Source organism: Siphateles boraxobius, unplaced genomic scaffold (assembly GCF_051911475.1).
Source record: "Siphateles boraxobius isolate OS27281-9 unplaced genomic scaffold, OSU_SipBor_1 50, whole genome shotgun sequence".
NCBI classification, from domain to species: domain Eukaryota; kingdom Metazoa; phylum Chordata; class Actinopteri; order Cypriniformes; family Leuciscidae; genus Siphateles; species Siphateles boraxobius.
In genome coordinates, this window is record NW_027509142.1 from 405,544 (window position 1) to 549,722 (window position 144,179).

Sequence of the window (144,179 nt, forward strand, 5' to 3'; positions counted from 1 at the left end):
AGGCTTGCTGCTGCTGTATCTTAATATGTATCTCTGCTGCTGTATGCAAGTATTTTACTCCTGCATCAAATGCAAGACCTTTCTTAAACATATAAGGCATTGTTTGATGTTTCATAGATTAAGCAACGGTTAATATTTAAACATGAATGCCCATCCCTGTTCTGGAACCCAGAAAGTTCCCAAAATTTTGTGATGGTGCTTAAGCAGATGCTGTGTAGCAAATGTCCCGCAAACATTTAGATTTACGAGTATTTATTTAATGATATTTGGAATAGAACTCAAATATTTGAACTGATATTCTATTATATCTATTGTCTGAGTCACATTGCTAATGCGTTACTATTTTGCATATCATATCTGTCCCATGCAATTTGAGATTGAACCCCACATTGTCACTCCTAAACTTTGCAGCCTGCAACCGACTATCTGTGATTACCACGGCATGAACACTTATTCTAGGTAAGTTGAAATGACAATTATTGATGCAGTGATGTCTTATACGAAAAGATATCTGACATTAGCATATCACTGTTCGTCCTGTAGTTATGAAATAGTATATGCCCAAATAAAATTCGTTAACACTTTATTTCTGTTATGCTGGTAAAAAATAACAACTAGTTTCACTTTCAATGGATCGACTCACTCGTTTATTTCCGGAACTCACACAACCACAGCGCACACCTACGGTGGCCTCACAGTGTCAGAATGTGCAACGTAAAACAGGCATCCTGAATAAGAGAACTATAACTGTATATATGTTTACTGTATGTATTACGTGAACACAACATCCCCCCCCCCCCCCCCTCCGAATGTTCAAACGTGAAAGGTAGCAACAAAGTCTTCGAAGTGCCCAGGGCCTCCAATAGATAGTCTACTGACTATAAGTACCTTGGCAACTACAAGTCAACTTATATTACTAACCCGAACCCTAACCATAACCTAACAGTCTACTGAGAGTTTACTACAGTCTACTAATACTCTAATGACAGTTAGTTGACATGTAGTTGCAAAGTTACATATAGTTAGTAGAATGTCTAAAGTGGACCATCAAAATAAAGTGGAACCTAAAATTCTGCCAAAAATGTAGCTGCTCGCGTAGCCTACTTCCTATGTAAATAAGTTCAAAAATATTGTTTGCGTTTTTAAATCATGGTAATGTTTACTTTTCATAATCGACTCATTAGCCGACACATGGACTCAAATTAGCAAACACTTATAGTGTCTACTTAATCGCAATGTCTGCTAGTGTTCTATTACTGTTGATATTCGCTAACATTGCAGTCTGATTTGTTGTAAATGTTGCTGCTGTACAAATACTACGAATGCTGTAGCTCTGTTAGATATGTGAATGCAAACAAAAGCCTATTTCACTTTAAAGAGTTCAACACAGCTTGTCTCTGTATCCTTACATTGTTTGCTTGCTGCTGCATACATTTAAAATGCATTTTCTCTAACTGCTAATGCTAGTTATTCACCCTAAGCATTCAATCAGGACTGTTGACATTACACATGACTTAAACCTCGTGGATTTCATAGGATGTCTGAAAGCATGCTAGCCTGGCTCCGCCCTCCTACGTCCTTCCGCTCAATTTTCTTTTTTCTTCAGTACTACGCCTGGGATTGTGCTCTAGTCTTTGGTTTCCTCCAGGTAATTTTTTACTGGGCCAATCAGCGAACAGAGGGAGTTGAGAACGATGACGTTGATGTTGTGTGTTATTTTGAGTTGTAGTTCAGTAACGGCAGCGGAGAAAGTTGCGAGCGAAGCCATTCGGTCCGTTGTGGCAACGCTGCCGAATATCAAGAAGTTAAAGCCGGAGCAAGAACAATCTTTGCTTAGTTTTGTTGGTGGCCATGGTGTTGTGGCCCTCCTCACCCGGGGGTTCGACATGACATACGTCACAACTAAACGTTAGCGATTGGTTATGGCAGATCCAGAGTGACTCTGGGCAGATCCAATAGTTTTAGACTTCAATAGAGTACCCGCCTACAAGGAAGTTAACGCTTGTCAATGGAGCGGTGCCAGACTCTATGTGCAAATGAAATGTACGAGAGTCTGATGGGACCAGGCTAAAAGCGTGCTGCACTGCTAAGGTAAATGCTAAGTATTTAAAGGTTGAGCAGCGAGTTCATTGGCTGCTGAGACAGCAGGAACCAATCAGCTGCTCCCTATAGATAACAATGTGATTATGAACAGGTGATTTAAAGGACCTATTAGCCTGCGCCATCTAGAGTTTATTGCTAGAACTTTGTATTTTTTGGAACCTGTAATATTTTTTTTCAGGATTCTTTGATGAATAAAAAGTTTAAAAAGAACATAATTTATTCAAAATAGAACTATTTTCTAACAATATCAATATTTACTATCACTTTTTTATCAATTTAACACATCCTTGCTGAATAAAATTATTAATTTCTTTAAAAAAAAACTTTACTGGCCGCTAACTTTTAAAAGGTAGTGTATATTGTTTGAAAATATTTATATTTTAAATAAATGCTGTTCTTTTTTTTCACTTTTTATTCATCAAAGAATCCTGAAAAAAAATTATAAAAAAATATTAAGCAGCACATCGGTTTCCAACATTGATAATATATCAGCATATTAGAATGATTTCTTAAGGATCATGTGACTCTGAAGACTCCGAAAAATTCAGCTTTTATCACAGGAATAAATTATAATTTAAAGTATACTCAAATAGAAAAAAATATCACTTTAAATTGTAATTATATTTCACAATATTAGTTTTTTTAATTAAATGTGTTTTTAATCAAATAAATCCAGGCTTAAAATAGACTTCTTTCAAAAACATTAAAAATGGTAATGTTTCCAAGCTTTTGACCGGTACTATACCACTACACCACACATATATGTATAATCACATACTGTATTTACAATTTTATATGAAAATTCAGTGGCATGTACACTTTTTTTTAAAATGATTTTCCACTGAATTTGTGGAGTGGCTGCTGGCTAATAACAGTTTTCCATTTACCATCTATATCGAGGAAGATGACAACACCAACCCCACTCCAGACCCAGAGCCCAGCCAGACCTTAGCCAGGCACATCACTGAACAAGAGCCCACCACAATGCCAGAGCCAGGCGTGTGAGCCGGCAACAACATCCTGTGATGGTACGGAATGAAATATACCTTTAAATATACTTTAACTCTTTTCCCCCCAGCATTTTGCCTGCCAGCGCCAGCATTTTAGATAATTTTTCACAAAAATGTAATGCCCCCCCAGAATATTTTGTTGTATGAATATCTGCGAATTATCTAAAATGCTGGCGCTGGCGCTGTCGGATTCAGAACGATGATCAAAACACAGAAGGAGTAGATCGAGTCCATCAACAATCCAAAGATTCACAGTCCTGTAACTCGTCCTGGGTCGACATTACATTCAGTAACATTAGGCAGTTTTGATTTATATGCTGTTAAAGGTTGGATGATAGCATGTGAGTAAGCAATGCTTCTATCACTTGTTTCTGCTTCTTCTTCCCCTGTGTTTTGAACCGGAGGTTCTGGTGTATTCCAGAAAGCGGGTTATGTGGCATACCCTGGTATGTTTAAGGGTAAGTAAGTGGATAACCTCAACGTTTGGTTCCAAAAACGGAGGTAACTTTCAGGGTATGTAGGTAGCAATAGCAACTTACTCTCTGATTCACATAAGACATAAGCTCCGGAGAAGATTCTGTTCCAGGGTTACTTCACTTCAGAGGTGTTCAGCGCATGCGTGATCTATTGATGAGGCTCCAGTGGGCGTGACAGATTGCACGCAATATTATATATATAGTTATATCGATATATAAAGCGCTATTAACACAATGTAATGTTCATTTTATTTTAATACATAACTATATAATTCTCATCTCACACATCGTTGATATGCATTCAGAGGTTGTTTTTTTTGCAAACAGGATGTTTTTTATGCTATATTGTATTTCTATAATATAAGACAAATGATTTGATATGATATATATGGTATATCTTACATTTCAAGCAATGTTGAAGAAACGACTAAACAAAAAAAAACCTTATACAGCCATGTTATCTTTGCAAGAACTGTTATTTAGTTTATTCAGTCTTTCTTAATTAAATAATTACCGTAGCATTAAACGAACGATAAGGTTCTTTTTCACAGATATTAAAGATTAATCAACGAAAATATTGAAAAATGATTTCACAACCACCAAATAGCTGGCGATATGCACTGTAAATCACATTCAACTAAAGAAGAAGAAAGAAGTAGTATGGTGCACTTTTTCTTAGCGTCCATTTCTATGGTGACTCGTCGATTCTTTGCTCTATTGAGAATGTCTGGTGTGTTAATCATGAACATACTCTGAGTTAGATGAACTTAATCCTGGAGATGTTTTTTGGAACCATCATACCTCAAATAAGCAAGATTTTGTTTAGGGTTCAGGGTATGTTTGACGGTAAGATAACATTGTTTTCTGGAATACACCCCTGTACTCTTTTAGAAGAAGCATAACAGCACCGCCTATACCATATAACAGTGAAAACATTGCCAAAAAATTCAGTCAATGGCAGGAAAAGAGTCAAACTAAATCAAACTTCAGTAAAACAAGCAAAAACAGTCAGGTCAATAAAAATAGCAAACAATCAAATTGAGAACCAAGTTAGAAAACAATCATAAAATGAAAGAAAAGAGGCAGCAAGTCAAAAAGCAAGAAAACTGCACTCAATACTGCAGAGAACAAAACTGGCAAGACTCCAGACATCAGTGGAATAGTTGACCTAAAAATGAAAATTCTCTCAACATTTACACATTCTTGTTATTATTCCAAACTTTTCTTTCATTCTTTCTTTCTTTCTTTCTTTCTTACATAGACCTCAATATAAGGTAAAGATGAGCTCTGAACAATCACCCCATGACTAATAATTGAAATGATCTTTCATGCATCAACAGCAGCATAAGTAAAAACAGCAAAATAAATAAATAAACAGTTACAGTAAGACAGCCATCTGCATAATTCATCCATGCCATGCTGCATTGCTGGGAACTTCATTTATTACAGTATTTTTATGCAGTCTGCTCAAAAATGACTTGCGTTCGGCAGAAATGTAGAAAATAAGTCTACTCTGATGAAAATAGCTTCCTCTGATAATATTTAAATCATTAGTATGCTGCACTGTTTAATCTTGAAAGCACTTTTGCACAACTTTATTAAAAGTAACAGGGAAGAAAAACAAACCCGGCTGATGAGATGCAAAGAAGTCACAGAGGGAAAATATGAGAATTTAATCTACAAACTAACCTTTTTTCAAATATTAATTTTTGTATATATTTTTGAGGTGTTCTGCTTCTATGGACTACTTTTTAGAGTGTACTTGTACTTGCATTTAAACTAATTTAAAGTCCCCCTGTGCACACCCTTGCCTCATTTAGTACACGTGGTTCTATGAATATGCAAATTAGCCCCGCCTCCACTCACTCACAGCAGCTCAGAGATCAACTCGTTGACGATCGCACGTTGATCTGATTGGTTACAAGGTAGTTTGAGACGTCTGAAAAAACAGCGATTACTCCGCAATGGTGTTGACTTATAAATTTGCACATGGTTTGTCTTAAAGCACATTAAAAACACCACATAGACATATAAACAACATTAAAGCTTTATTTTCACCACAGGGCGACTGTGAATAATAACTCATCCAAAACATTCAAGGACCTGGTGGCAGTTGCAGAACCATCAGACTATTGCCTCGCTTACCACACCTGTCAAGCGATTAGCTCAAGTGACATAAACAGTCCCTTTCTGTTGTCTTCATGGGTATTCTGCCAAAGTTGTCAACATGGTGATGATAGCAGGTTAAAGTCTACAGCACAACTCCAATTAACCAACGCTTTTTGTTTGTTTGTTTTTATCTTGAAATCATTTTCAGTGTTATTCAACATTATGCCACGAATAATGTTGATAGAGTTGAACCCAGATGATTCCATTAAGGAATATCTGAGCTCACAACCACTCTCCGTAAATCCATCTGTGTCACGGAGTCTGTCACCTGAGCACCAGACCTCCCAGCTCCACTCGTTCCCAGTCCGAATTATAAGGGGCTTTCGCACCGAAGGAACCTTTTCATAATTCTTAGTACTAATGGCGGAAGTACACGAATTTTGTCGTGTTCGCACCACAGGAGCTAGGGGCAATTTTAGTTTTGGAGGATAATATTTCAAAGATTTGTATATTTGTAGTATAGTTCAAAAGATACTAATTTAGCTCCTACTTCAGAGTAGGGTCTACCCAGAACTACAGGAACTACCAGTGACGTGAGTGTACGCTGATTGGCCGAACGCACGCGAAACTCTAGCACCCGCCGTTTTAAACGATATTATAGCCTATAAACAAATTATAGCCTATTTACTCCAGAAACTAACTCTAGGGACATGGAAAACATTGATAGATGGGCCTCTTAGCCTTAGGAGGAGAAAATCCAACGAATATTTGTGGTGACCAAGCTAAGCATGATTATGTATTTCTGCTCAGCTAGCAACACTGGACATCAACCACACGGCATACGGCATCAACCAAACTTTTCATTTACTGTCTACTTTCTATGGATAACAGTTCTATCTAATACCGTATTAGACAGGACTGCTAGATCGTACAATAATGAACACTGAGAATGTGAGCGCTGTGAGCTCAGGCTCTGGTTCTCAGCACCGTCAAAATAAATGCCACAGCACATTGAGGTTAGTTCTCAATAGGGGGCTCCTGAATTGTGGATGTCCTATATTTTCTTACAAAACTGAGTTAAGTTTAATGGATTCATGAATTATTTGCTTCATAATTAAGTCTGCTTCTGAAGACTTGTCTCTTCAGATCTGTTCTGCCAGAAGACTAGATGCTTCAAATTTACTTCACTAGATATCAAAATCTATTCTTTTCAGTTAATATTTTTATTAGAGGTATATTAATGCTTTTTTTTAAAAAAAGAAAACATTTAGTTATTGTCTTTAGTTATTACTGTGTCCAAAGTCGCATAGTATATAGTTTGTAAAAAGTATTCAAATAAATTAGAATTAGAGTGTCCCAAATTGTAGTATGTTGAAATGAGTATTTGTAATGAATGAATCCACTGGAGGCAAGCTGGTTGAGAACACAAATGCAACTTTACTTCAAAACATAATCAAACATAAAACAAAGGCATGAAACAGAAACAAGAACAACGACAGGAAACCTGAACAAGAACCATTCATGAAGCTAACTGACAGCAGTTACACAAAACAATACTAGACCAAGACACAGGGCAAACATGAGGGCTTAAATACAAAAGACAAGGGACACCTGTGAACAATTAAACAATGAACCAATGACAACATGGCACCACAGACAAGGGAACACATGGCAGGATCACATGACTAGAACAGGGATCACATGACATACATAACACAGGGACATGGAACAAAACCCAAACCGTGACATTATTAATATTAGTATTAAATGAGTATTTCAAATATACTGGACGGTCTATTTTTTCCAGTTAGAATCTGAGTGTGCAGATCCGTGCACACTTCAGGATTAACAGAAAGCTACAGGCAGGTGAGCTTGATGAAGCGTGGATAAACTCTGCAGGAAAGTGGACCTTTGGGGCCAGAGTTGAGAACCCCTGTTCTAGAATTAAGGATGTCAGCAATGTGTCATTCATTAGAGCATTTCCAAACCATTAATCTACAGGTTTAAGCAATGTATGAGATAGGAACTCCACTTCTCAGCATGATACACACACAACACAGTTTGACCGACAGCTAATTCAGTTATCAGTTTCTGATCTCTTAATTAAGAGTCTTGTCATACCCAGAATATGTTATTCGTTTACAATAAGGGTGCTCTGATCATGATTTTTGGGGCCGATTAGCGATCACCGATACAAGTCACAGAATAAATAATACTATTCTTAACAACAATGTATTTTAAGTATAAAAAACGATAGATGAGAAAGTTTCTTGAATTGTTACTGGTAAGTAACATGTGCAACTATTTCATTTCCTCTCTAAGAGGTGATTAGAGCTTAAATTCCCTGTGGTCAAAATCAAGCTTTTAATGTTGTTTATATGTCTATGTGAGGTTTTTAATCAGCTTTAAAGGTTGTATCAGCGATTTCAGGCCCAAACAGAAATTATCACATTCATCTAATCTTTCCTAACGATCCGCTAGCTGCCCGCCCCATAAGCAGGCTGTCAAAAAACCATGTCTCTTTAGGCAGCCTAGGCTCTGAGATCTGCACACAAAAACAAATGGGTACAACCACCACTCAAAATCAAAATAAATAGTGTTCCAACTTCCAACCAATCACCGACAGGGGTGGGTGTTGTGAGGGTTTTGCGCTCGTGCACGGCTGCACGCGAAGTCGGAGCTGAAGAAGCCAGAGTCTCTTATATCAACGAACAAGAGAAATGTAACATGCCTGAGTCAATCCCAAAGAGGAGGAGAAGGATTAGGGCGAGGGAATACCATCGTGTTTATTCAAAGACACGAATAGTTATCGGGAAGGATTTTGAAAGGTGGAGAGAACTTAAAGAACTGAACATTTTTAAATCGGATGCCGATGTTGCACTGTTTCTTCTGGACAGGTAAGTAGCTGCTAGTGCTGGCTTTTTTGGATGTGAACTGTGTGAAAATATCTTTCTTAAAAAAATTTGTGAAGCTCGAGTAAACTTGGGTAGCTCTAGCTAACGTAGGCGAAACGGGACGGAGGGGCGAGCTAACTTGGTTTGTTTGGGATCTCGCTTCAAACACAAACAGAAGTGACGTCACCCACAATCGCTGATACAACCTTTAAGACAAACCATGTGCAAATTCCTTAGTCAACAGCATTGCTGAGTATTTTCTTCTTAAAACTGCAGTGAACCAAAGACAGTCTCAACACGGTTTGAAATCGCTGAAATGTTTCTGACGTCACAAACCGTGTAACCAATCAGATCAACGTGTGATCGTCAACGAGTGGATCTCTGAGCTGATGAGAGTGAGTGGAGGCGGGGATCATTTGCATATTCATAGAACCGTGTAAACTGAGGCAAGGGTGTCGAGTTACATTCAAGCTATTTCAAGGCATGAAGATAAAAAGATCCTGTTAGAGAAACAGACATAGGCGTGTTATAATCATTTTATAACACTATAATTGCATGCTTATTACAGATAAAAATGAATTATTTGTACTAAATAATTTGAGTTTTTCCTAAAAAACTTTGACTCCATTAATTAATTTTCTTTCTTTCATTTTCAGTGAAATGTAACCTGGACATGTTTTTAAGATTCAACAACGATTAAATAAATACTCCTCATAATTGTTTATTGGGGTTGGCTGGAAAATATCTGTTGATAGCAATAATGTTTTAAATGACAGGCCTGTGGAACATTCAGGCACTTAGATTTACTTTTTTGTAAATATGCTTTGATGAAGCAGACTGTTAAACCTTCAAATACACGGCACTAATTCAGCCGAATGTCTTTGCAGTGGCTCGCTTTGATTAATACCGCTTCAGTTTAAATCAAAGCTCTTAGTTTGATTAAAATGGGGAGGAAAGGGGAAAAAGCACATTTGGGTTGTGGTTTTGTTCACTGTGAAACTTGGTTTTGTGAGTTCTTGGAAAATAAAAAGCTTTTAATTTCATTATTGTGATTATTTCTTCACAATGTTATCTGAACCTCTATGTTCCCAGACAAAACCTAATTTTATCTTCTTCAGAAATACACTTCCATTTGTTATATGTATAGCACAATGAATAATTAACTACATTACAGCAACCAGTGATTTACTTACTTGCAATGAAACACAGATGGCTTTTAATTTGTTTTCAATAAGCAATCAGCTAAAGAACAATTAGCTCAGCATTTCTCAGAAGTCTGCCCTTACCTCGCCATAAGGGAAAAATTGCTTTAAATACGTTTTTTCATGGCAACTTGAATTGAATATAATAATTTAATATTGCTACCACACTCAGTTTTATGTATTTCACTGAGCCAAAGTAATATATGTTGTATAAGTAGAATGTTGTATCAATTTTATACTTGCGGTGCCTGTAGTATAAATTAAATTTACTGTTCTGTAATTTGTCCTATCCTTCCATCCATCCATCTATCCATCCATCCAAATTATACAATTGAAAGTGAACGGCAGTGTTTTTTCTTATCACTTCCAGAGGTTTGAGAAAGGAGTCAGTGAATAAGACTCATTCCTAATAAACTGCATTCAGAGTTACAGATAATTAACCCACTGAGATAAGCGGCAGATATGACATATATAGGTACCTCCACCGTGCGTGGACTGGATTTAAAACATCCACAATGTACATGTACAGTATAATTCTCCACTATATGCATTATACATGCATAGGGTAAGATGCCTCCCTTAAGAACAATGTGCATTTACTCAATCTAAGTTTAGCATGTGCAGGATGATGATTCTTCAGCCAATGTGAAATTAAGGGAAATAAATGAAAACATTTGCTATATGACTTGGCATAGCACAAAATGTAAAAACGAACACACGAACACACACGAACACGCACGCACGAACGAACGAACACGCACGCACGAACACTCACGCACGAACGAACGAACGCACGCACGAATGAACGAATGAACACACTAACGAACGCACGGACGAACACACGCACGAACACTGGTAATTTCAAAAACTAAGTTTATACACAATTTTAGTGTTTTAACATCTGTTTCGAATCCCCAGCCTCAGACATCATGATCTTGTTTAGCTCTGACACCTGCTGGACCTTAATTGCATGTAATCAGGAGTCTGAAAGTACTTTTCCCCCGTTTGGGGCTGTCAATGTAACTTGTTAGCATAGCAAAATTAGATGTTACACAATAACAAAAGACACCTGCCTGATTCTTTACATAGACAAACGTTAAAATGAGTAGTGAATAACAACTAGTTAGTTTCCTTGGTTACTGATTAAGTTAAGCACATGTTGCAGTTTCTGTTGATTAGCCTTCCTTATTATTGTCTGTAAGCACTTAGGGGCTGTTTACACAACTCCGTTTTTAACTAAAAACGTAAAACTTTATACCTTTCATTTACACGACAACAGCGTTTTTACACCCTAAAACGGGTTTCTTAAGTTTTGAAAGTACGGTCTCCGTGTAAACAACAAAAAAGCGAATCTCTGAAGACGATGACGTCATACACATGCAGATTACGTGTTCGGTCTTTAGTGTTTTATCGCCATCTAATGGCCTGGGAGCAGAATACAGCGTTTTTAGTCATTTGCACGGATCCTTGTGAATGGGGATCGTTTTGAGAATGGTGTCATCTGAACGCGGAAAACACGAAGAAAAAACTTCAGGATATTAGTTTTAAGCATATCGTTATCTTGTAAACGTACCCTTAGTTTGTTCTGTGCCGTCACGGTGTTGTGCGGGTTAAAGACGGGCGAGTCAAAAAGCTCCAATTCAAAAAGTTTACTGGTATAGTATACACAGGTACAGGCAGGTAGGATGACAAGCAGGAACACGAACACACACACACACACACACACACACACACACACACACACACACACACACACACACACACACACACACACACACACACACACGAACACACACACACACACACACACACACACACACACACACACACACACACACACACACACACACACACAGACACACACACACACACACACACACACACACAAAATACGACTAACAACCGACCAGGGGCCTATACCATGAAGCCGGTTTAGGTGGCTAGCCTGCTATGTTTCAGTTTAGTTTGCGTCAACCCTGGGTTTTAGGGACCATGAAAGTGGTTTGGCTTTTAGCAGTGTTCATCGCCATAGTAACTTACGCTCCACGGCTAACCTGGTCCGGGGCAGGTTATGTTCCAGGTAAGAGGTTGCAAACTAAACTTGGACCAATCAGCTGTGAGCAAAGTGACACGTCTGATGCCATAAAGTCACTCCACCTGTTTCTACTCCAAATTAAAGATCACTACATAGCAAATGATTTTTAAAGACTAAATCGTCTAGTTTTTAGTGATGCTTATTTAGAATAATAAATTTGTATGATTTAGATATTATTTAGGCCTATGTAATTATTATACCCTTAATCAATCGCAGATGTACAATTTTAGTTCATCAATTCTTATTATGCAGTTTAAATGAATATATATATAAAGGTAATATAAATACACTTTAGCATCAATAGATGAAGCTAGAAAATAACTATGTGAGCTTAAATGTTCAATTCTCTCTATACCTTTATCAGCTGTATAAAATAACTTAACAACTTTTACTTGCACTGATATACAGTAGCGAGACTTTTTCTTCTAGTTGTCCTCTTTCATAGACAGCTGTTTTCTTCTTGCTGTGTAAACTTGTTTAAATTCGTACTATTTTAATACTTTTATTTAATAAGTGAATTGCGCTGCTTCTCTCGTGAGAAATTAATCCCAGTTTCACTCTTTCTCAACATGTGATTGGCCGTTCACTACTGATGTCACACTTAAACTCCTAAACTCAGGATCAAAGCCTGAGTTGACAGAGAAAGTTGATGATCAGCATCATGGTACCAACAAAGCCTGATTGGATTGGTTTGGTTTTGTCAACTCTAAACTAATCCTGTAACCCTGATTTTGTTCAACTACCATCATGGTACAGGCCCCAGGACAGACTGAACTGAAGGGAACTAAATACAGAGACTAATGAACTGAAGACAGGTGTGACACAGATTACGATGATTAACTAAACAGGTGAGGCAACTGAAGACAAACGAGGAGCGGGAAAACTGAACAAGGAAGACAGATAAATCAAAACAACAGGACAGATGAACATGACAGTGACATGTTCATTGTTCAGTCTTGTTTGTGTTATACATGGTTGTGTCTCTTCTCCTAGTTATTCTCCTTCATGTTTCATAGATAGATTTTGATAAAAGACTTTTATACTACTGTGCGCTGGTTGCAACCAGCCTTACGTGACAGCATCTTGTGTGAATGTTTAATTCTTGTCTAAATCTATCTTGAGTTTAGTGCTTTTGTCTGCTTCAATAACATGAATTTTGAATGATCATTTAGGGGTTTTCTTCATCAAATATTGCACCTAATAGTGATTTAAATGTATTAAATTTACCAGCATATCATGCAATTAATTTGATTGCAAGTTTTAATCGATTGATTGAAGTTTATCTCCCTATTGAGCAGTTCACTCAATTTATGGGAACATTTTTGATTTGAAATTCTAATTGTAATTATCAGCCAGGCATTTCAAACAGCAGTTTGTTTATTTGTTATTGTTTTGGTTCATTCACATTCATTTATGCAAAGTTCTGCTCTGTCAATTCAACCACCATTGTGCAAGTCCACAATTATCTCTCTCAGACACACAAACACACACATTCAACACTCACGTTTTATTACTGTGTGTGTGTGTGTGTGTGTGTGTGTGTGTGTGTGTGTGTGTGTGTGTGTGTGTGTGTGTGTGTGTGTGTGTGTGTGTGAAATGATTTCAATGGCCTTTTATCTGATCAAAGGCAGAGTTTCTTGACAAAGTCTCTTTATACGATTTTCTCTCTGATTCTGAATCTGTTCAAGTCTGTGTGTGATATGCTCTTACAAACATTTGCAGTATACATTCTCAGTATGACAGTGTGGCATTAGTATTAACATTATATGCACAGTGTGTTATTATCCTATGGTGTCAAGTCATTTATATAGCACCTTACACAATAGAGGTTGTTGAAGCAGCTTTAAAGCCAAGAACAATAACTAGCATTCACCGCAACAAATTATATTGTACTGATTATTTTAAAAGCACACTGCAGTTTTGTCGTCTGCCACTTTAAGTTCTTTAAAGCGGGATGGATTCTGATTGGATGTCAAGGTTTTTATCATTCATCATTTGGAAAAAAAAAACGTTCTGAATTCCAGTATCCTCTCTCTGTATCATTATATTTGTGGTTTGGACTGCTATTTTTATTATATTTAGAGTGATTTTTTAGAAAAAAATCTTTATAATTACAGTAATCGTCCTGGGTGTGAACAGGCCTTTACAGTAACAAACAGGAAAATGACAGAATCAATTATGCAAACTTTAAATATGAGACAAATTCTAAATATTCAAAGAATATTTAAATTTCACAATAGCATCTGCAAAAAGTAAAACGTTGGCAAATCCAGTAGTTCTAAAAAATAAAGTGCTCATTATAGCCTGACACCTTGTAAACACAACTGTATTTCTAATTGGGCTCACAATTCATATAAAACAAAATGCTTCATATTATAAAAGGCCGTGCATCTGAATAGAGTATGCATTTAACACAAACATAATTTGTGATTGCAATAAATTACATATGGGCGGATAAAATATGTCTGCAGTCTGAGAAAACACAAAGAGTAAAAAGGGTTAATACACCATGAGGGGAAAATGAAATACGGTAGGCAGGGTAAGTCCAGAAGTTTGTCTTTATGATCAATGGCAGTCCACTTCAATGGCTAGTGGGCTAATAGACTCGCCCAAAGATTTATGGGAAATTTCACTGCTACGGAATGAATTTACAGACTGGAATAAGGGAGGAAAACACCAAACAACTGAAATAAATCTGTTCTCTTCTTTCAGAGATGTGTAGCTAATATAAATGTGCCAGTATCAAATCAAACAGTGGGAACAACATGAAGGTGAGTAAACGTGTACTTGTGTATCACGTGTATTCTCTAGGGACAAATGCAGTTTGTAAAGTGCCGTACTGTGGAGAACATCGAACCCATAGCATTGATTTAATGTAGAGAGACACCTGTGTTGTTTGCATGTTTTACAGCTTCTCACAACACTGTGACATGAGTGCACAAAGTAAATATGTCCTCCAGTGATACTGAACAAAATTATAAACACAACGCTTTTGTTTTTGCCTGAGCTGAACTCAAAAATTCAATGTACACAAAAGGCCTATTTCTCTCAAATATTGTTCACAAATCTGCACTTGGTCACTTCTCTACTCTCTTCACAACACATATTGTTTCAAAGCAGCTTTACAGAGAGTGTATTTCAGAAATGTACATAGAAAAATACAGTTAGCTAATCATGTATTAATTTAGGGCATAACATATCACCGGCGTCTCTACACAGGCGTCGAGTCGTCTCTTCACGGGCGTTTAGTCATCTCATCGTAGGTGTTGGGGCATCTGAAGTCTCCGTGAGAGGCTGGACAAACTGGAGCTGAAGAACGCTATTTACCTCGGGACTAGCGTCCCGAGATAACAGCAGAAAAGCAGATGGGAAATAACTAGCATAGCTGTTGTTCATAATATTAATGCATTCGATCTGATTCAACAGTAGTATAAAAGGTAAGCATTATGTGAATGCTTGGCTAAAGACATGCGTCTTTAATCTAGTTTTAATCTGGTTGTTGATTGTGGCTTGTGGAATGTTGGTCCACTCCTCTTCAATGGCTGTGCAAAGTTGCTGGATAATGGCAGGACCTGGAACACGCTGTTGTATACGCCGATCCAGAGCATCCCAAACATGCTCAATGGGTGACATTTCCGGTGAGTATGCTGGCCATGCAAGAACTGAGATGTTTTCAGCTTCCAGGAATTGTGTACAGATCCTAGCAACATGGGGCCATGCATTATCATGCTGCAGTATGTAGGTGATGGTCATGGATGAATGGCACAACAATGGGCCTCAGGATCTCGTCACGGTATCTCTGTGCATTCAAAATGCCATCAATAAAATGCACTTGTGTTCGTTGTCCATAACATAAGCCTTCCCATACCATAACCCCACAGCCACCATGGGCCACTCGATCCACAACGATGACCTCAGCAAACCGCTCTTTCACACGACGCCATACACAGTCTGCCATCTGCCCTGTACGGTGAAAACCGGGATTCTTCAGTTAAGAGAACACCTCTCCTAAGTACTAGACGCCATCGAATGTGAGCATTTGCCCAGTCAAGTTGGTTACGATGACGAACTGCAGTCAGGTCGAGACCCTGATGAGGACAACGAGCATGCAGATGAGCTTCCCTGAGACGGTTTCTGACAGTTTGTACAGAAATTCTCTGGTTATGCAAACCGATTTTGCATTCTTGGAGGTGAAGATGCTGGATGTGGAGGTCCTGGGCTGGTGTGGTTACACGTGTTCTGCGGTTGTGATCCGGTTGGATGTACTGCCAAATTCTCTGAAACGCCTTTGGAGACGGCTTATGGTAGAGAATTCACTGGCAATAGCTCTGGTGGACATTCCTGCAGTCAGCATGCCAATTGCACGCTCCTTCAAAACTTGCGACATCTGTGGCATTGTGCTGTGTGATAAAACTGCACATTTTGCAGTAAGGCACACCTGTGCAAAATGATCAATCAACAGAAACAAGGCTACTCCTCCCGCAGCTTTTGTCACAGATCCACGAATGAGGCGTCAAAACGTGCAGATTATTGGGAAATGGTGTGCTAAATGGACACTCCTCCCGCAGCTTTTGTCACAGATCCACGAATGAGGCGTCAAAACGTGTAGATTATTGGGAAATGGTGTGCTAAATGGAAATGGCGTCCTTCGCCATGCTGTCTAATCAGCATCTTGATATGCCACACCTGTGAGGTGCATGGATTATCTCGGCAAAGGAGAAGTGCTCACTAACACAGATTTAGACAGATTTGTGAACAATATTTGAGAGAAATAGTCCTTTTGTGTACATAAAAAAGTCTTAGATCTTTGAGTTCAGCTCATGAAAAATGGGGGCAAAAACAAAAGTGTTGTGTTTATAAATTTGTTCAGTGTATATATTAAACTGTTTGTGACACATTAAAGGGAAATGGATGACTTGCAAAACTTGCATAAACAAACAATTACCACTCATTAAAGAGAAAAGAAAAGAAGAGTGCATGAAGGAAATAAGGGTTTACTGGAGAAATTGGGACAGAGTCACATTTCTCCAGTGATCTAGTGTTTTCTTGTTTTCTTTAAGAAAATTGCTGCAAATAGATCCTTGCTTCTACTTTGCTGGTTTGAACCAACCTGTGACATTAAATTATTGCTAAAAGGTGCCAGCCACCGCCAGCATTTTTAATCATTTTCACAAAAGTTTCATGGCCCCCAGAATATTTTGTAGTACGAATATCTGAATATGCAATATATCAAAAGAAAGAACAAGAGCATCTGCTTAAAAAAAAAATCTGTTTTATTCTAGCTTCATGCATTCCTTTTTTTAATCAAAGTTTTGTCAAATACTACATCTGGATCGGATTCAGAATCATGATCAAAACACAGATGCAGTAGATTATCAACACCCCCAAAGATTCACAGTTGTGTAGCTCATCCTGGGTCGACATTTCATTCGGTAACACTAGGCAGTTTTGATTTATGTGCTGTTCTGTTTATCTGTTTCTGTTGAAGATTGCAATGATGCTTACATATACTTATTTCTGCGTTTTCACATGTGTTTTGATCAGGAGATTCAGATTCTTTCAGAAGATGCGTAATAGCACCTTACCCTGAAGTGAAAATACGGAAAGCCGGAAATTTCTGTCGATTGTGTGAAAGAAAGAAGTGAGAAGTGAAAGAAGTGTTTTCTCACACATGTTAAAAATATATATATTTTTTTAATAAACACTTTTTTGTTATACTGGTTAAAATTCTCTTCACACCGTAATAGCAATCAATAATATAATTGGTCTTAATATTAAAACATGTACATATATCTTCTGTGGAAGTCACAAGACCGTTCGCCCAATCATTGCATTAGGTCAGTAATTACGAGATGGGAACCCGGAATCACTATTGTTATTGCTCATACTTCTTCTTCTTCTTCTTCTGTACAAAAGTTTGACGCGCTACTCCTCCCGCAGCTTTTGTCACAGATCCACGAATGAGGCGTCAAAACGTGCAGATTATTGGGAAATAGTGTGCTATGAATTTTCTAAGCAATTGGGGGTATGATGTTCGCCTCAGAGGCGAAAAAGCCGCCGAAAATGTCCCGTAGACTTTGCAGTGCGACAAACTTTAACGATTCACAGCTCCGAGCAAGGATTTCGCAGAAACGTGTAATTTACCACATTTGAAGAGGCTGGCAGGCTCTGTAAGAACATACCTCACAATGTGGTAAGAGTTGCACCCTTGGGGGCTAGGAGCTGCCCAAAGTTTCCCCATTGAAATTTTACTAGTATTACATTCTTACTTTTAAGGGAAAAAGTTTGGCGCAGTCCTCCTGCAGCAGATTCTGTCACAGACCCATGAATGAGGCGTCAAATCATGTGGCCTATTGAGGAGAAGTGTCCTATGAGTTTTATAAGAGATTGGGTTGACGGTGTTCGCCCCAGGGGCGAACATACGGCCGAAAAATCCCATAGATTTAACATTGCGACAAACTTTGACGAGCCATAGCTCTGAGTGAGAATTTCGCAGAAACGTGTAATTTACCACATTTGAAGAGGCTGACAGACTCTGTAAGAGCATACCTCACAATGGGGTAAAAGTTGTACCCCTGGGGGGCAGGAGCTGCCCAAAGCCCAAAAAAGGTTACTTTTTTCAAGCTTGAAACAAAGATCCATAAATCAAATTCTCCCACTTGGAAACTCCACCTCTCTTATAGGTCGTGCCAACCCTGAGAGGTGGGACCTTTATCAGGCTTTAAATTGCACCTCCACAAGCCCTTCCCTCTCTTAGTCCTCTCTACCTCTGGCCATCACTGCTGCTTCTTCGGGTTAATGTCTGTGGGGACTGGCAGCCTGCTATGCCTTCACTCTCCCAACAGAGGTCAGACTGTATTTTCTTCAATCCAACTCAGAAGAAAACTGCAACTTTACCATCAATGAATGTGCAACCAACTCTTCCAACTTCCTCACTCCTTGGTTGCCTGCGTGGCCACTCCAGCCCAGGGCCGGCAGGTCACAATCTGCATGTGCTCAGCCATGTGCTCATGGAGAGAGAGAAAACCTTTATCCAGAACAGTCTCGGACTACCCATGCAAGTTCATCATGTCTTCTTCATCCAACGGAAAAGAACACAATTGCTTCAATGTTTGACACGCAAAGGAAACATCAACATCCTTTTCCAAGGTCTTCAAGAAATGTGTCCACTGCAATAATGAGGTACTCTGAAAATGATAAGCTGATGGTTCTTTTCATAGTTAAATGGATCTTTTCCATAGTTCTATTTCCTGCTTCCGGTTTCATTCTGTCACCTTAATCATCTACCCAATGTCTGTGTAATTGTTTGTATGTTAGTTATGTGTTCGTGACTTAGTTATTAAAACTTGTGCACAATATGTTTTTGGTTCTGGTAATGTTATGTTAGCCTGACGTTGTCATATACTCAGATTCTAGTCAGAATGTGAGTCTGATTATGGGACGCGTTTCAACCGAACTAGGAAAGAAAATGCCTCTTCACTCAATTGGATCGACAAATGCCTTAATCGTGGTTCTCTGTTCCTCTTTTAAAATTAATGCGCTGTCTACATCTTCTATAGCAGTACCGATGGCTGAATCTACACAACTAAATTATCCAGCGGCAGCCATTCTCTGTTCAACCCAAGCGCTCTTTGGTGACTTGGATAATTACATTACAGTTGATCATCTGTCCATCATCTTATAAAGCCCGTCCTGACAATTTCATTAGTGGAACAGCTTTGGTTCGGGCATACTTGCTTCACAACGGATCAAGTCCAGACCGAACTGCCCATCCTCAAATGTTGTGGGCGGGGCTAAGTTCGGCTGGCATCCAGGCTAATGTTATGTGCTAGACATGAGGTAATTTAACGCTGTCTTGCTTTGAAAACTCTGCTGTGTGCGTTCATCAGTTACTTAGCTCTATTTTCAGATTCAATTATAGGCTCGTTCTTACATACTAGAGCATGTTCGCACTTGCACACTCTTTAAAAACAGTGCTAAAAATCTCTTGACAAACTAAAAGAGGTAAACGACATTTGTATGTATTCTAAATAAATGATACAGATTGTACTGAATGTCAGCTTGTTTATTTGGCTCAAAATAAGGATGTATTAAGTCCACATGTCATGCAATCAAGAAACTCTGCTTCTAAACACAGGTCGAGAGCTGTCGTTCCAACCTCACAACTTTGCGATGCTGTTTGTGAATGTACATTGGAACTATGGTTTCGGAAAACACAGACCCCTTGAACTATGCTGATAACGACAGACCTTGCAACCATATTTTGGTAACGATGCTTTTGGGAAACACACCCCTGGTTGGTTGAAACCAGCAAGTTCTGCAAGGCCAGACCCAGATCTGCATTTTCTGTGATGGAAGTGTATGGAACAGACCAGAACTGGGCATCGGCTCTGTAAATGGGGAAAGGAGTGTGAGGAGCTCGAAAAGATTGGATTTTACACTTCAGATAATGACAAATCATGACCTCTGACTGACACACACAGGGAAATTATCAAAGACCCACCTAAATATCTGTGACAGGTCATCTTCTGCACACACGCTTTCTTTACATTGTATTTACTCAATTTCCGCAAAAAATTCTGCTTATAAGCAGAACCGCAATGATATTTTCTTTAATCTGTTTTCCAGTCCAGATAAATACTTATTCTTTCAGTGAGACATAGGACAAAGGACTGCATTAGAATAACGTAAATAAAGATGAATAATATTAGCCTTTTGAACCAGCTCAATCTCTCTGTAAAAGATCATGTGACTGTAAAACTCTTCACTGACACAGAGAAACAGATGAAAACTTTATCCTCAAAACACCAAAGCTCTTTATCTCAGTCCTGGAATACATTTTGTATATTCACTTTAGATGTGGTTTTGTTTTGCTGCGTGGAGGCTGTATTTATTTAAAGGTGGAGCGCCAAGGAATTGAGATGCTAACCGTGGATCAGGATGAGTTTTATTGTGTGAAATAATGCCCATAGTTCATGGTGACTCATCCTTGACTCTTCTATTTGAGCATGAGAGCTCAAGGCAAACACAAATTTACCTATAGGACTGTATGACTACACAGAAAAAAAAATCATTTTCTTTATCTGTATCTTATGTTCTCCAGTAGAAATATCTAAACACACCATACCATTCAAAAGTTTGAGGTCAGTAAGATTTTATTTTTATTTTTCAAATGCTTTTATTCAGTAAGGATGCATTAATTCTGTCATCATATACTAACTCTCATGTCAAATAAAGATATGAAATCTGAGAGCTTTCTTTCCCTTCATTGACACCTAAAAGTTAATAAAGCTAATAAAACTAATCCAAATGAATTGAGCTGTTTAGTAATTTTTTTTAAGAGACCTGGTGTTCAGGTTAATTTTCTTGTGTGACTTGTGTTTTATTGTTTCTTGTGTCATTTTCGGCGTTTGAGGTTCTGCAAGAACCAATGAGGTTCATTCTCGAGTCAGGCAGCATGTTTAAGCTTCTACAAGAACCAATGAGGTTTTTTCTTGTGTTACGCAGCATGTTTGAGCTTCTGCAAGAACCAATGAGGTTCATTCTCGTGTTACGCAGAACGTTTAAGTTTCCACAAAGACCAATGAGGTTCTCTTTATGAACTTTTTGGAGCATAGTGAAATGGTAATTGCGTAGACTGTCAATGAAGGGATAGAAATTTCTGATTCATTTAAAATATCTTCATTTGTGTTTTGAAGAGGAACAAAAGTCTCACAGGTTTGGAACAACATGTGAGTAATTGATGACAACTTAATTTTTTGGATGAACTAACCAATATATGGATTAAGGTGTCAGTGAAGACATTATAATGTTACAAAATTACTTATTTTTGTGGTACACAGTCATTTATATATTTCATTATATTTTTTTTATTTATGTCTCTCTTTAAATCACTGATTTATTTCTGTTTTTGAATCAAATTTTATTAATGGTACCTACTGCTCAAACCACTGAACAGCTTTTTCTTTTCTGAAGCAAAACTTTATTCAATTTTCACATAAAGTCTCTCAGTGTGGTGACACTAGTCTCTATTTATTTAAAGGTCAGGTTAAAGCGCTTTTCATTATGGCAGCTTATTTCAAGGGCAGGGAAATTGCTGTGCTAAATATATAACAAGAATATTGAGTTACATTCATAAATGAATGAAAGTGGAATGTTGGAGGAGAAAAGGGGCAGATAGTCAAACAATAACAATCACATTAGCAGTCCGGTCGACAATTGCTTCAAGGTGCCTTTTCAAATGAAGACCATGTCAAGATGAATGAACAATAACTGGGCAAAACTGGCATTCAGTGAAAACATTTCAAAGGATAAACAGAACAATACAATCATGCCATAACATCTCGGTTACATATGGTATACCTCGTTCCCTGAAGGACGGAACGGAGACGCCAAGTTGAGACCGACGAAAAGGAATCTCGCTAGCGATGCCAATCTACTTCGAGTGAAACTAAACGAGCCAATGCATATTGGCGTGCAATCATTTGCAACAGCTACTCTGCCACGCAGCATGGGTATATAACGAGCAGCATGTGCGATTGCACTTCAGTTTTTTGCTGAGGAGCCGAGCCAATGAGCTGGCTGCCCCGTCGTACCTCAGCAGATGTGGCGATGGGACGTGGCATCTCCGTTTCCTCCTTCAGGGAAAGAGGGTTACCATATGTAACCAAGACCAGTTACATCGAGACCGACGAATAGGAATCCAGACCAAAGGGCCACAGCTGCTGACCCCATCCAGCGCCCTGTGCACGCCTCTTGCCTGGAAGGTCGATAGGAGAGGGCTTACACAAAGTATATCTGTCACTGTTGTTCCATGATAATCCATACAGTGAGATTCTTGGATAACACTGACACTGCCCTTTCTGTTAGGAAGGAAATGCTGTGGAACCCACATCCTTCCCCGAGGGAGTGATGTGGAGATATGCATATGGACTAACCCGAAGGTTGGTAACCCTATCGAACATCTTCGGGGGTCCTCTCGGCGAGAGGAACACCACACGCTGAACAGGTTCCACTTCAAGCTGTACGCACGTCTCATAGACGGTGCCCGTGCTTCAGTGAAGGTGTTAAGTATCTCTGGGGGTAAGTCACCTAGAACCTCTGCGTCCCATCCAGGGACCACACATGGAGTTCCCAGAGGTTCGGACGCGGGTGCCAAAGGGTTCCCATCTCTGAGTCAGAAGGTCAGAAGATGGCGGGCGAGTTGCGACATGCGAAGGGAGCACAGACCACCTTGATGGTTGAAACAAAAAGCTGAAATGCAATCACACTGCTGCTCGACTGACCGACTGAAGAGGAACCATTGCCAGCTCTGCGGAATCCCAGATTCAGCATTATGATTTCTGGCAAATAACAGCTATTAATTATAAATAATATTTTTATATTCATTAAATTAAGGTTTGGTGTATTGCATTACTTGCAGGGTTGTGCAAAATTAATATTATGTTAGTTAGGTAGCAAACAAGAATTGTCAGGGAATTGTAAGACTGGAAATACTGGAAGAACTGGAAGAGAGGGCAACTCTCTGAGAAAACAAAGGAAATTAAAGCTTTACCGTTAGTTCTACCAGGAAAACTCAATCATCACGTCACCAAATACCTTCTCATTATCCAATCGTGCTCTAAATCCTAGTATAAAAGATTTCCTTCAACTTCAGGCAGGAAATGCAGATTCCGTACCCTCGGAATGCGAGTTACGGACGGGGCCTATGCCAAAGAACTCTAGTGCCTTTCAGACACTCAGCATTATGTATTTCTTGAGTCAGGTACATCTTTTACTCTTTATCTCTGAGCATTTGATGTTATTAAGTAAGTAAGTAAGTAAAAGTTTATTTATATAGCACCTTTCACAGGTATAAGGCCACAAAGTGCTTCACAACAAAAACATTTATATCATAAAATACACACAATAAAAGCATAGACAGTACATGATCATATCAACCCACAAGCAGCTAATTAAAAGCCTGAACAAATAAATGAGTCTTTAGTCTGCATTTGAAGGCATCAACAGAGTCAAGAGAGCGCATAGACGGTGTGAGGTCATTCCACAACCTAGAGGCAACAGCCTGAAAAGATCGGTCACCTCTAGTACGATAGCGAGTGCATGGAACCGTCAACAGGTTCTGATACACAGACCTCAGAGCACGCACAGGGGTATAACGCTGAATCAGGTCACTAATATAGGGGGGTGCCTGACCATGCAAAGCTCTGAAAACTAAAACCAAATTTTTTTAATTTATCCTATAAGACACTGGTAGCCAGTGCAGTTCTTTTAGGACAGGGGATATGTGAGATCTCCTATTAGTACATGTTAGAATTCTGGCTGCAGAGTTTTGTACTAATTGAGTAATAAACTCACATGGTCTCCTGCCGGTCCATACAGAAAGAGCCGGCACAAACACGGAAGTAAACATTTGCGGCGAAAGTCTCTGACCACAACTCCAGCACTGTAAAGGATCCAGGAAACCCGTTGAAATCCGAACAGAAGAGAAGACTCTTAACACATCAAGAAGAGGAATCCGGCGCAGGCACCGAATACGGTCCCGGCGGCCGAAGACAACAGAGCCACCTCGCGCTGCGGCACGCCTTCGCCTGACCTGGACACCGGGCCGCAAGCATCATTTTCTGAATCTCCTACGGACCCTACCCGGAGCCCGGTATAATAACAAGTAGTCAGGTGAGTCAGGATCGATAGCAAACGGAGGAGGAAACGCTTGTTTGAACCTGTCGTAATTATCAAACAGGTCCTCCATCGACTCTCTGATGTTAAGCAAAGAGTCCCGATCAAAAATCCATACAGCCAGGACGCATCCATCTGTTATGCGGGCTGAAATGATCACGTACACTGAGAAAATGACCATTAATAATTTACACAGCACGAGACGAGCCGCGGCTCTGCCAGTTACAAGCGCCATCTTGACTCCAACAGGAAAAAAAGGAGAGATGATTATTGTATTTATTGTATTATTGTATTGATTATCTTTGAACTGATTACGAAATTGGCATGATACAATTACCTGACATAATAAATTGTTATGTTTGATTTTATTCTGAATTACTCTGAAATCATTTTCTCAGTAGATTAAATGAAGTCTTATGTTTCTGCAAATCTGCGTTCAGGGTTGAGTAGAAACTAGATCCCAGAGTAGATGGAGCGTGAGGCACATCTGATGGGATTCTAGATTCCTGACTAGATTTCTGAAGTTGTTATGCAGTCGCAAATAGGGGGCTAGATAAAAATAATATTAAGATAACAGCAAGCGTTAAAGCAGCATTATCTTAATGTATTAGTCATAACCTCTGTTTATTGTATGGGCTGTAACTTGTTATATTGGCGACTCTAGGGGGCTACATCGGTACTTTTTAACAATAGCAAGCGTGTTGCGGCATTATTAAACTGCTTTAGCCATAACCTCTGGTTATCGATCAGACTGGCGAGTTTGTGATCGTGAGATCCGCATAAAAGAACGGCCGGCGCGAGACTCTCTAAGCGACATAGATTCCTAATGAACAGGTAAAATATAAAGTAAAGGGTTCAATAGAATAATCAAATGCATTGCTAAACTATTATATAAATGATCAATAACCAATTGACAATCTAACCTAGATTTGTGATAAAATAATGTCAGATAAAAGTTGAATGGGAATTAAATTACTTTGCCACGCGGAAAATACAGTAACACGCAGTAAACCTTCACCTGCTTATCAGACACTGCCATTGGATACAATGCATTTAATGTACAGTAAGAATTACTCATGAACAAGTTAACATACAAACAACATATGAAGTATTTCCAAAAATTTTGGATTATTAATAATCAGTGTTATTTATATTATTTGCTATACTTCACACTTTTCATTTCGTGGATTCCAAGAAGAACATTTCATGTCCCATGATGTTCTAAATAACAAGATTTTATATAATCAATAGATTTAGATTTTGATGTCACTATTTAGACTTTTTGTGTGACAAGATTAAAATATATTTTGATGTCTGTTAATTGCTTTGACATTATTGAACCAGGTGTCCTCCTATCCAGTAGAGGGCACCATTTTCAGGTCTCTGGATTACAAACAAATGGACAGAGTCGCCCAAACTTCACGAGAAAGTCATTTTCTGCTATCACCAGTGCTTCCTCGTCAATATAGACTGCCGCCCTTCTGGCAGTGAGGTAGTACTGCACTTTTCTGAGTCTCCAGCCTAACACATACATCATGAGTCCACACACTGCCGCAGTAGAACGGCCCACTCCTGCATTACAGTGAACATATACTGTGTGACCGTTCTTCAGCAGTCCATAGAGCAGGAACACCGCCTGGGGCAGCATCCGTGTGCGACCTGCAGAGGGCAAAATTACAATAAACATATACAGCAATACAAGCTCTTTAGATATTTGCATTAGTAATCAAGTTTACAGTTCAGTATCCTCTGTGTGCTAAGTACATGTTACATCTGGCTCACTTGTGTCTGTTATTAAAGGGTATATTGGCTAAGCACACACACTAACCTTCTGTGCTCATGTCTGGGGTGGGGATCCAGATATAAGAAAGGCCACAGTCTTTGTACAGGTGCGTCATTGTCTCTGGGGTCATGGGTTTACTGAGGTCACGCCGGCAGCCGTGTGAATTGTTTATGACATCCCATTCTGTCTGAAAGTTCATCACTGCTGTAACACCCAGTTCTTGTTTCAGCTTTAGGGTGATATGTTCGACCCGTCGAGGGCAGCTGCCCAACCAGACACGCGGAAGCACCCTGAAGAGAAGAGAAGAAATTATCTGTGTGAATGAGTGTGTGTGTGTGTGTGTGTGTGTGTGTGTGTGTGTGTGTGTGTGTGTGTGTGTGTGTGTGTGTGTGTGTGTGTGTGTGTGTGCGTGCGTGCGTGCGTGCGTGCGTGCGTGCGTGCGTGCGTGCGTGCGTGCGTGCGTGTGTGTGTGTGTGTGTGTGTGTGTGTACAAACTATGCAAATAGTTGTGTGTGTAACCAGTAATGGCCCATCAGAGAAGGAAAGGGAAATCAAAAATGTATTCAAAATATAACAACATTAGAGACTGTTGTTTCAATAAATTTACTTATAAATATGCAAAAGTAAAAAAAAAAGTATTTTTAAAAATATTTTCCTTGCATAGTAGACCAGAGATCAGCTGTATCCATTAGCATAATGAGCAGCCAAAGACACGATAATTAAACCTGCCCCAATCTTTTATTGGTTTGATCAATACTGTACAAACATCAACTTCCCTGGACAATTCCCACAGCTGTAACATACAATCACCACATTGCTCAGTAGATATATTATGAGATCCCAGAGCAACGAGTGCAGAAAGAAATGGCAGGGTAATAGGAAATATATATATATACATATACTTATACTGTATAAAAAAGTGTTCCTTTAACGATTGCACTGACAATGTTACTACTCAGTGATACATTTTTAGTGGGGTTTTTTGCCATTGAAACATAATGTAACTCCAGCCCTACGTATTCAATTTTTAGACTGCAAATTCATCCTGTCATATCATATCAATACAGCGGAGACTCCTTCTGACGTGGGGGTTGACTTGGGCAAACCAACAATTACGCAGAACACTGTAACAACTCCAAAGAAACACTCTACAAAACACTCAGAACAACAGAAGAGAAAAAGAGAGGAGTGCAGATCATTTTCTTTTTACATTTTAAGCCTCTCTACCTCCATCGTTTCTCATCCAACGATGAGACAGTCATGTCAGCAGGGTCTCCCCTCTGTGTATACGAGAGCTCAGGACTCAAATAATGGAAATGGTAATGAGTTTAGTGGTTTGAGGAGAAAGACTGACAGCCAGGGGAATGAAGGTCAGAAACATCAGGTGACAGGTGTATTTTTACCTCAGAAACCCACATGCCTCTTTGAGGGGAAAACATAAATGAAATGATTGAAGGGAAAGTGAGCTGCAGGTTAATGGTGTGAAGCATTGAGTATGATCTAACCTCTGGCCAAAACCTTCTCCAGGGCAGGACGCTTGGGTTGATGTCTAATACAATTACATTCATATATTTTCCCTGAGACTTAAGTGTCCAAATGCTTTTTGGTGCAACTGTACACAGAGGTGTGTGCAATGTACTCCTTCTCTGAAAACAATGTGTTTGTGTGTGTGCGTGTTTTTAAGCACTGCATTAGAAGTGGGCATGTAGGACATTTTAAATGAGCAGTGGTGACAAGTACAAGTTGTGTTTAATTAGTGGTCAAAGACCTAACAATGTGTACTTGATTCTGGAGACAAAGGGTCCTTGTATTTTTCCTTGGGACTTTGTTCATTCAGCCACCCGAGTATTTTACACTCTTCATATGGTGTGAATTACACTTTGTAATTGATACATAGAAACATTGTTTTACCAAGTTGCATGGTAGTTTATTTCTTATAGAGTCAATGATATCCACTGTAGGAACATTGACTCATATTGTAAATGTAGACAAAACCTAAAATAAGAAAAAAAAAAAAACTTTCTAGTTCTCGCAGTAAATTTTTGTGTTGAATTCTTTGTGGGTCTTACTATCTTCTGAGACTAACAGGTTTAAATAAATCAAAGGTTCTTTAATAAAAACAAAACTCAGGTAATCCAAATACAATAATGCAAGGTAACAGCATATTTCACATGAACACACAAACAATAACAGAAACCAATTGAATGAAAAGGAGGAACTTAAATACACAAGGTGTGAACTCAAATGATGAACAGGTGATGACTCTTTAATCAGAAACCATAGTAACAAATGAAGAGAGGGAAACTGGAACAAAGGAGTTCGGTAACTCAGAGAAACAAATAGAAGCTCCATGAAAATGAAACTAAAACAGGCAGTTTGTGATGTCTATATAAAACCATACTTGCAGATAATATTAATGAAATAAAGAGATATAAGTTTCATGACTATGTTCGGTTATTAACTACATGCAGTTATAGGGTCCTGTTATGGGTTGCCTTAGGGTTAGTTGCTCGTAATTATGCATAATTAAATTTTTTAAGTAGCTGTAACTACTTTAAAGTACTAACACTTTAACGTATTAAAGGTGCAGTGTGTGATTTTCAGCGACATCTAGCGGTTCGGCTGCGAGTTGCACTAAGGGTTCAGCCCACTGCTCACCCCTCCCTTTCGAAGAAGCTACGGTGGCTAAAACGGGACAAACATATCGTCGTCTGAGACAGCAGAGAATAGCCAGAGTAAGCCAAGAGTGTGTAACATTGTCACTGTTTCTGTACCACAGTCCATTATAAACCACATCATGGATAAAGTTTACAAAGCCATAGTCAGGTGAGGATCAAGGGTGTTAATATATAATATAATAATAGTAATCAGCTGATTATCTCACAAACGTAACCAGCACATTTCCCCCACATAGCAAACCCATAATACAGCGAGGGAGAAGAACCACATGAAACTATGCAACTATATATTTTTTCTAACAGGGTAGTAAAAGTTTAGCTGGCTAAATATGAACTGTTACTGTGACTGAGCTGGTTAAAGCATAAAGCCTTGTTTATACTGGACGCGTCCGCATGAGCCCAAAGGTGCGCGCGGCAAAAATGGTATGATTGTAACAGCGTGCGCGCCTCCGCATCCCCTAGACACCATTTACTACACACAATAGGCTTTTTTTTCTCTGATTTTGAAAACTCTTCGCGATCGACTTAAAATGCTTCCAAGATCGACTTGTCGACCGTGATCGACGGGTTGGTGATTCCTGTAACGTTACTGTTTTACGGTCAATGACAAGAGTACTAATCAGCTGTCTCACGAACGTAACCAGCACATTTATCCCCACATAGCAAAGCCATAACACAGCGAGGGAGAAGAACTAAGTTACATGAAACAATCCAACTACATATTTTACACCACTGATAAGGGAAAAGTCACTACTCACGGTGTTTATGGCTAGCTTCTAGCTTTCTGCGGCTTCTCTTTCAAGGTAATGACGAAACGCGCTCTGTAGCGCTGTTTGTTCGATGTCGGCTACGGTAGAAACATGGCGTCACAATATGTCGACCTTCATAGAAGGGGGTGCCCGCGGTTATGTAGATATAAATGTCTCATTCTAAGGTAATAAAAACATTACGGTTTATTAAGTAAGTTCTTTATACACCACTGAAAATATAGTTATGGATGTCATATTGCATTTCTGTTAATAGATACTCAAAATTTTTACACATTGCACCTTTAAGTGTTGCCCTATGTTTTTAACACTTTTTAGTATACTTTTAAAAAGTGCACTTTGATGTGTTTATTTTGATGTGTTGACTAACATACTAAAACTCATGTCAAGTCTTTATTATAATTTAAACTGAAGTAAAGTGTGACTGAAGACAAACAAACTAAAAGTCCATGAAGATGACACTGACTGAAGATGAACATGACAACCTCGCGGCGTGGAGAGGAGAAGGAGGAGGGCATGGAAATGGTGTAGGGATGGCGATGGTCACAAGAATGGTGACAGATGGACGTGACGAGACCCCAGCGGCGATGGTGTATCGATGGAGAATCGAGGGAGGGAGGAGCCAAGGTGGTGTAGAGGCGGATGTCTATTGGGGGACGAATGACTGAGGCGGAGGCGATGGATTCCAGGGCTAAGACAGATCGCTGGTGGCCTGAGCGATGAAACAATGGGCCGCAGAGAAGATCGTCTGAGGAGGAGCCAATGCGATGCCAATGTGATGGAAGACTGAAGCGTAGGCGAAGGAAAGCCGTAGGGGTGGAGGAACTGCGCATAGCAAAAGATCCGCAAGTCCACAGAGGAGGTGGTGTGACGAATGACCAAGGGGGAGCCTGTGGGGCGAGAGAACCTCGCAGAGTCGAGGGAGTCTAGTGGAGCCAAAGGTGGGAGGAGCCAAGGTGGAGCCGAGAGCCCTGAGACAGAGTGAGGTGATCAGAGGCCGGAGGCGGAGCCACAAGATCCATTCAATCAGGTGCTGATGGTGGTTGCTTGTCCTGCGGCACGACGTCACAGCATGGCATTGCAAGAGATGGCAAAGGGCTGCAAACTTCTATCAGAGGTGGGGCTGGAGGACTGGCTGAGAAGGACGGTGATGGAGGCAAATGGAGACTTGACAGGGTTAAAGGTCTCTCTGTGTTGTTTAGAAACAGCGATGACAGTTCAGAGGAAACAGGAAGAGAGTTCATACAGTCTATGGTGGTGTCTAGGAACAGCGATGAAGAACGAAAAACAGGGTGGGATAGGGTGGGAGATGATACCTCCATACTTAAGTCCATCAGCCAGTCCTCAGTCTCCATTTCCACCAGTATACCCGCGGGCTCACACCCCTAGTCAGACTCACTGGGGGGCTCCTCTTCCGGGCGAGGGTCAGCGCTGTCCACTTGTCCTCGGGCTCTGGCTGACGCGTCGTGGCAGGTGGTAGCTCTCCGTCTGTGGGGGGCTCACACGATTCCTCCGTGGTCGTAGATGGTGAAATGGGCTCTGGGTCTGGCTGTGTTCTGAACCGGGGGTAGACACTCACCGGACAACTGATGAATCCAGCTATGACTAGATGGCAAATACAAGACTAAGACAACCTTCGCCACTCTTCAAACACATAAAACATTAGCCTTTACACACAACCTGTTTTAAATAAAGAAAACACTGTACTTATTCAAAGAATCAGTTTTTTATTTACTCTTGCACTGCAAACAAGCAAAGACAGTCTCCAAAATGCTTGCAGGACATTCACGATTGAGGCGGGATTGAGATGTATGAGGTACTGCCGACAGTTTGAGGATCCACTCGAGTTACAAGGTTTAGTCACAAGCTCTTAGTATAAAGTTAAATTCAAGCTCTGGTATAAAGTATTGGCAAATAATAATAATAACAATAATAATAATAACATTTTTATTAACTGGTATTTTTGTAATCAAACTGTTTTCGGAAAGATAATTATACAGAAACGTTAAAATACTGATTCTGTTCAGAGTGAACCGATTGAATTTTTCTTTCATCCGTTTTTAAGCCTATCTATAAATGCACCATTACTTCTATATTTAGCTGATTAAAGTCTCTCTGTGTTTTCCACTATTTTGTCCAGTTGTACTTTCTTTACTGGAGATGACGGTGCATTCTGTCATAGGAAAACATAGAATCTCTGCCCTCTTAAAGATACACCAGCGTCTTTGATACAGTAAATCTGTCATTACTCTAATGGATTCCCCAACCCCAGACTCAATGACCCAGTCTTACTTTTATACGCCTCCACTTTCAACTTTTTTTGCCTGTAGAACAAGGTCAGAGGTCAAAAGAAACAAGCACTTAGAGCTCACTGCCAAAGGAGTCCAGAGATTCAGAGTCATTGAGCTAATTATAGAGTGCTGTTTAAACCACACACACAATTAAAAAGAGAGACATGCAAAAAAACAAAAAAACACCCTAATCAAATGCTTCTGGGTAATTAGATGTTACTATCTGTGGATTTGAGACTTGGCACATACTTCAAGTTAAGTTGAATTTATAGAGTAAATTTATCTTTAATCTGGTGTTAAAGATACACTTTACTTCTGTTAAACATCTTTTTGTGTTCCACAACTCTTCCCTTTAAAAATAAAGTTCACATTTACCGTTGTTCTGAGAAATTTCATGTAATATTTTTTTTGCGTATAGACAACGTTGTCAAAACAATCCCCGTTCACAAGGATCTCCTATAGACTAGAAAATCTGCTTTATGCTTCCATGCCAGCAGTTGGCGATGTCACTTTGTAAAGAAACACTGAGCCTTTAGACCGAACATGAAATACGCATGCATCGTTTTCACAAACTCGTGTTTTTGAAGTTTACATGGAGACAATAACGGAATAATTTTCACGCATTTTCAGACCCCGGAAAAGCTGTTGTCGTGCAAATTAATGGCCAACATGCATAAAAAGTTTTACCTTTTTAGATGAAAACGGTATTGTGTAAACTGCCCCTTAATTACACAATGCAAAAGCGAGAAAATTAGGAACCTTTGCTTTGCTGTGTTTGGAATGGATTACTATCATACAACCCATACTATTTCTGCAGTAAGTATCCAGTATAAATAATGTGCATAGTATGCTACTTTTCTGTAAGCATAGAACAACTGGTTGACCTACTGTATTTGCCCAAACCTCCTTAATACACCATAAGTACACTGAAATTGGTATTGAAGCAGTGTTCACAATGACATACTACCATACAACCCTATATACAATAATATTTGCAGTATGCAATGTGTATATTGTGAATAGTATCTGAATTTTATGTATGCATGGAATTCAGATTACCTACTACATTTGCTGAAATCTGTTGTGTGCATCTGCGAACACTGGGCGAGATATTGTTTCCCACAATGCAACGTGCTCCACATGATTCTTCATCTTCAAGCGATGATTGAGGAGTGTGGTGTGAGTGAACTGGAGCCGGGGAATAATTATAAATGTAACATTCATATTACATGTGTTATTCCTTTAAAGTAAATTAAAAATGTATTGTGACGTACAAACTATAGCTGTTTCCCAAAGCACTTGTTAGCATGTATAGCCCAATTTATACTTCAATCGCAACATATGCTTTTTTCGATGCTCAACAAAGCATCATTTTTATTAACATGTTCAATTGATTCTTCAAAAAACACATTATTTTTCTTTCTCTCTTGCCGCCATAGAGTTGCAAGTGTACTATTTAGTTATGGATCTAATATATTGCAAAAACAGTTGCAAGGAGTGAAATTTTAAATGACAGTGACAGGTTTGAGAAGCTGCAAGTGCCTAATTGAGGTTGTACTGCGAATGTGAATGAAAGAATAAGTGCAACTATGTACTGCAAGTTTGTGTCTTTCATTGTATTTTTGTGAATGGGATTTTACACAGTTGTAACTAGTTGTAACTACTACTTGTCTGCAACTTCAAATTCAGAATACAGGTTTGGGACTATTGCTTGCGAGTGCAAATCTCAACATTCAACTTTAGATTTTTATTTTACAGGTTTTCATATTGGAACTGCGAGTGTAAATTAGCATACAAGTATGAATATTTATTGTACAAGTTCTCACATTTACATCTAGGTGCTCTCGAGTTTTGCTACTCTTTTAACTTTATCACTTAACCTCATGTTGTTTCAAACCTGTCTGTGTTTAACACAAGAGAAGATATTTTAAATAATGTTGGTTATCAAAGAGTTGACGGCACCCATTGGCTTTCATAGTAGTAAACAAAACAAAAAAACTATGGAAGTCAACAACTACTGTCAACTGCCTGGTTACTGACATAAAACATCATCAACAGAAGAAAGAAACACATACAGGTTTGGAAAAACTTGAGGGGGTGAGTAAGTGATGACAAAACTTTCATTTTTGGGTGAACTATCCCTTTAAAACACATGATGGATGGGAAATGCATTCACACATACTGAGAGAAATGAATGGCCTGCTGTCCTGCTATGCTGAAGTAGAAGTTGGTGGTGTGTTTCATCTCATCTGTGTGGCCTGTCTCCTCGATCCAGTGACCAATCGGGTGGCAGTATACCCCGTCCACCATGTTACTGTCGTCATACACACACTGCCGGTCATGATGTGGCCCATTGCCTAGCGATAGACACAAGACAAACACAACACTTCTCAAATACATTTTCACACTAATGGGTCACACACAGTAGGATAATGAGATGAGGAAAAATAAAACATTGTAAAAGTTTTTAGATGTCTTAAGTTCTCACATTTCAACAACATGTTTGAATTAATGACTTTAAAATATCATGTTATGTAACATCGGAATAAACAACACATTTGTTTCATGCTTCATATGAAGTTTCGCTGGCTCTCGAAAAAGTTCAAATTCACATTATTGTCCCTTTTGTGCTTTTTATGTAAGCCTTTCATTTCTGAGGGGGAAGGTCAATAGCCAATTAAATTACCAAGTGTTGTTCAGACTCTGGAGGTCACCTGTTCCTGAACCTCTGAGAGTTCACATTTAAAAGATAAAGGTCCCTTTCATTAATTCAGACACTTCCTGTAATGGCTGCGATTCTGCATAATTTTGATGGTCAAGTCATTAGCTTGATTCATAATAAATTAAACATTCAAATGACTCCTTGCGTTGATAAAACAGTAGCGGAGAGCTGCCTCAGTCCTACATGTAATGCACTTGTAATGAGGGAGAGCATATGGGTTTCTGAACTCGAGTTTTGCTTTTATTTGTCGGACATTTATCATCCCACCCCGCTGCTGTCGCCCCTTCATCTGCTGAGCTGATGAGAGTCTCAGAGCTGCAGCCCACACAGCAAACAAGCTCTTCACGCTGACTCATAGAGCATGAACAAAACCTATGCAATACTGTAATTATGCTCATGGTTACAGTCTCAGTTTAAGCCACAACATATATTACACACTGTAAGCATATACAGTATGCAGATGGTGGTGTTTAAATGGGTTTGGCGGGCTTGAGTTTGGAGGTCTCAAAGCAATATTGGCATACAAAGCCAAAATGCAGTCAGTATGCCAACACTAAAATGGCTTTTTATTGAATTTTTGATGTATTTGACATTCAGATCTAAAACCTCATTTATAAAATAGATTTTTCCGACTCTATATTCTGATAGAAAGGATTAGCATTAAGTTGCTAATGTATTTATGTTAATGTGCATGTTTCTATGATTCTTGGTAACCATAAGGAGCCTACAGTTAGGATAATCCACTATATGTACATTGCGAAAGTGTCCTCCACTAATATTGGCACCCATGGTAAATATGAGCAAAGGCGGCTGTGAAAATAAATCTGCATTGTTTATCCTTTTGATCTTTCATTCCAAAAATTCACAAAAATCTAACCTTTCATTGAAGTAAAACAATTGAAAATTGGGGTGTTACGGGATTTACAGTTAAAGACACAAGGACCAGATATGATTAATTAAGACCCGGAGTCAGAAGTGCAGTCAATTTAAGACAAGATTCAGACTTATGATGAATTAAAGAAATGTTTTACTAAAGATAGTGTGCAATTTCATCAGGCAAAAGTCAGCTTCAAGACTCACAAGGAGTTCGTAGGCCGCCTAACTTGCGAAGTTACAGAGATCACAGGAATTATCCCCTTCACCAAAGTCTAAGCTACGTCCTTGCTTCAGGTTGAATTATTCCGATTGGCTAAGAAATTGATAACCATAGTAGTTTTCCACACATATACAGATAGACTGAAGGATATCTCCATCGATTAGGCGTGACACTCAGACCCTGAATTTAGGCACGTCGTGACCTTCCAGGTTGCAGATCTGGGTTGCAGGGCGCCAGCATGTCGAAGAAAACAAGTCAGTCAATCTCCAATAATGCCACGTGTTCCTTAACCTGTAACCAAGAAGACTAACACACACACCGACACACAGCTTCTTCAAGGTTGGATTTGGTCGGGCTCTAACGATAAACAGGAGAGTCTTCTCAAAACATCAAGATAACATCTTCTTTCTCTCAATGAGAGGACACTTTAATGTAGAACAGTAAAGTAAATGCTAAGAACTGTCCCCCCCCCCCCCCCCCCCTTTTGATAATTGACATTAAATGCACTATACAAACTTAAATGGGTGTAGCCTAATTCAAGAATGCATTGGAATACAGACCTAAGTTTGGTCTTGTTTTAAAGAAAACAATCACCAGATTATTACTGAAGTGAAAGCACTTTTTCAATAAATTAAAGTATGAAAAAGTTATGGAAGTTATAATTTACAGTAAATCAAATATACTTTATTAATATTTTTTTAATATAAAATAAATATTTTACAAAATATTTTTTACTATAAAATGAAAGCTATATATCTAACCAAGTTGTGCTCCAAATTTCAAGTTGATATCACAAAAATTGAAGTTCCCATGAGATTTTGTTTAGGCGTAGTACCAAAAATAGCCACCGGGTGACATTGCATTCCATTGAATTTAATTGTATGCATTCTGCTGTAACAAATTCATAAATTTCTATCCAAATATCACTTCTGTCACTAAATATGGAACCTTGAGACTCAGACCTTCCTGACAATATGTGTTTTGTCAGTATTAGAAAAGTTTTTGATAATAATTTAGGAAAGATGTTGCCCAAAAGGGGCCTAATAAAAAAATACCGTTTCTATGGTAACGCAACATCCAATTTCAAAACGGTTTTCACAGGATGAATTCTGAGTTCGTAAGCTTTCAAATGATACCTAATTTATGATAACTACTAAAATATGTGATATAATAATAATAAAAAAATGATTTATATATATATAATATATATTATGCTTTTTAGAGGACTTCTTACTTTACTTTTTAAAATATAATTTTAACTTTTTTTATTGACAAATACTAGATTATGTTTTATTATGAACTTTTAGCATTAAAAACCAAAGTTTCAATTATTAAAAGTGTGTGTGTCGACTTTTTGTGACAAAGGTCCGAAACTCCTGTAATGACGTAGATTTTTTGAGGCGCACTCTTGTCATAAATTCATATATTACTGTTCAAACATAATTTGTAAGAAGAAAACAGCACTAAAATATCTATTTAGGAGTCCTAGACCTTTCCAACGATATATAGTTTGTCATAATTAGATTAGGATTTAATAGTAATATAGCAAAGTAAAGTTAGATATCCCGTATACGGGATCGTGACAGTTAAACTATTGGTTCCAATGACCCTTATGACCTATAGTCATCATGCTGAGCTAGAAAAACAGATATTTGTTTTAATACATGTTAAAACGAGTCCATATTTAATTACTGGAAGCCAGGCTAAATGAGCAAGCAATGTTGCAGTATTCCTAGCATGGGCTAGACCTGCAGTCACCTCTCAGATATCAAATACAGACATTAGAGAATACATGAAAAGAACATTTCAGTAATCACACTGGTAACTTCTATAACAAAGTAAAATCTCGTAAGCCTAGAGAAGTCATTCAACTCGTGATATTTAGAAGGAAAAATATTGATTAATACCTTGATTATAATCCCTTGTTAGATATACGTTGAAGCAGCAGTGGATCCAGAATCCACCACTTTAGAAGGAAACTCACATTGAAATGTTTTTTTCTCTAGTTCACGTTGGCCACAATTATTGGCACCCAATTCTTGCAACGCCCTTTTGCGAAGATAACAGCTCTTAGTTTTCTCTTGTAATGCCTGATGAGTTTGGAGAACACCTGACAAGAGATCAGAGACTGTTCCTCCATACAGAATCTCTCCAGATCCTGCAGATTCACAAGTTCATGTTGGTGCTTTTTCTCTTCAGTTCAGCCCACTCATCTTCTATAGGGTTCAGGTCTCCTCTTCAGTCTTCTAGGGTTCAGGCCAGGGACTGGGACGGTCATGGCAGAAGCTTCATTTTGTGCTCAGTGACACTTTTTTGTGTTGATTTTGATGTTTGTTTTGGATCCTTGTCCTGATTGAAGATGCAAACACGGCCCATTATAAGATTTCTAGCAGATGCTGTTTATCTGTTGCTATTTGCAAGAATCCGTGATAATATAATGATAAACTTTATTTTATATAGCGCCTTTAAAAGTTGCATCTCAACGCGCTTTACAAAGACATACAGAAAAGATACATTGAGATAAAAGGAAGAAAAAAAACATAAATAAATAATAAATAGAATCATACAATCAAAATCAATGTAAAAGACATGAAAAAAAAGATATATGCTAGCCGGAAAAAAATACCATGTATCTGAACAAAATGCCCAGGACCTCCAACAAAAAAATAGGCCCACAACATTAAAGATCCACCCGTATATTTAATCGTAGGCATGGGTTACTTTTTATCCCTGTTTGCACCAAACCCATCTGGTGGATTTCCTGCCAGAAACAACTGAATATACTGGAGTTTGTTTATGGATGAGCGAGGAAGATTTTTCTGGAAATCCTCCCTGACAACATGAGGTGATGTAGGGGTGGTTTGATCTTGTTTAGGCTTTCTGACCCACAAGACTCAAATAATCTCTGCAATTCTCCATCTGTGATCCTTGAAGAGTCTTTGGTCACTCAAACTCTCGTCCTCGCCGTGCATTAAGACAATATAGACACACGTCCTCTTCCTGGCAGATTCGTAACATCGTTAGTTGATTGGAACTTCGTAGTTATTGCCCTGATGGTGGAAATGAGGATTTTCAATTCTTTAGCTATTTTCTTACAGCCACTTTCTATTTTGTGATGGTCAACAATCCTTTGCTGCACATCAGAACTATATTCTTTGGTTTTACTCATTGTGACGGATGATTAAGGGAATTTGGTAGTTGTGCTTCCTCATATTTATACTCCTGCGAACCAGGAAGTCATGGCTGGACAATTTCATGCTCCAGGTCACCCTGGTGTGCTAAAAAAAACATAAATATGAATGGGAATATACTTCAGAGATATTTTACACATACGAATATCTGGGGGTGCCAATAATTGTGGCCAACATGCATTGGCCAACAAAAACATTTATTTCATAATGTGAATTTCCCGCTTTCAATTGTTTTACTTCAATGAAAGGTTTGATTTTTGCACATTTTTTAATGAAAGATCAAAAGGATAAACAATGCAGATTTATTTTCCCAGCCGCCTTTGCTCATATTTTCCAAGGGTGCCAATATTAATGGAGGACAGTGTATTAACTAACAAGAAACTCTGATTAACAAATTATTAAGTAAAAGTGCTCAGTTGAATGAGGTAGTTCACTATTAGCTAATATATAACTACTATTTTTTTCATATCTCCCAGAGGACTATATAGAGAACTACTTTATACAGGTTCATTATTTTTAAGAGTAATGCACAATGTATAATTAATACTAAAATTAAGATAATTTAAGTTAATAGAATATTTATATTGTGTTATTCATTTGTTCCTGTGTAGTTATTCATTAATGACGAAACAGTATTCTAAAGTGTTACCGTGTGTTTTATATTGTTGCTATGATGCATGAGAGTGAGTAATTAATTTTAAATGACATATTCAATTAAAATGTAACATAATTTACAAAAAACTGCATCAGGCTACTTTCATTCCATCCCCAAAACAGCAGCCAGTTCTTTTCTGTTTTAAAAGTAGTTCACTCTCTATCATTCAACATTTCCTCTTAAAGCTTCACATCTAGGTCAAATACAGAAAAAAAAAGGTGCAGAATTAGAACTTACCGAAAGTGAACAGGCCAATATGTCCTATAAACCAAGACTGTCCCTATCTGGACGCTGCCAATTGATACACCCCACTGATCAGAGAACTTTAGTCTCAACTGGAGGACTATCAATTCATGCTTGCTTACCTGAGGCAAACTCAGAGCCAATTCACCTGCTATGGTGTGCAATCTGCAAGCATCATTTCAATCAGCAAAACACATCTCGACACAATCAAAATCTCGGCTGTTTTCATACGAGACAATGTGAACTGATAAGATAGCAGCAAACAATGGCTCAATCAAAACCTCAGTCAACAGATGGCGTGAGCACTGGAGCAGATCGTCGATTTGTCACGCATAGCCGTATTCGTTCAAATGAGAAACATGACAGGATGAGAAAACTGCCACTTGAGTCATGTAAGGACGACAGCTTGGGCTCTCTGACAAAGCAGGTCATGTTCAGGTTTCAGCGTTCCTTCATTTTTCATCACTTTGAAATATTTGCTGCTTTGCTCCCAAAGCAAAGTTCAAAGTTTGGTCTGATGACAGTGAAATACATTTCAACAAGCTTCATACTGTGCAAAAAAAAAAAAAAAAAAAAGGTGCAAAAAGTGAATACATAAATACTGGACATTTCTATAGGGTATTATCAGGTACTTTCTCAATCATTTCAACCCAGTGCAAAAACAATCTTACAATATTATTGGGAGATTTATAGATACTGTATTTATAGATACTTGATACAGATACTGTAGATCTCATTACATTTCGAGATCAGAATTTCAGCTTACTTTTTGGCCAAATAAATATCAGAATCTGCACCGAATTGCGCATTTTTACTCAGTGTGGGCCTCTGAATAAAATGAAGTGCTTTTTCCTCAAGTATGAGCTCCATATTCTCACTATCATACTATCTGAGTACACACATACATACCTGATATATGATACAAAACATAAAACAAAAATGCATTTTTCTTTAATATTCTGTTTAAAGGTCCCAATAAATTATTATTATTTCTTTTTTTTTATAGATTCTGACTATTATTTCACACGTCAGACTTTACATGGTTCATTTCTGAAAGCTTTAGGTCAATGGAAGTTGTATTTTCTTAAAAGCTATTCCCTGGTTTCACATTCAAGGATTAACTAGTCCCTCCCAGACTAAAATGCATGTTTGAGCTGTTTTAACTGAACGCATCTTACACTGATATATTAAATATGACAGTGCCATTATTTTGTCTCAATATGTAGCCTACACCAGTATGTTTTTTTAAGGGCACCTTTATAAAAGCTACTTAAATGCCCTAATTGAACTAAGGCTTAATTCTGGCTTAATCTAAGCCATGTCTGTGCAGGCTTTTATTTGATTAATTGATTAAATAAAAGTATGGATTTTAATACAGTTAGAGACTGTAAACTGTAGCCATCATCACAGGTTAAACTGAAAGGATTTATAAATTCGTGACTGTCTGTCAGTGCATGTCAGACTGTGGAACAGCAGCACCATCCAGTGAGTCAAAAACTTCATTACACTGTGGATGTTAAAGCGCTTATTTGTTCTTTATCGAGATATTTCCTCTAAAGCTGATGTCCATTTGAAAGTGTGTTAGTCGTCCTCACGACTTGACCATTATCCTCACATACCTTCCCAAATGTAGTTCCCATCGACACGCTTTATAAACTTAAACCACAGCTTGTCTGTGTTGGGTTCGGACAGATGCACGTCTCCGGTCCACAGACACGGTTCACAGGCGGACGGAACCGGGCGGCTCGGGTTCATCTGTACGGCACGGGCCGGGTCCCAGTGTCCCATCTCCGGCCGAGAGCCCAACACTAACACCTCGACATCTGAACACTCTGGTGTCAAAATTACACCAAACCTAAACACAACCATGTCCTGTAAATACACACAGTATTCGGGAGCTCTATAACTGGGACTGATCTTTATACCTTCGGTCACTGACATTAAATGGCTGCGCTAAAAATATACGCAGCATTCTTGACATTTAAAGGGATACAGTGGCTGAGAGGGGACAACTCTCTCTCTCTCTCTCTCTCTCTCTCTCTCTCTCTCTCTCTCTCTCTCTCTCTCTCTCTCTCTCTCTCTCTCTCTCTCTGTGTGTGTGTGTGTATCTTGGTAAACCTACATTATGGGGACACAATGTCCGCACAGAGATGGCAATATCTGAAATCCTTTTCCTCGTGGGAGCATTTTTTGGTCCCCATGAGGAAAACAGCTTATAAATCAAACTAAGTGATGCGTTTTGAAAATGTAAAAATGCTGAAAGTTTTTTTGTGATGGGTAGTTTTAGGGGGTAGGGTTATGTTAGGAGAGAGAATACAGTTTGTACAGTTTGAAAATCATTATGTCAATGGAAAGTACCCATAAATCATGAGAACACAACTTGAGTGTGTGTGTTGTTTTATAGGATTGGTAGAAAAATCTCACTTCTTATAGATATTTTTATTATTATCGTGATCACAGTAGAACAGGTATAGGAACAGTGCTGTAAAAAGTAACCGAGACCACATGGCCCCGCTTTGAGAGCCTTCTTATATTTTTATTCAGATAATTCACATGTGAATAATGCCCCTAAACATGTTTAACAGCCATGTAACATAAATACACATACAAAATTAATTATTAAAGTTGAAATAAAACATTATTAAAATTTGCATGACCAATTAAACAGAATTTATATTGTCTTGTATTTAAATATAGTTGTTATCACATGTTTGTAATGATGGATTTGCAATTTAGTACATTTATTTTAACACATTATAAACCAATTGACTTTACATGTAATATCAAATAACACACTAGTTACAATTATATTCAAATACTATACATGTGCATCTGTACTTAGTCAACACATTAAAATAAATGTTTCTTTAAAGCACAACAAAGGATTATTAAAACAAATATTTAACGTTTATTTTAAAATAAACCTTTTAATTTGACATTACAAAGTGCCCATTTTTAAAAGTGTTAAGAAACATAGTCATGCAATTGTACTCTTTTATTTCATCAATGATATATTATCTGTTATAAAAAATAAGTTTATATAGTTTATATATAACCTTCCCACCTGTAAAGATTTTAAGTACACTTCAGGTGTACTTTCAGTACAATCAAGTGCTTTTCTCTTTCATAACTCAGCATTAAACAATACAAATCTTGATTCTATCTCTGCTCTGAAAAAAAAACAACTATTTTTTATTTATTTACCCTGTTCTTACCTTAAGGTATTCAGCCATACTTAGTATTTTCAACAAAAAAAAAGGCCACATCTCACTGTTCATTTGCTTTAATAATTGTACATACACACTTAAGAGTTAGGCTGTGCATAGGAACATAAAATACCAGGTTCTTCTGAATAGGTACTGTATTAAATTATTTTATTATAAACTTCAAAGAGCCAACACGTTCTCAGGGAAAGCAGCACATAATTTCCAGAGTATAAAGTTAAAAGTTAGGTTTGGATGTAGTCTGTAAGCATACATATTCAAAATATAAAAATACATTGAACCAGAATAAAGATTAAAAAAAAAAAAATATATATATATATATATATATATATATATATATATATATATATATATATATATATATATATATTTATATATTTATATATTTATTTTTTATTCATAAGTCAAACACCACATGCAATTCCATCCAACAGCAGTACTGGCAATTTCTCCTCCGTAGATTTTAAACAATCAACCTATAACATGGCTTCAGTAATACAATATATGGACTCCATTAACAAAAACAAAAAAAATCACTTCATTTTGATTACATAGAAATTACCACACAACCTTGGGTGACACACAAGTTGAGAAGCCTAAAACAGCTCCTAACATGTAAATGCTGCATAGCTTTCCATAAACCTTCTATAGGTAAAGATGAAAATAAACACTTCTGTGGTTTCATTCTGCAGATCACACCTTTAAATATTAGCATTGACAAATGCTCACAGCACACATTTAAATGCAGACAGGTTATAATATGTCACACATCACAAATATGTAAGTTAGAGCTCTTCTTTGTACTCAAATATAGTGTTACCTAAGCTTTCCCTCACTCACTCAATGGGAAACAATAGCAATAGCATTGTCGAATTGCTCCAGGTTAGTAAGGATACAGCGGGTCGGAGCGCAGACAGCCACACATTTAAGTACAAATATTGACTCTAAATGTTGATATATGTTTGGCATGCTAACCTGGCATGCTGATATTGAGTGATATAGTACTAGAGAATGAACTAAAATTGTTCAAGGTGTTTTAGTATGAATGCCTCAGTACATATCAAGTGTCAAAAGTCATTGAATCAACTGTAGTTCACTCAGACTATTATCCACTGGTGCAATTTCTGGATGAAGCCTTTAAGGTAAAATTGCTGTAAATGAAAACCCTCTTTTCTATGACAATGTTATAGATAGATAGAAAAAGAAGAAAAAAACAGCAGAGCAGCTCTCTTACTCTGCAACCCAAAATAGATTCAAGCCCTTGCATTCTTAAGCATGACAGCTGTTCCCAGATCAGGGTGAACAGAGCCTGTCTGCAATGTCAGCATAAAACAGAACTTATCTGTCCAGAGATAATCACAGACAATCAAAGAAAGCGTCCTTTTCAAACGATATCTTAACCAAACCATGCAAATATCCTATAGTGTGGTTTATGTATTGACAGGAACCAGAAGTCATTATCTGATTATCTTTACAAAGATTACAGAGATTACCTTGCCGTGTCAAAACCAATAAATCAAGTGCTATTCCGACAGGTTGAGGGTCATATAACCGCACTGAATTAAGCCTTGTTTCACCAATGTTTACAGTTCCTTAAACCAGTCCTCTCTCAGCATTGGTCTAGATAACAAAGCATGGGTGTGTGTCAGAGGAGTAGATGATTTTAGTAGATGAACCATTGCATCACCCACCATCAGACCACACTGGTCTTTCATATATTAATAAAAAAATAATCTTAACATCAAAACAAAAACAAAAAAATATTTTTTTTCCTTTTATTTACACAGTGATAGTATATTGTAGATTGAAGAGGTTAGATATTGTAGTGTTTTAGTAATGTTTGCAAACTAAGATTCTGTAGTGTTATGACACTGGCTTGAGTACGGACCGAAGCGATCTGCCGTCGCGCGTCAGCTCTCTGGTCGTGCACATGCAGGGCAGAGGAACCGCCTCCACTTGGCGGAGGACTTCATTGTATGGGCAACGTTTCAGGTGGTCAGCCATGCTAGTGATGTCCGCAAACTCCCACCTGTTAACCGGGCTAAAGGCTGTGCTGAACCGCCAAACCTGCAGGAAATCAAAACAGTTACTTGCGTAACCACTTAACAATTTTATGGTAAAACTTGTTACCTGCTCAGACTATTTCTTCCACCGAGTTTGGAAAAGGAGAACAGTCAAAAATAAGTATGTGCAAACTACCATAATTAGCATGTTCAGACATAATGTACCTTGTCTTTTATCTGCCAGGATCGTCTTCCATCCAAATATTGCTTCTTTTCCCACTGAACCACCACCATGCCACGGCTCTGTAGCAGACTGGCACAAACATCCCTCATCGTACGAGACACCATTGACAGCTGACACAGGCCAAAGCCATCCAGAAATCGGGCTACATGTTGAAGTACTTCAAACGGCAATCCACTAAGGTGATCGCACTTAGGTACTATTACAGGTTTTGAGATGGGTATCACCCCAAATGACCTGAGGTGGCGGTCATGAACAACCTTCGACCCTTGAGTGGAGGGGGAGAGTCTTCGTTGAGAGTACGTGCAGCCGTAATACGCTAACGGGCAACGGTGCTCCATCCAGCCATTGAGTCCAGAGTGGATGTCTCCATGGACATTTCGGAAATGCGAGAGGAACTCTTCTCGACGGAAGAGCTGGCCGCACTCAAAGGTGAACATGGAGCCCTCTCGTGGAGCCCAGCTTGGGCGAGGCACAAGCTGCTCCAGCGTCAGATCAAGCCGAAGAGTGCAAAACGGACTTGGCTGTGAAAGGCGAGGTGCGGCTCGATCGCAAGCGGAAGCGGACGCGACCTCTCCCACCATCGTACTTGTTGCCAAGATGGCAGCAGGGAAACTAAACGTCTGGGTGCCGAAGTCAACACGTGTACCTCCAAACGCATAGACCGTGTCGGATATCCTCCGAGCTCGTGGCGACTCCTCCAGGCAGAACAGAAGAGCTGCTGCCGTAAAGTCAATTTCGCCGAGTCCCATGGGGTCGTCCACTGGCTCCTGATCTAAATCTGATGTGTCCACAGCTTTGTCCTCCATTTTGCAACGTGGATTTCTATGGGGAAACACTTCGGTAAACGACCCCTTCCGTCCATTAAGTGCAAGTGGCATAAAATTGCGCAGCAACTGAAAGTTTTGGAGTTTCCTCTCAAAAGCCCTATCTTCAAAGTCTAATGCCATCACAGGTAGCACGTTGTCTCTCTGGACGGTCAAAGACTGAGCATGTATAGGCTGCTGCAGCAATGGGGCTTGTGATCCAGAGGCCTCCTGGATCAAGAAAGCGTGTTGGTCATGTCTGATCTCTGGTCTATGAGGAACTAAAGGACCGACAAACTCTTGAGAACCTCGGGACTCTGGATTTTGATGGTGTTCTGTGGTCGATTCCATTATTTCATCTACAATACTATGAGAGCCATTACAGAAACCTTGCCTATCTATGTCCCCTAACTTGACTGGGCAACACTGACCTGCTACCTCATGAGCTACACCATCTAAAGTGGCTTCTCCACCATCAAATCCCCCATTAGCCCCAGGCTCACCATCAACCTCCAAAGTAACGTCCTTCATATCAACATCTGGAGACTCCAACATTTCTGACTGCTTACCATTCTCGTTAATTGTCTCAGTGCTTTTGACAACACCTCCTAATGCACCGAGGGCAGACGCCAAACTCCTGCCAAGTTCCATGAGTTTTTGGTGTTGTTGAGGCTGTAGATCCTCCTTTAGGCCATTGACGCCGCTGGCTATTTTATCACAGCTGAACCCGGCATCTTCGCTCATCGTCACCTTCTCATGCCGTTCCCCATTGCGCTCTGGAAGTGCAGCTGACGCATTATTAGTTGTACAGTCTGTTTCAGAAGTATTGAGGTGGATCAGGACGTTAAGAGCTGCGGCCAGGCTTTTGGTTGTCTCAACCGTGGTTTGGTAGAGCTCCCCGTAATTTTCTTCTTTTAGACCATTAATCCCATTGGAAATCTTGTCTTTTGAACAGCCAGCGGTAGGCTCCATCTCAATGGACTCCATCTGAGCAACTGAGACTAGACCAGGCTTTTCACGTTGTCCTATTGCCTGAGTCTTTTTTTCTGGTCCACTAGAGGGAGCCAGAGAGACGAGTTTAAGTGATGCTAACATGGTGCGCTGGTCCTGAAGGGCGAGCGCCATGTCAAGCTGCTCCACCTCATCTGCTTCCTGACTCAGTCGCTCATACGAACGATAATCCTCGTAGTTCACTGGCCACCTATTCCACTCCATAGTGCAGCACACCACACCTGCAGGACACACCTCAAGGTGCTCTGCTATCTGACCACGTGCCAGGGTAAAAGGGCATCCAATGCTATGGTTAAGACATGGCACCCTTTCAAGCGGGCACAGCAGCTTGTGTTCAATAGCCTTGCAGCTGTGGAAGATGGCACCGCATACAAGAGGGCAGGTGATGAGGTCACAGGAGGTGCCGGGTTCAGGTTTGACCATGCATCGTCTACTTATGCAGGACGTGCAGTGAACATGGGGCTCCTCCATTGTTTAAGATGACAGCAGGAAGATGCAAAAGAGCAGTCTCAACCACTGCAAAACAATAAGAGAAAAACTGAGATTAGATTAATCAAGTGAATTTTGTAGTAATTGACAAAGCAGATTACATCAACTTCTTAATGTAATATTTTAAATCTTTACTAACTCTTTAGAACATTCTTGTGCCAAACAGAGAGCACTTTTCAAGAGATGTGCAAAACTACACATTTTTAAAATTGACTAGTAGGTGCGTAGTTTGAACAGCTGGTAGACTAGTCGTCCATTAACATAATGTCCTGTAGACACAAACAGGAATAGAGACAGCACAGGAATCTTAAGACACATTTTTAAAACTTTTCTAGAAGTAGGCTATTTACTTTTTTTTTTTTACTTGACAATATCTTAAAAATCTTTTAGTTCATGGCAAAAAAAAATTCATCTGCATGTTGGTCAATGACATGATGTAAATATTTTTTGTGTCCCAATTGCATCAAATTTAATAATTTATTATTTTAACTTTTAAATTCATGACATGTATCCATTTATTCTATAAATCTTATTTAGTTTGAAATCAAACACCCAAAATGTCAGGTGGTGCAACCATCCACACAAATTAACAGACTAAGAAAATTATTTAAAATTGTGTCTTAAGAAAAAATTCAAAATAAAATACTATGTGATAATTTTATGTTTGAAACCTTTTATATAAACAAATTGTATAAATATTAGTAGCTTTAAAGCTTTTAAGGCCATTAAAAAAGTTTTGTCAGGGACTTGTGTGTGTATGTTCTCAGATGTCAGGGTGGCACAACTGCAAACATGGGTCTTTTATTATGAAGTGAAATAACAGTCAGCATGGATAAAAGGTTTGTAGATCGCTCTCAAATACCGATAAAAATAGCTACTTTCATGTATGGGTAGATTGTACACTTTCCATGTCAGGTGGTAGTGGTACAACCAATGTAAAAATAGGAAAATTATATTTATTATAAACTTCTTTATTGTATATAAAAATGGTATGTATGAACATGCTAGCATAGGCAAAAGCTAATTCAGGCATCCAAGTAGAAGCTTGTTCAATGTAAAACTATATGTAAAAGTCACGTTGGTGCAACCAGGAAGCCAGGTAGTTCAATGTGCCTATATGAAATAAAAATTAAAAATTCATTATTTAAGCTAAATAAATAATGCATACAAGCTTAGATTGTCTATCATTATACAATTTTTAATTATTGTTGTAAAATATTCGTTTTTAAAGGGTTAGTTCACCCAAATGTAAATTCTGTCAGCAATTACTCTCCCTCATGTTGCTCCAACCCCGTAAGACCTTCGTTCATCTTCGGAACAGGAATTAAGATATTTTTGATGAAATCTGAGAGCTGGATCACTCCTCCATAGGCTTCTTCAGGGATTGAAACTTGCCGGCCCCGAAAAGTTATTAAAGACATCGTTAAAATAGTCCAAGTGACTACAGTGGCTCAATCTTAAGTTTATCAAGCGACGAGAATACTTTTTGTGCGCAAAAACAAACAAAAATAACGTGTTTATTTCAACTATTCATTTGCTTCTCTGTGGACCTCGAGTCAGTTAACTTAGTATGATTGCGTAGAGCTACGTCACACGTAGGCTCACTATTGGCCGACGCTGGTCATGTGTGTGATGCGTGTGACGTACGACAACAGAAGCTTACGCTATTATACTAGTGAACTGACTTGAGGCCCACAGAGAAGGAAACAAATAGTTGAAATAAAGTCGTTATTTATTTATTTTTTGAGTGATCCACCTCTCAGATTTCATCAAAAATATCTTAATTCGTGTTCCAAAGATGAACGAAGGTCTTACGGGGTTGGAGCAACATGAGGGAGAGTAAATACTGGCAGAATTTACATTTTTGGGTGAACTATCCCTTTAAGTTAAAGATGTTTTACAAAGTTATTTTTTATAATAATTTTAGATGCCACTACCGTATCAAGAAAGACAAATGTCTTTAAGTAGGTATTAGGTACTCGCATCGACAAAAATTTTTTTTTTTTAATTTTTTTTTTAATTTAAAATTCTCAACTGACTAAATCTGATTATTATTTTTGAATCAATATAAAACATGACTTGTTATTCAATTACAATTGATTACGGTGTTTCTAACCAATCAATTATATATATACCAATCTTTTCTACCAATCTATCTAGTGTAGCCTTTTACAGTTCCTTCATTCTGAATGTGTTGTCATGTGATTTATTCTGTTTTTGATCAATTTACTACTTTACAATACAGACTGTTGACTAAAACAAAAATTATATTATTTAATTTTTCTATGTAATTGAAATAAAATTAAAAAAAAATCAGTATTCAGCATATTCCAGGCGTATTTAATGTCATTATGAATGTTGTCATTTGCCACAAGAAAGTGAACAAAAGGCTGAAAACTAGATTGTGAATAGTTATTGTATTAAATGCATTACTGGTATACTTTTATGATACTGGTAATTATTCTGTCTTTAAAAGTAAAATCGGCTGCTAAAGATACAAAATGCCTGGCCACTAGGATGCAATAATTTTAAATTAATATGAATCAAATACACAACCAGAAAACAATAACGTGTTATGCAATGTAGAGACTCTAAGGGTTACTTTGCTAAGATTTCACTAATAAATATAATGGGAATACATTTATTTAAAGACTTATTTAACAATTGAAACTTGTTTAAATCCATTGTTCCTGACTCAGAAATCTGCATTACATACATTTAAAAAAAGATTTTTTTAATGCCCTTTTTGAAGCTTTATTTGTCATTGACCCATGTGCAAATAGACCAACAATTAAATAATTTAGGGGTTCACCATTATTTGTCTTCAAATGTATAATAGGGCATCCAATGCTCTGGATGCTGTTAGATTATTATTCATTTTATTTTTTAATAGAGTGCTAGTGCTTGCATAGTGGCGTTACTTTAAAGGTAGTCAGGGACACTTTTTTTTACCATAATTTCAAACTTAATAAGTTGCTCAAATTGATCTGAATTTATCCTGCGACACCTTATGAAAGCTGGGAAACTAAAGTTTAAAATATCCACAATAACTGATGTCTTCAAATCTTATGAGACCCACAGATGTGGTTGTCACTTCTCTCACTGATGTTACTGAACTTTGCAGTGCTCCCTGAAACAAGCATTATTCAATAATGAAAACCTCCCTGCAGACTCCCTGCCTACAGCTTTATTGCTGTCTTGATTTTATTCAACAGTCTCCCTAGTTAGCATAAACAAAACTGGCCTACTTAACTCTGTTGTGTTATTAATTTTATTTTTTAAAAGAGTGCTAGCAGCTAGTGCTTACATAGCGGCGTTACTTTAAAGGTAGTCAGGTAGTTGCTGCTGTCCTACAAGTCTTTTTACCAATGACACCACATTAAACAATGAACCAAAAATATACAGACAATCTTTAAAGCTTCATTAAACTTACTCATAAAGTTTCTCGACACACACTAGTTTTAATGTTTACAAAACAATAAGTTGGTAAACAGATATTTGACAGAAATGAAAACCTTAAGCAACCACAAAAACTTAATGACACTTCATACAGAACAGAATGAAGTTAAGAAGTGTCCTCGTGATTGTAGTAGTGGTGTTTAGATCTTTATTTAGTTGATATTTAACTTTGTTGCACTTTTTCATTATTTTCTACAGAGGTTAGCCTATTAGCTAGCTCAACTTTCTGCCTTCAGTCAACATAAACAAACTACTCACCTTCCCACAAGACTATGTCAACTAACTCCCCGCGTTTCTCACTCACCCCCTCGTGTGATAAATCACTTGTCCGGTTTTACGGTGAAACGGGACACTTTAGCACACTGCTGTATGATATTGTACACAATCATCACCGTTTGTCCTGTCCAAAAATACTCAATCCGGCTGGGACGCGCGCCGATGACATCATCACGCAAAACAAAATTGGCGTCATGACGTTAGGTTTATTTTGGCCGGATTACTGGAAATGTTTACTTGTTCTTCTTATCATTACGAATTTTGGGGGAAATTATATTTTTATAAGGTTGAATGATTTTTGGAATTTGTAAGCGATAGGGTAGACAGATTGTAATAGCTTATTTTGTATTGTGTCTCTTTAATTACATTTAACTAAAATTAAGTGTTAAAAGTTTGCCATATTTTCCCCCACACTGACTTTTTATAACTTACCCGACATAATAGATACATAAGACCAGAGATACTTTACAAATGAATTCAGTATTTATATGTAAAAAAATTATTTATGTATTTAATGATCAGATGACATAGGCTAACGAATGTTTAGCAATGAACATAGCCTACTTGGATTTTTTTTTTAATTGCTATAGTAGTCAAAGTGAACAATTGAAGATATAAAATATATATTAAAAAAATAGATATTTAAATGACAATGACAAGTGAGGTGTGTTATACTTGATTGTGGCCCTGTGCAGACCGATCCAGGCCTATGACATTAAAGTACCGTGAGACAGATTAGAGAGGCTCTATGCTTTTGATTCGCTCTTAAAAATTGAAGTCATAAACCAATCGGTCTGTACGGCACCGTTTCCTATTTTCTTCAATCCAAAGCCAACCAATATATAGCCAACCAATCAGGGCTGCATTTCTCAAAAGCATCATAAACCTAAAATATCAAAGAACCAATGGTCTCTAAAATCAACTTAGACACAATGCTTTTGAGAAACGAGTGTCATCGGGATGCTTGTGGTAAAAACAACAGGTGCAGAGAAACCCAAATATAAATTGAATTTAAATGATTTAAATCATAAATGAATAAATAAATGAGACTGATCCCCAAGGCCATATATATGTGCCATGAGTGAAGGAAGGAGTTTGACTATTCACAAGTAAATTAGATAAAGATAAAATAAGGCTATATTCATGTAGCCAGTGTTATTGTCACAGTCTTAAAAAAAAACCCCTTTCATGTTAACACTCATGTGTTCAGAGGTATGCCCAGGCAGGAATATATGACTTTTGCCCAGATTTTTGCCCCAATTTACAGCATCTTAAGGAGTAGATTCTGCCAAAAGTCTGAGTCAGACTGCGTGTAGGACAGTCGGCGTTGACAGATTTTGCTAAAAATCGTGTATAATGGGCACGAACTCTGATTGTGTTATATATTTTGAGTCTGTTTTAGAACACATATTGTTTTCATGTGTCATTCATGTAGCAACGAGCCACACGTTTCTGCATAAGTTTGTAGAGGTGAGAACGACTTGATGGTCATGTGTGCTGCCCAATTCTTCTTCTTTTTCTTCTTCTTCTTACGGTGGTGGCAAACAAACGATAGATGCATTCCCACCCCCTACTGGGCCTACTGGAGTGTGGAGTGTGGATCATGATGGAAGGGGAAGGAAAAAAGGAATTCTATTACCTTCTAAATCCTATTAAACTGACTTATCTTTTGCATATAATTAATGCATTGTACACTCCCTATAGCCCAAAAATAAATTAATAAATTAGGCAAATGCTTAAGAGTCTATGATTGGATCATTATTGCAGTGATTGTTATGTTTCTAGCATGTTATATGTTTGGGAACAGTTCTTCTAACCCTAATAGATGGAGTGTGTAGCTTATCATTGTAGACACATCATGGCCATATTCCAGGAGGACAATGTCAAGATTCATCAGACTCAAACTGTGTAAGAATGGTTGTGAGGAGCATGAAGAATCATTTTCACACATGAATTGATGCTCCTCTGAGTCCAGACCTTAAACTCATAGTAAGTCTGTGGGATGTGCTGGAGGAGACTTTACAGAGTGCTGGACTCTTGCATTGTCAATACAAGATCTTGACCAAAAGTGTATGCACCTCTTGATGGAAATAAATGTTGTGATGTTATTTTTTTTCTGCATTCCCTTTTTTGCATTTATCAACAATTTCCTGAATGTGAACTGCAAATATCATTTTTTATGTCTAAGCCATACCAACAAAATATCGTGTCACATACACTTGTTCTAAAGGTTTGCTGTAGCTATAATCTTACACTAAGACATTCTCTCTTTTTTGAGAAACATATAACCTGTGTTATCGACACTGATAAGTGACATTTTTCAGTCCAATTTTACGCCTCATTGATCTCACTCTGCGACTTTTAAACAAAACATTCCTCCCTCTCTTCCGCAGTGCTCCGTCATCCGCAATCAGAGACTTCTCAACTCCTGCTCCAAGCTGGGAAAAGTATCATTAATCATCACACTACCTTAAAGAGTACCGTTTTCGATATACTGTAGTATTTTTTGGAATACGATGATCTCACCCTGACTTGAAACTATGAATCAGATTAACCATTTTCCTTCCAATACCCATCTTGCATTTCATTAAAAAATAACCATTCTTTCCATAATGTTGCACAGCTTGCACAGATTAGACGTTAGGGCAATAGGCCTGTGGACGCTACTGGTCCTTTCCAGTTTTTTCAACTGTTTCCAAGTATTCGGTAGAATCCCTTTTCCCAGGTTTTATTAAAAATGCTTAACAATATCTATAGCGAGTGTTTTGTAAAGCACAGTTTTTCTCTGTAAATATTAACAGTCGGCAAGTGTATTATGCCTTTCTATCTGTTCAGATTTTATGTCTTGTAGTGTATTCTAGCCTTAAACCAACTCATTGAATATTGCTTAAATTGGAAGAATATAGAAAGTATATAGACTAGCAAACACTGTGACAAAAATGACCCAGTTTAGTTGTGGTAACCCTATGCCATTCCTCCAGCTGTACATATTTGTTGGAAAAAACTGCAACACATTTTTTGGCCATGAACAACTCATTGAGAACAAATGAAAGGTACACTGAGATAGTATGCTAGATAATGAGGATAACATCATGATTTTTCCCCACACAGATAATTAAAACAACTGATTTAAATATAGCTGCAAGCAGCAATTAACTGGATCAAGCGCTATCAGGCCGTTAAGCACATGAGTAAAAATATATTACATTTTATTTAGCAAGCATTTAACCACTTAGATCATAGATGGAAAAGACCATTTACAGCCAATACAGGCAATTTACCATAGGAAATATATGGTTTTTAAAGCTTTTTAACAGTTATAGAGCCACCTATGGTCCGATCTCAATAAAAGTTTCCACGCTTGTTTAGAATCATGTCGCATGTGCTAATATCATGAAGTTTAAAGTTTTCGTTAAGGGTTTATAGGCTTTTTCTAGCTATCTAAAGTTTACAAATTTTTTATAATTATTGACCTAGAGTCCCGGGAATTGTACCGCAGTGGTTTTATTGAGGTTGAGGAAAAAAACCTAGGACTAGTTTGCAAAAGTAAGTTTTATTTTAGATAATCACAGATATTCAATGACCAATTTGATTGAGGCGATCAATTTGGTTCTTGAGGCCTATTTTTTCATATCTGTTAGGTCTGAGGAGATCTAACAGATAATATGAAGATTGGGTGTATGTGTGAAACACCACATGATTCAGAGGCGTAAAATTCGTTAGTGCCACCTAGTGGCAAATTTCTTTCAAAATTCTTACAGACCTCTAGGGCCATGAGTCGAACATGCCCACCGAGTTTCTTTCCGATAGGCCTCCTTTAATCTTGTCTAATAGGTGCTCAAACTTCACTGAACGTGGCAGCCATGTTTTTTTGCGGTGCGCCAATGTCCTCATAGACAATTATGGCATTTAGGACAAAGACACTACATTTTCAATTATATCAGACTTAGGGTTGTGTAGTTATAGCCATGTTATTTTTTTTCCATGTTATAGTGTCACCAAGTGGCCAGTCGCCACATACTTTTTTACAAGAACACAGAATGAGCTCTAACATATGTGTGTCGAGTTTGGTTAAAATATCTCATTCTGTTCCCGAGTAATAGTCATTTTAGTAAAAGTGGCTGCAACCACTTTTAACATTTTGGCGGCCTTTTGAGACAAATGAATTATTGAATTACAAATGAATTATTGACAAACAGACTCCAGATAATCTTGCTGCAGTGGTTTGGTTCTGATCTGGCAAAAAACCAAGGACTAGTTCGCTAAAGTAGGTTTTTCAAAAAATCCAAAATACTCAAAATTTTCACCAAAATTTCAATTCAAAATTTCACTTGATGATCGAATCAAGATTGCTTTGTAACGGGGATTAAAAGAAAAGACGGAGTACATCACTTGGCTCTTCATTTGAACAAAAATGTTTGAAGTTTTCATTCACAGACTTTAATTCTTTCGGCTGTATAAAAGTACTTATGTAGATTGTTGACAAAGCTATTTAAGTTGTATACATCAGATAGAAAATACAATGTATAGTTTAAAAATAATGCTTGATAAATTAACCATTTATTTGATTTAACTACATAAAGATTGAATCATTGTATGATCTGGATACAGAAAAGTACTTTTTAAGATAAATGCAAAACTTTCTTAAGAAACTACAACATGTTTCTATGGTCAATCAATGTATTCTTCACATCTATTCATAATTTTAAGAGACCTTGTCTTTGCTTTTCAATCATCAGAAATTGTTATGTATTAGATATTACATCACATACATTTTTTATTTAGAAAGGATTAGTTAAGGAGACATAATCAGTCAAGTATTTTAAATTATATTCGTTTAGATTTTCTGATAGGACAAATAGGCTGATTTTGTTTTCTTTTTCATAGTGATCATGGAACATAAGAAAGAGAAGATGCTAGATCAGGAGAACTGAACGCCGCTTCTGTTGGTTTTGTATCTACATTCCTGTACAGTCCAGCCGGCAGGAAGCCAGTTTACTCAGTGGTGACACACAAAGGCTGGGAATAGGCGCTCTGGATGCTGTTGTGTTTGGCAGACACGGTGACACAGTAACGTGTTGCAGGTTTTAGGTCAGTAAGTGTAGCGATCTCAGTCTTGTAGATGGACAGGACCTCCTGCGCAGGCAGAGACGGGGTGTCCTCTGTTAGGATCACAGTGTAGGAATCCGCCCCGGTCACCTGAGACCACTCGACCTGCAGTGACTGTCCTGTCACATGAGCAACCTTCACCTCAGGGATGGACAGCTGGTCTGTAGAGGCAAAACATTAAATATGTGTCCTCAGTTTGCTATATAATGCTATAAGAACATGTCCAGGAAACATTTCACCATAACAATATCTGTCTATATATATATTCTTGGGTGTACTGTACTTGTTGTACTGCCTTTATGGTGATTTTTTTAAACACTGTATCACAGTATTCTATAAAGAGGATCTAATGTGAAAAACACAAACATTCAGACATTACTATTCTGTCCCAAATGCTTGTTTCACGTACTCAAAACTGACAGATTTTGAACCTTTATGAACCTGAAGGATGTCATGACCCAGGAGAAAATTTTGGGCTTCTGGACCCAAAAGGAGGAATGCAATGAGCAATGGACTTTAGGTGAGTATGCCAGTGTGCTGCGCAAGGAGTCGATATCTAAGCCCTGTCGTCCGGCACATTCAATCAAAGTTTGAAGTTTCACCTTCATCACTCCATCTAAAGTCACTATAACAGAACCTGTGTCTCTTTTTCACGACAACTGTCACACATGCATAGGTGCGTAGGATTTATAATGAGTTTTCTCCTTTAACATGTAACAAGTCGAATAACTTAGTTCTTGCGAGTGATCTATTGCTCTGGTCATCCAGGATAACATAAAGCTTAATTGCTTTCTCGCTCTTGGTAAACTTTAGCAAGGCAAATATTGGAGCAAGACCGTGCACTTCTGCCATATTCACAGACCTCAGTGCACTTGGAAGTAACAGCAAGTTGAAATGTTTCTATACCTCCCTCTACGCAATGCTCAGATAAGGTTGAATGCAGCGGTCCTGAATGAGGTGCTGCAACATTAGCGTCACTGCCACGTTCCTTACACTTAAAGCTGCTTTACCGTTTCTGGCCATATGAGTGGTTGTAGCACAGCACCTGTAGCAAATCCCCATCTTCTTTAGCAAAGTCTGACGCTCATCTAAAGGTTTGCTCCTAAAACACCTGCAACGTTTGAGAGGGTGGGGTTTCTTATGATCAAGCAGTTCTCATCCACATCGCCCAACTTACCATTTGAGCTGTGTTTGACTCACAGTATCTGATGAGACTTTTGTATTGTGACAGACTGAGCTTTTCACTTGCTTTTTGACTGGCTGCTCCATTTACAACACACTATGGGCCAGATGTACTAAACAGGGCAAATTAGCGTGAAAGCGCAATCCCATAAAAGCGCAGATGGGAGTGGAAAGTTCTGCGCGTGATCTACTGACGATGGGCAAATTAAAGAACACAGCCGGATCATTTCCATAATGAATAACCCTGTCCTCTCCTTTTCAGCACAAATTTTTCACTGTGAGCCTTTAGTTAGTCCTCACAGTAGTTTTTTTAATGCCAAAACAGGCTTTGCAGCTGTTACTAAATCTGTCCCTAAGGATTCCTGAAGACAGAGCAAAACTTGGATCATTGCGTGCTCGAGCCTCTCTACCGACGAAATCGCAGAAGAATGAGAATGGAGGAAAGATGACTTGATGTACAGTTTTGTACTGAAAACCTTGAGCCATTCACTTCTCATGAAGACCGTAAGGTAACTTATCTTCGATGGGGGCTACACCTCGAGCAGTGTCAAGATAAGCAAGTCTGGGTAGGTAGCCTTCAAGATACGCACTTCTCCACTTCCTGTAATATGTCTCAGAGTTCTCAAGGCTTTTTGGCATCCTTGTTGCTGATCTTTGGAAAGCTATCGATCCTATCAAAGAGGAATTTCTCAATAATCTCTGGGGAGCCATAACAATTTTCCAAGGTCTAACTGCTCAGTGGCTCACAGGTGCAATCCTTCAGTGATGTTGACGAAAGATAACTTTCACGCCCAATAATTCTTTGGGTGATCGACAGACTTGAAAAGTCCTGAGTTAACAGGCAATATACGTTCTAAGTACCTAGCGATCTCACTCATATTAGCATCATGTTGAATGATGGCTGTTGCCTTGCATGGTGAGGAAGTTGTGGCAAGTTGTTTGCATTAACCTCTGAGGCTGCTGCATCATACTCTCAGTATCAAGCTTATTTCAGGACTCTCTGACATCCCTGGCTGTAAAGCGAAGCTGCTTTGGGGGTGTTACATGGACAATGGGCTCTTGAGGGGCTTGATATGGCTCCAATCCTGCAGGCGCTGACAGCCCTATGTGAGACTGGCATTTGATGTAATTAGCCTACAAGTGTGATTGCAAAGTTCTCTCACATCTGAGATTTTTTCTCCAAGCTCACTTTTTGCTGCTGCCTTCAATACCTTTGCCTCAGCGGTGGCTGGTGATACCACACTTTCATGATTTAAAGCTGATAGAGATGCTTCCAAGCGAACCTTTTTTTTTTTTTTTTGCTTTTTCAATTATGATTTCAGATACTTTAAGGAATTCAGTCCTTGCTCGAGCGACTCCCAGCTTGGCGTGTGCCCCGGCAGTGGCTATGCCAGATGATGAGTTTCTTGACCCAAGTTGAAGAAGAAGCTATGAATCTTGTTTCTAATGCTTGCCAATGCCGTCAAGGAGTACAAGGCGGGGGACTTGGACTGATGGAAGTATAGCTTGCTTTACTTGAACTGTAGTGCCCGCTTTGAGGTTGCTTTTTTACAATTCTGTCCCAGATGCATTTTTCCTCTACACAAAACTGACAGATAGCTAACAGGATTCAGAAAAGGTCAGATGCAGGAGCAAAGTTGAGGGGTTTTACTTTTATGCTCTTTCATCTTCTTTCCTCTTTTTTGTAAAAAAAAAAAAAGCAATGGGTCTCCAAGGCACAAAACGTACAGGAAACAGAGAGAAGAGATTTCTTGATCAACCGCATGGAGGAAATCTGGAGCACTGTGGCTATTTCCTGATTAACCAAACCAAAGTCTAAGTCACAGGATCCAAACCAACCACTAAGAAAGCAGTTCACAGTTATCAATGTTCAGTTTGTTGTCACACAAAACTGCCACAAGATGGTGCTAAAAAATAACAAATGAATGTTTGCCATGACAGTTAGGAGAATTTTCAGAGAAATTGTGCTTAATTATTTTTTGCCCTGAATATGTTTTTGTGAGAGACACCCACCCTAAACATTATGAAAATCAATTCTCATCCTCAACTAATGTTTAAAGTCTTGTATTTGGTTACACTTTATTTTAAGGTGTCCTTGTTCATTTGTAATTGTATGGTGTAATTACATATTTATACTTTTAAGTACTGAGTAATATTAATTAACAACATGTACAAAATGTAGGAATAGAGTTTCGTTTAGGGTAAGTTTCATGGAATTATGCATAATTTACTGTTATAACTATAGAATATGTAAAATGTTCTACAAAGTAGCCTACATGTAACATGGACGCTAACATAAAGTGTTACCATTCTAATAACTTTTATATATTGCTCTGTGTATCCAAACGCCTCTTAATTATTGTGCAGTAAGCTGTGGATGTGTCTGTAGTTCATCTCACCAGGAGTCAGTGCTGCAGTCATCCTCGCATATTTTAGATTCCTCTTCCGACGGTTTAAGGTTTGGCCTGTAAAAGATTTGTGTTAATACATTTCATTTTGCACATGCAAGATTAAATAAAGATGTACTTGTCAAATATGCACTCATTTAAAGTAATATGTTTTGTTTAAATAACAGTTAAGGTCAGCTTCCACCGAAAATAGTGTACACTTTTCTCTGTTCATTAAAAATAATTATACCATGGTCTGTTTGAATTCTCAATTCTGATTGACTGAAAGGGTTTATTAACACACATGCTTCCATGGGCCGAAGCCCAGGGGTCTACACTGGGGAGGGGCCTACTGGCTGCAGAAAAATTATATTTGTCAATTTTTTTTATATATAATTTGAATAAGTAGGAGTTTTCAGCAGTGACAGCAGCATTCTAGAAAAAACTTGCACACCCGTACATTTTCAGGACACACAACCGATTGTTTTGATCTTCTTTTGTTGAATAATGAATATTTTCATTTATGGTGTTTACTATCATGGAGTGATAGGCTTCCTGTAAACGCATTTCGGCCAGGAATTTTTTGATGGCATTTTCTTTTCATATTAACTCTGTATAATGCCTATAATGAATGTAGTTTTTATAAGCGGAACGCTGATTTGTTTATGCAAACTAATCCTGCTGTTCCACAAGCGCCACCTACTGGCAACGAGTGAATTTGCATAATCACCTATACAGTATATGACCCATATTTTTATGAAGCATACACACAGTGTTGTATTAACTGGTGTACCGACAAGATAAATTCTGTAATAATTGGCAGAAAGTTAAAATTAAAATGATCTGGGGTAGGGGGCCTACTGTAATGTTGTAGCCCAGGGGCCTCTGGTTATTTTAAGGCACCCCTGGCAATAAATAAGGAAAAATGAATGACAGGCCGTTCAATTACTAGAAAGAAATGCACACCCGAGGAGCATTATTGCATTATTTTCTAATAATTTAATGGGCCAGAGTCAATTAATCTGCTTCAGCTTCATTATTTGTAGAGAGTGAAGCTGAACAGATGGAGGTAGGCTAATTCTAATACACGCTACTTAATTTCTGTGTCTGATTGAATTTGGGCAGAAAACTAGCTGTAACTAACCGTAACTGACGAAAATAACGGTCATTACCTCTCCGGTCAAATATTAAGCAGCAAACATCATTAACAGGTTTAACCTGTCAATGCTGGCAAATTACCATGGTATAAGCGGGATAATCCACAGCTAGCTGTGTTTATTAAACGATTTGAATGCACTCCACTTCATGTTGGGCGGTTCTTTGCCTCCATGTCATGCATTGAAATAATTGAATGCACAGCTAGCTGTGGATTATCCCTTACATAAATAAAAACATTTTCAATGCATCTTCAAGCTACATTGTGTAACAATGTTAGGTGTTTCTTGAATGAAATTAACCAAATTTAATGACTGAGTATATATAAAAAATCATAATAATAAAAAAAAAATGTATGTCTAAACTTAGTAATGAACCACATGTCTTTTTGTCTTCTTACCAGTAACTCTAGAGGAAAGACTCTCTCCGGCACTGTTCCAGGCTGTCACAGCAACATCAGAGGCCAGCAGGCCCGAGACCTGACAGCTGAGGTCTGAGGTGAGACAGACAGGCACCTGGACGTCAGGACGCAGCTGGTAAACCTTGAATCCTGTGGTGAGAACTGATGACCTCCAGGCCACTGTGGCGGAGGAATTATCACCCGTGAAGGTGACGTTCATCGGCGGACAGGGCACTGAAGGAGAAAACAAAGTAAGAAAATATTCTATACAAGCAGAGTTATCTTGAAATGCTGCATGTTCTTTGACAGAGAAGATCTGTTTTTTATATTAAGTATATCTATACATGTTTTAGAAACACTTTCTTAAGTATCTTGGCTTGACAAAGGTATTGATATGGCATCGTTCTTCTTAAAATCCACCTTGCTTAGGCTTTTTAGATGCATTTAAACTTACAGAGGTTAAATAAAAATGTACTTGTCGTCTGATACCTGTGACACCAGTAACAGTCTGAGATGGTCTGCTGATCCCAGCTGAGTTTTGTGCAAAGACCGTCACGTTATAAGAGGTGCTGCAGGGCACAGGAAATTCAAAGTAGTTGCCGTTTGTCCAATAGGATGACACGTCCATATTGGGCTGTTGGTTGTCTTGGATTTGGCCGGTCACCTGCACCAGGTACGTGACGTTAGGACAGACCACAAAACTCCAGGAGACCCTGATTAGAGTGGCATCGTCCATCAGATGGGTTCTCACTCTCACGGTGGCAGGAGGACACGGGACTACAGAAGAGGGTTAATTAATAACAGTGTTGTTATTGTTAACCAATAGCAAAACTATTACATTCAAATAAAGCTGAAATATAAAAATTTGATGAAAAACTAAATTAGAAATGTTGTAAGTTTAACTTTAAGAACTAAAATGACTAAAACTGGAATAATAATAAAAAAGCTAAATTGAAATATAAAAAAGGTAGCACTTTATTTTACAGTACTGTTTCAGTAATGAAACATAACTGGTAATAACTAGGTACTAACCATAACTTAACCCATGTAGTTACTTTACATTACTCAGTACTTTACAGTGTAATTAAGTATTGAGTAATATTAAGCAACTGCATGTACTTACTATAGGGTTAGGGTAGGAGTAGGATTTGGTTGAGGGTTAGTTGCATGTAATTATGCATACTTTATGGTAAGTACATGTAACATATGTAACAAGGACATTGTAAAATAAAGTGTAACCAAATAATTAAACCAATTATCATTACATTGAAATATGTGAATTATATAAAAAAAAAAAAAATTCAAACATCCAGATGATGTGCTTGACTGAAAATTTCCTGAAAATAACGTCACAAGAACACAAGGAAATGAAATTTTCTTTATGCTAAATATATTTTCTTGTAATAATGTGACTATCATACTAAAACATGCATAAATCTTTTGTGTTTTAAATTGTATATTCTTTAGATAAATAGATCCTGTAACATTCTCAGACATATCTGGCCGTATACAGTACCTGCTCCCCTCTGGATTGGCACAGTGAGGGAGCTGTTACAGGTCCCATCTGAAGCCTGTGCGGTGAAGTTGTACAATGTCCCACACGTCAGTCCTGTGAGGCTACACGAAGTGCCCGTGGTGTCGCAGTGAACTGTGTGCCCATCCATGGTTTGGGCCAATGTAAAGTACTTCAGCGAACCTTGGCTCTCCACCCAGGAGAGTGTGGCGGTCCTGGTGTCACACTGCACTTCTACACTCATGTTCTGTGGCTCACAGGGCACTATATAGACCGGAAGGAATACAGTATGTCACAGATGTCACGCCTAAAAATTTAATGCTTTTCATTTTAAGTCAATGTGTGGTCTCACCAGTATGGAAGGTGACCTGCTGACTGGCCAAGCTGGTGCAGTTTCCAGCCGAAGCGGTTATGCTAACGTTGTACATCTGTCCACAGTGCAAGTGAAGCAGGGTGCAGTTGTTCGCGGTGCTTCTGCAGGTTCGCACATCTCCGTCTCCACCGCTGGCCGTGAGCGAGTACGACTCGGCCACCAGAGAGGGTGACCATGACGCCACCATGCCGTTTGAGTCACACACCGGATTCATTGTTACATTTTGAGGAACACAAGGTGCTGTAAGATAATTAAATAGAGAGGAGGTGGGTGTGAATTTTGCAGATATTATGTAGCTCTCAAATCTCACACAAATGAAATACGTCTCAATGCGTACCTGTGTTCATCTTAAGAGGGGAACTCCGCAAGCTGCTGCATTTGTCGGAGGACGCCGAGATTATAATGGTGTACTGCATTCCACACTTCGCTTCGGTGAGGTTACAGGACGTGCTTGTGCTGTTGCACATCAAAATGCTTTGGTCGTGACCTTCAGCTGTGGCCACATAGAAGGAGGATCCTTCATTCAGTGTCCAGCTAACGGTTATATGGCTGCTGAAACAGTCCGTATGTGCAGTGATGGAGGTGAGGGCACATGGAGCTGCGGACAGAAAAGACAGAAATCAGTGACTGACAGACAGACGACACAGACTCGGACAGTTGGTGGATGTAGCGTGTGTAGCAATTTTTTTACTATAATGGAATGGTATGAAACTTGGTGAAGGTTTTGGCACTTGCTATGTGAACAAAAAAAATTTCGAAATTCGAAAAGGTTAAATTGTCCTGTAAAAAAGAGTCACACCTCTGCATCTCGCGGTCAAAAATGTCCGCATTGGAAATGAATGTGAGACGATTTTTTTTTAAAACCTTTGGTACTGCAGCCAAACAAAATCTTACTGAAAGCTAATTTTTAAAATATCAAGCTCAAATTTGGAACACAACTTGTTTAGATTTATGACTTTGATTTTCTTGCAATTTTAGAGTAAAACATGATTTTGAAAATATTTATTTCATATAAAAATTGAAAATAGTATTTGTGTGCATCTTTCATTACAATACACGTAAAATTCTGTTACTTCAGCATTAATCTGCCAAGTGTCGTCTTTGAAAAGAGATCAAACTTAAATCCGTGCTCTAAAGCATTCAAGATTTATGACAGTTTAAGTTGAAATTTGCAGATCTATGCTCAAAAAGTGAATAAATGGATAATAAATACAGCATAAAAATAATTTAGCATAAAAAAACAGACACGCATTTTTGACCGACACGCGAAGAGCACCAGATGGAAGACTAGGTGTCTGAGTGTGTTTGCACCTGTCTGAATCTGGAAGGTGTTGCTGGGTCCGCTTCGGCAGAATGAATTCATGGCAGTGATGTGGAAGGTGTACGTGGCTCCACACTGCAGGTCGGGAACATTGCAGTGCAGATCTGAGGCTGAGCAGCTAGCGTTAGCTCCGCCCCTTTCCACTGCCAGGACAGAGTAAGACTCCGCCCCCATTGCTTGTAACCACGTCACCCAGGCTGAGTTTGTAACGCAGTCCAGGTTTCCTGCCTCTCCTTGCGGAACACAAGGAGCTAAAGACATGCAAATACAATCTGTTAGCTTGCTGGGATCAATAGGCATTTCCACAAAGACATCCTTTGCAGTAAAAATTAACAGCGGTTAATTAACAGCATTCTGTGGCAGTACTGTACATATGGTCAAAGACTATAGAATTACACAAAATGTGTCACTCGTAATGTTTTTAATGGGGAAAAGTGCAATGCTGCTGTTAGAAGCTCCGGTTCCTATAGAAACAGTCTGACACGCTTCCACTGCGCATTAGCTTGATCCGGCCTGAACAATGTTGTTTTCTGTCATGATTCAAGCATGTAGAAACAAAATTTATAAGACAGTTGTTGTCAGATTTCCTTGGTGATTTCATTGGCAAACAGTTTTGGAGAGTTTGATGTTTTCCCATTCAAAGAGATGGGAGCTGCCTGAGAGGCATTTCAAAGATGGACGCCGAGTGAAATGACATGTCCAAAGCCGTCTAAGGAAAGCCTGGCCACTCCCTATTAAGCCCTATTGTACCGAATTTTGGTTGTAGTTCCACCAGATCGTCCGAGTGCAAAATGAATGGGAGTCTATGGGGCTAGACAGCTAAATTTGTCGATTGCCGTTGAGAAATCTCAGATTTGAATGTAGATTTTGCAAGTTCAACTTGGGTTATAGGTCCAAAGTTGAATGAACAAGTACTTATGTCCTTTCGATTTCTTACAGGTGTAGTTGTGGTTGCCAATTACACGCTAGCATTCTGCTAATGGACTTTGATTGGTCAGTGAAGGACTGATTACGTCCAGAGATAGCGCTTGATGGCATCGTGGCATCCGAAGTATTTTCTGCGTGGTCTTTTAAAACAACAAAACAAAAACTCTTCTAGCACGTGTTTTTTTACCTGTGTCAGCGGTGTTGTCGATGCCTCGAGAGAAAAGAAAGTTCAGATCGCGAAAGCACCAAAGTGACTGAAGGACTGCCATAAAGCAGTTCTCTGGTCGTACGATGTGTATGACGATTTGTCGGGGGGGCTCCTCTCAAACTTGCGTTGCTGGCCCAAGCTTTACTACCAGGATGATTCGCCCTACTATGAGTTTTTTTTACCACCGAAATGACTTTGAAGCTGTTATATTAAAGTCCCTGTAAAGGCAATAAAAAAAAAGGCTGGCCCCTCCCCTAACAATATAAATAGAGCATATTAATTATCAATTAATATTACTGTCAGTATGACAGCCTACAGTTTGCTATAGCTATGCGTTCGTCACGGAAATGCGTACTACCTGGATGTGGTCACGTACAAAACATTTCGGTGTCCTTATTTACATTTCCGAAAAACGATCACATCAAGAAGAGGTGGATTCATTTTGTGAAGAGACACCAGTTGATGGAGAGCTGAAGATCACCGCAAACACCCGCCTCTATATTGATCATTTTACATGGGATAGTTTTATAATTTTTCATTGGAGACAACTGGGATTCACTGATAATCCGGTGTTACTGGTGAATGGGGCCGAACCGACTATCTCCCGCCTCGGCCTTCATCCTCCCGTCGCGCCGACAACTGGTGAGTGTATTCACACCAAACGCGAATAGAGCGTCAAATTCGCGTCAACTGCGTCTAGTTGGATGCTTGAACATTTTGAATCCATTCGCGTGTCCATGGCGAAATTGACATACGTAAAAAGCAAAAAATTTATTATACCTTCCGCGAGTGGGCGTGGTTTCAGCGCAACCAGCGGACACGCCCCCAGCGTTTGAGAGCAGACTACTGCTAATTTTTTCTACATTTTGATAGCTTATTTTATGTACTTGCCGGCTTTTTTTATCATTCAAATTTGGCTGGGTGGCTAATAACAAATTTTTCTGTGGTGTGACAAACTCAGAACTCATACTTAATTTTGACTTTACAGGGACTTTAAGGTACACTTCTTGCATAGTGTGCCTTTAAAGGGACTTAATATGGTACAGTACATGCGGAGCCCCAAAAGGGACATGGTGGTGGGAAAAAATACGCTTTTGCGTTCTCTCACAAAAGTTTTACTTTACTTTGCATTTGAAAAGAAACTTTGCATTTGCTCCAAAACCTTTTATGTTATTTGCGAGCACAAAGTGGGTTGCAAAACTTTTGCGAGAGAATGCAAAAGCATTGACATATATTCTTTCCTCCCATCTCATATTTTTCCACCACCATGTCCCTTCAGGGCCTCCATATGTACTGTACAGGTTACAAGGAGGAATTAATCCGTTGGTATTTGGCCTTGTAACATGAGCTGATAACTGTCCATTGTGTGCTGTTATCATTTTATGTATATATCTGCTAGAGTTGTGTGGATCATCTGAATCTGCTGTTAAAAATTACATTTCCTTAACTTCAGTTGGAAATGTCACAGTTTTCATCACTGTAACTTCAGGAACACACACACACACACACACACACAGACACACACACTCACACACACACACACACACACACACACACACACACACACACACACACACACACACACACACACACACACACACACACACACACACACACACACACACACACACACACACAAGAAATTAAATATGTCCAGCCCAAGCAAAGGCTGGATATAAGCACATTTTTTAGTTTTTTGTCATATAGATACAGCTGTTACATTCAGGCTATCATACCCAGCTCCTGATTCGTCCTGGATAACCAGCTACTTCACTAAAACGCTCCCACATTATAATTTTATTTCCGTTCTTTAGTTTTTAAATCTCCTTTTTAGAAATTTATCTCGGATCTGATTTGCCCTGCATCTGCGTAGCTTAATGAGAGTCTACAAATTAGTGCCTGATGAAACATTAAGCTTTAAACCATAGACTGTGAAAAAATATGGACAAATGTCTCCGTGATGTCAACCGTAGGTTTCTGTGGAGTGGGTGGAGCCGGCCGCCGCCATCTTGGCAGCGCGTCACTCCCACCGAAAATGGGCAAAGAGGCGGAATAGCTGAGGTTGACGTCACGTGACGCTAACAGACAGTAGACAAATGGCTAGTAGTGACAGCAGAGCAATCCACCTGTCACTCAAGTGGCCATGCCCTTAATTATGCAGAACTTAATAAAATAAAAAACCAATGAGTTATAAAAAAAAATTCACCCCCTCACAGTTGTCATGATAAAGTTGGGCATTTTAACATGGGGATTGTATTGGATTGACTATCTTTTGGAGCCTGTAACTAGCGGTCAGTCAATGAATTGCAGTTTAAGTCACTTCCGTGTTGGATTCAAGAGAGAGACCGGAGGGTTGCCGCTTTTTTTAAACACGTTAATATTTCCATCATTAATGATTTATCTCCTCCAACCGGAATTAATTCAGAAGGTTATATTTTATTACTTGGCCCACAGATGACTCGCAGATTATACGCAGATATAGGCCTAACCGTTGTTGTGAAAGTTACCTGAGGTAATGTTGACAGCAGTGCTGGGCTGGCTCTCACAGCCACCCCTAACAGACGTCACAGTGACAGAATATGACTGTCCGCATGGCAAGCCAGGGATTGAACAGCTGGTGCTAGTGGAATCACATGACAGCAAAGCTCCTCCACTGGTCGCTGCTCTCACATGGAAAGATTCTGCATCTGGATTGGCTGCCCATGTGACAGTCATGAAGCCAGCAGAGCAGTTCACCTGCACATCAACGTCCTGAGGTGGACAGGGCGCTAAAAAAGAAAAGCACTTTTCATACATCTGTTCTTGATGTTGTTACATCTTCATACATTTTCAAACATCTGTTCTCTAAGGTGCTCTAAGTGGATGTTGGTTGTTTAAGAAATGGCTGCTTTGAAAGTGCCACAGTGTTTAGGATTTAGACCGCACCATAGCACTGAGACAGCTCTCATTAGAGTCACAAATGATTTGCTCTTATCAGCCGATCGTGGTTGTATCTCTCTATTAGTGTTACTTGATCTTAGTGCTGCATTTGACACCATTGACCACAACATTCTCTTAAATAGACTAGAAAACTATGTTGGCATTAGTGGAATTGCATTAGCATGGTTTAAATCATATTTATCTGACCGCTATCAGTTTGTAGCAGTAAATGAAGAGATGTCTTATCGATCACAAGTTCAGTATGGCGTACCACAAGGCTCAGTACTAGGACTGCTGCTGTTCACTCTGTACATGCTACCTTTAGGAGATATCATTAGGAAACATGGAATTAGCTTTCACTGTTATGCTGATGATACTCAGCTCTATATTTCTTCCAAACCTAACGAAACTCACCAATTCACAAAATTATCGGAATGCATATCTGATATAAAAAATTGGATGACTAGTAATTTCCTACTACTAAATTCTGAAAAAACAGAGATTCTAATTATTGGACAAAAAACTTCCACACGTAATAACCTAGAATACCGTCTAACACTTGATGGCTGCTCTGTTAAGGATTCGTCGTCAGTTAGGAACCGGGGTGTGCTCTTTGATACCAATCTTTCATTTGAAAGTCACATGTCTAGTGTCTGTAAAACCGCATTTTTCCATCTTAAAAATATATCTAAATTACGTCATATGCTCTCATTGACAAATGCGGAACAACTAGTTCATGCGTTCATGACATCAAGGCTAGATTATTGTAATGCTCTACTGGGTGGTTGCCCTGCACGCTTAATAAACAAACTACAGCTAGTTCAAAATGCAGCCGCTAGAGTTCTTACCAGAACCAGGAAGTACGACCATATTAGCCCGGTTCTGTCAACACTGCATTGGCTCCCTATTAAACATCGTATAAATTTTAAAATATTGCTGATTACTTACAAAGCACTAAATGGTTTAGCTCCCCAGTACTTGAGCGAGCTCTTAACGCATTATAGTCCTTCACGTCTATTGCGATCTCAAAACTCCGGCCAGTTGATAATACCTAGAATATATAAATCGACTGCTGGCGGTAGATTCTTTTCCTATTTAGCACCAAAACTTTGGAATAATCTTCCTAACATTGTCCGGGAAGCAGACACAGTCTGTCAGTTCAAAGCTAGACTAAAAACACATCTCTTTGACCTAGCATTCACATAACACTCTATAGACTTCTATAATTCAATATTAGGCTGCTTAGATTAGGTCAGCCGGAACTGGGAACACTTCCCTCAAATCCTGATGTACTCGTTACATCATAAGAAGAATGGCATCTACGCTAATTTTAGTGTCTTTGTTTATCCCGAGGTTTTCCCGCAGCCTGCCGGATCCAGGCCGTTTCCAGATCTGACGAAGGACTTTCGCCTGGACCTGATGACAATGCAGTGCTGAAGTGCCAACTAGCCTCTCCCTATGGAGGATCCCTATACCACTCTACAGATAAAGCGTTGTGGAATTTTTCGGTTCGCGTACCTACCCAAAGTGATAAGATAAAATAAAAATTCTGCATCAAAATGTATAGACAAGTAGTTTGTTTAGGCATGGTTTGTAAGGAATTACAAACCTGCGCACATATATTCAAACGCACATAACTATAGAATCAATTCTTAATGTGCATGTGAACGCCATCAGCGTCTATCACAGGTTCACGTTTAAAGTCTGTTTAGAGAGAACGGTGTCGTCTTAGCGGCCCCTAATTTAATAACAAATGATCATTTAGACGGACGTGAATCAATCAAAACTAACTTTAGCTGGAAAAAAACATTTTTCAAGAGCCACTATAAAACCAAACCAATCTCTGTTACCTTAAGTTATATGTTTATCTCTGTAAAGCTGCTTTGAAACAATCTACATTGTTAAAAGCGCTATATAAATGAGGATGACTTGACTTGACTTGACTTGTTTACACAAGGAGTAACCCTTCTCCTAGAGAGTGACCTTCCTGAAGAATTCAGTTCCAACCCTTTTCCAACAACACCTGCCTGTAATTTCCAACTAACCCCGAACACATTTATTTGCTGGTTCAGGTGTGTTTGATTCGGGTTGGTGCTATACTCTGTATGATGGTAGCTCTCCATCAGCAGGGCTGGAGACTCCTAGTTTACACTTTTCAAGAAATCAACCTACAAATGGCTTACTTTAAAAATCACCTTCAACATAAAGAATGCATTTTAACTGTCTCACCGGTATGCACTTGTGTGAACAAACTCCGTTCGCTGCTGCATGCATGATCCATGGACAGCACAGACACATTATATGTGCGTCCGCAGAGCAGATGCTCCAGGTTGCAGTGAGTCGTGTTGCTGCTGCTGCAGTTGGCCATATGGGTGCCGTCTAAAGTGATGCCCTCAGCCTGGTAGGACAGTGCCCCACTGGTACTTTGCCACGTAACAGCCGCAGAGTTAGAGAGGCAAACGAGAGATGCTTGCACGTTGATGGGTGAACATGGAACTGAGGAAGAGGAGGAAGATTAAGCATTAATGCATAGAGAAGTTCATTTGGGTTTGTCAACAAAGACAGATATCTGACATCAGCCGATTGTGTCAGAAAAGCTAGGCTGTGTTTGAAATCGCCCCCATACCCTTAAATAGGGCACTATTTGAAGGGACAGCCATTTGTAGTGGTGTCCGAAACCATAGTGGACGTTATCGAGTGCACTCATTAAATCCCATAATGCACCGCATTAATGAGTGTACAACTGATGTACACACAACAGCTAGAGAATACCAGAATACAGAATACAACGTGAGAGTTGCGCCAAATTAATTCATGTGTCTCGTCGGAAGATGGCGCCTGTAGATGAATCATCCATCCACTTTACAAATCGCTGATCCGATGTGGCTACAGCGTAATAACATACTGGTATAAATTCCTTTTAAATTGATTATGAAATTGTTTAATTAAGGTTTAAGTTTCCATGACATAGTTCATGATAAATCTTTTCATTACTACTGGAGCTGCCAGTTTGCTAAGTTACAAATGAATATCAAACAGCAAGCACAAACTATGCAAAAACGCCCTTCCGGCGCACTCAGTGTCTGAATTCACTCACTCGCTTTCATTCACTCCTTCGAGTGGACTATAGTAGTGGAGTAATTAGGGAATAGTGAATGAGGGAATAGTGAATGAGGGTATAGGGGGCGATTTCAAACACAGCCCTTCTGTCTGTAGAGCTGATGGTGGCACAGTGCTGCCATTGAATAGCAGTGTAGAAAACATGTTGATGAAAGAGTATTAGGGGAAAATTCCTAACCTGACTGTAATGTTGAAAGGGCATTTTTGCTGTCACAGTGGCTGTCCTGGGCAGTGATTGTGAGGTTGTAGGCTTGGCCACAATGTAGGCTGTCTAATTTGCACATGGAGGTGGGACTGCTGCAATGTGTTCGGTGTCCATCTGGGCTGGATGCGAGGACCAGGTAGGAGGCAACATGCTCTCCTTGTTCCCATGACACTACACCTGTGTGGCTGCCACACTCTATTTCAGTGATGATTCCCGTTGGCTTACATGGAACTGTTAAATCGCAAACAAGAAGATCATAAATGTAATGATAGGAACGGAAAAGAAACATTTAGTTCAAGGATATATTTGTAAATTGTGTGTGTACAGTCATCCTACCTGTGTCCAGCTCTACGCTATGGCTCTGTGCGCTGGTACACGTGTGGTCGGAGGCAGTCACGCTGATGCTGTATGTGAGTCCACACAGTAGATTAGTGAACTCACATGTGGTGCTGGTGCTGTTGCATGATGACGCAAAGCCCCCGCTGCCCTGAGCGATGGCAGAGTAAGAGAAAGCTCCTTGGCTAGGCTGCCAGGACACATCAACCACACCAGATTCACAGCTCAGGTTTGCCTGAATCTGGTTGGGAATACATGGCACTGGGGACAAAATGGGAATTGATATTTGGGTCATTGTACAATTGCGGTGGAAGATGCTGTCACTTTCATGAGGAAAACTTATTTTTTACATTCGAGAGGTCACCTACCTGAATGAAGTGTTGTGATCGCACTCTTTGACACATTACAGTGGTGGCCAATGGCAAGCACGCTGATGTTGTAAATGGAACCGCATACAAGGTTAGGCACAACACATGAAGTATTTGTGGTGTCACATCCTGTCATCTGGCCACCTGTGCTGATGGCATGAACCTCATACGATTCTGCCCCCATACCGGGATTCCACTGCACACTGGCAGAGTTTGAAGAGCAGAGCAAATTTGACTCCACTCTCTGAGGTGGACAGGGTACTGTTCGAGAGAGGGAGAGAGGTCAGAAAGAGATAACTAAAAAGCAATGTCCCAAAACTACAGAAATCAGGAAAAAAATTAACATACAATTATTTCATTAGGTTACTGCTAAATATTTTTTGCAGGATATTTTTCTTTACATAACTCCGATTGTGTTTGGCTGAAAGAAGAAAGTCATACCTAGGATGGATTGAGGGTAAATTATGGGATCATTCTAATTTTTGGGTGAACTAATCCTTTAATTATACTAGTAGCCAATCATATGGACATCCCTGAGAATGACTCTTGAAAAATGATTACTATTTTGCTTCATGTAGGTGATGTACTGTATTTTAATTAATTTCCTCTTTCATACCCGATGCAACTGCCAGGGCTGTGCCAGGTTGGCTGTGGCAATGCCCATTGTATGATATCATGGTAAGATTGTATGTTTGTCCACAAGCTAGTCCCTTCAGTTCACAGTTAGTAGAGTTGCTGGAGCAGGTGGAGATCAGCCCCCCAGGTGTCCTGGCATCAGCAGTGTAGGAAACAGACCCAACGGTGGGAGTCCACTGCAGCAGGACAGCGTCAGTGTAGCAGTCCAGGTGTGTAGAAGTAACTTTTGGGGCACAGGGAACTACAGGAAACAAAAATATAATGTTAAACAAATAACAACTATATAACAGGACAATAATAACATAACCAATTTCTTTCATCTAGAACAACAAAAACAAAACTAGATAACTGTACCTGTGTGGAACTGTTCTGTCTGACTGGGCAAGCTGGAGCATTCATCTCCAACAGCAATCACCTGAACAGTGTATTCATCTCCACAGATGAGATCACTAAGAATGCAATGTGTAACAGGCCCAGTGCTACTACAGGATATGAAATTTAATGTGCTGCTCCAGGCGTAAGCAGTGTAGTACAGCGCCCCCATGCTTGCGTTCCAGGACACACGTGCCTCAGCAGTGGCACAGTCCAGCACCACAGACACTCCCATAGGAACACAGGGCACTGCAAAAGAGAGAGAGAGAGAGTCAGCCTTATCCACCAAAGCCAGGAGAATAATCCTTGTTTGTTGACAGCACAAAAAAAAGAAATTTGGAAATGCATATTAAATAAAATTTAAAAAATGATCCCAAGAACCAACCATATTAACATTACCAAGTTCAGTGCTGGGATCAAGACACATAAATGCTCTGACAGTGTGCAGGAACAAAATCACACAATGCCAATTACCAGAACAATACCTGTGCTGAGGTTTGTTTATTTGTGTCTAACATTTATGTTGAGGTTGGTTAGCATGCATTACCTGTGTTAATAGTGCTCAGCGCACTGGGTGTTGAGTTACATTGGCGACTGGAGGCAATCACGCTAACATTGTATGTATGGCCGCAGGGCAGTTTGGGCATGCCACAGCTCGCTGACCAGGACATGCATGTTCCTAAAGGCCCATCTGGGCCTTGCACTGTTGCGGTGTAGTATTCTGCACCATCAACTGGCTCCCAGGATACTGTAGCAATATTGGAGATGCAGTCATTAAAGCCAGAGATGGATGTGGGAGTGCAGGGCTCTGGAAAAAGACGCAATGTCATACTCCATGTCATTCAACAAGTGTGGCATTGTTATGCCTATTAGTCAAGACTTTTGGCACCGTGTATTTGTGTGTCTGTAAGAAGGTCCTAACCTGTCTGCAGTACTGAAGCATTGCTGGGGGGGCTCCTACATACATTTCCCACAACTAGCACAGTCAGAAAGTAAGGCTGACCACAGTTGAACTCCGAGAACTGTGCACTTGTGTTATTGGTGGAGAGTGCGACCCGGTGACCACTGCTAGATTCTGCAGAGACCAGGTACATCGAAGCATTTTCACTTTCTTCCCAGGTGAGGGAAGCCACTCTCATGTCACAGTCAAAGGAGGACACCAGTAGCTGAGGGATGCATGGAGCTATACACAATGCAGGCAATCTCGATTAGCCATTTTTAGAAAGTTGTTTCATTTAATGTTGACCTTCATATAATTATACCTTTATTTTTATCAGCAACTCACCCATGTTGATGATTGTACTTTCACTGGGATTACTGCTGCAGATTTGTGCGTTGGCAACGACCTGGACCACGTAAATTTCCCCACAATGCAAGTCCTCCCAAATACAGAAAGTTGTGTTTGTTATGCAAATGTGCGTGTGGCCATCCTGTCCTTCGGCAATGGCGGTGTAAATATCTGCGCCATCACTGCCAGCCCAGCTGACAGCACCCAGGTAAGTCTCACACTCTGCAAAGGTCTGAATGTTGTACGGCACACATGGGGCTATAGAAAAAAAAGCAGTGATTGATACACAACCTAATGACACTGCTCAAATGTAGTATATATATGTCAGAAACCTTTTCTTTGGCAATTTTGTCCCTTGTAAAATCGGCCATTTAGCACAGCCTTTATGAGTGTTGGGTCATACCAGTCGTAAGATGGGCAGGAATGCTTGGTATGCTGTCACAGATATCATTTTGCCCCACTGCTGTGAAGGTGTAGGTCTGTCCGCAGAGAAGCTCCGCTGTTAGCATCGATTCCGATGTCTGGAATGAGTCGGCATATCCAAGGTTGCTTACGATAAACACTGAGTAACTCAATGCACCTCTGCTGTGATTCCAGTTCAAGTGAACTGTGTTGTTATCACATGATCCTGAAACTGTCAGTTGGGTTGGCTGACAAGGTTCTGAAGAAACAGAAAATGCAAAGGTTTCATTGTGATGTTTAAACCTAGTGTCATTCTAAGGAAAACTAAGTCATTATGGACCCCCCCCCCCCCCCTCACACTGCTTCCTCCCTTGCTGCTTTTTTTCTTTTTGAAGACACAATCAGTTGGACAGACTTCCATCGAAACTGACATTTATCAGAGGCTCTGTTTACACCTGGTATTTAGATGTGTTTTTGTCGATCGGATCACAAGTCTCTTTTGTCTACTTTCAACCACTTTCCTGATTTCTTCGAGGGCAGGGTCTATGGGAGGGTAAATATGGGCTTGTTCAGATCTTTTGATCTAATGGACGAAACAAGCTTGCGCAATTTACATATGAACGTGACCGGAGACGACGGAAAAACATACGGAGAGCATCAGCTTTCGATTCTGCTATGACAGCTGCAAGACCAGCTGAACGCTGTGTGTTAGAAATCAGGAATAGTGAGAGAACATTGTGCTTGGTGCGTTTTTTGTCTTCAACCAAATTTGTCAGCTGACAAACTTTAATCCCTGTCTGTCTAACGTGTTTCTCATAATGTTTACGCATTAGGTCAGTAGGTGGAGAGTAGGCGTTATTTTATGGCTGTTCGAACGTATTCCACCCCAATGAGCATTTACACTACGAAAGCAATCCTGGCGAATGCGTTTTCGACTACCTCTGAAAGTGGTAGTTCAAAACATTTTACACCCTGTTTACATCTGTATTCAGCGTCATCGAGGTGATACAGGGTGTAAACAGGTCCCAGTGTGAATGACTACATGGAGTTTTCTACAGTCTGGATCTTTTGGTACCATGCTTGTCAAAGAAACATGAAAAGTTTCTGCAGTAAGCTAGACTGTAGAGCAGGGATAGGCAACTTTGGTCATGGAGTGCTGCTGTCCTGCAGAGTTCAGCTCCAACAGTAGGCTCACATCGCTCTGTATAAATGTTATCTGTCAACTCAGGGTTGGTTCTCGCAGCGTAAACTCAAGGGACGAGCAATGCAAGATTTTTCAGCAGGGAAGTCTGGCAATTTCATCTCTAAAATGCTTTCACTGTGAATCACTTTAATTTGGTTCAAGAAATAGAGGGGTTTTATTACATCAAATATGTGTCACTTTGCACACAACTGATTGGTCCATTTTAATTTGCAATCTTTTACCAAGAATAAAACCTTACATGGCCACTAAAACTGGTTTTGTGAAATAGGCCACAGGATTTGGCTATCTATGCTTTGTGGCCATGTGTCAACTCAGGGTCATATATAAGGGAAGATCAAAACACTGAATTTGGTTAAGTTGGGAAAAAAGGCCAACTACAGCTACAAATTTTATTTTACTCTGTAAAAAAAATGCATTAAAAAATGTCTCACAAGAAAAAGCATAAAATGACTACAAAATAATCAGTAATTAATATTTAATTGGTTCTATTTTGTTTGCGTTTATAATTTCTTTGTATGACAGGCTGGTCAAAAATTATGCCCACACAATTTGCCATGTTTCATATGTGTTCACAAATAAAAAAATTGACTCTAAGCACAACTACACAATGTGTTTGGGAAATCTTCTACAATGCTTTTTCTGGTATTTTTCATCTCAGGGTGAAGTGACAAATTTCCTAGGCCGGACATTCATTTGTCCACCACTATTTGAAGTACAGAATGATCTACCTGTTTGAATGTGTACAGTGCTGCTGACGTCACTGTGGCAATATCTACTGTAGGCCGAGACGGTAAAGGCGTACTCCACTCCACACCTCAACCCACTCATTTCACAGCTGTCAGTTGTAGAGTTACAAACTGTAGCCACTTCTCCTGTGCTGAGGGTGACGCTAGCAAGGTAGTATAGCACATCATCCCTTTGCTCCCAGGTCAGTACAGCTGCTCTAGATTGGCACTGAAAGTCTACGTTCACATGCAAAGGAGCACAAGGCCCTAGATTGCAAAGGACAAAATAGGTCAATTTGATTAGTCCAGTTATGAGCAATATTCATTTTCTACAGTTACATTGTAAGTGTTTCATCCCTTTTGCAAATAAAAATGTCAACTCACGTGTTTGGAAGGTCACTCCCGTCTCCTCTGTAACCTGACATCCATCATTGATTGCTGTGAGCCTGACCTTGTAAGTCTGTCCGCAGACTAGCTTGCTGATATTACAGTAATTCTCTTGAGAGATGCAGGTGGCGGTGTAGCCGTTGTTACTGATGGCAGTGAGCTCATAGGACGCAGCTCCGCCACTCCAAGCCCAGCTGAACAATGCTGTTGCATTATCACAGATCACGCTGACAGTGACTGAGCTGGAAACTGGTGGACAGGGGGCTAGACACAAAGACACAGCGGCGAATCACAAGTCTGCTCAGTCGTAATGGACAATGTGGGCTGGGCAGTATGACATTATACTAGTAGACATTTTAAAACTTATACTGTGGTATATATATATATATATATATATATATATATATATATATATATAAATGTGTGTGTGTGCTATATGTATATCTTAGCAGCTGTCAGTAGGCAGCACACAGCTCTTTTATTTACACATGAGAGCAACAAATTGTTATTGTTATACCAAAAAATGTGTCATGTCTGTTTTTGATCTTCTTCTTTTAGTTGTATGGCGGATTGCAACCATGACTTATCAGGTGCATACTGCCACCTACTGTACCCGCGTAAGGATTTTTGGTTTTGTTCACACTTTCTTGTCTCTTATTTTGAATTCTCTAAGTCATGTTTCCTGTTCATGTCATTTTCCCTTGCTTCATTGTTATGTTTCCATTGGTTGTTCTAATCGTGTGCTTCTCTGTTCTGTATTGTCATTGGTTTATTTTTTATTGGTTTCAGGTGTGTCTTGTTAAGTCATTGTCTTTGGGTATATATAGCCCTCATGTTCCAGTTGTCTGGTGTCTAACTTTGTTAAAGGTATAGTTCACCCAAAAATGAAAATTCTGTCAGTAATTACTCTCCCTCATGTTGTTCCAACCCCGTAAGACCTTCGTTCATCTTCGGAACACGAATTAAGATATTTTTGATGAAATCTGAGAGCTGGATCACTCCTCCATAGGCTTTAAAAGGATTGAAACTTGACAGCCTCGAAAAGTTATTAAAGCGTTAAAATAGTCCAAGTGACTACAGTGGCTCAATCTTAAGTTTATCAAACGACGAGAATACTTTTTGTGCGCAAAAACTAACAAAAATGACGACTTTATTTCAACAATTCATTTCCTTCTCTGTTGGAATCTAGTCAGTTAACTTAATGTAATAGCGTAGAGCTACGTCACACGTAGGCTCACTATTGGCCGACGCTGGTCATGTGGGTGATGTGTGTGACGTACAACAACAGAAGCTTACGCTTTTACACTAGTGAACTCACTCGAGGCCCACAGAGAAGGAAATGAATAGTTGAAATAAAGTCGTTATTTTAGTTTTTTTGCGCACAAAAAGTATTCTCGTTGCTTGATAAACTTAAGATTGAGCCACTGTAGTCACTTGGACTATTTTAACGATGTCTGTAATAACTTTTCGGGGCCTGCAAGTTCAATCCCTCAAGAAGCCTATGGAGGAGTGATCCAGCTCTCAGATTTCATCAAAAATATCTTAATTCCTGTTCCGAAGATGAACGAAGGTCTTACGGGGTTGGAACAACATGAGGGTGAGTAAATACTGACAGCATTTTTTTTATTTTTGGGTGAACTATTCCTTTAATGTTCACTGCTGCTGTTGAGTTAGTTTGTTCAAGTTCATTTCATATTTCTAGTCTTTTTTATTTTGCATTTGTTTTAATTAAGTTTTGTTAAATAGATCTGCACATGGGTTCAGTTGAACTTAGTGATAGGAAAAACAAAGCTTTTCAAAGCTTTGAATCAATTGAACCAATTGTTCCGCAAAATGATTCACTGTTTCAAAGAGCTCGAAACGCCACATGCTGGTGAGAGTACTGCTCAGAACAGTGTAAATGCAACACAAACTCAGGCCAAATGTTTTATTGAAAGTAAAATCTATCAAATGCAATTAACTAATCATCTATTAAGATTAAAAGTATCTGTGCAATATGTGTTCTTTTATAAATGTTTAGGGCTTGCATTGTTTGTTCCATGGATGGCTTCGCTAAACAGGCCAATTAGAGACTATTAACTACTATTATTCCTTTTAATTATATTAATGTCTAATTAAAATGTGTACAGATGTATAAAACCCATAAACACTTGTTCAATGGTTTGCCACTGGGGGGGGGGGGAATCTCAGTGAATCCACATGATTCATGATCATTGTCCCCCTAGCGGTTAACCATTGAAATTTCGAAAAGGTTACGACGTAGGCCCTAACAAACCGTCGTTTACTGAAATCACATGACTTTGGCAGTTTTATATATGTGCCAAACCACTGATTCGAAACAAACGATTTGTAAAGTTTTCGTAGCTTTATGAAGCAGTGTTTTGAAATCGCCCATCACTAAGTTCAACTTGCCTCCATTGGATTAATTACAGAATGTATATGGTTCCTGATTTGTTAGATGCCTTCTATCCATTAAACATATTTTGTCAAATTGTATTACTTCTATCCATTTGAGGAACTTGTTTGATACTTTTGAAAAGGGTTTAAACCAAGTAAATCCAAATTTAGTATTAAGGTTTTTAGGAAAATCTTTAGTTTTTTTTTTTTTTGAAAACCTAAACCTGGCTCTTGATATGAATATAGCCATAGAAGCTGGCACGGCGTTAAAATAGAAAGCAAGAAAAAATGCCTAACCTGATGTGAGAAGAACGGTCTCGCTGTCTGTGCTGTTGTAAGTTCCTCCAATGGCTCGTACATGGGTGATATAAACAGTGCCACAGACCAACCCGGCCACACTGCAGCTGGAGCTTGTCGTGTAGCAGGACAGGCTTTGACCATTTCGACCCTCCAGGAAAGCCACGTATGCCACTGCCCCCAAACTCTCTTCCCAAGACACAGTCCCTACATCACTTGAGCAATTCAGATGGGTTTGCACGTTCTGGGGTGGGCAGGGTTCTGGTAAAGCACACACAGTCAGTTTTTGGACGCATTAAGCACTAAAATCATTGGGGTAATGGCAAATTGAATGCACCTGTGTTTAGAGTAGCTGATGCAGATACAGCAGTTCCTTGGCAGACGTTGTTGTGTGCAGTCACAATGATGTCATATGTCTGACTGCAGGACAAATTGTAGAGGACACAGGAGGTGTCACTGGTGGAGCAGGATAACACTGATCCCAGATCAGTGGCAGCCTGTGTGGTGTATCTGGTAGCACCTCTGCTCATGTCCCAGGACAACTGGCCGATAGACAGGCCGTACTGCACTTCAACATGCTGAGGTACACAGGGACCTAAGTTCATAATGAAGAGAATGAAATGAATTATCATGGTGCAAAATACAGTATTGCAAGGATGTTAGGTGTAGTTTCCATGGCATTTATAACTGAGTGATAAGGTTTCTGAGTGTTTTTAGCATGCTGTTGTGGGTTTGTTAGGATGTTGAGAGTGGTGGCTAGGATGCTGCTATGCAATTTTTGGCTCTTTTGAGTGGTTTTCAGAGCACTTCTATGCAGGTGCATTGATGTTTTGGGTCCACTTTTTGGGTCCCCAATTGTAGTCTGATTGACGAAAACACTTCTTAATGTCTACTGGAACTTCTTAAAACTTCTTAACTTCCTAAGTGTCTGAAAGCCTGTTCTGGTGGTTTCTAGTGCATTAGGCCTACTAGGTAGATGCTGGTATTGTGGGCAATTGCTAGGAAATTGTTAAAACAGTTGTTGAGGTGTTCTGAGTAGGTTTTAACATACTGCTGCGTTCTGAGAGGGCATTGTGGATAGTTTTTAGGGCATTACTAGGTATTTGTTAGGGTGATGTTGTGGGTAGTTGCCAATGTAATTCACTGTTGTGGGTAGATATGTGGTTGTTGAGGTGCTCGAGGTGTTTTTAACGTGCTGCTGTGGGGTTGCTGGGTTGTTCTGGTATTGCTAGAGAGTATTCTAGGAGGTGTTCTGAGTAGTTTTGCTCACCCGTCTTCAGTTGTCCCCTCATGGTTGCAACACTGCTGCAATTCGGTCCTTCTGCTAACACAGTGATGTTGTAGCTCTCTCCACAGGCCAGTCCTGTCAGCTCACAGTTGGTATTGTTGCTTTCACAGGTGAGTACATGACCAGATTCACTCACTGCTGTGGTCATGTACTGCACTGCCCCAGTGCCTGGCTGCCATGACAATATAGCCATACCAGATTGACAGTCTATTAGTGCCCGAATGTCACGAGGTATACAAGGAGCTGAAATACAGACAAATGACACGCTACATCAAAAACACTAAGGAACCAAAAAGCAGGGTCCAGATTAACTTTGTGAAAATTGAAAGCATAAAATGCCACATTGTATTTTGCATCGTTTACGTGTGAGAGAGGAGATTTGCTACATTTAATGGTACTTTTTTCCACCGAAGTAAACGTTTTAATAAGAACAGTTCTAAATTCTAAAACTAAATAGTTATAATATAATTGGCATACTCCAGTCATTAACTATTTAGCAATTCAAAGAAATGTTAAAGGTCTACAAAGGTTTTTGAGGTAACACTTTATTTTAAGGTGCTTGTAATAGGCAGTAATTAACAGTTAATAAGACACTTATAAGACCTTATAGGATGCTTATAAACATAAATAAGTTAATATAAGTGTTAATTAAAGCATAATTAACACATTTATAAGGGCCCAAGCCCTGAAAGGGCGAAGGCCCTATTGTTTTCCTTAGGATAAATTTGTTTTCCTTAGGATAAATTTTGTTTTATTTTTCTAACGACTATTCGGGCACTTTTGGGGCCCTTAACGTGCTCAAAAACTCTTGAAACTTTGCACACAGGTCGTTAGAAAAATAAAACAAAATGTGTCCTAAGGAAAACAAATTTAAAGGGCTTGGGCCCTTATAAATGTGTTAATTATGCTTTAATTAACACTTATTTTGACTTATTTATGTTTATAAGCATCCGATAAGGTCTTATAAGTGTCTTATTAACTGTTAATTACTGCCTATTACAAGCACCTTAAAATAAAGTGTTACCGCTTTTGATTCTGCCATGGCACCATTAACATTAAGTGTTAACAACTTTTATACTTGTGTACCAGCACACGACATTCGGAACTGAATTAAAATAATTTCAAAAGAATTACCAAGTTTTAAACATATTTAAATGGCTGAAATTCACAGAAGTGTATTTTTTTCTTTTTAATGTAATATGATACAGAAATGTTTTATTGCACAACGTGTTGGTCTGTCCTTGACTGACTGTGTTGAATATCTTTAAATTGCAATTCAATAAATTTTTTCTATTCAAATTTCAATTCAACATACTATGGGGAGTGTGACCCAGTGAGAATGAGAATTCTGGATTCAAATAATTTACAACAGAATCTTTTGGGGGAATTCGACTGGTATGTCTGTGTAAATCTGTTCTCATTGCTTTCTACCTGAATCTGCGTAAATGGCGGCACTGGGAGAGCTGTCACAGTATCCGTCTGATGCTATCACACTGACATGGTAGGTCTGTCCACAGGGGAGTCTGTTAACTGTACAGGTGGTGTCGTTCATGCTCTGACAGTTGGTGAAATGGCCGTAACTGTCCTCAAGCAGAGCCGTGTAAGATTCTGCTCCTGCGCTCTCCTTCCAGAACACGGACAGGCCATTCTCTTGGCAGATCACATTAGCGGTCACATAATCCGGCACACAGGGCACTGAACATGAGAGAAGTGACTGTCAGTAAAATCAAGTGATTAGGAACAAGAAAAGTTTAGGTATGTCGTGAGTAACTACGGCAGATTTTTACGCACCATTTGGTTCATCAGCACTTACAATGCATTGCAATAAAATCACACAAACCTGTCCTGATTGTAGCAGCTTGACTGGGTGGACTGGTGCAGATGCTGTCTTGTGCTATTACTGTGGCAGTGTATGGCACACCACACTTAAGATTTGTAAGATCACATGACTGACTAAAACTTGAGCAGCTGACGGAGTGAAGCCCATCATTGCTAATGGCCGTGACCATGTAAACATTAGCAACGTCATTGCTCATCCATGACATGGTGGCTACGTTATCACTGCAGCTTGTACTGGACACCAGATTCTCCGGGGTACAGGGTACTGTGGGTTGAAATACACCTTAATGACTGAAAGAGCATCCAGAGGCTATATAGCAGTTTTCACAGAGATGGTACAAAATAGAGTTTTAAACTCTTCAAAAAAGAATAAAGATTTCTTGAGTAAGTGGAAGGAGGTGCCTAGCCTTTTATCACATTTGACTTTCTATAATCTTGTTTTTTTTCTCTTTAGTTTTACAACCCTGTTAGTAAAATATGGGACATCAATTGAGTTTACTCTGATGTTTGATTGATTTTCTACCAACAAAGATTTAATGAAGATGCAAATTACAGTAACAATTACGGTAAATACAAATAAATTATACACATATATCACATTTAGACTAATATTTTGTATTAATTTTCTTAAAGCAGCATTGGTAACAAGGCTAAATGGTCAGTGTGTATTACCTGACCGTACGATGACCTCAATGCTCTGAGAGCTGTTGCATGTCCGTCCCTCAGCAGTGACCGTCAGGACGTACATCTGGCCGCAGGGAAGGGAAGTGACCTCACAGGAAGTGGAGTTTGCCGTGCAGCAGGTGGTCTCTCCATCTGTTCGCTCCAAAGTGGCAGTGTAGTTCAATGCGCCAAAACTATCATCCCACAACACAGTCACCATATCAAAGTCACACCCCACTGCTGTGTACACATTCTGAGGTGGACAGGGGGCTGAAAGGGAAAAAGAGACAGGATTATAATTAGTATCTTATTATTGTCACGGTGGGTAGCTGTAACTCAGAGGAAACACAACCACATACACATTGACATTAAACATGGGAGTCTAAACAATCCAGGACAAAGAACTGACAGAAACTCAGGGCTTAAGTACAAAGGCAAACAAAGGAGCTAACGCAATAATTAATGAGGGACAGGTGAATAGGATGAATCAAACAAAGACAAAACTATTATGTTATGATGTTTTATTTTTTACACTGGAAAACTTCCCGTCTCACTCCCTCACCTGTTTCAGATTCCATAGTGTTGCTCGAGTGGCTGTCGCACTGACTGTTAGATGCAGTGATGCTGAAGTTGTAGAATCTTCCACACTGAAGCTGTTCAACTGTACACTGGTTTTCAGTTGAGTTACACGGGTACACCTGTCCATCACTGTCAGTTGCCATGGCGATGTAGATCTCCGCCCCTGCTGACTCTTCCCATGTCAGCCAAGCTGAATCAGACAGGCAGTCCATCTCGACGCCCAACATGAGGGGAGTGCAAGGAGCTTTATACACAAACACACATCCCAAAAGTGAAATTTGTGACAGACAAACAGATAAACAAATTAATATTAAATGATGGAAAAATATGATGCATTAAAATTGCATTAAATGTGACTAACCAGCCATAAGATACTGGACTGGAGCATTTGCCCCATTGCAGCCATCCCTTACTGGCACTACAGTCACATTATAATCTCTCCCACAGGTCAAAGGGATGTCACAGCTGGTCTTTGTAGTGTTACACATGTAGTAATTGTGGTCGTTATTGGAATAAAAGGCCTTTGCAATGTAGTGGACACCATCTACACTAGAGTCCCAGGACACAGAGACAGTGTTTGATTTACAGTCCAAGACTGCAGATAAATCATCTGGTGGGCAGGGGGCTAAGGAATCCAGAAAAGATATGTTAAAAACATCCAAATATTAAATTAAATACGTAACATTATTATACACTATATATGATATCTTTCACAAGTACCTGAGGTGACATGCTGCACAGAGCTTTGAGAACTGTTGCAGGTTTGACTATAGGCAGCCACTGTCACGTTGTAAGTCAGGCCACAAAGAATGTGAGGTACTTGGCAGAAGGTTGCATTAGAGTCACACCCCAGCACTTGTCCATCACTGCTTCTCACTGTGGTGTGGTAGTGATGGGCTTGACCTCTCTGTTGCCAGGTAATGTTGAGAACAGTAGATGGACACTCAATGATGGTCAGCACATTCTCAGGCACACATGGGGCTGAAGGAGACACAGAAGTCAAAGCTCACTACAAGTGGACCACCCACATAAAGGCCCACACATATCAAACCGACATCAAAGAACTTGCATCATTTCAATCTGAGTGCAGTGTCGCCTCATGTTAGTTGTGTCTGGGCCAAAAAGTTGAACACACTGTATTTGTCATTTAAAAAAGGGAAACCAGAAGAGCCTTCCTGTGTGGCCTCTTGACTTTGTCGTTTTCTTGCTTTAGTCAATTCCGTTTTATTTTTTCTCAGGCCCTGTTTACACCTGGTACTAAGATACATTTTGGTCAATCAGATCACAACAGATGAATCTAAATACAGCCGTAAATGGGGTCTAAATAGTTTTGAGCTTGCCCAATTTTGACGACTTTCAGAAGTAGTCGAAAATGTATTCGACCAGATTGCTTTCGTAGTGTAAACACATATGTGGTCAAATTTGTTTGAATATCCACAAAAGATCATCTTCTCTCGACCTACTGACCTAATGCGTAAACATTATAGGAAGCGTGCTAGCCAGACGAGAGGCTTGGTTAGACTTAGGCTTGGTTTGAAGATGAAAAACATAACAAGCACAATGTTTGAAAAAGCCATCAACGGTTCTTCTAGTGCCAATGATGTGGATCACACCGCAAAAACTGGACTCAACAATGGCCTGACTTTGTCTGATCGTGGGCTTGGTGTATCATGGCCTTTAATATAGTCATTTAAGACCACTGACTGCAGTAGGTGATTTATAAATTGAGTTTTGCCTGTATTAGGGTGTTTTGGGTGGCTACAAGTGTGTCATTATTCAATAGCTAAAGTGTTCTGATAGATCTCTAGATGCATCATATATTGCAAATGGATGTCAAAAGAAACTTTAAGTTTCACCTGTCTCAAGAATGTGAACTTCACTCCTGGATCCAATACAGCCACCATCCACTCCAGAAACATAAATTTGGTAAGTCTGTCCACACTGCAGGCCGATAATATTGCAGGTCTTCTGGGTGGTGTCGCAGGTCACCCTATGACCTCCGCTGCCCTCGGCAACAGCCATGTAGGACACAGAGCCCTGAGAGGCTTTCCAAGAAACGGACACGGTGTTTGAGCCACAGGATGACTCGATGGATACATGAGTGGGTGGACATGGTGCTGGAGAAGCAAAAGAACATCAAAGTAACATGCTAATCATAATATCAACATTTAATATCTATAATAAGTATAGAAATTCTACATCAAAATGGAATTGGCAAGGCAATTCACTTCTGTAGTATGACATATTTTTGAGTGAAACAGGTTCAACAAAAATCACTTTATTTTAAGGTGTCTTTGTTACACTGTAATTATATATTTAAGTATGAGTAATATTAAGTAACTACAAGTACTTACTAATGGGTTAGGATTAGGGTTTGGTTTGGTGTAGGATTAATTATGCTTAATTACTATAGTAACTACATGTAACAATGAAACTGTAAAATAAAGTGTTACCAATTACTTTTAGCAACAGCTCACATGGCCATGGTGATGTCATCATGAGAAAAGTTATTTGAGAGGCCGAGTACATTTTTTAATTTAGCTGAAATTATATGATGACAAACTTTTTTCTTTAGAACAGCACACTGATGAACCATACACAATATAAACTAGTGACTTATGAGGTTGTTACCTGAATTGAGAGCAATCCAGTTAAATGATTGGCTGGGGCAGGTGAGCCCTTCTCCGCTCACACTGACTTGGTAGCGGCTGCCACAGTACAGGTTGGTGATATTGCAGGCAGAGCCAGATGTACGGCAGCTGACTTCGTGATCTACATCAAAGCCGTCGGCAGAAACGTTATACATCAGAGTGCCGCTGCCGGGCGTCCATGAGATCAGAGCAGTGTCGGTGCTGCAGTCCAGAGTTGATTGCAGATTGGAGTGTGGACATGGGACTAGTGAAGGGGGGTACAAACAGGTAGTAGTTTTGTTAAAGCTGCTGTGTGAAATTTCTCCACCATTAGAATGTCAACAATGTAGCATACCACTTTAAAATGTTTATTGGGGAGTAATTACTAGTTTTTAAATGTGCACTCAGTTCTTGCGTGTTTAACTGGTTGTTTAACAGTAGTCTATCCCACTCTTAGTGTCTGTGACCAGTACCTGTTGTGACAGTGATTGGTGCACTGGCCAGGCTAACACAGTTGCCATCCTCAGCTGTGACTGTTATAGTGTAGTTCTGTCCACAGTCCAGGTCTGAGAAAGAGCAGGATGTATCTATGTTGGTACATGTGCGGTTGTTCGCCCTGGCGCTCACGGCATGAACAGTGTAAATGCTGGCACCCCGTGCTGGATCCCAGGTTACAGTGGTGATGGACGTTTCGCAGTCTGTTGTCGCCACAACATAAGTGGGAACACAGGGAGCTGAGAGAGACAGCAGTGTGTGTTAGGAAAGCCACAGATTCACAAACATGAAGCAGTATAAGAAAATGTATGTGGCTAATGTGTGTCCACTAAATAGAAAAATTTGTTGAAGAGTTTGGATCCATAACAAACTCTTTTTTCATCATGTTTTTGGGGGAGAATTCTCAAAACTACTTTATTATCACTTATTTATCAGCTATATCAGTCTCAGTCTTTATTAGCTATATCAGTCTCAGGCTAAGGTTATCCCTAACCTGTGTGCAGCTTTGTCTCACCTGTGTCAAGACTGAAGTTCTCGCTGGGTTCACTGGTGCAGTTTCCATGCAACCCAACCACATTGAGTGTATACGACTCTCCACACCGTAGCTGTGTGAATGTGCAAGATCTCTTTGTGCTGTTGCACACTATCGCATCACCACTTAAGTTGAGCGCAGTCACCATGTCAAACTGATCAGCCCCATTATTGTCCCATGTTACCGAAGCAATGTTAGTGCTGCACTGCATTAGAACAAATGGTCTCTGTGGTTGGCAGGGGGCTGATGGGACACAAATGATAGAGGGCTACAGCAATTCAACTTTTTTGGTTTGGAGTTGGTTTAGAATTGTTAGGATTAATCTAGTCAGTTTACCTGTCTCGATATGGTAGTCTGAACCCTCAATGATTCCACAGTTAATTTGGGATGTTGTCACAGCAATGCTATAGGTACGGCCACATCTCAGGTTCTGAATGGTACAGGAAGTTGAGCTTGTGTTACAGGACATCCGAGTGCCATCCGTACCGATGGCCAGGGCTGTATAGGAGTCAGGATTGTTTGCACTGGGGTCCCAATGTACAGCTGCCGTGTTAGCATTACAATCTAACTGAGCCATCACGTTACTTGGCAGGCACAGTGCTATGAAATACATGTGAAGGTAAAACAAAGAGGAAAATGTTTTACAGATTTTGTCAAGTTTGCCTAAAAAATATGCTTTAAAAAAAGCACTTACAGTTTGATTTTAGATTAATGTTTTAAATTACCTGAGTCAAACTGGATGCTGTTGTTAGCAGTGCTGTTGCAGAAGCCAACCGCGGAAACCACAGTGGCCGTATATCTAAGTCCACACTCGAGCTTCACAGAACAGGAAGTAGTGTTGGATGTACAGGAACCCGTGTGTCCATTGTTTCCCACTACATTGGCCGTATAGGATTGTGCCCCGGCTCCAGTCTGCCAGCTGATGGTGCCCCTGTTTGTGCCACAGCTGGCAGCAGCTGCCAGGCTACTGGGTGGACAGGGAGCTGTGGGTCAATGGATGAGATTTAGATCAATACACGGTTTCAGTGGCCTTGTTAATGTGACCGTATTTAATATTACATTAGTTTTCTTGATTAGGATTCAGAAAATTCAGACAATTCTTCAACATTCTTTTTCAATGAGAGCTGGCGGTTTTCTGTGACGGCAGCCATTGATGACATAATGTGGGGATGTCCAGATATTTAACTTTATGGAAAAAAATGCAAATGAGCAGTGAAACAATGTAAAAAACTCCTGTTGTTCCAGGAAATTGATTTCCTACATAAATGTGCTAGTTTCTTATCTCTCATATCACTCGATGGTTCCTAACCCTAAACAAAGTCCCTTTCAAGGAAAGTAGGCTCAGTTGGTGGTAGGGGTTGCACAGACTAGTTGACTTTAATGCTCTGTTAATGCTCCGTTGACTAGTTGCTGATCATGACCTATAGAGGGTGCAACAGGATAAGAAATCTTTGAAGTTCACTTCTACGCTCTGTTTTCAACAGTTAAAATGACAAATAAATGCATACTCTGAGAGCGCTCCACAATACATGTTTTATTATACCATTTGGATGCTCAGAATTGATCGGGTGAATACACGTTTTAAACATTTTATTGTACACACAAGTAAATCGCCGTTCTATACTCATGCGATGCTGCATTGTAACGCACAAACACACATCGTGCGCAGATCACACACACACAAACGTTCCGTAGCGCAGATTTTTCAACACTCTTCTGTGATTTATCAATTCAATAGCTTAGAAACTGAGAAGTTCTAGCATATATTTCTTAGTAACTAAAACCCACAGCTTCACTATTAGTAGAGAGACGCTGCCAGGTAGAATTAATTCACACGCAATCACTCTCTCACTAATGCATACATATAAATGTAATCTTTACTGTGCTACTTTATCTGTATGTGATTTAGAACAAGCAGAAATCTGTGAGGAATATAACGACCCAAAGACATATATAACAACAAAATAAGCTGTTATGTTGGAGCCATAGCTGTACACAAGGCAACCCGCGTTCAAGTCTCAGCTCGAAGTTCAGGCTTATTTAATGACGTCATCAGCGATTAGTCGACGTCGACTCGACTTTAATCACATAAATGTCACATTAAAAAAAATATTAAGTCGTTTAACCACTACTTGGCGGTCATATTTGCAACGTATCCGGGCAATTATTTTAAGAATGCAAGACCAACTCCTATCTAATTGAATGGAAAATACTGCTCAAAAGCAATTCATTTCTGACATGAACTGGCCCATAAATGTTGTATAGCATTTAAAATGTATATTGTAGGTGTATATCTAAACACTAACTGTAATGATCAATGGAAACCTAAGCTTAATGACTCTGCAGTGACATGATGGCTTTTCCAATTTGGCGATTGGCTCTTTTATTTAGAAAGCAGGACTCATTTCACCACGGTCGAGTGAATATTTTGGTATATACAGTCTTTTTTTTTTCATTTATTTGGTTAGATTAAACCAGTTTAGATTAAATCAGATTAAACAAAATAAACCCCTTCAAGAACCTGATCATCCTACCATACATTATTCATTACATATCTGATAATAAACAGTACGTAGACCAATGCTGTGTTGTAATGTTTGGCATTTGTACCTGTGTAGACCTGTGTTGGGCTTCCGTACGGACTGGTGCAGGTGCTGTCCTGAGCAGCCACTTGTGCAATGAAGCTCATTCCACAGTGCAACCCTGTCAGAGCGTGGGATGTTTGCACTGTGCTGGTGGTGGAGTTCAGCCCATTCACCTGACGGATGAACAGGAAGTAAGTGGCTCCAGACGCTGTGCTGGGGTCCCATGTGATGCTGATGTCATTAGTAGCGCAGTTGGTACGACCGGCCAGATTGGAAGGTGGGCAGATAGCTAGAAAAAAGAGGAATTGGGTCAAAATCAAACACTAGTTAGACTTTAAATTGCTGAGACATGTTCGTTTGTGTGTAATGCCTTGAAAACAAGGACAAGACAAATTCTCTAATACTGTGTGTCCAGTATCCTGACCTGATCTCAGGTTGACAGGTGTGCTGGGTTGACTCTGGCAGCCCCGTTCCACTGTAGACACAGTAACGGTGTAGTTCTCACCGCAGTGAAGTTCACTGAAAGTGCAGCTGGTGCCATTGGAGGAGCAAGTGTGAGTGTGGCCATTCAAACCCTTTGCCGTGGCAATGTACATTTCAGCATTCGTGGTGGCAGTCCAGTTGACAAGTCCCACATTACCACTGCATTGTAGAGAAACTTCAACTTGACTGGGAGGACAAGAACCTGCAGGGGGTTTTTAGGGAAGAAAATGGTTTCTTAGTCCCCAATTTAACAAATTCATGGTTACTAAACTTAAGTCGCTTAGTGCGTCCTTTGTAACAGGAACCTTTCACGGATAGGGTGCACAACTGTTAAAAAGCCATCAGATGATTAGTAAATGATGAGTAAGCACTGATCCAAAAATGTTGTTCATCCACAAGGTTGTAGATCCAGCCTAAATTAAGCTGTCACTCAGTAGTGCCTTGCACTAAATAGAGAAAATGGAGTTATATAATTTACGCCTGTAAATTTAAGTCTGAATGGATGACACAAATATATCTAATGTTCCATCTTTATGATAGTTTGAAAATCATATGGTAACTTGGTTGTGTGCTAGGTAATTAAAATAGATTAATAATTATAACAATTTGTTTCTATTATTAATTTACAGAATTATGATGTTTTATCGTTGGACACAGGTGAGACATGGACTGTACATTTTTGATGTGTTTAAAACTACCTACTTTTTAAGTTTGTTACATAATAGTTTATCTAATATAGTGCATTATTGCCCGCCCCCTTTTTCAGTGGCAGGAAGTTTTTTTCTTTTCATTAATTTTTCCCGTAGGGATTTTAAAATAGTTTTCATTAAACTGTTATGAGCCATTAATCAAGGCAATCAGCTATGAGGTGAATTACAAAACTATAAACTTTGATTTGAATCAAAAAAATGTAAATTAATCGGACAAAAAGACAAAGGTACAAGACGGTTTTAGTGAGGGAAAGAACTACAATCCCATGAAGCATTGCAAACAGCATAATCCAATTAAAAATCATGGTGAAATATAAAACTACTCATTTAGAAATGTTGATTATATGTGTAAAAACAATATATGTTAAATGTATTGCAAGATATGCATATATATATATATATATATATATACAAACATTTCAGTATTTTGAGAGTGTAAAGAGATCTCGATTTCGTCATTCGCAGTGCTTAATAGGAGTGGGCGGAGCTAAAGAGATCTTTTGACCCGTGTTGCTTTCTTCGACTCTCTGATTGGTGTAATTTTCTGTACAGCATCATGGGTGATGTAGTTTTGTCATCACAAATTCTGCTGTCAAACATGATTATTTAAAAAAAAAGCTAAAATAATGCGGGCTAACGGCTTTAAGCAGAAGCAAAAACCTCGTAGCTCACAGTTGGGCATACCTTAAGAGGTAACGGGTTTCAGTTTTGTACCAAACTGCTAATACACACCTGCACTGAAAGTGTAGGGAGTGGTAGGGAACCCAGCACACGTTTCAGAGAACGGTATGATTACAATGTCATAGGTCTGAGAACAGTGCATGTTGGGTAGTTGACAGCTGGTGCCATTGACGATACTGTGCCTGACATCACCATCGCGGCCAACAGCAGTGACGTTATAGGCCACGGCTCCAGGACTGCCCTCCCAGGACACAAAGGCAGTGTTGTTCGAACACTGTAGTCTTACAGTCACATTCTGTGGGGCACAAGGAGCTGAAAGATAGAGAAGTGGCATTATTGTCCTCTATCAAGTATTTTTTTTTCAAAACATCATCTATAGAGTATTTACTAAAAAAAATATAAGAGAACATTCAAAGAAATGTACAGCAGCAAAAAAGGCCTATTTAATTTTAAGGATCATAAAGAGGGTAGAAGATGGTTAGAATTTTTTTTTTGGTGCAAGTAACCTTGAAAAGCAAGTAAAACAAGGTAAAGGTAAATCCTCAGAAGAAGATTTTGCAGATGTCTCCTGCATGAGTGGTGTGTTTATGCCCGATCACCTGTCTGTAGTTGCGTGTGAGCTGCGTCGCTGCTGTTGCAGCGTCCAGACACTGAATCCACAGAGACATTATAAAGACTCCCGCACCTCAGCGAGTTGATGGAGCAGTGGGTTTGGGCTGTGCTGCAGGAGTCTGAGTGAGCGCTGGTCTCCACATGCACATAGAAGCTCTCTCGGCCCAGACTCTCGGCCCAGCTCAGCAGAGCCGTGCTGGTGCCGCAGCTGTAGTTGGCACTCAGTTCAGCAGGGCTGCAGGGCGCTGGCAAACAGTAGCAGAACAGCAGTTTCACTCACCTCTACATGTTTATGTTGAGAATATAAAAGAATATTAAAGACTAAATTGGCCAGGCTGATTTATAAGTCTGTCAATAATGCAGACTATAGAAGCTTGTTTCCGCCAAGGAACAAAACAATTTAAAAAGTAGTTGCCACTTTTTATGATGCAATTCTGACTTTTCTACTCACAATTGCGAGATATAAGCTCGCTATTGTGAGTTATAAAGTTGCAAGATTTTTTGCAAGATATAAACTTTGTCCCTTGCAATTGCAAGTTTATATCTCACAATTCTGAAGTTTTTTCCCACAATTGCGTCTTTACATCTCACAATTCTGACTTCTTTTCTTAGAATTGTGAGACATAAACTCACAATTGTGAGTTATAAAATTCAATTCTAAGGAGAAATAAGACAGTTTTTTCAGAAGTTTATATCTCAAAATTGATATTTTATAATGGTGCTATATACAATCGCGAGTTATAAATTCAGAATTCCAAGATATAAACTTTAGATTTTATAGATATATCTATATATATCTTTTTAAATATAGACTTTATATCACGCACTTCTGAAATTATAACTCGCAATTGTTTATATTGCTTAATTCTGAGGGGACAAAAACAGTCAGATTGTGAGATAAAATGTTGCATTTTTTTTTTTTTACTTTTTATTCTGTGGAATATTTTATTAAGCTTCCATAGTAGACAGTTGACTTTCAATTTAATTGCCAATTAATTTTTCATCAAATAAATTATGTAAATATTGCACATGGGTATCAACCATTCAGCCACCGTAATATTTTAAATACTATGGTAATACTTTATTTTACAGTGCCCTTGCACGTTGCATGTACCTACTGTAGTTATAACAGTAAATTACTCAGTACTTAATTGTGTAATTACACTGTAATAAGAGCACCTTAAAATAAAGTGTAACAAAATGATTTAATATATTTGACATACTGTCAGCTATATGTTCAAATTAATTATATTTTTACTCAAATTTAATTCAATGTCTCAGGTATTTTTAATAAGTAAGCAATACTCTGTGGGTATAGATTTATAGATTTACACAACAGAAAAAGTATGACTATAGAGCTCTGATTTTCTAAAAAATGTTTTGTCCTTTGCACCATTTTTAATCCCTAAAAAAAAGCGGTCCTGAAAAACCTTGGTTAATTGTACTGTAACATGCAATGTGAAGTTTATAGGACCATGCAGTTACTGATACAGTGAAACATTTAGTTTCACTATAAAAAGTTCCCTTGCTTTAATGGGAGCAATTTATGAATGCAGATACATTGTAATTTTGTCATGTAATACCACATTTATTTGCATTAAAGCTTTTTTTTCTAGAAAAAAAAATCTAAATTAGTTTTTGCAACATTTGAAGAATTAAAATGGAATGTATGCAATAAAAAAGATTGTGTCGACATCAGTTCCATCAGCAATATCAGTAAACATTTTGATGCGCTAATCTTTTTTTTATTTTATTTTTTTTATTCACATTTCAATTTCATTTCGCAAAAAATTATGCAGAATTTAAAGGTGCTAAGTCTGTTTCAGCTGATTTGGTAACTTCTGCCAGAATGCAGTACATTCAGTTTTGAAAAATCAGACTCATGTAGTGCTGAATGATGAATATGCGTCGTATTTACCTGTGATAATACTGAAGGGAGCACTAGGTGTGCTCTCACACTGAGAGCCCTGGGCCGTACCGTACACACTGTACGTCTGACCACACAGTAAGGCAGCCAGGGAACAGTTGTTTGCAGAAGAGCTGCAGGTGGCAGTGTGTCCCAGGACAGAGGTGGCATTGACAAGGACACTCACAGCATCTGGGTTCTCTGCCCAAGACACCAGGGCCAAATTATTGCTGCAATTCAGTGAAGGAGGAGACCTCATTGTCGGAGCACATGGCGCTGAGACAAAACACGGGAAGAGAAACGAAGGGAAATTATGTCAAGATTAGGCCAAATTAAATGTAGTTAACCAATTTAAACTAGTCTAAACTCTCCATACCCGTCTCCAGTGTAGTGCTGGCCCGTGCCGAGCTGTTGCAGGCTCCGTTATCAGCAAACACTGTCACATTGAAAACCTCCCCGCACTGGAGCTGCATGAGCTCACAGGAAGTGGCCGAGGAATGACAGGAAGTGGAAGGAATGCTCTGATTCTGTGTTTGTGCCAGAACGGTGTACCGGGTTGCACCTGCGCCAGCCTGCCATGACACACTAACCGTACGCGCGTCACAGTTGAGCACTGCAGTCACGCTCTCAGGGTCACAGGGAGCTGGGAAAGGTCAAAGGTTAGTCTTAGGTTCTGCCTACCTAGACATTTTATGCTGTATATGCATAATAATGTTGCCTTCTAAGCATCTTTTGGTCAAATTCGAAGGCGGTGTTGCCAATATCCTTGCCAGAGAAGACAACACCAGAACGAGATAAATATCTAAACCGACAGAAAGTATCTGTAAAAATAGGTCAATATAATCAATTACTAACTATTGTATCGTCAGCTTTAGCAACATGCTGATGGCTAACAGTCAACTTTTAGTTTCAAATCTACATTTTAATATTTTAAAGCTTAATTATTAAAGGCCAGTTCACACCTAGATGAATATTCGGTACAGAAATTTGATGCAATAAACAAGTATATTCGAATGAACGGCTCTTCTTATCTCTTTTACATGGCACTGCAAAGAAAACTGGCCAACCAGTAACATTTGTGCTTTTGGTCACAAGTCCAGAGCCGCTGCTGCTACATGAAACTACGACTTGGTGGCGCTAACAAACTGAGGCTTTTGTTAAGCAACAGTGAATAACAGAAGACGAATCCGGAAGCCGCTCTCTTGTCTCTTGTGTTTGATAAAAAACCTGGACGGCTGTTTGAAAACATGTAAATAATGTAGGGCTGTCACTAATGATTATTTTGGTAATCGAGTAATCGGTCGATTATTTTGAGGATTAATCGAGTAATTTGATATTTTTGCGGTAATAAAAATAGACCTACAAGAAAAGACCTAAGCCTTTAAAATAACTACTTTTTTAAGTGGTTTTAACACAATTTGCAGCCTTAGAAAACGGTCTAATATTGCGGTTCATGGATACACGTCTGTGGAATGCGCCACTTCCGGTATTTTTTTATTTACTCGACATGGATGCAATCGAAGATTCTTTAAAAAGGAATCGTGACAGCCCTAAAATAATGTTTGACTTACTTTCTTCTCTGACAATTGGCTGGAATACACTTTTTTTGCACAATACAAGATTTTTGCCCCTTGTATTGTGCCTAAATGTTTTACAATACTGGAAATCTGTGCCAGAGGGTAAATTTTGGGCAGTCGGAATTGACAGGTTTCACAGAAAATCACATAGTGTATGAAGGGCACACACTCTCATTTTTTCAGCTTCAGGCAATGATTCCATCCAATGGGAACTCAGAACACATATCGTAGAGTATGATAAGTTGCGTGCTGAAACTGAAGCTGCCAGGGTTGCAATAAAATACAATATCAGTACACAAGTAAATGAACAGAGCACGCTTAACAAATTAGCCTCAATATTTCACCTCTAATTCCAGTCTCGTTGTAATCTGTATACAGTCTATACTGACCGTGTCTATCGCATCCAAATGTGCTTGGCTCATTTTTTGGCAAAAACAACTACTGCGGTCATCTCCTGCACATCCATGTTTGTTTCATTCATGCATCTCCTAGCAATGAGTTTGTTGTGTTCGAAATGACCTGGAAGTGTGTGATGATGCCCAATTTCTCTCTGTTAGCATTTACAAAGTCTGCAAGTGTGTGTGTGAGATGCCTAGACTTTTAAAATTTGTTCAGATTTTAAAAGTGGTTTAGTGTTTCCAGCCTTTAGAAACAGAAATTTGCGTAGAGCTGCTTTGTGTACCTCAGTAACCGGGGTAACCGCTGTATTTCTGCTTAAGTGCCACCTACTGTCAGAGACAGAGAGTGGTTGTAAGATCATTGAGCCCATCTGCCATTTTTTTTAACTGAATAGACAAATCAAATACAAAAATCTGACTGAATTTCAGCCAGAATTTGTATTGGTGTGTACAAAGAGGCTGTAATCTTCATTTTCCACGCTCCGCTCTGTGTAAATCACAGTTGAATGTGCAAGACGTTCTATTGACCTTGAGCACGAATAGACTCTTTTAGCACAGTCGAAGTTTACTTTTGGCAAACTATACCAGAATCTACTGTGAACATCAAATCTCTTACTTATGAGGTGAACTACTTAGAAGGCAGCTGCCTATGTAGGCAGTAGAGAGCAAGGCAACATCATGATTTGTTTGTCAAAGTGAAACGGATTGTAATTCCCACCTGTTGTCACAGAGACGTTGGAACTGACTAAGCTGCTGCATTGGCTGTCTTGAGAGATGACATTTAGCGTGTAAGTCTGCGCACAGGTCAGGCCCGTGAAGGAGCAGGAGGGGTCAGAGGTCATGCAGGATTCTCTGTAAGAGTCTGGGCCGGTCAGAACACTGATGTAGGATAAAGCTCCCGCTGCTGGACCCCATGAGGCCTTCACCGTGTTACTCGCACACTCCACGTTGGCGCGGACTGATGTGGGAATGCACGGCACTGCCAGAAGAAAGACAGGGAGGATTTCTTATATGTCATTTTTTTCTTATTTTTTGAGGGGTGAAAGATGACTTGGAAGGTTTTGCTCTTCTGTTATGCTGTGATCTGATCTCACCTGATTGGACGGGACGGGTTACGCTCTCTGGCCCTTGACACTCTCCATTGGTTGCTGTGATGACCGCGGTGTAGTTCTGACCGCACTGCAGGCCAGTGACGACACAACTGGAGGTCGTTGTAGTACAGCTGAGCACAGCGCCACCTGTAGTCCTGGTGAGGACGGTGTAGTTTAGAGCTCGGAGACCAAGAGCCCAGCTTACGTTCAGGCTGTTAGAGGCGCAGTCCAGGAATCTGGACACATTCTGAGGGGCACACGGTGCTGGAAAACAAAGCATGAGAAAGCGGTTAAAAACAAAACTGCATGCATTTGCGGAAGAACTTTGTTTTGGTTGTGCTTCGGCTCTGCGTGACTGTGCAGATTAATATGGGTATTCTTCTGCTAATAAAACATTCACTACTAGACTTAAGAGATAAAACAAGTTTAGATGGAAATGATCTCAATCTGACTAGATTTAAAGATGTTACAGTAGCTTTAATCATTAACAGACACGGTACTTCCTTGAAAATAAACAACCATGATGAAATGAGTCTTCACAATAGATAACTCTTTACAGTGAACTCATATGGCTCACATATGGCAATTTACCTGTTCAATAAAATACCTTTCTCACCTGTGGAGTAATAAAAACTGCATCATCGAATGTCGCTTTTACAATATTTAAAATCCCTTACTTCTCACCATTTCCAAAAAGCCAAGCCAATGTTGATTCTGGTTTTATTACTTGCTCTGTCGCGTTCTCTTTTGGCCAGCAGACTCTCCTCTGTTTGGTGTTTGTTTAAAACAGGTGATTCCCCAGAGGTTTGAGATTTAGCTGCTTCATGCTACTAAACTAACAACTACCCTCTGCCACTCCCACACCACACACCACGTCAAAAGAGTTACTTTTCTCTATTTACAGATATGATGAGACACGCACGTAGGAGGCCACTTCTTTTTTCACAATGGTAACCCGAATAAGAGAAAGAAACAAGTGAAAGATAAAGACAGAGTTTGTTTGTTGTTTTAAATGTGATACCTGTCTCATGTCTGTACTCCACGCTGTTTGGACTTTCACATAGACCGTCAGAAGCTGTTACGACAAACACATACTCCTGTCCACAGTGCAGGCCGTTTAACTGGCACCCGGGAGTTCTGCCATCACACGTCACATTGTGACCATCTCTGCCTAATGCCCTCCCTCTGTAGGACACAGCGTTAAGACTGGCGGTCCAGGACAGAGTGGCGGAGTTGGTGCTACAATTCACAGTACTCTGGACGTCAGTTGGTGGGCAGGGAACTATTAAACAGGAGAAAGGGCAGGACAGAGAAAATTAATACATTTGAGTGAGTCAATGTCAGTTTTTTAAATGCCCTTTACATCAAGATTTCATAAGAATCATTCAAAAGAAAGATTTGTTAGTAAATCCGACAGCACCACCCAGACAGCCTCACCTGTGTGCAGGGTCACGCTCTGACTCTCCAGGCTGGAGCAGTTGCCGTCTACAGCCGTCAAGCTGATGGAGTACACACTGCTACAGTGGAGGTCAAGGATGCTGCATGTCGTTGTGTTGGAGAAACAACTTGTACGGTGCCCACTTTCACCCACAGCCATTGCAACATAGGACTGAGCACCACGGCTTGCAAGCCATGAAACCTCCACTGAGCTTTTGCCACAGGTCCGTTGAGCCGTCACATTAGTAGGCGCACATGGCACTAGAGGGGCAGGGTAGAAAGCATTAAAATAACACTCCAAGGCAGCACTGAAGTCAAATGATGAAATGAAACTAATGTTTTGATAGTGAATGAGTGCCTCACCTTCTCTAATCACTAAAGGTTCACTCAGCATGCTCAGACAGGAGTCGTTGTATGACCTGACCTGCACAGAGTACGCATCACCGCACTGGAGATTGCTCACGTTACAGGCAGGCAAGGTAGAGTTGCAGTAAACCAGCCTTCCAGTGCTCGTGGAGACCACAGTGGCGATATAACCTTCAGCATCTTCTGTCCTGTCCCAGCTCATTGAGAGAACACCTGAGAGGCACTGTACCTCACCATGAACATGTGTTGGACCACACGGCACTGTGGAGAGATCATTTTATCTAGTTTATCATCTGGTATAGAAGGAGTTTGTTGATATTGTTGATATCTGGCCAGATAAGGTATTTGGTTAAGAAAAGTTTATTTAATGTTTATCTTTCTTGATATTCTGAAGACTTTGATTAGTTGGTTCCAGTATGTTTGATTAGGGTTTCTGATTGTTATCAATGTTGAAAAGAGTTGTGCTACTTTATATTTGTCAGGAAATCTTTTTTTTCCCAAGATTCTTTGATGAAAAGACAGTTAAAAAGAACAGCATTGGAATTACTTCTGATTGTACAACCTTATGTGCAATATCATAATGTAAGACGTTTCTAAGCCGCCATCATGCAGTGTAATATATTTTTTTTTACATTTATTTAAAGCCCATTCATGTCAAAAACAATATGAACTAAAAAATAATTAACTAAGTTGAAAATACTGATGTGCACGGATAAATCATTAATAATAAACGCTGCAACATTCTGCAAAAATGTTTATTAGTTGAGTAAGAACACCTAATAGAAACCAACAGCTCAGAGACTGATGACCTCCAGTGGTTTTATTCGTTATTAGTGTGAACTAGTGATGCACGGGTCGTCTCATGACCCTCAGACCCCGTGGGTAACCCGCGGGTCGGGTTGGGGTGGGGAAAGAAATTGTCACTTTATTTGCGGGGCGGGTTGGGGCGGGTCATTAAATTGTTTTATTTTGCTTTAAATCCATGTATGTTGCGTGCAATTTCCAGCCTATATAAAAAATTTGGGAATATCTATTTTCGTATTTTATTAGGTTCTTTGATAAGGTTACAATACGAAGGCCGTAGCACTGTAACTTGCGTGATGTCCCCAAACCTCTGCCGTCACATGACACGTCACGAAAGCGGCGCGCCAAGCACTGCAGCTCCCGCCGCCAGCGGGACGATGTTTCCAAGCACTTTCAGGCTGAAATGAAGGCTGTTTTCATGTGCATTACAATGCCTAGTATGTCTATTTAATGGTCGCGGGTGCAGGGCGGGGTGGGTTGTAAAAATAGATACAGTGGTGTGGGGCGGGCCAAATAATTTCACAAAAGCGAGACCCACGGGTTGGAAAAAAGGCCGACCCGCGCATCACTAGTGTGAACGCACCTTCAAAGATCTATAACAGAAGTGAGGAGCACTAAACCTCTCTTACCAGACTTCATTTGTATGGCTTGGGAAGGCATACTGGGACAGATTCCATCATGGTGACTGACACTAATGGCGTAAACTTGGCCGCACTTCAGGTCGGGGATCCGGCAGCTGCTGGCAGTGGTACTGCAGCTGAGAAGACCACCGACTGGGTCCTCCATGGTGGCAGTGAAGGATATCATACCCCGAGATCCGAGCCAGCTCACCAACGCCTGGTTCTCTTGACAGTCTAGCACAGCTTGTACATCCCCAGGGGGACAGGGAGCTGAAAGAGGGGGCAGGGAGTTGGTTAAGAGATGTCAGACGTCAAAATAATCACACTCTTATATATATACATGTGTGCACCTGTTTCTACACTGATGGTTTGGCTGAAGGAGCTGTTGCAAATGAAGTTGGATGCGATCACAAAGGCGCTGTACATGGTTCCACAGCTAAGCCCAGTTATCTGGCAATTTGGATCCATTGATTTACAAGTGTGAACAGTCCCGAACTGATCCACCACCTGGGCAATGTATAATAAAGCACCTAATGAGGCCTGCCATCTCAAACGAATGGAATTTGCACTGCAGTCCATCACTGCGGTCACATTTTGAGGTACGCAGGGGGCTAGATAAAAAACAACAACACAAACAACAGCATAAGAATATTTAAAGCATGTGGAAATAGTCACATAAACTGTAAACAGGAAGAGATGAACCTGAGAGCTGCCTGCACATTTATAGCAATCAGAACACACAGCCAATTAGAAAAGTTCTCTGCATAGTAATTTGCATAAATCGTTTTGCACATTCTGGTTTGCTTGCATTTGTTTGGAGGACAGGGTTGTGGGAGAAGGTATTTGGTTGAAATTATGGAGGGCAGTCTAATTCAGTGGCTATCTTTGGTGCAAGTTAGTCAATTGTTATTTATAGCATCCAAGAACCACTTGTCATATTGATTCTACAATTTAAAACCAGGGACCTTCTTGTTGTGAGGTCACCGTGATATCCACTGAGTCACAGTAACACCTATTTCACCAATGAACTATTTTTTATTTTGCTTTGATAGACTAATTTAATTGTGTGCACGCACTCATGTTGTTTGTCCACCAGGGGGCGGTGTCACTTACGTGTATAGCCTACTTCTCCCAGAGACAGAACACTGGAGCACTCATCATCAGCAGTGGTGATTATCATGGTAAGACTCTCCCCACAGTGAATGCCAGGGATTGAGCAGCTTTGTGTCACTGAGCTACACATATAGTGGCTCTGATTGTCATTGTTACCAAAAGCCTCCACTGTGTAACTCAATGCTCCTTCTGCACCTTCCCAGCTGCTGGTCAGAAGACCTGTCTGACAGTTCGTTGATGACTGCATGTTCCTTGCTGGGCAGGGTGCTGAGGAGTGAGATTAAAGTAAAATAAGTGTTATGATGTCAGTTTATAAAGTCAAGATTTAGGCCTACTCAAGCCTACAGGTAAGATAAACATATCTACACTTTGACAGCAAATATTTATTGTTACCGGTTCGTATTTGAATGGATGAACTGGTTTCAGTGGTACACTGTTGTCCAACCAACGATGATAAACCAAAGACCGTGAAGTTGTAAAGGAGTCCACATGTGGTGTCGGTAAAGAAGCAGGATGTGTCTTTGGTCATACATTCCATTATCTTGTTGTTGGAGTCAACGGCCCTCGCATGGTAGTAAGCTGATAAATTATTTGGAGCCCAGGAAAAGATAATGACATTGCTGCTGCACTCCCGGTACAGCATCAGATTGGATGGGGAGCAGGGAGCTGTAAGTGTGCATGGAAAGAGAAGGATTAAAGTTTATTTAGATAAAAATGAAAGAAAGAACAAAGAAAATTGATAGCTTCAATCTTTTTAATCTTGTTATTTGAATTTATATAATGGGTTTCAGCTGTATTGTTACTCCAATTGTTGCTGCTCTGAAAAGAGTGATGCATGTAACATAGACCACAATACTCAAAAAAGAAGATGTTCTCTAGGGACTACATTTTCCCTGGCAGAGAAAAGGCTATGTACCAGCTCCCTGCCTGAAATCGCACAACACCTGGGATAGCTCTTGTCTGTTTTTGAAAGGAATAATCTTTAATTTTGAGAGGTAAATGAAAGTCTACTTATACTGCATTTCCTCAAGTTTCAATAACAGGGAACAATGCACAGGCCCAGTGGAATTTTGTCACATTCAAGGTCAGTTTCTGAGATGTAGAGAATTGAAACTGCACTGAAACCATAGCCCATGGGCCCTGGCACGAAACACACTCTAACAAATTTAGAAAGATTTCAGTTAGTTACAATTAACCGTTCATGCACTTTGCGGAGTACAATTTAGAAGTATTCATTGTATTCTAAGCATTGCCACAATTGGCACTATAACATTTTCTCCATAATTATGACAAAGCAACAGTTTGATGAAATTTGTTGGAACTTAACTCAAAAAGCGGTTTGGACCAAATTTTCTGAAGAAACGTGATTGCTTTATTTAATTAACGGATTTAATTTAGGCTTGTATTCAATTTATTAAATTATTAAATTTTATTTAATTTAGATTCTACAAGAACCACTGTTCTTTCTCATGTTACGCAGTATGTTTGAGCTTCTACAAAAACCAATGAGGTTCATTCTCATGTTACACAGTATGTTTGAGCTTCTACAAAAACCAATGAGGTTCATTCTCGTGTTATGCAGTACGTTTGAGCTTCTATAAGAACCAATGAGGTTCATTCTCGTGTTACGCAGCACGTTTGAGCTTCTATAAGAACCAATGAGGTTCATTCTCGTGTTACGTAGCACGTTTGAGCTTCTATAAGAACCAATGAGGTTCATTCTCGTGTTACGCAGCACGTTTGAGCTTCTATATGAACCAATGAGGTTCATTCTCGTGTTACGCAGCACGTTTGAGCTTCTATAAGAACCAATGAGGTTCATTCTCGTGTTTCGCAGCACGTTTGAGCTTCTGTAAGAACCAATGAGGTTCATTCTCGTGTTACGCAGCACGTTTGAGCTTCTATAAGAACCAATGAGGTTCATTCTCATGTTACGCAGCACGTTTGAGCTTCTATAAGATCCAATGAGGTTCATTCTCGTGTTACGCAGCACGTTTGAGCTTCTATAAGAACCAATGAGGTTCATTCTCGTGTTACGCAGCACGTTTGAGCTTCTATATGAACCAATGAGGTTCATTCTCGTGTTACGCAGCACGTTTGAGCTTCTATAAGAACCAATGAGGTTCATTCTCGTGTTACGCAGCACGTTTGAGCTTCTATAAGAACCAATGAGGTTCATTCTCGTGTTTCGCAGCACGTTTGAGCTTCTATAACAACCAATGAGGTTCATTCTCGTGTTACGCAGCACGTTTGAGCTTCTATAACAACCAATGAGGTTCATTCTCGTGTTACGCAGCACGTTTGAGCTTCTATAACAACCAATGAGGTTCATTCTCGTGTTACGCAGCACGTTTGAGCTTCTATATGAACCAATGAGGTTCATTCTCGTGTTACGCAGCACGTTTGAGCTTCTATAAGAACCAATGAGGTTCATTCTCGTGTTACGCAGCACGTTTGAGCTTCTATAAGAACCAATGAGGTTCATTCTCGTGTTTCGCAGCACGTTTGAGCTTCTATAACAACCAATGAGGTTCATTCTTGTGTTTCGCAGCACGTTTGAGATTCTATAACAACCAATGAGGTTCATTCTCGTGTTACGCAGCACGTTTGAGCTTCTATAAGAACCAATGAGGTTCATTCTCGTGTTACGCAGCACGTTTGAGCTTCTATAAGAACCAATGAGGTTCATTCTCATGTTACGCAGCACGTTTGAGCTTCTATAAGAACCAATGAGGTTCATTCTCGTGTTTCGCAGCACGTTTGAGCTTCTGTAAGAACCAATGAGGTTCATTCTCGTGTTACGCAGCACGTTTGAGCTTCTATAAGAACCAATGAGGTTCATTCTCATGTTACGCAGCACGTTTGAGCTTCTATAAGAACCAATGAGGTTCATTCTCGTGTTTCGCAGCACGTTTGAGCTTCTATAAGAACCAATGAGGTTCATTCTCGTGTTACGCAGCACGTTTGAGCTTCTATAAGAACCAATGAGGTTCATTCTCGTGTTACGCAGCACGTTTGAGCTTCTATAACAACCAATGAGGTTCATTCTCGTGTTACGCAGCACGTCTGAGCCTAAAAAAGAAGCCTAAATTAAATCTGTTCATCATATAAAAGTGATCAAGTTTGAAGCTTCAAAATGGTAGTTGCTTAGCTGTCAGTGGAGGGACAGAAAGCTCTCAGACTTTCATCACAATTATCTTTATTTGTGTTCCAAAGATAAATGAAAGTCTTGCGGGTTTTGACAAAGTTTTCATATTTAGGTGAACTATCCCTTTAAAGTGGATTATCACTACACTATCAATGCCTTCTCAGGTGATGTGCCACATTCATGACTTCACAATCAAGATAAATGCCAATAAACATCATATCTTTCATGTAACAAATACAGCTCTATTGAATGAAGAGCAATTTCTCGTCCCACCCAAACTGTGACCCGGCTCTTTGCCTGAGACTATTCAAAAACAATGCAGCAGAGACAATGCTACCTCCAGGGAAAGCGTGACTTCTCTATATTGGATCGGGTTTCTTTAAACATCATGGATGAATAGAGGGCATTGAAAATCAGAAGTGGAGTATAGATGTCCAGGCTGCACACCACAATGCTGGCAAAATGCTGATTCTTGTTCAGATTAGTTTTCCTGAATGCCACCAGTAAGGTTATGAAAGATGAATGAGAGGAAAAGAGGTTGAAGATTTTTTTGTTCCAACATCTCACCTGTTTGTAAATAAGTGGTGGCATTGCCGGTGCTCTCACAGTTATTTGACAGGGCTGTGGCATGTACCGTATATCTCTCCCCACATGTTAGATTTCTGAGGTGGCACTTTGTACTGTTTGAGGTGCAGGACAGAATTGCACCACTCTGGCTTATGGCAGTGGCACGGTAGGCAGTGGCTCCAAACACAGCTGTCCAGGAGATCACAGCAGATTGACTAGCACAGCTGTAGTCCACCGAGACTGATGTCACTGGACCCAAAGCTGGTAGAGAGAGAGACGTGTGAGAGAGGTTCTGAATTAATAGACAAAACTGAACTTGAAGAGAGTTAACAATTTATATAATACACAGGCTTTATTTATTCAAAGCAAAGTATTCTTACTGTTCCCCACAACGGTTTTATCTTATCACACTACCATTTAAAGCTTAAATGGTATACCCAAGTAGGGCAATTTTGTGGATCGACATCTTTGTTAGTTCTGGAACAACATCGCTATCAAATGATGATTTAAAGATAATGGTTATGTTTAGGGCTGGGGTTGGGGCTTGAACAGCATTGTTTATCAACCAACCAGGTTGTTGGGTTTTGGTTAGGGTTTCTAAGGTTAGGTGAAGGCAAGGATTTCAGTGTTAATCCAAAAGAAACGTGATAAACTCAATAAGTAATTCTAAATAAAATATAACTATCGCTCTGCTTTTCTGTATTACTGGCGAGTCATTCTACCGCCATAATAGAAGTGCTTTTCTTGTTCTTTATGCCACTGTGGACTTAATAATGTGGTAAAAAAAAGACCCTCAGCTGTGTCCAATCTCTTGGTTAATAACCTACCCACAATCTTCTATAACTTAAAATCAGGTATAATCATTATGTGGTATGCTATTGTCCAAAGTTAGAATCCAAAATTAGAGCTAAAATTTTAATTTAAAATCAGGGTAAGCTTGTTAAAGTTTTAAGGCCAAAGGAAGGAAGACAACCAAATTAAAACCAGGATTTGACTGAAGAACTAAGTCTTAAACAACCCTTTAAACAACCAGTCATATTTTAAGGTTAGTGCTGTATTTATATGGGGTTGGAGTTTAAACAACAGATTTAGGTTAGTTATAGGCCCTAATTCAACCTGGTATTAAGATGTGTTTTCAGTGATCTGATCACATGGTGAACCAAGACGCATACCGTTTTCAACTGGTATTAAAATGCATTTCAAATGCATCTCCAACATCTTCAACTGTGATCTGTATGTTTTGGTACACTGCAGCAAAGTGGGAATCGCTTGTTTTGGTGCACTTTCCCATGACATGTCCCACAATGATTACAAATTAATTCCGTAGAGTAGACATTCTTTAGTGGCTGTTAAAACACAAGAGTCTACAATATGAAAGCACTCAGGTTCAATGTGTTTTCAACTACTTGTCCACTTGTGATCGGATCAACATAAACGCATTGTAAAACCAGGTGTAAACAGGGTTATGGTTCTTGTTCACCTTCTGATTCAGGGGTAGGTTAAGATTATATTTTTTGTAGAAATATTGTCCCCGGACCAAGAAAAGGATGCCCAATTTGGCAAATCACCCTTACCATTACACCATTTCCATTATCAAGTGCATCTAGAATACCATCAGATCTGAAAATGTGATAACTATAAATGTCTGTTATAAATAATAATAATAAAAATGGAAAATGCTTTGCTTACTGTTTGTTGTATAGTTGACCTGCCTGGGTTCTCCAGCTTCCAAGAAAGCATTAAGTGAAGACACTGAGATTTGGTATGGAGAACAGGGTAAAATATTCTGCACATCCAATGTAATGCCGAACACATTGTTTGAGAATATTGTAGTGTTTAGCGAATTCCAATTTTTGACCGTAACTTGGTAGACCAGAACCTTGTCTACAGGCTGCCAACTGATGCGGGCAGACTGGATCCCCATCTGTTGGACTGTGATCACTGCTGGAGGCTGTATCACTGAGAGTCAAGATATTGATCAGCGGGGTTAACATTTATCTGAGTAGTGAGGTAATGATACTGTAGCGTTTGATTTGATTTTTTCATAGACTTTCAAAGTGAATAAGTGGGTTAAGGTTCACTTACATGTAGTGACAGTTCGTACATTGCTTCTTGCTCCTAGACCTCCAGCATTAGATGTGACTATAAAACAGTCATATGTAGTTGCCGGTCGAAGATTTCTAACCACTGCGCTATTGTTTGTAAAAGAAAAGTTGTACTGTTCCCTGGTCAATGTTGAATTTATCAACAAAAAGTACTGTTGTGCTGTTTGCACCGAATCCCATTCTAGCCCGATTGCTGTACTTGATATTGCCTTTGAATGAGTTATCTGAGATGTACCCGGTGCTACAGCAGGCACAAAAGGAAAAGAGTGTTGTTATCATATCATCTGCACACAATTTATTGCTGTGTTGTAAAGAAGGCTCAAGAAAGCCATATCAAATTATATCTTATTATTGTTAACAATCTTTGTCTATTCAATGTGTCAATATTATTTTTCCTGTAAATAATGACTTGTGATTGTTGGCTCACATAAATTTATACATTGAAAAAAAAAATCAATGTTATAAGCAAATTACCTGTCCTTGCTAATTTGGTATCGACACACACAGAAGTATAAAGCTGAAACCCTTTAATTGTGACAGTGTACAATGTTCCCGTCCTCAAACCAAAGACCTCTCTCCTTGAAATACTCCCAGGGACCGACGTTACAACTGGACTGGTGCTTGTGTCGTTCACAATCCGAAGGTCCAAAAAATAATTTGATACTCCCTGGATTCTGTTCCATTGAACCAACAGTGATGATGCCGTAGGAGAAGTTATTGAAATGATTGTGCAATCTGTGGGGAAAAAAAGGATTACTCATAAAAGCCAGTTGTTCTAGAACAAAATCATTACCGTGATCACTAACACTACTGTAACTAATCACCAAAAATATTTTTGTGACATTGATCATTAACTGATTTGAAAAGATCAGATGTTCTTTGGAACATAATGCTAATGAACATGATGTTCAGGTTTAGTAAAAATGTGTGTACATGTGTGTGTGTGTGTGTGTGTGTGTGTGTGTGTGTGTGTGTGTGTGTGTGTGTGTGTGTGTGTGTGTGTGTGTGTGTGTGTGTGTGTGTGTGTGTGTGTGTGTGTGTGTGTGTGTGTGTGTGTGTGTGTGTGTGTGTGTGTGTGATGAAGAGTTGATCTCGAAAACATTTTGACTTATAGCACCTTTTTGCATGTCTATTTGTGGCCTCCGTTGAAGAGTAACAAATAAAGAGTTGGAGACTATTTCTTTCACCTTTTTGATAGATATAAAATATTGTGGACATTTCTAATTGTCGTGATGATAGGCAAACTAGAAGTGTTTTATACTTTTTAATACTCTTATACATCTACATATTTATATTTTTACAATGATATACCCATCCCACAATCCCCTAGATCTAGATAACTAGCTCCATTAGAGCAACAATACATTATTACATTAATTCATACAACCATAAATGTAGACCTCATAAAGATCTGAAATGTGAAAGGACCCCTGAATGACTTGTCCTGTAACTAAACAAATCTGTTCTAGAAGAGTTAACTTACCTTGTGCCTGAGTGCTCCATATCTGTGCCAAAAAAGAAGAACAATTAAAAACAAATGGGTAAAATCATTTATAGACATGTAATCCATTTAGTAAAAAAGCATTCATATACAAATATTTTAATTGTACAGAATCATAAATCTACCTGAGTTAGAGTCACCAAAACTACAACACCTAGTATCTCCAGCCCTCTCATCTTTGATAATACCTGAATTATTACAAAAAGTGGTATACATAGTCAGACGCAAAAGGATTCTTTTGAGCTATAGACCAGGAACACCTGTGGCCAAAGAGCCAATCAGTAGGGCCCGCGGGGGCCCATCCTCTCCAACTTAATTCCCTGAGGAACAGCGAGATTACAGAGAAAAGAAGAGAGGGAGGGACTGATGGGAAGAACATATAGAGAGAGTGGAAGGGAGATAAAAAAATGTCATTGTCATGTTAGTCAGTTGGTCAGCTTTGGTAAATTGGTACTTTAGTTGATGTGAAGTCTTTTAAAAAAATGTGTGTGAAATACAAAACAAACAAACAAACAAACAATAGTATAAAATTGATTGTATAACTTAAAACTGTTCTGGGATTCAGAACTTCTTCAAAAGGTACATAAGACCATCTAACATTAATTTCGTTACACTTTACTTTGATAATATGTTTTAGAAATTCTCCTAACTATAAGTAAACGTCATGTCAACTATCAGAGTATTAGTAGACTCTCTGCTTAATATCTGCTAATACTTTACATTCTACTGACTATAAGGTAACCTTGCAACTACAGCAAAGATTTCTGGAAAATTTGGCAAGCTGTTTTAATGACATACACCCTTTCAGTCTTTTGCTATATTGAACTTTAAAAACTTAGATTTTGGTCTGTTCCTCATATAAAGCTATCATATGGCTTCAGATATGGAATATAGCGCATGAGACAAATGACCCACTTCTTGTTTTGTTTTTTTTGCCAGGCAGCAACAGTATTTTTGATAATTTGCACAAAACTTTCATGTTTTGTTGTACGGATATCTGGACTTGGAATATATCAAAAGAAAGAACAGAGCCTCAGCTTAAAAAAATAAATAAAAAAATTCTAGCTTTATGAATTATTTTCTTATCAACATTTGAACAGGGGAAGTTCTCTTACGAGAGTATCCCTCGTACTGCGTCATATCTTACGCTATGGGGAAAACCTCTTTTCCACAAGATATTGAAGCCAAAAATTATCCTTAATTTTGAATTAATGTAATACGCTGTGCAGCAGCATGCAGACATAGGCAAGACGGCTCGCGCGCCTATTGGCTGCCCTTCAGCAACAGCAGCAGCCTATCGAGAGAGGCCCTGCGTGACGTGACACCCAATGGGGGCGCTTCGCGCCCATTTCGTCACGTCCCAACAGAATAGGCGTGGCCTTGGCCTATAAATATGCTCGACAGGTTGATACAAACTGATTTTCATCTCTTCAGCGAAGCACTACTGCATCGCTAGATCCGGAGTGAGAAGCCGCGCGGTCTGATAGTAAGCCTTCTGCGGGACGAGCCATCGAGCCACTGGCCTTCACCTCGCCGCCTTCAGCCGCCGTACCTGCTACGCTTTCCGGCGTTAATATCATTTTTCACTGTTCGCCGCTGCGACTCACACTCTCTCTCTGTCTGTATTCTAAAAGAGCTAGCGTCTTTTTAAAAATGCAAAGATCCTGCGGCTCATGCCGAGCCACACTCAGCGGCGGGGACCGTCATGTCATCTGCGTTTCCTGCCTGGGTGAGGATCATGCGGCTCTCGCTCTCGTCGACGGCGGATGCCCTCACTGTGAGCTGATGCCTATTTTGACTCTGAGGACTCGGCTGGCATCCTTCTCAGAGCCTGCACTTCAGCCCGCCATAGCGCCGCGCCGCAAAAAGCGCCGTGCTCAGCGCGCTCCCGAGCCTTCTCCTGCACGCCAAAGCTCGCCGGTTCGCCCGCCAGCTGCCACCACTTCCACCGTTGAGATCGGCGAAACAGCCGAGGCCTGTTCTATCCTGGTGTCGGACAGTGAGGATTGGGCGAGCTCTGTGGACCTCCCCCCGCTGTTCGCGAGCCTTCCGGGAGAAGAGCTGGCATTGAGTCAGAGTTGATGCATCTGCTCTCTCAAGCCGTCGACAACCTCGGCCTCGACTGGGAGGTGCCCACGCAGCCTCCGCGCAACCGGCTGGATGGATGCTTCCTCAAGAAGGACCACGCCCCATCACAGTCCAGACCCGCGCCTTTTCTTCCTTAGCTTCACGAAGAAGTCGCAAGGTCTTGGAACGCCCCCTTCTCGGCCAGGATGCGTACCTCTGTCTCTGCTGCATTCTCCACTGTGGACGGTGCGAAAGATAGAGGGTACCTTTCTCTTCCTCCTGTGGAAGCAGCGGTAGCATCACATCTCTGCCACCCCTCTGCTGGACGGCGAGCACAGACGGTGTTGCCCCCTAAAGCCTGCCGAGTGACGTCAGCCATGCACGGTCGCGCTTACACCGCCGCCGGGCAAGCTGTGTCGGCGCTACACACATGGCCATCCTGCAGATCTTCCAGGCCGACCTTCTCCGGAAAATGGACGAGGAAGGCGCGGGATTGAGCAGCGTTGCGGATTTAAGGAGCGCTACAGACCTGGCTCTACGCGCCACTAAATCTGCTGCACAAGCCATTGGGCGGAACATTGCCTCTCTCACCGTGGCTGAGAGACACCTGTGGTTAACGCTGTCTGAGATGACAGATACGGAGCGCTCTGTGTTTCTCAACGCGCCTATGAGAACAAAGACCGCGCTCTCGCTCTGCTGGACGCCGCCCCCCTCAGCACGGGCCCCGACCGAGGATCGAGATCAAGCCCGAGGTCTCAAAGCCTTCCTAGCCATCCTAGGAAAGCGACGGTGTTCAAATCTCGCTGCGGCCGGATTTTCACCGTAACATTTCGCTCGTCCAGTTCCATGCGATGTGACTGTTCCAACGTATTTAGCAGTCAACAAGGCAGTTCATTTGCCCGCTTGCCTGCACACAAAAGCCGTTTTTACGGCTACCCAGATAAATCCAATAAAAAATGTATTTTCTGGTGTCCCGGCCAAGGCCGATGGTGTTATGAGTGTTGTAAGAATGCCCACGTCTCAGTGCCCATTCCCACACACAACCACAGCCCGCCACAGTTGAGGGCTAGCACAAATAAAATCGACTCATGTCGATTGTACAAACGAAGTGAATGTGCCCACGACACAGTGCCCACAAACACTACACGATGCGTGTCCCACGGTTTCTGTAGAAACGAAACCAACACACATTCAGTCAGCGCAAGCCGACGGTGTTTTCAGTGCAGTGAATGTGCCCGCTGTCCCGCGCCCACATTCTCTCACAGACACGCTGAACCCTACGGGGTTTGTCCGGCGGCTCTCTCTCCACAATCTGTCATAGAGAAATCGAGCACGACCAGGCTGCCCGCCGTGATCGGCGCGCCCCCCCGCCTCGCACACTTTAAATACAGTGTTTATGTCTCAGCACACCGAAGCTCTGCAGCCGCTGCTGTGCCGCGGCCAGAGCCCGGATCTCATTCTACCTCTAGCTATTCACGCAAATGCGTGGGCAAACGTTCGGCCTGTCCCTAGCACCCCGTACATTTACGAAGTGCATGGACGCCGCCCTGGGCATGGACCTCTGGTCTGTTTCGCCTCAGGGTCGACATTAAATGCTTTTCGGCTCTGGAACCTTGGAAAATAGCCGACTGGTATCAGTCAGGCATGAGTCTGGGGACTCCCTCGAGTGTGATGGGGGTGTCCACGGACGCCTCCACCTCGGGATGGGGAGCGCTGCTCGAGGGGAGACCATTATTTGGCCAGTGGTCGGAACGGGAAAAGCTCCTACACATTAACTGCCTGGAAATGCTGGCAGTCCACAACGCGCTATGGCGTTTTTGTCCCCAGATAAAAGGCCACCACGTCCTAGTCCGGTCGGACAACATGTCAGTGGTGGCATACATAAATCGCCAGGGCGGCGTCAGGTCCCGAAACCTTTACAGGCTGATGGAACGCCTCCTGGTGTGGGCTCAGCACAACCTGCTTTCACTGAAAGTAGCGCATGTGCCTGGTCACCTGAATCTGGGACCAGACAGACTGTCCTGAGACAATGTCCGAGCAGAGGAATGGTCGCTGCACCCGCAGACGATCCAACTGCTGTGGGAGACATTCGGCAGAGCGCAGGTGGACCTTTTCGCGTCCCAGGAAAACGCTCACTGTCCGAACTTTTTCTCCAAGAGCAGGGATGCGCTGGCCCACGTATGGCCCCGCTCCCCCTCTTTGCTTTTCCCCCCATCTCGCTCCTGCCTCAAGTGCTGGAACGAATCGGGAAAACGGATGCCCAGTGCTGCTCGTGGCTCCGCTCTGGACGAACCAGATTTGGTTCCCAGTCCTGATGCGGCTGACCAGCACTGCCCCGTGGCCTATACCGGTGAGGAGAGACCTCCTCTCTCAGGCAAAGGGCTCGATTTGGCATCCTCGCCCGGATTTATTTTGTTTTGTTTGGCGGACGCTACAAGGGACTGGCCGCATCAAAACAGAGCCTATCCAGATGGATAGTCGATGCCATAGCGCTGGCTTACACTTCTAAGGGCCTGCAGTGTCCTTTGGGTGTCAGAGCGCACTCCACGAGAGGCGTGGCCTCGTCTTGGGCGTGGTCTAGCAGGATTTCCTTGCATGATATGGGGTTGGGCCTCGCCGTCTACATTTATAAGGTTCTATAACCTAGAGGTTCCCACCTTACTGATCGATAGAACAGCTCCATGGGTGTTGAATAACCCGTACTTATACCCAGTTCAGGCTGAACATGTTCACCCTTTCTGCGTGAAACACTGTTAACATAACTAGCTCCTGTGGGATGCTATTTCATGGGGAGTGATGCTTGTAGCCTCTCTTCTCCGACTCTCTGTGAGTCTACGGTGATTATGCACTATATGAGCCCAGGCTACTGCCCTTGGGACTTTGGTGTCGGATCCCAGTACGCACGGCGTGTTGCATTGTGTTCCCCATAGCGTAAGATATTAATCAGTACGAGAGATACTCTCGTAAGAGAACGTACTCGGTTACTAACGTAACCTCGGTTCTCTCTAGAGAGGGAACGAGTACTGTGTATCTTGCCGTGCATACAACAGCGCTGGTTCGCTTCAGTGATGAAAACCAGTTTGTATCAGCCTGTCGAGCATATTTATAGGCCAAGGTCACGCCTATTCTGGTGGGACGTGACGAAATGGGCGCGTTTTACATTAATTCAAAATTAAGGATAATTTTTGGCTTCAATATCTCCTGGAAAAGAGGTTTTCCCTATAGCGTAAGATATTACGCAGTACTCGTTCCCTCTCTAGAGAGAACCGAGGTTACGTTAGTAACCGAGTACGTTTTAAAATTTTGAACAAAAAGCTGAAAAAAGCGTTTTTTTTTTGTCCGAGACTACGTCTGGATCAGACTCAGAACGATGATCAAAACACAGATGGAGTAGATCGAGTCCATCAACACCCCAAAGATTCACAGTTCTACAACTCGTCCTGGGTCGACATGTCATTCAGTAACATTAGGCAGTTTTGATTGATATGCTGCTGAATGCTTGATGTCCACGTTATTTTACGTAAGCAATGCTTCTATCGCTTGTTTCTACTTCTACTTTGCTAGTGTTTTAATCGGGAGATTCAGTACCTTTTCAGAAGATGCCTAATAGCGCCCCCTACCGTATAACAGTGAAAACATGGATTGCCTGAAAATCACAAAAGCATAGGGTGCTTCTGATTTCTTATTTGTGCATCCTCGTTTCCTTTCCTCACGTCTCAGCTCCACCCCCTTTAGGATGCGAGGAAAGACTGGAAGGAAAGAAAATGAGGACAGAGGACTTGAAGGAACAACGTATTTGTATATTGGAAAATTGATCACTCGAGCGTCACTTCACAGCGTCATCAGCTGCGTTCAAATGATCTGCCCTTAAATGATCTGCCCTTATGTTGTTAAAGTTTGGCTATTTAAGAAATGAATAAATAATAAAGATAAAGCAAGATGTCATGTTGATATATAGTTTATTTAAACTGCAAAGGTAAAGCATAAATGAAAATTATTGTGACAGATGTGAAAGGGGAGGAGAATTTATACATGTGTCAGGTTTCTCGACAAGAAAGACTTCCGCATAGGATACACCTGTGCATCCTCGCTCATAGCTCCTCTGGAAGCCTCCCCACTCCTCGGTTTCCGGATCACAGGCTGGAGGTGTCACAGGGAGTTTGCAGGCGAACAGACGAAGACAGGAGAAGAAGATTCCAAACAACAATAGTTTCAATAATACTATTCCCAAAGACAGGCATACAGATAGATAGCAAACACGAATAACATAACTGTGACCGGACAAGGAGTGCAGGAGAGGGAACAACTTAAGTACTAAACACAAACTAGGATAATTCATTAAACATAGCTGACACATATGAACTAATAATGACAGTAACCAAGGAGACAGATGAGTGGCGGGAATCTGCACAAGGACACGTGACAAATGAAAAAAACGGAAAGTCCATGAAAACAGAACATAATGGTGACAAGACGACGGAGGAGCGAGGAAACGAGGAAGCATCAATTTGAGTATTGAGAAGCACCCGTTGTGTCATAAATGACAGAAAATTCCAAGTGGGCCGCACAAGGCCTGAAAAGTGAAGCCAAAATGTTTTGATCGCCCCCAGGTGGCTGTATGCAGTATAGCTCATAAACCCAGCTCTCTGTATGGAATTTAGCCAAACTATACAGTCAAATTACACTTTAAATAATTTTCAATTAAGTGTTCAAGTGTTCATTTTTTTAAAATAATTTAGTTTTTTGTTAGTTATTTGATGCTATAAAAACGGCGGTGTGATGTCATGATTGAAAGGTGAGATTGACAGCTTCTATAGGGACATATTCGCCATATTGGGACATTGGCGGCTTCACAATGTTTACAATGGAAGAGTGAATTTGCGTTGTCTATCTTTTTTTACAGTCTATGGAAAATACCGTCAATGCAGGGAAAGACTTAATCAGATTTAGTTTATCCTTGACAGCCCTTGGTATAATTTCATTGTATGGAAACGATCAGTGTGAACATTCTTCAAAATGTATAACTGCGTTCTACTCAAAACATACGTGAACTATCACTTTAATAATAAAAAAGCTATTGAGGTACTTCCTCTGAAACCTACAGGACAGATAAAAAGTTACTTGTATTCAAACTGATTTGATGTATGAAAGCAAATGATATATTCTTGACTTGGCTGACTTATTATTTATCAAGCAATAATGTTATCTAAAGTTGCCTACTTCTAGTTATTCCAGATGTTGCGTGATAGACATCTTCGTGAAGACGAATATAACAGTTGTTGTTTGAGCTGCCCTGTTTTCAACAAACTGTGTCACATACTTTGTGCATTTTATGACCATGGTTATTCAACCTAACCTAGAAAAAAAGTCTTGTTTAAAACATCATCATATAACTTTTATAATTTCCTAAAGCTCCTATGTGAAATGAATATGGAAGGTGAGAGATCCTTTGCTCTGGGAACAAAGGCTGGGAACTGTATGACTTGACCTGTTAAAGATGCAGATAAATGAGAGGGAGGAGCTGCCAGCTTTGAGACCAAGGTGATGGTGAAACTAAAGAAATCTGTGTTAACTTTGGAAACTGGATCTCAGAGAGAACAAATACTTTCGATTTATGTCACTTTCTGTGCCCTCCTCGAGCCAGGCCCAAAGACAAAAGGACCAGTTGTCCCCCTTTATCAGCAGCCTTGATTAACATGCTCATATTCTGAACAACAACATGATTGCATGAGTGATACTGTTTTTACAGTTCAATAAACAAGACATGAACCAAATTAATATTTACAATTTTTATAATATGATACAACAGTTCTGTTGCCAAATGTGATTGTTTGAGCAGTGTTCCCCCTTGTGAAAAAAGAAATGTGCCTAATTGTATTGGATGCGCACTTGTGGTGTACTTCCAATCTTAAAAGTATATTTTAAAACCTACATGCAGATAATATAATTCTGGAGGAAGTCAGGTAGTTAAAATGCTCAGAAGTTTCAATGCGCCAGACCAGATTCACCCTGAGATACTAAAGGCCCTGGATGAAGTCGGGCTGTCTTGGCTGACATCGCATGGGAATCCGGGACAGCGTCTACCGACTGGAAGATGGGTGTGGTGGTATCCCTTTTTTTTTTTTTTTAAGGGGACCAGTAGTTGTGTTTCAATTATAAAAGGGTCACACTCCTCAGCCTGCCTGAGAAAGCCTACGCCAGTGTGTTGGAAAGAAGAAACCGACTGAACTCGGCTTGAGGAGGAACCAAGCGGATTCTGTCTCAGACGTGGAAAAGTGGACCACATTTTTATCTTGACAAAGATCCTGGAGGGGGCATGGGAGTTTGCTTATCCAGTCTACATGCGTTTTGTGGACTTGAAGGCTTATGACCATGTTCCCCGGGGTGTATTGTGGAGGGGGGGGGGGGTCTTCGGAAGTATGGGGTACTGGGGCTGCTAATGGTGTGAAAGCTGCCTCATATTCTCTCCAATAAGTCAAGCTTGTTTCCAAGGAGCACTGGAGTGCACCAATCCTGTTTGTGAGATCCATGGACTGGATCTCAAGGCACAGCCTGGGGTAGAGGGTGTTCAGTTTAGGGGTCTTAGGGTGGCATCTCTGCTCTTTGTGAATGGTGTTGTCTTGATAGCCTCATCGGCGCTTACTTGGGTGGTTCACAGTCGATTGTGAAGCGGTGGGAATGAGGGTCAGTATCTCCAAATCTGAGGCCTTGGTTCTCGGCTGAAAACGGTGGATAGCTCACTTTAGGTGAGGAATGAGCTGCTTTCCCAAGTGGTGGATCTATCTCGGGGGACGAGTGAGGGTAGATTATAGCATGAGATCAACAGGCGGACCGGTGCGGTGGTGGCAGTAATGCGGTCATTGTACCAGACCATCATGTTGAAGAGAGAGCTAAATTTGAGGGTAAAGCTCTCGATATACTAGTTGAGTACAGTTTACAAACCCGTGGGAACGGATTGCGAAAGCATGGGTATGGTTTATTAATTTGTGGGTACAGATCGCAAAAACTGAAGGCATGGTTTACTAATCTGAGAGCGCGGATTAGGAACTCGTGGGAACAGTTTATTAATCCGTGGGCACAATTTGTTAAATCGAGGGAACAGTTTAAGAATTTGTGAGTACGGTTTATGAACTGAGGGGACGGGTTGCAAAACCGTCGCCACGGATTGTTGTTTTTTTCTCCCACAGGTGACTTCCCGGGCTCCGTAGTACGCTATACAGCGCGCGAGTACTGAATTGAGCTCTCTTTCGCGTCTGAATGGACAAATACACACAACATAATGTCTAATATCCATTTTGGAGAGTATTCACATAAACACAGTGCGTAATAAAGTGAGAGTGCGTAATAAACCTAATGCCGGCTGTGCACTTAATATTAATCAAACAACACAAGAATAAGAGAAAAGCATTTACTGCTCTTTAATATGGATTAATTTATTTAATTCATACAAATAAATATGTCTGCTTGAAAGAAAAAAGAATGATGTATGCAAGTTGTTATAAAGAATGCATGTATCATTCATTGAAAAGACCGTGTTCTACTTTAGGAGAAGTGGGTTGATTTCATTGCCACATTAAATCTGTCTCTATTGCATGTTCAAACTTTAAAATAATTAATATTAACAAGTAAATAGATGTTTTCTCCTGGAGTATATAGTTTGTAAATTTTAGAGAAATTCTAAATTAATGCATTACAATTTAACTAAACCCATTAGATTTCAACTAGACTAAAACAATTCAGAATACTAAAATATGTCTAAAACTAAATGGCATTTGACTCAGGAGGAAGTTTCTGGGGAAAAGGACGTATGGGCCAGGCCTGCTCCCATACAACCCGGTCCAGGATAAGTGGAGGAGAATGGATGGATGGATTCTTGCAGACAGTATTTTAATTTGTTACTGTACTTACATTTTTCATACATCTGTACTTTATCTGTGTATTTTTATTTTTATGAAACTGTTACTTAACTACATTCCAAAGCATAATATCATACTTTTTACTTTTTTTTATAAAAATATGTCATTCCTCATTATTTTGAACTGAAGAAATCATCTCCTGCTCAGAGACGTGATATCGGTGTCCGATTCAGTACGAGGACCAAATGATCCGCATAGCGAATTCATAAATTGTAAATGTTTTTCCCTACCTGTATGTGACATCTGTTTTTATGTTTATATTTGTCAAAAAGATATTTACACACATTTTCTTTTTCCTCATTACTATACACTAGGCTATGTGTTATGTTTAGTAATTTTCAACCTGTGACTGCATTACATCAATATCACTACACCACTGCGTCTGTAGAACAACACTGCTTTGCGTAAGAATAATATTTTTTATCAATAGCATTACACTTTTGTGTGTTTATTTGATGAAACCTTGCCAGGTATGGGAAATAACCGTTTTATAAAAGTTGTGATTTACAGTGAATTTAGAAAAGCTGAGTGGGTTTTGGCTGTTCTAAATTCACTGTAAATCATGGCTTCACATGGTTTATTGCTTTATTAACTGTCTAAATACATTACATTCAGTTAAAGGGTTAGTTCCCCCAAAAATGAAAATTAAGTCATTAATTACTCACCCCCATGCTGTACCAACCCCGTAAGACCTTCGTTCATCTTCGGAACACAAATGAAGATATTTTTGATTAAATCTGAGAGGTGGATCACTGCTACATAGGCTGCCAGAGGGAATGAAACTTGACGGCCCAGAAAGTCATTAAAGAAAATGTTTAAATATTCCATGTGCCTACAGTGGCTCAACTATAAGTTTATCAAGCGACGAGAATACTTTTTTCCCGAAAAAAAAAACCATAATAACGACTTTATTCGACTATTCCTTTTCTTCCTTGTGGGCCTGAGACGAGAGTTCAAGAGATTTCCACGACGCATGCGCGAGAACTGAGAAGAGAACGTTCTTCTTCTAATACTTCTTGTTCAGTTCTCGCGCATGCGTCGTGGAAATCTCTTGAACTCTCGTCTCAGGCCCACAAGGAATGAAAAGGAATAGTCGAATAAAGTCGTTATTATGTTTTTTTTTTCGGGGAAAAAGTAGTCTCGTCGCTTGATAAACTTATAGTTGAGCCACTGTAGGCACATGGATTATTTAAACATGTTCTTTAATGACTTTCTGGGCCGTCAAGTTTCATTCCCTCTGGCAGCCTATGTAGCAGTGATCCAGCTCTCAGATTTAATCAAAAATATCTTCATTTGTGTTCCGAAGATGAACGAAGGTCTTACGGGGTTGGTACAGCATGGGGGTGAGTAATTAATGACTTAATTTTCATTTTTGGGTGAACTAACCCTTTAAGTATATTCTTTTATACTATATTATTTTCGTAATAAGTACTCTTTATAAACGTATGCTAATGTGTAGCTTACTTTTTAGGGCCAAGGGCCAAGAGATAACAGTTTAACAGCACTGGGACTTTTCGCTCTTTTTCAATCTTTTCTATAATCTGGGGACATGCTGTATGTAATAGGTGGCCATTAAATCATTCTTCACTGATAATCTTCCCTTACACGATATCCCTCATTGAGCGACATAAATCACCCCATTGATCATCATGAGACACATTAGAACCAATGGAGACTTGCAAGCACTAATGAGATTCATGAGCTCAGGCGAAGGGAGGCGACAAGTCTGTTTCTTACACACTGATACCATGGGACTTCAAAATACTTGGAATGTAGCACATTGAAGTCAAATTAACTACTTTTTATGAAACTTTTATGATAGCACTTTTTCCCGTTTTTGTTGTTCGGCAGTATGAATTATCATACATGTTTGGAACAACATGACTGAGAGAAAATTATGTCAGAATTGTGCACACGTATCTGGACGTCTTTGAAAGAACTTTCCATCGTCTCTGATCGTAAAGGATCATTTGTTTTGAACTTCTTTTAAAAATGCATTTTTAGAACTTGAAGCAAAGCAGTTTAAGGAAAGATTTTCAAAAAACAAATGAAATGATAATTAATAAACTTAAGCTAATCCAGTCTAATATCAAGCTGTTTTATAATATGAACCGTTTACTTGTTTTATATATCAGTTCTACACACGAAAATCTCAATTTCTGTTCAAAGAGGAACTGAATGTAACAGACAAAAGGCCTCATGACAATGAAAGGTGTTTAATGTTAAAAGTATACGGTACATGCGACCTTCACTTTGTTGTGTGTTGCCTCTTTCTTGCTTTTTTTCCTCAGGACTCAAACATGTCAAAGGGTTTAAAAAAAGCTTCGAAATTGAGCTTTCCGTTCTTGTGATTGAATGTCGATTAGCTACTCAAATGGTCCATATTCACTTCAGACTGGGAAATATAATTTGGTTGATTGTTGTGTCAACAAAGAAACATAAAAAATCCACATGTGTACTGATGTGATTTGATACTCATTGCCACACAAGAGATTAATATAGGATCTTGCTCCCATTGAGTTTCCAATAGGCATAGAAACATATTTGTTGCTGTATTTGATGACTGGGTGATCCAGTATTCTTTGTATGTCCAAACTGCAGCCTGACATGCAGGAATTTTTTTTTTTCTAAATAATTTTAGTCAACTAGTTCAGTTAGGTAAACATTCACATCATCAATAGACAACAAAACACTCCCCACATTCCCTGAGGCTCATTAATGTTTCCTGGTTCTCTGACCCAGAAAGGCTCAGTTAGATCTGTGATGATGATAATAATAGCATGACTTTATTGTATTAAAGGGAGACCAACACAAAAGGTGGTTTCATAGGTGAATGCTGAAGATGTGGAAACCATTAACAGAACTCCATGGGGAACATTTACCACACAAAAGATGTGACAATTTGTTTGCTGTCAAAAATTCTAATGCCAAAGCACTTAAAAAGTTGCACACAACAGTAAAGATAATGCTTAAAGATTCTATTATTGAAGTATTGATATAAAGGATCTTTGCATGCTCGCTGTAGAACACATTAATGGAGTTATCTTTATTCTTTAGCATACAGGATTGTTCCATCCACTAGCTGAAGTGCCCGTGATCTCCACCAGAGGACACCATCCAGTCTCCTTCACTTTCCCATCATGAACTATACAGGTGCTGGTCATTTAATTAGAATATCATCAAAAAGTTGATTTATTTCAAGAATTCAACTTAACAGGTGAAACTAATATATTATCTCATTACATGCAAAGTGAGATATTTCAAGACTTTATTTGTTATAATTTTGATGATTATGGTTTACAGCTTATAAAACCCACAAAATCAAAATCCCAGAAAATTTGAATATTACATGAAATCACACAGTAATTACACCGGAATACCATGGTCATTGAACCAGGTTTTGGTTATTTTGGCAGTGTCGGCAGGTGCAAATCCTACTGGAAAATGAAGTCAGCATGAAGTGCTCTGAAAATGTCTTGGTAGACGGCTGCGTTGACTGGATTTAATAAAGCACAGTGGACCAAAGTCCTCTTTTCTGATGAGAGCAAATTTTGCATCTCATTTGGAAACCAAGGTCCCAGAGTCTGGAGGAAGAACGGAGAGCCACACAATCCAAGATGCCTTAAGTCCAGTGTGAAGTTTCCACAGTCTGTGTTGGTTTGGGGAGCCATGTCATCGGCTGGTGTTGGTCCACTGTGCTGTCCACTCAACGCAGCCGTCTACCAGGACATTTCCAGAGCACATCCTGCTTCCTTCAGCAGACAAGCTTTATGGAGATGCTTCCTTCATTTTCCAGCAGGATTTGCACCTGCCCACACTGCCAAAATAACCAAAACCTGGTTCAAATACCATAGTATTCCTGTGTAATTACTGTGTGGTTTCATGTAATATTCAAATTTTCTGGGATTTTGATTTTGTGGGTTTCATAAGCTGTAAGCCATAATCATCAAAATTATAACAAATAAAGTCTTGAAATATCTCACTTTGCATGTAATGAGTCTATATAATATATTAGTTTCACCTGTTAAGTTGAATTCTTGAAATAAATCAACTTTTTGATGATATTCTAATTATATGACCAGAACCTGTATAGTATGGAGATCATGGGCACTTCAGCTTATAACTCATAACCCATTGCCTGGACTCATTATGGTCTGATTACTTTCACTGGTGTCTGATTATCTTGTTTGTGTTTGCCTTTATAAGCTCTTTGTTTCCACTCACTCATTGAGAAGTCTTGTTTGTGTTAGACTGCAATTCTGAGTGCTTTTGTCAGGGTTTGGGGTTTGGGCTTGAGGAGATGAGACGAGACGAGGACTCAAATGCAGGAAACAAAGGCTTTTTTTAATTAATAAAAATAAAACACAACACAAACAAAAACTACCCCATGGGGGAAACAAAAGACTTGACTTGGACTTGGCAGCAGGATCTAGGCAGGACACAGGGGGTACATTCGACGACGAACCAGCACAGGACTACAAACACAAGGAGAAATAGGGAGAGCAAACCAAGAAGGTAACGAGGGAGGATAGGTGGGGCAAATCAATCAATAATCAGGTAACAAGATGGGAGGGACTAGACAATCCACAGGTGAGCACATGGCACAAGGAAACATACATGAAAAGCCATGTGCTCACACCAAACATGACTAAAACACAAGCACATGGCCAGTAAAACAAATCACAAGCCATGTGATAACCAGTGTTGTGCAAGTTACTTCCAAACCTTAATACATTATATATTACTTGTTACTGTTATTTAAAAGTAATTCATTACCTTACAATATTACGGTTTCCGAATTGTAATGCGTTACATTACTCCTGTATTACTTTTGAGTTACTTTCACCAAAATAACTATACAGAAGTAGAAGTTAACATTCTAAAATGACTAGGGCTGTAACGATATGCGATATGAAACCGAAATCGCGACACTCAGATCCACGAACCTGCAGAATGGCGACACACCCCTTCCAACTCCCAGCGTTATCCAAACCGTCCAGATCCAATGCTACCACATCTTTAAATTAGCCTACTATTAGTATTATTTGAAGTTAACTTAACATTATAAAATATGTAGACCTACACCACAAAACTAGTTGAGGATAAATTATTTAAAATTTGGGAATTCCAGCGTTATGGACATGACATTTGCAGTCAAAACTTGAAATATAAATTCTCAGAAAATGCATTAATACCAAAATATTGAAACGTCTGTTTATCCATAGGCTCCTCCCTGAAAGGAGTCCAGACATTAGAAAAATATCAGTCTACACATGCGTGTTATATTTAATATTAGGGAAATAGACAGTCATGCGTGACAAAAAAATCTTTAACTTTTAGGAGGCAACGATTTTTTTGTTGTTGTAATTCTGTGAATTACACTGCGGAAATCGGATGGAGAAGGATTGGCTCTCCACAGAACATAAAATATTCATTTTATTTTATTTTATTTTATTACATGATTGCGTGATGAAAACATGTAAAATACCACATAAACAAAGCCTATAACTGTTTAGAAAGAAAACACAGAACGAATAGCCTAATGCGCATACGTCCATCTCGCGAATAGTCTTCTTCTATGGCGTTATTTTTTAGTCAAAAGTTATGAGCGTGTAAGACATGCTCACGAGCACATTATGTTATTTCACACGCGCAAAAATGAACCTTCAGCTGGCATGATAAAAGTACTCGCGCACAAATTCAACAACCGAGAGGTGTACAGGTAACTGCGAGCGAGCGCCTGGCATACTCTCATAGGTTAACTCTGCTTGTACAGTGGAATCCTGCTCGCGCGCAGCGGGCTTCTGCTCGCGGAGTGCTGTTTTGCTCGTGAAGTGGATTCCTGCTCGCTCAGCTGATTTCTGCTCCCTCGAGTCTACATGACTTTTGACAATTTGGGGGTGGAACCAAGGAGGGCACTGACCCTCTTATGATTGGTCACTTTAATCGTAATCACAACCACAGGGACATCTTTGTACTTTGATTGACAGCTCTCATTACAGGAAGCACGGAGTCAAAGTATCTGACGGAGTTTTTTTTTATTATTGAAATATCAAGATTTACAGACAAACATGGCAGCATAACTTCCTTTTCTTTAGAATAGGATACAAGGACAATATAGTCAGAGGGAGCAGCTCTTCATACAACAAGAATATAAATGTAGTCTTAGTACAAAAATAAGGATATTTGTAAGCAAAATAAACATTTTAATAAATAAACGGTAAGGAATTATAATATAACATGACATAAGGGGAGAATTCAGTCTTTGTTCATCCATTTATCTTAGTTGGGAAGTGTTTTAGGGTATCATATATTTTTTGTGCTTTAGGACCTTTCAAAGTTTTTAAGGATTTTATATACAGTTTAAATTCATTTAAAAAAAAAACTTAAAAAAAAAACTCCGTCAGATCCTTTGACTCTGACTTCCTGTAATGAGAGCTGTCCATCAAGGTACAAAGATGTCCCTGTGGTTGCGATTACGATGAAAGTGACCAATCATAAGAGGGTCAGTGCCCTCCTTGGTTTCCACCCCCAAATTGTCAAAAGTCATGTAGACTCGAGGGAGCAGAAATCAGCTGAGCGAGCAGGAATCCACTTCACGAGCAAAACAGCACTCCGCGAGCAGAAGCCCGCTGCGCGCGAGCAGGATTCCACTGTACAAGCAGAGTTAACCTATGAGAGTATGCCAGGCGCTCGCTCGCAGCTACCTGTACACCTCTCGGTTGTTGAATTTGTGCGCGAGTACTTTTATCATGCCAGCTGAAGGTTCATTTTTGCGCGTGTGAAATAACATAATGTGCTCGTGAGCATGTCTTACACTCTCATAACTTTTGACTAAAAAATAACGCCATATTCTTCATGCCATCTTAACCATTAGCCGCTTTTCCTCTGGCCAGCGCGAGCACAGAGGCCGAAATCATACCTCACGGCACTCTTATACAAAATAAATCGCTATACAAATATAGGCTATCAGACGCTGCCATTTAGCCTAGTCTTTATTTACAGACTTGGACCCCACACGCGGCTATTGACTGACCACAAACAGTTAATTTAGCCTACTTGCATTTTTCATTCGTTAATGTCTAGCGGTCTTGCTGTTTGTTTTTTTTGTTTGTTTTTTGTTTGTTTTACAATTAAAACTAAAAGTCTGTTGTAACGCAAGCCTTACTGAACATGTACCGAGTAAAATATTACTGAAAATTGATTAGTAATGCCTTACACTACTGCGTTACAGCAAAAAGTAATATGTTACTGTAATGCATTACTTTTGTAACGGGTTACTCCCAACACTGGTGATAACACAAAAGGAGACATGAACATGCAGCCAATGAGAACACTCATAAGCCACGTTTTCACACAAAACATGACAACATGAAAGCACACAGCTAGTGTTAAACACAAACTTTGTGCTACACAGTTCAAGACAAAACAAGAGTGTCAGGGCTCTGTCACAAAACCAAGAAATAGACAGAACCCTGACAGCTTTATCCTGGTTCCCGTGTTATGGTCTCGATCTCCTGCCTGTTTCCCTAGATTTCCCTGCGTCTTGGACTCGGTTGCTATCTGGATTGTTTGCCCTGTGGTTTTGACCTTCTGCCTGTTATTTGGATTACGACTGTGGATTACCCAAATAAAATCTGTTTATGGATCTTCAACCTGTGCTTCCGAGCAGTTTTGTAACAAGGATGATGATAAAGCATCATCCAAAATATTATTAAGGCATGTAAATAGAATGGGTTCAAATTTGAAATTAATTTCATTTTGGGTTAATACTAATTAGTATTAAATTGGGTTAATACTAAGTTAATAAAGGCAAAAACACTCACATTCATTTATAGTAAAAAATTATAAAAAACAAAATTCGCCAAGCATTATTACATATGCAGGTCGTTAGAGACCACAATGTACAGGTCCTTCTCAAAAAATTAGCATATTGTGATAAAGTTCATTATTTTCTATAATGTAATGATAAAAATTAAACTTTCATATATTTAAGATTCATTGCACACCAACTGAAATATTTCAGGTCTTTTATTGTTTTAATACTGATGATTTTGGCATACAGCTCATGAAAACCCAAAATTCCTATCTCAAAAAATTAGCATATCATGAAAAGGTTCTCTAAACGAGCTATTAACCTAATCATCTGAATCAACTAATTAACTCTAAACACCTGCAAAAGATTCCTAAAGCTTTTAAAAACTCCCAGCCTGTTTCATTACTCAAAACCGCAATCATGGGTAAGACTGCTGACCTGACTGCTGTCCAGAAGGCCATCATTGACACCCTCAAGCAAGAGGGTAAGACAGGAAGAAATTTCTGAACAAATAGGCTGTTCCTAGAGTGCTGTATCAAGGCACCTCAGTGGGAAGTCTGTGGGAAGGAAAAAGTGTGGCAAAAAACGCTGCACAACGAGAAGAGGTGACCGGACCCTGAGGAAGATTGTGGAGAAGGACCGATTCCAGACCTTGGGGGACCTGCGGAAGCAGTGGACTGAGTCTGGAGTAGAAACATCCAGAGCCACCGTGCACAGGCGTGTGCAGGAAATGGCCTACAGGTGCCGCATTCCCCGGGTCAAGCCACTTTTGAACCAGAAACAGCGGCAGAAGCGCCTGACCTGGGCTACAGAGAAGCAGCACTGGACTGTTGCTCAGTGGTCCAAAGTACTTTTATCGGATGAAAGCAAATTTTGCATGTCATTCGGAAATCAAGGTGCCAGAGTCTGGAGGAAGACTGGGGAGAAGGAAATGCCAAAATGCCTGAAGTCCAGTGTCAAGTACCCACAGTCAGTGATGGTCTGGGGTGCCATGTCAGCTGCTGGTGTTGGTCCACTGTGTTTTATCAAGGGCAGGGTCAATGCAGCTAGCTATCAGGAGATTTTGGAGCACTTCATGCTTCCATCTGCTGAAAAGCTTTATGGAGATGAAGATTTCATTTTTCAGCACGACCTGGCACCTGCTCACAGTGCCAAAACCACTGGTAAATGGTTTACTGACCATGGTATTACTGTGCTCAATTGGCCTGCCAACTCTCCTGACCTGAACCCCATAGAGAATCTGTGGGATATTGTGAAGAGAAAGTTGAGAGACGCAAGACCCAACACTCTGGATGAGCTTAAGGCCACTATCGAAGCATCCTGGGCCTCCATAACACCTCAGCAGTGCCACAGGCTGATTGCCTCCATGCCACGCCGCATTGAAGCAGTCATTTCTGCAAAAGGATTCCCGACCAAGTATTGAGTGCATAACTGGACATAATTATTTGAAGGTTGACTTTTTTTTTTTTTTTAAAACACTTCTTTTATTGGTCGAATGAAATATTTTTTGAGATAGGAATTTTGGGTTTTCATGAGCTGTATGCCAAAATCATCAGTATTAAAACAATGAAAGACCTGAAATATTTCAGTTGGTGTGCAATGAATCTAAAATATATGAAAGTTTAATTTTTATCATTACATTATGGAAAATAATGAACTTTATCACAATATGCTAATTTTTTGAGAAGCCCCTGTATATCTAAACCGGATGGAACATTTTTTCAAAACTATCATTTTAACACCTTCAAAATCAATATTTTGATCGACAGCTTCTTCACCAGATCCACCATCAAGTGAAAGTGACGCTAATATTTGATTGTTTTCACTTTCAAAAATTATTCTTTTGTTTTCTGCCTGCGGTGATTATGAGTGAAACCTCACATTAGCAGATTAAAGGTGCTCTACATACAGCAAACATCTCCTCACCAGTGGCGGATTTAGCAAATTGGGGGCCCAAGGCGAAGGTATGTATGTCCCCCTCCCCCCATCCGATCTTTAAAAGAGAACGATAAAAAAAAATGTATGGCTGAATGGTGGATAGGCAGGTATAGCTATTTAGCAAATATTGCCAAGATGAATAATTGATTGAGTGATTGAGTGAGTGAGGTTGCAATTGGTATTGCACTTGAGATTGACATTTCGAACATTCTACAAACAAACTTGAGTGAGAGAGAATGAGACGGTGTGTGTGTGTGTGAGAGAGAGAGAGAGTGAGTGAGCGAGAATGAGATGGTGTGTGTGTGTGTGAGAGAGAGAGAGTGAGTGAGTGAGTAAGTGAGCGAGAATGAGATGGTGTGTGTGTGTGTGAGAGAGAGAGAGTGAGTGAGTGAGTGAGCGAGAATGAGATGGTGTGTGTGAGAGAGAGAGAGAGAGAGTGAGCGAGTGAGAGAGAATGAGACGGTGTATGTGTGTGTGTGAGAGAGAGAGTGAGAGAGAATGAGATGGTGTGTGTGTGTGTGAGAGAGAGAGAGTGAGTGAGTGAGTAAGTGAGCGAGAATGAGATGTTGTGTGTGTGTGTGTGTGTGAGAGAGAGAGTGAGTGAGTGAGTAAGTGAGCGAGAATGAGATGGTGTGTGTGTGTGTGAGAGAGAGAGAGTGAGTGAGTGAGTAAGTGAGCGAGAATGAGATGGTGTGTGTGTGTGTGAGAGAGAGAGAGAGAGAGTGAGCGAGTGAGAGAGAATGAGACGGTGTGTGTGTGTGTGTGTGTGTGTGTGTAAGAGAGTGAGCGAGTGAGAGAGAATGAGACTGTGTGTGTGTGTGTGAACTTCAACAAGAAGTGACGTCACCCAACATCGCTTAGAACACCTTTAATCTAATCTCAGTGTGAGAGAGAGAGAAAGAAAGAGAGAGTGGGGGAGTGAGTGAGTGAGAGAGAATGAGATGGTGTGTGTGTGTGTGTGTGTGTGTGTGTTAATCTAACCACAACACTGAGATGATGTTGATTTTGTGCTTTGGGAGAACATGGCCCTTGAACCCTTGAAAGTTGGTAAATCTGGTACTGGCTAAATGTGTCTTTGAAAATAATCTTAGATTGTTTAATCAGTGGTATATGTTATATATGCATTATGAATTCCTCTGGCTGAAAAATAAATCCATATGCTGGTTTACCAAACTTATGTATTGGCAGGTTTTTAAGGAGTTCTGGCAATTTTTCAGTCGTTGCACATTGATTGCTGCTGCCATAGATACTGTTTCCCTACCTTTGTAACGTTGTCTGTCATATTTTTATTAAGTTGCTGTTCCAGAAATTCCACATCCGGATAAACTGTGGCAACATACAGTATGTCTTATATACCAGCTGTGGCTATGTGGCTGTCTCTTTGGTAATGGGGAAGCAAACACAGACACGCATTATTAATGCAGGGAATGAATTTTATTGTCAAAATATAGATGTTTATTCACATCCCAACAAATAATGTGTTTGACAAACATCCAAGGGAAGTTCAATTAATAAACAGAGTTCGATTTCCCTCAGAGGCACCGCATACTGTAGATGAGTTCAGATTCATTTAGCTCTCAGATTGATCCTCCTGTTTTAAAATCTATGAAATTACTGTTAGCTTCATTTTATTTAAATTATTCCTGGAAACTAATGCATTGATGTAACTGGCAAATTAAACTTTACTAAATGAGATGTTTGGATGTTAAAAAAAACAACTGCTTCACCAAAATAACTTTCAATTTAATATCAACTGATTTTTGGAGGGAGAATAGTAGAAATCCCAATTGCAGAAAATAATTTGACACAACAGATCATGAATTGTCTTTAGTGAAAATCCCTGAGATAACATTAGGGATTCCCTGAAAATTAAGTTAATAAAATCAGAATATTTCACATTCATTGTTTGTTGAATTGAATGAATTGTGTGTAAATTGCATATTGTAAGAAAATCTTGCAACTTGTAAGAAAATAATTCTCCCATTAAACAGTGTCACGTCTAATCAAACCACATTTTATGATTGACATAAATTACACATCTTTGAAGCAATTTAAATATAGAAACATCAGTGACTGGACATGTTGAATCCTGACTAATTGCATTATTCAAGAAATAACATTCAAATTTGTTAATTGCCTGACTTCATAAGCCAAAACACACAGTAAATTATTTTGTTGTATTTGATTCAGGTTTCAGGGCAGTTTTTGAAGAATCCAGTCGTCCAATATTACCAGAAGCTGTACAACAGAAAATGAACTAAGTCAAATTTATTGTGGATTGGAAAAGGACTGGTGGCCCAATGTGTGTAATGAATACGTGTGTGTGTGTGTGTGTACTGACCGTAATACTGTCTGAAGGACATCCATTATCTTCTTCCTCTATAGAGAACTGAGAGTAAAGAAAGGCTTCAGTTAATGAATGTCAAATATTTCATTTCCTGGATTTTGAGTAATCGAGCATTTGATACTTCATATGGACATGTTTGCCTTATTTTTTATATGATTTGAGCAATTTATTCAGTTTCATATGCTAAGATGTTCTCATTCTTACCCATTCCGACATTGCTGCCCACACACGAGACTGAAAGACAAAAGTCATACATTTTTATATTCATTTCAGTTATGTAATGTTCAATATCAGTGGAAGATTGCCATGCAACACTTAAAAATGTCTGAATGTCCTTGCATTAGATACTGCTATTTAATGCTACACAATATTGCTACTAAATTGCTACAATATTACTAAATTGATACACAATAGCAGAGGACTTGACATTTATTTGAAAGAAAGATTCTCCACATCGTGTTTCACATTCATACACTGTGGTTCCTCTGCTAGAACATGTGTGAACTTTAAGGGAAAACTGACTTCATTCATCCAATAGAAATCAACTTTTGGTTTGATGCAGATGACAACTGGTTTGATATTTTGGTAACACTTTATTTTACAGTGTCCTTGTCACACATGGGTAACGCATCATTTTACAGTCCTGTTTCCTATGTACATACTATGTACTTATTATAGTAATTACAATAACTGGGTAATAACTGGGTAATAGCTAGGTACTAACCCTGAACCTACCCCTAAACCTACCCTTAACCCATGTACATACCTTATATTACCCAGTACTTTCTAGGTACGTACACTGTAAGTACTGTACTGTAAAATGAAGCGTTTCCCACACGTTAGTTACTATAGTTATATTGGTTAGGGGTAGGTTTAGGGTTAGTACCTAGTTATTACCCAGTTATTACCGAGTTATTGTAATTACTATAATACGTATGTACATGGGAAACAGGACTGTAAAATGAAGCGTTACCAAAAAAGTCTTACCAAAAAGTGTTACTGATATTTTATCTAATGCAATAAAAATTATATGTTTTAAGTGTGTCCAAATAATTGTTGGGGCAACTGTACTCAAGAACCTCATTACCTGAATACATCCTGCTGTTGCAGAACGGGACCTTGGCTCCGTCTGGATTCAGTGGGGCGACGACCACTGAGTACACCTGCCCGCACACGATCTCGGACACATCGCACGTGCTGCTGCCGGGCTGTGGGCTGCACACGTGAGTGCTGTTGCTTCCCGTCACTTCTGCCGTGTAGTTGGTGAGGGGACTGCTGGACCTCCAGCGCACACGCAGCGTGTTATTGGTTCCTCTGTAGAGACGGATGCCCGAGGGACAGCACTCACCTTGAGAGAGACGAGAACGTTAGATTCAACATGTGATATTATTGCTGTAACCTTTACACACGTTACCCGGCATGAATTACTACAACAATGACTAATGGCTAACATTATTTTCCCGCCTAGAGGATGCTGATCCTCTGATAGAGAAATTTGTTTCTAAGACAAAATATTGTAGATTATTTTTTATTTAAGAATAAGTGTTATAGTATATGTTTATAATAAGTAAGTGTTAGAAGTTTTATAGTAATTAAATATAGTAAATACAAGCTTCCTAGATGGCCTCTCTGACTATGACTATTAACGAGAGAGAGAATAATTTCTGTAGTGTTAAGTTCTATTTGTTTTTTTATAGTTTTTTCTATATATTGCTTTCTCTTGCTGTTACAGTAATGTGTGTTTATGTACATAAAAATCCGTTTGATGCATATTGTATATGTTATATACATATATGCATATTGTATTGGGTTGTATATGTACTCTACACAGACAGAAAAGCATTTATTTGACAGAAATATTCTTGAATCGTCAGTCAGCTGTCTGTCTAGATAGCAAGGTAAATGTTTACGTATATTGTTGCCAACAAATGAGACGCTACATTTTATTCACATTCAGTTGGATATTGACTAAATATCTACTATACATTTTGCCTTTAATAAGATTTCCCTAAGAAATATACAAGAATATACAAGAATGAACAGCAAAAACAAAATTGTAATTACGACTTCAGAAGTGGGAAGTAGGAAATTTCCGATAGCACACAAAGGCAGTTTAAGAATCAGACCAGACGGTTATGGAAGCAGTTCTATGTTTTATATTGTGGCTGTCTGATGAAAAACCCAAATGTCCGCTTTTTGCAATTTTGAATTTTTATGTGTAATGATAGAATTTAAAGTGCAAAATGTGGCCAACTATGTTATTTTCATTTCATTTTGGAGACACTTTTCATTGGACAGCTACAATATGGATTTGTGGTTTTTCTACCACTATTAATGGGAAATTATTGAGAACACACTGGCAGAAAACCCATGATAGGTGCACTCCGCCTTGTGCCCGGTGCGACTGATCGCTTCCAGGGAGACGGTGTAGTTAGTGCCGCAGGTGATGCATCCCATCACGCATCCTGTTTCCATGGTGTGACACTGCGCATTGCCTCGTGGTGAAGACAGGGAGGCGATGAAGGTCTGGGCGCCGACAGCGTCCGACCAGGTCACGTTGGTCATGGCCTGAGTCACCTGGCTCACCGTGAGATTGTCTGGGCAACAAGGTGCTGGAAAAAAATAAAATAAATACAATCATATTTGTATACTTTCTAACTAAAAAGACATGTGTGTTCCAGAACACAGAAACAGCACTGAAATGGGGAAATGCTCTACATAGGCAAAAACTCAAAGCACACAAGCGACTTTCCTCAAATTTGATTTCAACAGTTTTCTGTTAGCATGTTGCTAAGCTAATGCCACCATAAGATTAAAATATACAGCACATACTGTACAAATATTGGTTTAAGTAGCCCAGTTTTATTCATTCTATTTGAAGAAAATCTATGTATATACTCTTAAAATTTCTTTTCTTAAATTATCTTGAGTATTTTGTATTTTAGCTGCCTGTGTAGGTTTTGGAACTTTTCTTTTTTGACACAATTGGCATGTTGGCTCTGTGAATGGCCATGGAAAGCTAACCTGTTTCTAGGGGTGTAGTGTAGCTGGGCATGCTGTTTCCAGCTGAGGAGGACGCGGTGGCAATGACTTCATAGACGGACCCACAGGGCAGGTTGGGCACCTGACAGGAAGTGCCATTTGAGTGACAGACATGCATGTCGCCCACTGTGCCAATCACTCTGACTGTGTAGTTGGCAGCTGTGTTAGCAGAAGTCCAGTTTACCAGCACACTAGACAAGTTACTCTGGCTCACACCGATGATCTCAGGCATACATGGAGCTTTTTGGAAAAATAGAGAAAGTGTGTGTATATTATACATCTGTGGCACATATTCATGATCAAAATTCAAATTGAGTGTGTGAGTATACCTGTTTCGTGAATTTGTGAACTGCAGGTGAGGTTACAGCCGCTTACGTCGTTGCATGGTATGACAACTACGCTGTACCTGCTGTTGCAATTGAGGTCAGAGAGGGCACACCTGGGCGCCGTGTCGTTACACAGAATCTTTTCTGTTGCATCCACAGCACGAGTCTCGTACAGATCCGCACCACGCACAGGAGACCACTGTATCATCAGCGTCTCCCAAGAAACTGCAGAAACCATTGTGAGCTCTGGACAGCAAGGCACTGTGGAAAGTAAGTGAAGATAAATCAGGTTAAAATTAATAAATGAATGCAGTCATAGCAATTTAATGGAGAAAACCATGCAGTTGCAGGGTTACGGGCAAAATGTGGTGCATATCTATATATTAAGTTTTTGTAATTATGTCAAAATTATGTCACCGTGGGACAGGACCAAAACTGCATTAAGGGGGGGGGGGGTGTACAAACATTTGATGTGTTTAAAGACTCTTCCCTGTGTTGATGTAATTGCAATTTAAAGGGTAAGTCTGGATATTATATATTGAAGGGTTTGTCCCTTTGTTTAAATAGACTTAATACATTAGTTTACATTACAGCCGTGACCATGGGTGGCTCTCTATACTCAAATTGATGCTTCCTCGTTTGCTTGCTTCTCCGTCCTCCAGCCCGTGACCCAGGAAAAAATTGAACTCAGCCATCTTGAACAGCATTTCAATTCTCTAATTGTACCACAAGGAGGCGAGGAAGCTTCCTGAGGAGTCATGAGCGAGGATACAAAGGTGTATCCTTCCCTCACATCCTAAGGGGTGGAGTAAAGACACGAAGAAAGGAAGCGAGGATGCACAAATAAGAAATGAGAAGCATCCCATGATTTGCTACTCGCTATTTTTAGTATGGAGAAGATCATTCTAGAGAGCATTTCACTGGACAAATTAGGCTGTGTACAACTTGATGTCATCAATCTTTTTGGCTTGTTTTCTCGGAAGAAAGGTATGTTAATTTTATATTTGTAAAAGTGCTTTCTGCATATAATAACATGAAGCTCTCACAGGTGGTGTGGTTGACGAGAGGTCCCGGGGGACTGGGTCCAGCCTGGTTGTGTGCAAACACACTCATGATGTAGGAGTATCCGCAGCTGCAGTGAAACTGACAGCGAGGCTCAGTTGAGTTGCACGTCCCCTCGATGCCATCATCACTCTTAATAAAGGTAGTGTAGTACTCTGCATGAGGGACCGATCTCCACATCACAGAGCAGTTTCCAGCCACCACCTCCTCCACCCAGATAGGCTGTGGGGGACAAGGGACTGACAAACAACAGGATAGACAATTAGAGGGATTGCAAAGGGCACGATTTTCAGTGATAATGGCTTAAATTTCACTCAGCTGCTCACACAAAGTTAATGATTCTTCATAAGACTTGGAATATAGCACTTCGGACATTATGACTAAATGGCATAGTTTAGGATTGACTCACCTGTTTGCATGTGAATTAAGTAACAGGGCCAATGAATATGGCTGAAAATTCAGTAGGTGTCTTTAATATGTAGCTGTAAATGTAGTTGGTCATATGTTTACGTGCTAATGGTTGTCACGTAATAACCCTGATATGTTTTTCAATGTGCTGTTTAGTTTAGTTTCAGTAAACAGTCTGGGTGGACTGATGAGGGAGCTTTGTGTTGCCAACATTACAGTATATCTTAATAAAGGCATGTCCAATCCTGCTCCTGGAGAGTTTAGCCATAGTTAAACACACCTCAACCAGCTAATCATGATCTTAAGGATCACTGAAAATTTCAAGGCAGTTGTGTTAGAGTTAAACTCTGCTGGAAAGTGGCCCTCTAGCAGAAGGATCGGAAAACCCTGACAATATTGAGTACATCTTACCGAGAAAGTCCTGTTATCCAAGCATGAATTGTTTTACTCACATGAAATAATCTGAACTGGGTACGAGGGGGCACTGTTTCCGCCCTTGTTGACAGCGATGACTGTGACAGAGTTGGTCTCTCCACAGCTCAAAGGAGTCAGGATGCAGGAGTTACTAGATGAGGAGCAGTTCTGGCCAGTCAAGGTCAAGGCGACATACTGCTCTGCACCCTGGGCTGGGTCCCACGACACCACAATACCTGCGTCAGGGGTGCTTGTCACCACCAGAGCAATAGACTGAGGAGTGGGAGAACCTGCGGAGACACACCAACAAAGTTTAATGTGCTTTAACTACAGACGATTTTTTATCAATGAATATTTATCAATGAACACAATCCTGCATAGTGTAGCTTCAACCCTAATTAAACCCCTGGTCAGAGCCTGACTCCACCCACTGGCAATATTTGAAAAATGCTGGAAAAGTGGGTAGAGCCCAGCGGAGGGGGGGGATGCACCTGAGACGCATCTCTCTGTCATAAGGGCGTGGTTAGCTGGTACCCTCTGACGTCAGAAGGTACCACAACTTCCAATAGGAAAATTCAACTGCAGTAGCCACCGTTCAACCTGAAGAGGGCAGCACTCAGACGGCTTTACACCATATATTGTAGAATTAAAACACTTTAAACCCAAATGTCAAAAAATGTACTCGAATCAATGAACAGCATTTATGAAGCTCCATTCTTACAGATCATTAACTAAAAAAAGTTGTTTTAGTGTTTAGTTACCCTTTAACAAACCTGAATCAGCTAGTCAAGGCCTCTCATGCAGGTGTGATGTAACAGGCTGGAGCTAAACTCGGGCCTCCATGAGTCCTGAAAAGCCCTGACTAATATGCTGTACTTGGGGTGCATTCATTGCTGGTTGCTCTGTTATTGATCCCTTTCTCTTCCTTAAAGGGATAGTTCACCCAAAAATGAAAATTCTGTCAGTATTTACTCACCCTCATATTGTTCCAACCCCGTTCATCTTCGGAACATGAATTAAGATATTTTTGATGAAATCTGAGAGCTGGAATACTCCTATATAGGCTTCTAAGGGATTGAAACTTGCCAGCCCCGAAAAGTTCTTAAATACATCGTTAAAATAGTCCAAGTGACTACAGTGGCTCAATCTTAAGTTTATCAAGCGACGAGAATACTTTTTGTGCGCAAAAACAAACAAAAATAATGATTTGATTTCAACTATTAATTTCCTTCTTGTTGGGCCTCTAGTCAGTTAACGTAGTGTGATTGCGTAGAGCTACGTCACATGTAGGCTCACTATTGGCCGACGCTGGGGGAACTATCCCTTTAAGAGTGATTTAGAAGTATGACATGTTTTTAATTAAGTAATCTCTCTTTTCATTCCTATCCTCTTACGTGTGATCTGGCAAATTGTGAAGTCATCTCCGGGAATGTTCTCGGGACTCCAGGCGTTTCCCTTAATACAATAAAGGGATCCTGCCTCCAGGTCTGGAAAGAGAACCTGAGTGTCTGTGGTGTTGAGGCGACTTTGGCTGTATGACCCGTCTTTGATGATGCTGAGGCTGTAGAGGACAGCATGATTGACTGGCTCCCACTTCACCAAGATGCTGCTGTTACTGGGAGAGCTGGTGTTGAACTGAGGAGTAGGAAGGACTGGGGTCCAACAGAATGAGGAAGAGAGAGAAACAATAATGGCCAGAGTTTAGACAGACAGCTGCATTGTGACCAAAAGTATTTTTTTTCTCTGAAGATTGAATCCCAAGCTAAGTGATCTAATTCTGAGGTATAGGTTCGTTGTGTTCAAGTGAAATGGACATGAGAGACAACTGACAGGTGTCAGATGGTGTAAAGGAATCAGAGCAGTACCTTTTCATTCCTGTCCTTTCCTACTTGCCCTTTCTCTTCCCCTTCACTCGTTTCCTGTTTTATCCTTTAATTTCTTGTCCTATCCTGTCCTGTCCTGGCATGTCATGTTCGTCCCTCTCCCGTTCCTTTCTGTTCCCTTGTGTAATTTTTCATTCCCTTACGCACCTGTCTGTGCTTCTCCTGTTCCTTTCTCTTCCCTTCAGGTCCCCTCTGTTCTCATCCATTACCTTCGGTCCCTCTGTTCCCTTGCCTGTCCAGTCCTTTCCTGCCCTTCCCTTCCCCTGGAATATTCTGACTGTCCCTCAACTGTTCCTTTCTAATACCTTCCTTTCCCCATTCGTTTCATTCAAAACTAGGCATGGGTTCTACTCTTACCACTTCCTGGTGTGTTCTAACTAAAACAGTTCTCACATTGCCTAAAATGTTTGAAGAAAACATCCCATTGTGTTGCTATGGATCATATGCATGACGTAACTCTGTGGATATTTGTAAGTGATATGATTTCTGTTCTGGGAATTAAGGTCTCTTCCCTTATTATTTTCTTGTGGCCATCTCAGGTGAAAAACGTGCTACCTGAACAATGAAACAAAACTGCTGAGGGCCCTAAGGTGAAGACACAGAATACATTTTCTGTGCCCAGTCCCTTGAGGAGGGCAGCCCTTTTGTTATAGTTCAGCTTCTCATATCTGGATAGGGATACATGCGTGAGAAACCAATTTCATTGAAAATGTGAACATAGCCTATGCATACTGCTAAAAATCAAGCCCATGAGATCAGCTATGTAGCTTATCCTGATGTTTTTTTCCCCCAATGAGAGGATAAGGTTTCTGCACTGGGTGAGGGTTAGAGAATAGCCAACTCTGTCCCTTCATGAATGGATCATTTCTTTGGCCTCTAGGTCAAAGAGGGTGGAGAGAGAGGAGTAAAATATACCTGTCTTTGCCTCCACGGAGATGGATGGCTGGCTTCTGCCTGCACTGTTGACAGACATGACACTGAGAGTGTAGTCTGTGTATGGCTGGAGGTTGGTGACAGTCCCCGGAGACGTGGGTACTGGGATCTCTGAGAAGAAAGATCCATCGTTTGTCTCAGTGCGCAGAATGTAGGAAGTTGCACCGGAGACCTCAGTGAATTCCACAGTGATACTCTGGCTTTCTTTAGAGGAGGCCATCTCAATGGCGGGCACATCGGGTGCTAAACATAAGAAGAGAAATTGCACAGTTCCATTAATTTAACACATCATCAGTTTCCTGCTATTAAAAATGCTTTTAGTAGGAGCCAATCTCATTTAGAAATGTTAAGCTGCAACAAGGTCAGTTTATCAAACAAGATGCTAAGCCTGAAATATGGTTTTATGACCTTGAATTAATAGGGTATTTCCAGGCAAAGAAGGGTAATTAAAATTCCTTACAATTCTGAAATCGCTTAAGGTTTTTCACACTCTCACACTGACTACTCTTGAGCAAGACATCACCAGTTTTCAGTATACGCACCAGTAGATCTATCCACACTAGTGTCTGCAAGCACGTTCATAAGGCTGTCCAGGGCCTTGACACGAAAGGTGTATGCAGTGTTGGGATTCAGGGAATTAACGGAGCCCATAATAGTGTTCTGTCCAAAGCTGGCAAAGACCACAGGGACTGGAGAGTTCCTGAGGGAAGCTGTTACTCTGTAGGACAATGCACCTTCATACCTGCTCCAGCGCAGCACTGCACTCTTTGATGTCACCGTAAAAATACTCACGCTCATTGTGCTGCCTGAAAAAAATATACAAGAAACGTATCTTTCTGAGGTATTCATCATTGATGTTGATAAAATACAACTGACAATCAAGAACAGTGTATTAATGAGTTTGAATTTAAACAGATACTGTAAATTGGATCCAGATGAGCAGTACCTGATGCCTGTAAATGAAACAATTCAAAATGACTTTTATTAGATTCAGGCATTCCTTTATAAGTAAACAATTGTATGCATTGTTTATGGGATCAATTTCCCGCCAAATGTATTGAGGCCACGGATCAAATATAATAAGCGTGAATCAAAAAATAACAAGCATGAAAAAAAACTTTAAACACATTCAAAAATATTTTTTACAAAACTTAAACTTGTGTTCATGCTTTCTTTAAAATTATGTTTTTTCTTGGTTTTATTACTCGGTACTTTGCGCTCTCTTTCATTTTCTGCTAATAATTGATTTTTTGGTACGCTTGTGCTGTTTTTCTCTTCGCTCATCTTTCCACGTTCTGCGCTTGCTCTTCCAAATGTTGCAGTTTGAGTTTCATGTAAATTAGGGCGGGCTTAAGCATCACCATTGGTCCACTAGTTCTAGATTGACAGCTCCTCCTCTAGCCAATCAAACGAAGAGGGGTGTTGACGTCACTCCAATGCGACTAGCGCTACTGATGCTCTCTCGTTGCTACAGGTGAAGATAACCATCAGCTCAGCTGGCAAAAATCTTTCCGTGGCAGGACAACGTTAAACTGTATGTGTGCCTGCATCTCGACCTGTTACGTCTACCTGGCGATCCGTTATCTTTAAATTCGTCACCCTAACGACGACGACCTGTCACAGTTGTGCCTGTCTGATGATCCATCATATTCACCTCTCATGCCCTGACCTTACTTCTGGACCTTGATCTGTGAGCGTCGATCTCCTGCGAGCCACACAACAGTGTTTCATTAAAGAATTCCTGATTTGAACGAGAAGTTTGAATGAATGACTCACTCATAAAGACAGTAACTTGCCACCACGTACTGGCCGCTTTACTTTCATATTTAATCTATGACATGGAAGGGCAATGTCGGTCCTCCTGGGTACAGAGTATAACTCCTCCAACCCTAATTAAACACACCGAAACCAGCTAATCATCATCTTTAGGATTATTAATACTGCTAGGTTTTTATCTGAGTTCACGCTGTACTCTGCAGGACAGCGGCACTACAGAAACGACGTTACCTATCCCTGATCTTTTCAATAATTTTCATGTTGCTGTATTAAAAATGTAAGCTATATTTAAAACATTAATCCTTAAGTAATATGCAATTATGTAGCTATGTAAATGAACACAATAACTATAATAAATCACTGCATATCAAATCCACCTGGCTTCTGTAATCTCCTCTGTAGCATACACTATCATTTTCATTAATCTTTTGTCAAATGGTACATCTAGTCTAGAATTAATTTACCAGGCTACCTAGGCTATATGATCACTTAACAACAACAATTAAGAAAATATTTGAGGATAGCGTATTTACACCAGGTAGACTGCGTTTTTTTCCTTTGACAAAGGCTATGTTTATTTTAAATTTTAGTTGTTATTGTTCTTTGTTTTACATACTCTGAACTGTACCACAAATGCCTTTGTATTTGTCTTGTAGCCTACTTTTTGCACTGTATGCCTTGTCTGTAATGGATCTAAATAATATATATATATATATATATATATATATATATATATAAAGGTAGGCTTTGTGTAGCGTTGAAAGGCCAAAGTCCTAAATTCTTCAGACGGGTAAAATGGCCGTTTTTAACTTAATTTTTGCAAAGAAATGTAGTGTTTCAAAACTGCATGATGTTTTAGAGCTGCCTTAGCATATTAAACATCATGAGCCAAGTATTGTTTAACACCAATTACCAGTGTGCGCATTAAAATGTAGGCTACCTCAAAAAAGAGGGATTTAATTATTTGTATGTCCAGAGTTCAGATAGCTTTACTGCTTAAAGGTCCTTGTATAGTTTAAAATAAACTTGTCTTCCCCTGTACGAGAGAGCATCAGTAGCGCGAGTCGCATTGGAGTGACGTCAACTCCCCTCTTCGATTGATTGGCTAGAGGAGGAGCTGTCAATCTAGAAGTAGTGGACCAATGGTGACGCTTAAGCCCGTCCTAATTTACATGAAACTCAAACTGCAACATTTGGAAGATCAAGCGCAGAACATGGAAAGAAGAGCGAAGAGAAAAACAGCACAAGCGTACAATTTTTTTTATTATGAGCAGCAAATGAAAGAGAGCGCAAAGTAAAACCAAGGAAAACATAATTTTAAAGAAAGCATTAACACAAGTTAAAGTTTTGTGAAAAATATTTTTTAAGTGTTTAAAGTTTTGATTCATGCTTTTTATTTTTTGATTCACGCGTAGGCTATTATATTTGATCCGTGGCCGCAATACATTTGGCGGGAAATTGATCCCATACATTGTCCCTATTATTATTATTATTATTATTATTATTAAGTGTTTTTCGTAACTGAATAATGTTTCAAATAGAACGTTAAAATATGAATGTATGACAGAATCATGGAAAACTTGTTTATATGTACACACACACACACACACACACACACACACACACACACACACACACACACACACACACACACACACACACACACACATATAATTTATTTTATTAACTACTATTTACCTTATTCCGAATCCTAACGTCATTCTATACTACATCTTACAGAACTGTTCGTACATGAATAAAGGGTAAAAATAAATAAATAAACAAAAT

At 39.8% G+C, this 144,179-nt stretch overlaps 4 protein-coding genes across 5 annotated transcripts in view; all 4 read right to left on the reverse strand.

Annotated features, from left to right (window-relative positions):
* Positions 1-23,756: 23,756 nt before the first annotated feature.
* On the reverse strand, positions 23,757-41,955 carry epm2a (EPM2A glucan phosphatase, laforin). Its single transcript, XM_077204634.1, has 4 exons — positions 41,613-41,955; positions 34,269-34,443; positions 26,396-26,640; positions 23,757-26,226 (listed from the first exon to the last, which is right to left on the reverse strand). Exons 1-4 carry the CDS (start codon positions 41,932-41,934, stop codon positions 25,943-25,945), a joined length of 1,026 nt encoding a protein of 341 aa, XP_077060749.1. The 5' UTR covers positions 41,935-41,955; the 3' UTR covers positions 23,757-25,942.
* Positions 41,956-44,956: 3,001 nt separating this feature from the next.
* fbxo30b (F-box protein 30b) lies at positions 44,957-51,672 on the reverse strand. Of its 2 annotated transcripts, none has more exons than XM_077204628.1 (3): positions 51,531-51,672; positions 45,446-47,794; positions 44,957-45,284 (listed from the first exon to the last, which is right to left on the reverse strand). In XM_077204628.1, exons 2-3 carry the CDS (start codon positions 47,747-47,749, stop codon positions 45,081-45,083), a joined length of 2,508 nt encoding a protein of 835 aa, XP_077060743.1. In that variant the 5' UTR covers positions 47,750-47,794; positions 51,531-51,672; the 3' UTR covers positions 44,957-45,080. The 2 variants fall into 2 exon arrangements, with proteins under 2 accessions (XP_077060743.1, XP_077060742.1); XM_077204627.1 differs by having other exon boundaries at positions 51,485-51,672.
* A 4,247-nt stretch (positions 51,673-55,919) lies between these two features.
* fndc7b (fibronectin type III domain containing 7b) lies at positions 55,920-109,697 on the reverse strand. The gene is made up of 53 exons (XM_077204599.1): positions 108,547-109,697; positions 106,858-107,118; positions 103,536-103,808; positions 103,143-103,409; positions 102,380-102,640; positions 102,039-102,299; positions 100,603-100,866; positions 100,240-100,500; positions 99,824-100,084; positions 98,806-99,066; positions 98,430-98,690; positions 96,113-96,379; positions 95,749-96,012; positions 93,818-94,075; positions 93,270-93,530; positions 91,769-92,029; positions 91,370-91,633; positions 89,485-89,742; positions 89,096-89,359; positions 88,742-89,002; positions 88,206-88,466; positions 87,734-87,997; positions 86,959-87,219; positions 85,823-86,083; positions 85,464-85,727; positions 85,086-85,346; positions 84,533-84,793; positions 83,862-84,125; positions 83,453-83,716; positions 82,004-82,264; positions 81,071-81,328; positions 80,734-80,994; positions 78,037-78,303; positions 77,656-77,919; positions 75,725-75,982; positions 75,319-75,579; positions 74,956-75,216; positions 74,581-74,841; positions 74,016-74,282; positions 73,642-73,902; positions 73,026-73,286; positions 72,658-72,918; positions 72,295-72,552; positions 71,226-71,492; positions 68,585-68,845; positions 64,933-65,193; positions 63,959-64,219; positions 63,601-63,861; positions 63,252-63,512; positions 62,225-62,512; positions 61,736-61,969; positions 60,193-60,258; positions 55,920-56,772 (listed from the first exon to the last, which is right to left on the reverse strand). The coding sequence occupies exons 1-53, from the start codon at positions 108,779-108,781 to the stop codon at positions 56,498-56,500; spliced, it is 13,680 nt and encodes a 4,559-aa protein (XP_077060714.1). The 5' UTR covers positions 108,782-109,697; the 3' UTR covers positions 55,920-56,497.
* Positions 109,698-131,615: 21,918 nt separating this feature from the next.
* LOC143712679 (fibronectin type III domain-containing protein 7-like) overlaps positions 131,616-144,179 on the reverse strand; it is a 12,817-nt gene continuing 253 nt past the window's right edge. Inside the window, exons 2-13 of the mRNA XM_077204623.1 lie at positions 141,158-141,421; positions 140,598-140,858; positions 139,194-139,451; positions 137,838-138,089; positions 136,962-137,216; positions 135,919-136,176; positions 135,572-135,829; positions 134,905-135,159; positions 133,635-133,895; positions 132,752-132,781; positions 132,542-132,589; positions 131,616-132,438 (exon numbers count right to left, since the gene is read on the reverse strand). Of these exons, the coding sequence (XP_077060738.1) occupies positions 132,567-132,589; positions 132,752-132,781; positions 133,635-133,895; positions 134,905-135,159; positions 135,572-135,829; positions 135,919-136,176; positions 136,962-137,216; positions 137,838-138,089; positions 139,194-139,451; positions 140,598-140,858; positions 141,158-141,421 (2,375 nt within the window). The 3' untranslated portion in view covers positions 131,616-132,438; positions 132,542-132,566. The remainder of the gene's footprint in view (positions 132,439-132,541; positions 132,590-132,751; positions 132,782-133,634; positions 133,896-134,904; positions 135,160-135,571; positions 135,830-135,918; positions 136,177-136,961; positions 137,217-137,837; positions 138,090-139,193; positions 139,452-140,597; positions 140,859-141,157; positions 141,422-144,179) is intronic.

Excerpts from the sequence above, each read along its gene's own strand:
- epm2a (XM_077204634.1), bottom strand. The coding sequence starts at position 41,934 with ATGTCAGTGACCGAAGGTATAAAGATCAGTCCCAGTTATAGAGCTCCC. Across the intron at positions 34,444-41,612 it reads TGGGAACTACATTTGGGAAG|GCAATGGGCCACATCATGAC; the intron begins GTATGTGAGGAT and ends GTCTATCGCTAG. Across the intron at positions 26,641-34,268 it reads CAGGCCATTCATTTCTCTCA|GGTGCTTCCGCGTGTCTGGT; the intron begins GTATGTGTGAAT and ends TCTTCTCTTCAG.
- fbxo30b (XM_077204628.1), bottom strand. The coding sequence starts at position 47,749 with ATGGAGGAGCCCCATGTTCACTGCACGTCCTGCATAAGTAGACGATGC. Across the intron at positions 45,285-45,445 it reads CCTGGCAGATAAAAGACAAG|GTTTGGCGGTTCAGCACAGC; the intron begins GTACATTATGTC and ends GATTTCCTGCAG.
- fndc7b (XM_077204599.1), bottom strand. The coding sequence starts at position 108,781 with ATGGGGATCCAGTCTGCCCGCATCAGTTGGCAGCCTGTAGACAAGGTT. Across the intron at positions 103,809-106,857 it reads CACCACTTATTTACAAACAG|CTCCCTGCTCCCCATCCAAT; the intron begins GTGAGATGTTGG and ends GCACACTTACAG. Across the intron at positions 63,513-63,600 it reads GCAGGTCACCTTCCATACTG|TGCCCTGTGAGCCACAGAAC; the intron begins GTGAGACCACAC and ends CGGTCTATATAG.